At 36.3% G+C, this 144,179-nt stretch overlaps 1 protein-coding gene across 1 annotated transcript; it reads right to left on the reverse strand.

The window, feature by feature from the left end:
- Positions 1-63,354: 63,354 nt before the first annotated feature.
- LOC114178169 lies at positions 63,355-64,183 on the reverse strand. The gene has a single exon (XM_028063918.1). It carries the CDS (start codon positions 64,097-64,099, stop codon positions 63,758-63,760), a length of 342 nt encoding a protein of 113 aa, XP_027919719.1. The 5' UTR covers positions 64,100-64,183; the 3' UTR covers positions 63,355-63,757.
- Between the last annotated feature and the right edge of the window lie 79,996 nt (positions 64,184-144,179).

Raw genomic sequence — 144,179 nt, forward strand, 5'->3', positions numbered from 1 at the left:
TGTGATTAACATTGGAGAATGGAACATGAAGGGTTCATGTTAAAAATTGGTAATCTTTCTATCGAGTAGAATTAATGATCCTTCAAGTTGTGATTGGAAGAACTTGACTTTAGAATTATTTCATTGATCAATTGGGTTGTAGTGCTCGAGACAACAAAACCATGAGAACGGGAATGGGTTTACGCGGGTGTAGAAAACTTGGGTCTTTACCCATATTCTGGTATGCCGCTTGGCGGCATCTCATTGGCCGCCAGGCGATAGCAACGTAACAGGGCTGCTGGGAAAATTGGTTAATCAGCCTTGGGGAGAAACTAACTGTGATTGAGTTGCGAATGAATTAGGCATGAAAAGATGATTATAATAGGGGAATAAAGGGTAGTTCAATGAAGACAACATATTAGTGGTAAGGATGCACTTAGGATGAAAATAAGTTAAATAGGTAAAGATTTTTTGTTGTGAGGATTAGTATTCATATATACTGAAACAGTGGAAAGAGAATAACTAAATGGTATTGGTAAAATTTGTGATTTGGGAAATTTGGAATATTGATTAATAATAAATGGTTGAGGTAAGAATATATTGGTTGGTTAATTATAAGAGTTGGGAACGATTGTGACTTATTGATAACAGAGGTAAGAGAGGCTTTGATGCGAGCCTGAAGTAGTCTAAGTGGGGACTGGATTCTATTACTTTCAACTGAAGTAAGTTACTTGGATGGAGAGATTGGAGTATGAAAGGTATCAATAGATTGGTATACTGAAATACTAGGATTGAGATAAGTGTATACTGTCATAAAGTGATGCTAACAGTAGGGTAAGAGGGAATCTTAGAATGAAGGATATAACCTTAAATCTGACTAAGATAATTGGTAAGTTAGAGTGATTAATGAGTAGTAGAGGTCCAAATAGGAATGGGATAAGAAAGCAAAGAAACAAAAGTATTGCAAAGAGACACTTTAACTGGAGTAAGAACCAATCTTAGGAAAAAAGGGAGCAAGAGTGAGGACGTTTCATGAGAAGTTAGGGGTTGTTTCAGGTGCCAAACACCAGTAGAGGTGCTTCTGGTCTGGCGCCTAGCGGCAATGGGAATGTCTGCTAAGCGATAGGACCTCTAGGGGATTCCCAGCATCGCGTGGCGCCTGGCGGTCGAGTGTAAACCACTAGGCGATAGACCCTGCAATAGTGGGTCTAAAGGTAGCTGTCACAACCGAAATCGCGACGGGATGACGAACCAAAAAAACAACATATTTGTAAAAAAGAGTTTGAAGTCGCCACCATAGTTATTATAGGAAACTATGGAAAACCATAAAAAAGAGCAAGGTCTACAAAAACAAAGATTGGGGGTACGGGAGTTAATTACGCGTAGGGAAGGTATTAGCACCCTACAACGCCCATCCTAAGACGGTACCTTTAACTAAAATACAAATTGATGTGGTCTCCTTTAAATACTTATTTTTAAAAAAAAGAAATAAAATAAAATAAATAAATTAATAAATTAATAAATTAATAAATAAAAATAAAATAAAAGATGACAAAGATGATAAATAAAAACAAAGGAAACAAAAAAAGATTTTTTTGTTTTTTGGGCCCGACAAGGATTACTCCTTGCTCCTACGTATCTCCATTGATAATGGAGAATCAGGGTCACGTAGTTCTTTATGAAAAAACTTTTTGAAAACAATTTGTTTGAAGATGTTGATATTATTCTTTTTTAATATTTGAAAATTTTGTATTTGTTATAGTAATCTTATAGAGAAGCGAAGGTATTAAGTACTAAGATGACGCGAGCGGTCACACGAGCACCTATACATTATAAAAGTTAAAAGGGTATTTAAATTATTTATTTGTTATTACTTCCTTTAAAAAAACTTCCAAAATAAAACATTGATACCGAACAAAATGTGACTATTATATATCCACAATTTATGAAAACATTAGGAAAATAAATAAATAAAAGATTAGGAAATAACATTTAGGATTAGTCATATTATTTTAATATGAAAATTTTTTACAACCCTTAACCTGAAAAAATATGGCACAACATATTCATACAATGTCAAAACATGATATCTCTCACCTATTCACGCAACAATGTTCACAACCCAAAGCAATCAACAAAACCTTAATTATAAAACTAATGAACCCAAAGAGCATGACAATAATGTTTTTTTTGATATGAAAAGAAATAGTGAAAACATCAAATTCAACCAAGATAAAAAACACATCTCGAGAAATACTGCATGACACAATAAAAAAATAATTTTGCGAACCTGAACGGAAGATCAGACTTACAATAGTTGCGTTGGAACACTAAGAAGCACGTGGGGGTGGCGATTGATGGTGAGTGGGTTTTTTTATGTGCGAGGGTTAAAAGAGAATGTGTGCTTAGAGTGAGAGAGGGCTCTAGAAATTTTTGAGAGAGAAAACCCATTTTCTTCTCTTTCTGATGGGTTTATATACACAACATTATAAATCTAATGTAATCTTGTAATAAATGTCTGCTTTAACTACAACGAGTTTTAAAAGGCAAGAACTGGTCTTAAAATTATTACAAAATGAGAATCAAATCATATAAAAAACAGAGCACAAAATCAAACGTGATCAGCAAAATTAATTTTAATTAGTAAAAGAGATATTGTTTTGAATTATATTAATATTTCTCTATCTAGAAAAAAGGTGTCATAAAATCAGAGCACAAAATCAGAGTAAATAATTCTAAATATTAGAACATATTTTGTTTATAATTATTAGACTAACTTCTTAATCTGGAGCAGAAACGACAAAGCATAGAGTGGGGGTGTGAAAATTAAATTTTGGGCTACCATTAGTTGCAAGAAAAACGGTGTGGGTGTATAGAGTATTTAGGGCTAAAATAGAAACAAAGCCTCAAAAGAAAATACATACAAGATTAAAACAAAGTTTTTTTTTTCTTTTTATTTATTTATTTATTATTATTATTATTATCCTGTTATTGTTATTATTTAGACAAAGCAATAAAAACCAAAGAGAAAACTTTTTTATTTTTTTATTTTTTATATTTTTTTATGCCTTCTTTGGAAAAAACAAATTATTATTATTATTTATTCTATTATTTATTTAGCCGGACGAAATTGGGTGTTAACAGCTGCCCCTCTTTACTTAGATTTCGCTTGATAATATGAGAATTTTACATTTTCATATTCTCAAAGAAATATAAGTAAAGATAAAGACACTAATTTCGTCCGGTTTCAAAAGAAACATAGGTGAAACATGAAATCAAAGGTCACAAATCGACAACCACACTTCCAAAGGATTCAATGACCATTACCACGTAGAGGGCCTTGATCCAGAAAGTAAAAAACTTTTTGTAAACTAAAACCTTTTGAGAAAGATTAGACCAATCCCGAGTAGAAGGTCTACATCTAAAGGATTTGGTGACCATTACCACGTAGAGGGCCTGATACCAAAACATATACTTTTTGCCGATAAAAATTTCTTTTTGAAAAGATTAGACCAATCCCGAGGAGAGGGTCTACATCTAAAGGATTCAGCGACCATTACCACGTAGAGGGCCTCGATCCAAAAACAAAAAACTCATTGTAAACTAAAACTTTTTTGAAAAAGATTAGACCAATCCCAAGGAGAGGGTCTACATCTAAAGGATTCGGAGACCATTACCACGTAGAGGGCCTCGATCCAGAAACATAAACTCTTTGTAAACTAAAACTTTTTGAGAAAGATTAGACCAATCTCGAGGAGAGGGTCTACATCCAAAGGATTCGGTGACTATTACCACGTAGAGGGCCCCGATCCCAAAACATATACTTTTTGCAAATATAATTTTTTGAAAAAGATTAGACCAATCCCAAGGAGAGGGTCTACATCTAAAGGATTCGGAGACCATTACCACGTAGAGGGCCTCGATCCAAAAACATAAACTCTTTGTAAACTAAAACTTTTTGAGAAAGATTAGACCCATGCCGAGGAGAGGGTCTACATCCAAAGGATTCGGTGACCATTACCACGTAGAGGGCCCCGATCCCAAAACATATACTTTTTGCAAACTAAAACTTTTTGAAAAAGATTAGACCAATCCCAAGGAGATGGTCTACATCTAAAGGATTCGGAGACCATTACCACATAGAAGGCCTCGATCCAAAAACATAAACTCTTTGTAAACTAAAACTTTTTGAGAAAGATTAGACCCATCCCGAGGAGAGGGTCTACATCCAAAGGATTCGATGACCATTACCACGTAGAGGGCCCCAATCCCAAAACATATACTTTTTGCAAATATAATTTCTTTTTGAAAAGATTAGACCAATCCCGAGGAGAGGGTCTACATTCAAAGGAAAACCTGCATAGTGATTTAAGCATAGACAAACACAACATGAATGCTTTTTGGAAAAGACGTAAACTGAGCCCAACTGAAAACCTGCCCCTGTGGGCCCTTATTTCCTTTTCGAACTTTTCAAAATATGTTTTGATGATAAAAAAAAGGTATGATGTGATGAGGGTGCATGAATGCATGGATGCACAAAACCCGTACTTTTCCTTCCTTTCCTTTCATCATTTTTTATATTGTATTTCTTTTGGCCACCACGACACCCTTTAGGAGCTAGTATGCATCTAGTGAATATACCCATGATGTTTTCTTGACACAAATATACATTTTTACTATATTTTTAATTACCAACTCAGTGTGACACTTTTACAACACATTTATGAAAACCCAAATGATATATTTTTTATCAAATAAAACGAAATACAAAAAATCTTGAAAACAAAGTTGATATCCTTAGTTGCATCCTCTATTATGGAATCATCATGCATAAAATTTTTTAACTGCATCAGAGTTGACTAGCAATGGTAACTCCTCCCCATCCATCCTTATGAGAATTAGTGCCCCACCAGAGAATGCTTTCTTCACCACATACGGGCCTTCATAATTTGGAGTCCATTTGCTTCTATGGTCCTTTTGTATAGGTAAGATTTTTTTTTAAAACTAGATCGCCTTCATGGAACTCTCTGAGATGCACCTTTTTGCCAAACTTTTTTTCATTCTTCTTTGGTATAATTGTCCGTGACACACCATAGTTAACCTTTTTTCCACAATGAGGTTAAGTTGGTCAAGTCTAGCTTGAACCCCATTCTGCTTCTTCTATTTGGGTTTCCACTAATACTCGCAAGGATGAGATTTTCACCTCAAATAGGAGTACTGCTTGCTTCCATTCCATATACTAGAGAGAAAGGTGTTGCCCTAGTTGAAGTATGTATTGACGTACAATATCCATACAAAGCAAAAGGAAGCATCTCATGCCAATCCTTAAACATGACCAACAACTTTTATGTAATCTTCTTTGTATTTTTATAAACAGCCTCAATTGCCCCATTCATCTTTAGATAGTAAGGAGAAGGTCCTTAGTCATCCTCATTATCATCTTCCATATTATCAACAGAGTGCTCAAAATCAGGAATATCGACATTAAAATATTTTTAAAACATTCATCATCATATTTGCATCATTTAAGTTTATAAAACGAATAAATAAAACAAAAACGATCAAAAACAGATTATAAATGTTTTGTATTGTCACACTAAGCATAAAAAGAAAAGTAAGTCATTTCGTAAAGTCCCTCAGGGTAAAGCAAAAGGATAAACTAAAAGAATTACATTTTCTTCAAATTAAACATCACGGGTAATTCGTTATCTCTCAAATATTCAACTATATGTCTAGAGGACAGGACCGCACAAAGTCTAAGCTCTCCAATCCATTTCCATCCTCGATGGGTGATATCTGACAAGCGTTAATCCATCTAACACTGCGGAAGCTCTCTTTAATGTCACTGATGCAAATCTTCCCTTTCTTTCGTTCTCGTCCTTCTATGCAAGCTAGGCCTAGCTCATTCTTTTCTTATACCAGCCTCCTCTTGTCATCTTTGTCCCCACAACATACTTGCACGAAGTTCTTGTCGATTAAATTTTTTAGAAAATTTTCAAACCTTTTGCACCGCCTCGATGGAATGTTCAGCACCTAGATGGAACCCGCATGCATCCCTTAATTTATATTCACCTTCCAATAATCCTACTGTTAGTAGTGTCTCAAAAATAAACCTTCGTGAACTCTTAATTTCGCTCACATTCCTCACCAACTGGTGTCCCTCGACATCAATAGCATTTATTGAAGCATTATCATGCCCAGAGAGGGAATTGACCTTAAAGTGGGGTTTATTCTCTTGAAATTTTAACCACCCTGAGTCGATTAAAGCTTGGACTTTGTGTTTGTAAGACAAACATTTCTCAGTAGAGTGACCAATGGCTCCCCCGTGATAATCACATGTGGCATTTACATCAAAATACTTAGGGTATGGTGGCTCTAAAGGCTTCATCGGCCAGATAGCTACCAAAGCATTACGGAGTAGATCCGACAATAACTCTGTGTAAGTCACAGGAATAGGAGTGAAATGAATATAATTCTTTTCTTGATTCCTTCTAGGACTAGTGATTTGCCCCAAGACTGGTTGGGATTTGTGTTAGCCTCAGTTTTCCAAGTATTATTTGAGGCATGTTGTGATTGATAGGATCCCTGTTGTGGAGATTGTGCTTGGTAAGCAGGAGTTTGATTTTCCCACCTAGGTATTGTTGATGTTGCGTGTACCTCTACTTCCATCTTCTTCCCAAGATTGAAATCGGGCTTTTTAGGAGTTGTAGCTGCAAGCGGGCTATATGTAATTTTTCCATTTTTTAGCCCAATCTCTATCCTTTCACCTATGATGATGATATCAGCGAAAATTGAAGATACATTCCCTACCATGTGTTCATAGAATGGTGGTTGTAACGTGCTCACAAACATTGCCACCATTTCCTTATCATGAAGAGGAGGCTCCACCTGAGCAGCAAGCTCTCTCCATCGTTGTGCATACTCCTTAAATGATTCAGCATCCCTTTTGGCCATGTTTTGTAATTGCAACTGATCTGGCGCAATATCCATGTTATACTTGTACTATTTCAAAAAGGCGTCTACCAAATCCATCCAAGAACGAATGTGAGACGCTTCCAAGTGTGTATACCAATTCAATGCTACCCCAGCCAAACTATCTTGGAAGAAGTGGATTAGCAATTTGTCATCATAAGCATAGGCAGCCATCTTTCGACAATACATGGTTAGATGGCTTCTAGGGCATGTGGTACCTTGGTACTTTTCAAACTCCGGAACTTTAAACTTGTGAGGTATTTTGACATCACCAACTAGGCTTAAACCGGCAATATCGCCAAACCCATAGTTTCCACCTCCCTCAATAGCTCGTAGTCGTTCTTCTAAAATTTCCAACTTAGTTTTGGTTCCCTCAACATCAACGGATACAGCTTGCATAGTAGGGTGTGGTGTAATCTTGCCCAAAGAGTCATCATCGACAGTTGTGTTTAAAGGCTTAGGTATTACAGTCACTCGTGGTTCTGCAAAGGTAGTCCCTTATTTCCTTGGAGTATTGATTGGGAATGAGAAGGAAGCATGTTCAGCCTCTGAATAATCTCGATGGCAATCTGTACGTTGGAAAAGCAATAGGAGCGTCGTTAGTGCTTTTCTCACCCTTTGCTGATGAAGCTTCTCCTGAGGCCTTTAAGGACTTCAAGGCCTCCAAGATTTGACCTACTTGGTCCTTTAGTTGACTGATATCTGCTTTTATTATCTCTTGTGCGATTTCCCAGTCCTCCATGCTTTTACTATTTGCTCACGTCCTGTAAGGGTGCCTTGGCCTTGCCGTATTTGTTTTTATTATTTTTGCTCTATTATTTTTATTAAACAAAAAAAAAGATAAGAAAAAGAAAAGGAAGGAAAAACATAATGCAAATCGTTTATTTTATTAAGAAATTATAAAACTGAGTAAATAGAAATTAACATGGAAAAGAGTCCCCACAAACCCAACTATTTAGAAAGCTCATAAATCAATGTGTTAGAAAGAAAACTTAATCTCTAACCCTAGTTATCACGTTCTCAAATTACTCAAATAACTTTCTACAACCCTAAAGGATAATTTCTTCTTCAAAATATCAAAATCTAACTGCCCCCTACTCTAAATTCCATGTTAATTTGCCTTTTCTTTTTAAACTTAATCACAACTTTATAATTTCGGACCTAAAATTAAATAAACATGCTGAGATGATATGAGAAAACATAACTATATGGATGCAATAATATGTTATGCATGATTTTATTACTAAAACAAAAATCAAGAGGAAAAAAAATAAAAAATAAAATAATAAAAAACATGTACATTTCCCTTTGTGCCTTAACAAAGATTTGGTGCCTAATGGATCTAAGGTAAAATACATGCGCTTACCAGGATGGTTTCCTAATACCTAAATATCAAGGTCACTAAAGCTATGGCCCACTTCATGGCATTTCCCACGACAGTTGGTAAACAACAAGAGGTGGGAGTACCAATGAAGCAAACAAACTCTAGTTGGGGTTCTCACAATGACCACTTGGGAAGTACATCCACTGTGACACTACTACACAATCCCCTCTACTTCTAAAGTTACTCAGGCCCGGGTATAGGGCCCCACTCATGTCATGTACATAGTGTGTGTGTGAAGGGAGCATAATGCATACCCAAACCCCTTCCTGCAAACAAACAGAGAAAAAGAAAATAAACAAATATATATAATAAAGTCATCTATCCTAGGATTCAAAATTCAAGCATAAGAATAAAGTAATATGAACAATAAATAAATAAAAATAAAAATAAAAATCATCCAAAATTAACAAAAATATACACAATAATAATAAATAATGAGAAATAAAATAAAATAAAATAAAACAAACAAAAATATAAGACGAAAAAAAAAGAATAAAAAAAGAAAAGAGAGAAAAAACAATAAAGAACCAATAAAAAAAATGAAACAACCACATCAATTTTATATAATTAATTAAATGGCCTAACTCTCTAAAGTCCCCAGTGGAGTCGCCATCTGTCACAACCAAAATCGCAACGGGGTGACGAACCAAAAAAACAACATATTTGTAAAAAAGAGTTTGGAGTCGCCACCATAGTTATTATAGGAAACTATGGAAAACCATAAAAAAGAGAAAGGTCTACAAAAACAGAGATTGGGGGTACGGTAGTTAATTACGCGTAGGGAAGGTATTAGCACCCTACAACGCCCATCCTAAGACGATACCTTTAACTAAAATACAAATTGATGTGGTCTCCTTTAAATACTTATTTTTAAAAAAAGAAATAAAATAAAATAAAAGAAATAAAATAAATTAATAAATTAATAAATAAAAATAAAATAAAAGATGACAAAGATGATAAATAAAAACAAAGGAAACAAAAAAAGATTTTTTTGTTTTTTGGACCCGACAAGGATTACTCCTTACTCCTACGTATCTCCATTGATAATGGAAAATCAGGGTCACATAGTTCTTTGTGAAAAAACTTTTTGAAAACAATTTGTTTGAAGATGTTGATATTATTCTTTTTTAATATTTGAAAATTTTGTATTTGTTGTAGTAATCTTATAGAGAAGCGAAGGTATTAAGTACTAAGATGACGCGAGCGGTCACACGAGCACCTATACATTATAAAAGTTAAAAGGGTATTTAAATTATTTATTTGTTATTACTTCCTTTAAAAAAACTTCCAAAATAAAACATTGATACCCAACAAAATGTGACTATTATATATCCACAATTTATGAAAACATTAGGAAAATAAATAAATAAAAGATTAGGAAATAACATTTAAGATTAGTCATATTATTTTAATATGAAAATTTTTTACAACCCTTAACCTGAAAAAATATGGCACAACATATTCATACAATGTCAAAACATGATATCTCTCACCTATTCACGCAACAATGTTCACAACCCAAAGCAATCAACAAAACCTTAATTATAAAACTAATGAACCCAAAGAGCATGACAATAATGTTTTTTTTGATATGAAAAGAAATAGTGAAAACATCAAATTCAACCAAGATAAAAAACACATCTCGAGAAATACTGCATGACACAATAAAAAAATAATTTTGCGAACCTGAACGGAAGATCAGACTTACAATAGTTGCGTTGGAACACTAAGAAGCACGTGGGGGTGGTGGGTTTTTTTTATGTGCAAGGGTTTAAAGAGAATGTGTGCTTAGAGTGAGAGAGGGCTCTAGAAATTTTGAGAGAGAAAACCCATTTTCTTCTTCTCTTTCTGATGGGTTTATATACACAACATTATAAATCTAATGTAATCTTGTAATAAATGTCTGCTTTAACTACAACGAGTTTTAAAAGGCAAGAACTGGTCTTAAAATTATTACAAAATGAGAATCAAATCATATAAAAAACAGAGCACAAAATCAAACGTGATCAGCAAAATTAATTTTAATTAGTAAAAGAGATATTGTTTTGAATTATATTAATATTTCTCTATCTAGAAAAAAGGTGTCATAAAATCAGAGCACAAAATCAGAGTAAATAATTCTAAATATTAGAACATATTCTGTTTCTAATTATTAGACTAACTTCTTAATCTGGAGCAGAAACGACAAAGCATAGAGTGGGGGTGTGAAAATTAAATTTTGGGCTACCATTAGTTGCAAGAAAAACGGTGTGGGTGTATAGAGTATTTAGGGCTAAAATAGAAACAAAGCCTCAAAAGAAAATACATACAAGATTAAAACAAAGTTTTTTTTCTTTTTATTTATTTATTTATTATTATTATTATTATCCTGTTATTATTATTATTTAGACAAAGCAATAAAAACCAAAGAGAAAACTTTTTTATTTTTTATTTTTTTTATGCCTTTTTTGAAAAAAACAAATTATTATTATTTATTCTATTATTTATTTAGCCGGACGAAATTGGGTGTTGACAGTAGCTGGCGCCCGACAGCAAGGAGAGAACCGACAGGCGGTCTGCAGTAGTTTCGCTAGGCGGCGCTTAGGCCGCGCTAGGCAATGACCTTGTAGACTATGGTTTGTGTGTGTTGTGTTTATGCAATGATGCTTCACTTGGATCAGGAGATGATGTGCCATGAGCGTGGGATACGAGCGAGGTAGGTTCGTATTTTGTGTGCTCACATTTGAGAGATGCTTTGTGCGGGGAGGTACATAGTTGGTGGATCACATGTGTTGGACTATGGGTGGGTAGGTCCGTAGAGCACGACTACGAGCGGGGAGGTTCGTAGAGTAGGACTACGAGTGGGGAGGTTCGTAGAGGCAGGGCCACGAGGGGCCAGGTTTGTGCGAGCATCATATACCGGAGTCCAAGGCTAGCTATTTATGTGATTAAAAGGCTGAAAAGCCTTGGGAATAAAGGTCTTGGCGAGGAACTAAGTAGAATGAATAAGATGGGTGTTCTATTTATATATTGTGTTAATATATATGTTATTTCTAATTTTATCAGCTCACCATTTTTGTTTGTGATTTGCGATGATCGTGTGATTCGTTACGTGGGAGCAGATGATAATACAGGTGATGTTGTGGATGCACAGACGACAGAGTGAAGGCTAGCTGGGACTAGAGCTAGGGATTTCTTTGATTATACTTTCAGTTATGATTATGGATTTTTGGATTTGTAAAACTTTTACTATTACTATTTATGGATTTTAGCGCGTTGTTTAAACATTGTAAATTTTACCGCGTTTGGGAATAATAATATCGAGAAGTATTAATTTCATTTTCTCTATTTATTTATTTAATTAAGTAATATTCCTTAGGGATGTTACATTTACCATTCCAAGCTTTCTCGTATGAAATTGAATATCCGAAACCATTTTTTATTTCAACTATCAAACTTTTGATAGGTGTGGAAGGGCTTTTCTTTACAGAGTTCAACACAATAGAACCAATTTGGTTGGAATCAAGATTGACATGATCTGCAGGTTGCATGGTTGACAAGCATGTGTGAACCGCCAATCTTCCTTATTTCCCACTTGAAATTTTGTTTGCTATCGGAAAGAATATCAGGATATTAACTAGAGGGATCAACCATTATGTGCAAAATTTGACGAAAGGAGTTGTGTCACCCATCTTCACTATGCAAAATTATTATGGCTGAAAAAGTGTTGTGCACGAACGCAGGGCTTTCCTCACACAAGTAGGTAATTTGAAATGGATGTGCATGCAATAATTTATTTGTCGTAAAGAAAATTGTAGTATTTGCATGCATCAGAAACCCAATATTAATGAACTGAAATCGTAATCAATGCCAACGACTTCTTCATTTACTGAACTTAAACCGTAATCAATGGCAACAACTTGCTTTAAAATTTCATCAGAAACCTTTAATTACTGAAAACTAAAATCGTAGTGAATGTCAACGACTTGCCTTAATGAAGCCGCTGACCACGAGCACGACTTTAATTCTCATAAATTGAAATCGGTGTCTGCATGGACGACTTTGGTTTGCGTAGTAATTGGAAATCGGTCCACCAGAGGACAACTTTGGTTCCCATTAAATAGAAACTAGTTCTAGTGATGACGGTTTTGGCATGGAAATCAGTCCTGCTGATGACGGTTTTGGCATGGAAACCGGTCTAGGTGGTAACGGTTTCTGTACCACGTGGTTTTGTTTGCTTCCACTGAAACGCTGGCCACTTTACTACTTCACGATCACGAGTTTCTTTGCAATAGTGGAGTGTAGAGATTCTCTTATTACCTATGCCATACAAAATATTCAATTTGCATGCAATGGTCTAATAAGTTGGCAACTTTTCAGGCATTATTTGAATGCTTTTAGAACCTCATTCATTGTGAATTTGAATGCATGATACAATAATTTAGTGAGTGTAGCTGACACCAATCATTGCAAAGATTCACAGTTATATAATTCATGCATTGGGTCATTCCACACACACTTTGCTTGGGTTGCTTCATTGTACACTGAATTTTCAAAAACACTTCTTCACCAACTTTAATGCTACTATTTTCAAGGTTTGCATTTTTTTAAGTCTTATTTTGCACATCAGATTTTAGTCAATAATTATGATCTTTATAATTAATATTTCCGTCTTACTCTAATTTCCTTTCATCCATTTTATTTTATTTTATTTAAGCATGGCTAACAACCGACGCCTTTCCTCGGATATGTCACTACTCCACCTTCAGCATGAACATATTATGAAGGACTTATGGGAAGGCAATGAACGAGTTCTTAGACCTAGACGAGCTGGAGTCTGGATTCTAAATAACCAAGATTTAATTGATCCGCGTGTGAAATATTTATGTGAACTGGCTGGATTTGGACACACCTTGTATATTCCAAACATGGATGTCAACCACCTTCTAATCACTTTCTTATTAGAAAGGTGGAGGATAGAAACTCACACATTCCACTTCCCTAATGGAGAGACCACTGTGACATTAGAGGATGTGGTAGTCCTCCTTGGCCTACCGATAAATGGAGGTGTGGTCACTGGTCCCACCATAGTGGAAGACATATTCTCGACCTTCCATGAACATCTGGGGGTAATTCTACCACCGACAGTGATAAGAGAAAACTCAATTAGAGTTTCTTGGTTAAATAGTACTTTCTAACAACTTCCATAGTATGTAAACAACAATGTTATTGCTCAATATGCGAGAGCATACATACTAACATTGATTGGAAGCATTTTAATGTCAAACACGTCTGTTGCCAGGGTACATGTGATGTATCAACTTAAGCTAACTGACTTGAATGTAGTCAGAAATTATAGTTGGAGGTCTACAGTTTTGGCTTGTCTATATCGTGGAGAAATGACTTGAGGTGGAGAAATGAAAGAGATTGGGTGGCACATCATCACCAATGGATTGCAATTTGGAATGACCAACAAAATCAGGTCATTTAAGGTACACCGTTTAGCATAAACAAATATTTGCGTGATGAAATACCTTACATGCAGTTGTAGATAAACCATATTGTCCGCTACATATCTCCAAATACTAAATCTACCGACGATGAGGTCAATTTTACTACAATGTTGTACATCTGTTTAACATGCGTACTTATTCATGACAATGACCTTGCTATTTATTTTACAATATGATATGTCACAAGAACCTTCCCAACCTACTTCACAACCCTACATTGGCCATGTCGGGTCTTCTCTAGATTTTGTACATCATCCCCAACAATTTTTCAAACACTTGTCTATGGGTCACGGTGAAATGTTTGGACATTCACACCCTCAGTTTGGCAACCCATCAAACACCCAATTCCAACATGTCCCTTCCTCGTACGGTTTCTTCCCGCATTAGTCAGGTTATGGTGCTGGTCCATCACAGATGTTTGGCATTTCAGCCATTACACCATCATCAATGTCATTCTATCCTTCGCCAATGCCTTCTCAAACCCCCCAAACAACGGTTTAACATCCCCAATTTTCTCAAAGTCATCAACATGAAGATGATGATCATGATGAACCACACCAACAACAACCACCAACACGACCAACCAGACCTAGAAGACGACCTCTATGTGGAACTAGAGGACACAATTGATTTTCTAATAACTTAATTATTGTATTTTAATTATTAATCAATGTTAAAATAATTTAATGTTTATTTTTATTCCATTAATTTTCTTTTACTATTTATTCTACCAATAAGTTTAAACTAAAAAATAATCAAAATTCATTAATTACGAAAAAAAAACTGAAAAAGTGAAGTCGTCATGTTAGAGGACGACTTCACTTTTTCCACCACACACAAAACGTCCTCTATAAGGACAACATTGCCTTTTTAAAAAAAATAAAGAAATTGGTTGGGTGGAGGACGACTTCACTTTTAATATCATCCCCCACCTTGACGACTTAACCCTTTTTGGCAAAAAAAATGAACGAACCAATTTATACAAATTTCACTCAAATAGTCTCCAAAATATAAAAATGCCAACATATAGATTACTCAAAAATAGTGAACCCGACCCATGTATTTCAATAGCACTCGTGACCCCAAAACAAACAAAATGGCTAATATTGGAAACACATAGCTGCCCCATACTACAATGTTGTACCATCAACAAAACAAAAATAATGTACACCCTTGTCTCCCAACACCGAAACTCAATACCAAAAAAAACCCTAACACTACATGTAGAGTAAGAAACCATATAGCACTCCAACATCAAAGATAGAAGCGTATAATAGAAACAAAAAACAGATTCACACCATCATCATACCACAAGAACGAGAAGAAAATAAGCAAGGTTAACAAGAGTAGAAAGTAAAGTCAAGTTTCAAACAAAAACAAAAAGTAAACTTAGCTTCCCATACCTGGATTACTTTCTCTGATATAGTTTCTATCACAACCTCCTCATTTCTTGATAGGTTCTTTCTACTATTAAACTCTTGTCGTCTTCTCCCCTCACCTTTATTTGCACATTTTAGAAACTCTAAAGTGTTTTATCTCCTCTCCTAAAATCCTATCTTTTAACCTATAATTATTTTCATCCCTAATATTTTCTATTAATATTCTAGAAGATAAATATAATATTCTTGGTAGTTTATTTTATGGCAGCAAAGATTTTCAAAAGATAAAAAAATGAATTTTGTACTAGCAAGGATTAATGGAGAGAGTGGCTTTTAATAGCCATGCACGTGAATTTAATGACACGGAAGAGAGAGAAAACTAATTGAAAATAAGCGGGCCCCATAGCTTAAATGAGAAAGAAAATTTTTAACAAGTATCTTCTGCATATAAACACATATCTTCCTCCACATAATATAACTAAATAAAATAATTAAAATAAATAAAACCACAACTTAAATCACTTAAATAATTATCTCAATATTTCATAATTTAGTAAATTAAATAAATTAAAAATCTTAATCAAGCCATTAATTCCTTCCAATGATTTCTATTTATTCTAAATTTTTCCGGATCTTATAGTATTGGTTCAGAAGTTGGATGTGTAGGTTCAATTGGTTGTGTAGATTGAGTTCTTGATTGTGTAGGTTGCTTTCTTAGTTGTGCAGGTTGTTTTCTTAGTTGTGCGGGTTGCTTTCTTAGTTGTCCAAATTTAGTTTGTGGTAGTGAAGCTTGAGAAGTTGGATGTGCAGGTTGCTTTCTTGGTTGTGCAGTTTCAGAATTTGGGTGTATAGGTTGAGAAGTTACTTGTACAGGTTGTTGTCTTGGCTGTGCAGGTTGTTGTCTTGGCTATGCAAATTTAGTTCTTGGTTGGTTATGGTATCTTGTAACACACAATTTTGTGACCTATGTTTAATATATTCATATTCGTGGGTTCCAAGAAGTGATTTAAGCAAGTTCTTTATCCTTTTTGGTCTAGACATATCTGCAAATACAAATGAAACAAGATTCATGTTATGAAAACTCCAAGTAAAAACATCAAACCAATGCCATTAGAAAGGATGCTTAAATATGAGATCAAATGCCATTTGAAATTACATTTCACTATTCTACCTTGTAGAAAAAAGTTGAAAATGATGCTGAATAACTCAAACTATTGCCATTATATATTACTCTGACATTGAATCATTTTCATCAAGTTCATGATTATTGTTGTCTCCAATTAATAATTATCATTTTCATCATCCCTAAATAGTGCTAATTGTTCAAAAATCAGTGAAAAGGTGATTTAAATCTTGTTGTGGACACACTTCAACTTCACACACATCAATATCTTCTTCTCAATATCATAAAAGTCTCTAGGTTTCAAATGGACAACAATTGTCCAATCCTTATTCACCTAATCATTGATATATATTATACACCATTTCAGCTTGTTGAGCTTCAATGTAAGGATTATTCTCCTCACAGTCTCGAATGTGAATTAATCATGAAACATTAATGCAATTGAAACCCCATGGATCCTTTTTAAACCCTATCAATACCAAATTTCGTCCAAGTAAATAAAAATTGTTTTCCAAATAGCCAAAAAAATTAATTTTAAATAAAAAGAATAAAATAAATTGTCTTAAAAAATAATAAAATTGATTAAAAAAAGTTTCCTTAATTTTTTGTTTTTAAAAGTTAAGCAAACTAAGGATTTTGTGTATTAAAATTAAAAATAAAATAAAATAAAAATTATTAATTATTTTTTCGTTTTTTATTAATTAAATTCAAAAACTAAAACTTAGAAAATAAAAAATAAAAACGCTTTGGCAGGATCGGAGGAAACAGTTTTCTTTCGATCTCAACTTCTTCAAACTCCTACTCATGCCTTCATAAATCAGAATTCACATATTGGAAACTATCATCATCTTAGTCACAACCAAGGCCAACACACCACTCATCGTCACCCGCACGGTTTTTCTCTCATTTAATTGTATCCATTCCACCCACGAAACTGAATCTTAACAACCAAAGAGAAACATATCCTCCATTTATACAATTTATTCACAGAATACACGTTACATCTTCATCCACCATAATTCACTTTCATATTAATGATAATTAATCATATCCAATACCAGAGTTTAATTTAATTCAGAATCATACTCTAGGAATCAAAATAAAACGCAAATAACATAGATATTCAAAATACAAAGAGCAAAGATATTCAAAACGCAAATGAACACATTGAAAAAGAATCAGGTTCATAATTTCCGAATTTGCTATGATGTTTTGTATTTGTTTGGTTGTTATTACATGATTAATTGCAGTAGGGATTCCAACAAAAAATAATTGAATTGAAGCATCAACACAAGACTTCTTTATTTTACATAAACAATAAAAATGGAAAACCAATAAATGTTTGAATTGAGGAAAAGCAGAATTGTGGCTCTGGTAGCATTGATGTCGGTACGGTAGGTCCTGTGGTGGTCCTTGTTGTCATTGATGGTGGTGTTTGGAGAGGAATTACACATCACTATGACTAATGAAGGAGAAATGGTGAAACCCTCACACAAGGGAGAATGGTGGTGACATTGGTGTTGAACGAAGCAAGTATATGTGGAGTGAGCGACAACAACAAATGGAGGGCGCCAGAGGAAGCAAAATCATGATTGTGGTGGATTCTTGTGGAGGAGTGGCTTACGCATTAGAAGAAGAAAGGGAAACGGGAGGTTGTGCTACCGCCCCTGTTGTTGACGGCGCCTCCGCCATGGCGTGATGGTGGTGGATGAAGCCGATTGATGTAAGGGGTTGTGGCGAGCCTTTCTCTGTGTCTGGTAAGACGAACCTCCAATGATGGCCTTCACCGTCGCCAGCGGCTGGTAGGAAGCAAACGGTGGTGGTTGTGCGTGTGGTGGGCATCGCGAGGTTGAAAATGAAATTCGGGAAAATTCTGAGTGGTGTTTGGGAGAAGATTCTGAGTTGTGCATGTGTGGTGGTCTTAGGGTTTTGGACAAACCCAACAATACCTTTCTGCACCCCTATGGTTCATTTTTACAAACGTCGTTTATTTATTTCATTTTGGGTTGTTTATTTCGTTTTACTGCATGCACTCCCCATTGTAATTGTAACATCCCAAATTTAGGATGTCACGAGAAGCTATCATTACTCCTTTTAATTAAAAGTAAAACGATTATATCACAAAAAGGCACTTAAAAACACATTATAATTTAAATGTAAATAGGTAGTCCAAAACTTCCATTGATAATAGTAATATTAAAAAAACAAAATTCCCATTAAATACTAGAAGACAAAAGAAATCAACAAAAGAAAGAAATAATAAACCCTTGAGTCCATTCCATTCTCTCCATAATCTACTTTGGGTTAGAAACATCTGAATTACCATATGCTCCCGTATAACGCACACGTTTTACGATCATCGCACATGCAACAAACACACAAAAAAACAAATAGGGGTAATCTAACCATAAACAATGATATTCATAAAAGACATTCGTAAATAAAACTTGTCCAATAATACTCAATGTCGCATTCACATAACACGAAAACTTTATGATCACAATCCATCCTTGGTTTAAACACACAAACCCCAAATCCAAACCATCATAGTAAACCAAACATAGCATCACATTCATCTAAAATCTTCATTAAATTCCACCAAGAGCTTTCAAGCACGGCAAAACACTCTCAACATGCAACACATCAGAATTTCATATTGCTAACAAAGTACTCACCATCACATCATGCATAGTAAATAAAATTCCATAGCATAAACCCATCAACTTTTCAAATAATACATTCATACCACGAACCCAATGAGTCACATTCATTCAAACACAGTATAACATCACACACAAGTAATGATCCTCAAACCACCACTTAAACTACATAACCATGCAACCCATACAAACCAAGAAAAACCACCAATCATATAACCCATTTATTCACGTCACTCTCCCACCATGAATCACAACATTGCACACCTTCATGCCTCAACATCCTCACTTACATCTCTCTCTTGGAAAATAACTAATTCTTATAATTTTTATCCAATCCAACTTAACAACACATTATGCAAACGATTTGGGATTTTAGAAATAAAACTGCAGCTTGTGTAAAACTCCAAAAATTATGTATTTATATGCAAATTAAAGATGATTGAATCAAGAATCAAATGCAAAAATAACCAACAAAATTGATTAACTATAGAGAAAGTTATGCACCAAACAAGCAATAAAGGTCAATGCTGTCAACAAACAAACTACAAGAGCCTTGCGATACAAACTACTCTCACTACAAAGCTCTGATTCAAGATCCGACCAGTCAAAGTCAAGACCTATGTGTTAAGGATCAGCTGCTACAATTTCAGCTTGATCCAACGGTTAATGAAGTAGGAACCTTCATTTTACAAAAAGTGTGCAGTGTAGGAAAATGTGTAGCGCCACACCATATGCTTTTAAGATGAAAACTTTGCAATTGGTGTGAAAATAAAATAAACCTGCACCATGGATTAAAGGAAAAGAGAAGTCTTATAGAATGGAAAGAAAAGAAAGAAAACAAATTAATCCAATCAATAACCTAAATCCCGTAGTACTTCAAGTTAAAATTAAAAAAGCTTCAAACACTAAATGTATGGATGCCAACGGAAATCAAGATTGCCCTACCACCAACCAAATAAGTATATTTCACACTTTTAATGCATTATGTGGGCCCTCAAGAGAAGTGTTTCATGGTACAATGAAACTAAAAATTGTAGCAAGTAAAAATAAAACTAATAAGCCCCACCAATTTATAATGACTATTCAAAAGAAATCTGCATCACTATTTGAAAAGAAATTCAAATCAACAATGTGCATAGAAATTGAAACAACACAACTACACCCAACAATTTAAATTCCACGCACTGCTCCATATAGCAAAAAATACGCCCAAGGTTTCAAAAAGGTTTCATTACTAAGCAAAGATAGAAGAAGGAAACATGGTCAACTTCATTCATCAAGCAACAAGAAAACAAGAGAAGAAAATAAGGTTGGCTTCCCCTACCGGGATTGCTTCTTTCCCTCTCCCGTAGCCTTCAACTCTCAATTTCTCTACTCTTGTTTCTTTCCCTCTCCTCCTTCCAAAACCCTAACTTTTAACTTATATACCCCTTTCACTCCAAATCTTTTTTGTTAATATCTTTTCTTTTAAATTTAATTTTTCTTGGCCGTTATCATATTTTAAATCACAATTCAAAAGATAAAGAAAATAAATAAAATAAATAAAAGATAAAAAAATATATAATGCAGCATGAATGATATATATATATATATATATATATATATATATATATATATATATATATATATATATATGTGTGTGTGTGTGTGTTTGAGAATCTGCGTGCATTTCATATTTATGCACTGCACATTTGAGAAAGAGAGCTAAATTCACATTTTTTGTGGGCCCCACTCCTTATAGGAGAAAAATTGAATTTAAAACCAAGAGACAAAGCAAAATTTGGCCAACCAGGTTCAAACCCCGCACCTGTATGCATTGGACCCCACTTCCACCGCTACACTACATGCCACCACATGATATAACATGCATTATAAGTATTAAAACACTTATACTCCACAAACCATAATTCCTTAAATTAGATAAATAGCAACTTTAATCACTCATTTAATTAAATAAAATATCACAATCACTTAAATCATTAAAATAATAATTATTTCACATTTAATAAATTTATAATCTAATTAAATTAAATAATTCAACAATATTAATCAAATCATTATTTTTTTAATGTCTTACAGTAATAACTCCTAACCATTTTTCATCTTTTGTTTCATGTTTGTTGATTTTACTTCCTATACTTGCATTTTCACTAAGCACACACTTCTTTAATTTTATTTCTGGATTGATTTACTTCCTACACCACGTCTTTCTCATATATGCACCCTATTCATATGTTTGTAGTTTTCCTCACTGCACCTATATACTCACTTGTCACTTCCATTTTCTATTTCCAATTTTACCATTTTTTAATTAAATCTCACATTTGAATGACATCATTTCTAAAATAATAAAATTGAATAAAAATTAAAATAATTTTCAAAATGATAGAAATAAGAAAAAATAAAAATAAAAATTATTTTCTTTATTTTTCCTTTTAGTGTTTACTCGACTGCTCGTGTTGCATGACATTTATTTTCAAATTATTAAAAAATATAATAAATAACAATATATAAAAACTTTGGTGTCTACCCGATCGTTCGCGTCGCATGAGACCCATTTTCAAAGGATAAAATATATAGACACTTTCGGTGTCTACTCAATCGCTCGCGTCGCACGACACTCATTTTCAAAATACAAAAATTATAAAAAAGACTTTTGGTGTCTACCTGACCGCTCAAATCACATGACACCATTCTCTAAATATTAAATGTAAATTAATTTTTAGTGTCTACTCGACCGCTCACATCGCATAACATTCATTATAAAAAAATTATGAAAATTAAATCAAATAAATACTTTAATTAAATACTTTTTACAAGATCTACATTACTCCTATTTATTGTGAATTGAAATTCGTAGGAGTGAGGTTAGATCTTGTTGGGTTCACTTTCAAAATGTCATTTCCAAATAGTTTTCCAAAGAACTATGTAGCCTTGATTTCTCATTTTCAATGAGAAAACATAGGACCAAGGTTAACCCTTGTCAGGTGCTCTTCACTCAAAAAATATATTTGTTCAATTTATTTTTGGAAAAATAAATATTATAAAATAAACATATCTCTTTTGCAAATTTAATTAAAGGTACCACCTTTGGGCAGGCGTTGTAGGGTGCTAATACCAAAAAATCTGGTTTTTGCGGCCTTTGTTTTATCTTTTATGGTTTTCCATAGTTTTCCAAAATAAAATATGGTGGCGACTTCAAATCTCTATTTCAAACTTTTTTTTTTGGTTTGTCATCCCTTCATGATTTAGGTTGCAACAAACGATCTATCTTTTATGGTGTGAGTCCATTTGCATTTGAATAAAGTCACTTTAAAATAACCATAGTAATTGAGCTAGATTGTATCTTCTATTTTTCCATAATAGGCCAAATTTTCTTGTCTAATGTTATTGTCTACACTGCTTGCAACACATGATGTTGAAGAAGTTAAGAAGAGTCCACTGTTTTTGGGTTTTCTTCCCATTGTCTCGACTTTCAGTTCTAAATTTGAATCCATTTACAATGAAGGCAGTAAATATTCTAGTATGTGGTGTTGGACCTTGAGCTAGATATTTGAGATCATTTCACATTGAACTCGAAATACATGGGTTTTGAATCTAAAATAATAATTGTCAAATATGTCAACCAATTGAAAATTTTCAAAATCATATTTTCATACCCTTTGAGGAAACCAATTTATTAATTCCTTATTCACAATCTTTTCTATGCCTATATTTGAAATTCTTTGCCCTCTAGACTGTTTTTGCAGATGATCTTTAAATTCCTTAACATAATATGTCAATATGTTAATAATAATACCATATGAAAAAACACATTGTCCAAATAACTAGAATTATGGTTTGTGATAATACTCACTCAATATAAGGCTTAACTTCAAGGCAATTAAACAACACATATTGATAGCTTGAGTTTTCTCAATGGTTGATAACTCAAAAGTTTTAAAGGCACTTACCACTATACAAATTGGTGGAAATAAGGTACTTAATTGAGAAAAAAATGTATTATAGTAATCATCCTGATGTGATCCCAACAAGCCTAAGCCCAAATGCATCAACAAGCCCAAGCCGACCTCGTGGCCCAATCACTAGAAGTGTGATGAAGAAGATCCACATGGGCCTCTCACAAGATGATCAAGTCAATCATGGGCTTTTCACTTTTTTCACATGGGCCAAAGAAATCTCCAACATATGAGTTGATGCATGGAAGACGTAGTCTAGATTTAAATTAGGCCATTGTTTAGGCTTTGCTTTCAATAAAGTTGCTCCAAAATATGAGTTGATGCATGGAAGACTTGTCATTACATGGTGCATAAAATTGGGCGAAGCCCAATTTCCTTCTTGGTCGAGAATCCTTGGCAATGTGCTAAATGTGGAGATAAGCAAGAAAAGCATGACCAAAGTAAGGAGAGTGTGACAATGGCAAGGAGTGTGTGACATGCCACTTGGCGCCATCATACCTCATGTCCTACATCACACGACCAAGAATTCAGCTTGCTCTTCAAGCTACATCTCCATTACATTTGTGCTTAATTTGAATTGCATTAAGGAAGCTAATCTACTATAAATGATAGCTTCCTACGCACAAGTAAGTGTTACTCTTGAATTTGCAAAGGAGAAGCATAGTTGTTGAGACCAATCCACTTCTTCAACTCTTATTTGAGAGCAATTTGGCTACCATTCTCCAATATCTCCTCTAGCCACCTTCCATATCATAGCACCAATTCTTCTCTTCATCTTCACCAATCCTCCATTTCTGAGAGCAAGCTTCATCTCCTTCTTTAATTTCGCTGCATCTCCGCTCATCCTAAGCATCCTCTATGGATCTCCTTCCACTTCTCCACCAAGGACATCCATCAATTGGTATCTAGAGCCATCCAAGCCTTGTTGCATCTATCCTCTTGTCTTCATTTTTCCGTGTTGTTCTCTCCTTCTTCATTGTCTTCTTGAAGTTTTTTGTTGTTTCTTCATGATTTGGCTGTTTTCTACTAATTGTCATTGAGGCTACATGAATCTTTTTGATTCAAATTGTAATACTCCTTGCTTCAATGGTGTAAATGTGTTTTTAGGTTCCATTTTCTGATTTCCAACACTTGTTCTTTGATTCCTTGCTTTTTTTTCTTCATTTTAATCGGTGCATCTTTTAATTTTCAATTCCTTATGTTGTGTTTTGTCTTAAGTCATGTTTAAGCATTTTAATTTATCTTCATGTTCGTTCATATTGCTGAATTCTGCACTTGCTTAATAAGAACCAAGTCCTACATCACACATTTGAGTTATGAACTTCAAGTGATGCTTGTGGATGTGTAAGGCAAAGGTCTCACTATTTTTCATCATTTTCACTGATTGGATTCATGCTTTTGAGTGACTAAGATGTTCTTCTATCTTCATGCTTGATTTTAGTTCATAATCAGGTTCTTTAGCTTTGCTTTCCATAGAACATCTTCAATAATTTCAGAGAGCATTTCTGCTCTAGTTTTCCTCTATTTTCCAGTAAATCATTGAACGCACAGTCTCTATTTTTTATTTATCGTGAGTAACTGCGTGTAACAAAATTCAATCTGATTTTTGCTTCATTTAGCTAACATCCAGACGAAAAATACAAAAAAAGAATAAATCAAAAATTTTGAGTACAAAAAAAAATGAAAAATTGTGCAAGTTGAGGCTGATGTTTACGTTTTCTAGCACTGTAGTTTTCAAATTTCACTGTTTCATTGTTGTTTTGTGCATTTTCATGTGTTTTTAGTGCTCGTTTTGACTAGAGTTTTGGCTTGAGTGTGTGCTCTATATTGCTTCAATATTGCTTTACTTTGAAGTTGAATTACTTCCTTCATTTGCCACTATTTTGCAATGAGTACTTTAGCAATATTTTGAGCACTTTTGTCTTGCTGTCTTTGCTGTTTTTCATCCATTTTAGTGCATTTCTAGGTTCCTTTTGTGGTGCTTGCCTATATTTACAGCCTTTAATTTTTTGTTTGTCAATTCTTCTTTAATCATTCAATCATGTTTCATTTTAATCCCTCTTGGTTTAGCATTTCTAATTAGCTTTTCTTGTTTTCTCCTTTGCTTTGTTCATCCACTTTCACTCTCGGTTTTTGCTGTTTTTGATGATGCTATGAAATTTAGATTGGTTTGTAAGAATTCTGCTTGCTTTTCAAGCTACATCTCCATTACATTTGTGCTTAATTTGAATTGCATTAAGGAAGCTAATCTACTATAAATGATAACTTCCTAAGCACATTGTGAGGGTTACTCTTGAATTAACAAAGTAGAAACATAGTTGTTGAAATCACTCCACTTCTTCTACTCTTATTTGAGAGCACATTTGGCTACCATTCTCCAATATCTCCTCTAGCCACCTTCCATATCATAGCACCAATTCTTCTCTTCATCTTCATCGATCCTCTATTTCCGAGAGCAAGCTTCATCTCTTTCTCCAATTTTGTTGCATCTCTGCTCATTCTAAGCATCCTCTATGGATGTCCTTCCACTTCTCCACCAAGGACGTCCATCACATCGTTGATAAAGGTTCATCCACTTCAAGGCAATTAAACAACACATATTGATAGCTTGAGTTTTCTCAATGGTTGATAACTCAAAAGTTTTAAAGGCACTTACTACTATACAAATTGGTGGAAATAAGGTACTTAATTGAGAAAAAATTGTATTATAGTAATCATCCTGATGTGATCCCAACAAGCCTAAGCCCAAATGCATCAACAAGCCCAAGCCGACCATGTGGCCCAATCACTAGAAGCGTGATGAAGAAGATCCACATGGGCCTCTCACAAGATGATCAAGTCAATCATGGGCTTTTCACTTTATTCACATGGGCCAAAGAAATCTCCAAAATATGAGTTTATGCATGGAAGACATAGTCTAGATTTAAATTGGGTCATTGTTTAGGCTTTGCTTTCAATAAATAAGCTTAAATACTTGTGATTACATGGTGTAAAAAATTGGGCGAGCCCAATTTCCTTCTTGGCCGAGAATCCTTGCCAATGTGGTAAATATGGAGATAAGCAAGCAAAGCATGACCAAAGCAAGGAGAGTGTGAAAATGGCAAGGACTGTGTGACATGCCACTTGGCGCCATCATACCTCATCTCCTACATCACACGGCCAAGAATTCAGCTTGCTTTTCAAGCTACATCTCCATTACATTTGTGCTTAATTTGAATTGCATTAAGGAAGCTAATCTACTATAAATGATAACTTCCTAAGCACATTGTGAGGGTTATTCTTGAATTAACAAAGTAGAAACATAGTTGTTGAGATCACTCCACTTCTTCTACTCTTATTTGAGAACACATTTGGCTACCATTCTCCAATATCTCCTCTAGCCACCTTCCATATCATAGCACCCATTCTTCTCTTCATCTTCATTGATCCTCTATTTCCGAGAGCAAGCTTCATCTCCTTCTCCAATTTTGTTGCATCTCTGCTCATCCTAAGCATCCTTTATGGATCTCCTTCCACTTCTCCACCAAGGACGTCCATCACATCCACACATGAAGGTCTATTAATTCTTGTCTCCATCCCTTCCATATAGTGAGAGCAAAAAGTTGGAACCTCTTTAGCTAGATATCCTTCACAATAGAACCTTTGGGTTATTCCTTGTTTCAAACATAGGATTTTAAGTGTCCCAAATACTTATAAAATGTTATCACAATTAGGAAAAACAAGATTTACACTTCAAAAAATTAAATAGAGAGGTGTGCCAACCATAATTACCTTTCAATGGGATACATCCAACGATAATGAGATGGACCTCCAATTTTTGCCTTACCAACTAGGTGACAAGTTAAATGCGTCATAATTGTAAAAACGTTAGGAGGGAACAACATTTCCAAGTGGCAAAGAGTTTGAATCATGCAAGACTCAAGCTTATCAAGATCTAATTGACTTAAAGATTTACCACATAATTGTTGAAAAAAGGAACATAGCTCTACTATAACTACAATCGCATAGTTTGGTAAAACATTATGTATGGTAGTAGGTAGTAATTATTCCATAAGAATTTGAGGCAATACACCTTGAGATGTTACCCAAGTATCCATTTGACATTTTAACATTTTCAATGTTTGCAAAAATGTTTTTTTCTTTACTTTTGACAATGAAAACAAAGATGGCATAAATCTCCCAATAACGAAGGTAAAAAATATACTTCTCTTTCTCCCCTGCTCCAATAACATCAACATTGTTTCCTCGAGCTCTCTTACTTGCATTTGTAGTTTCTAATGGTTTCCCAAATGTAATATTTAAACCCTAAACTTGTTTAAATATGTTTAACCTTGACAAAGAACTTAGTGCATCCCTTAATTCAGTTCTTCCATTGAAAATAGTTTGACTCAACATAAATCGATATGGTATTTTGGTAAAAATCGACGGTGTTTGTAAGACCCATGAAAATTAATTAATTAAATAATTAATTAATTAATAAATGCGGGTAGGAAGATCCTTTATGGCATTAAATATTGTTTGATGTGACGTGAAAAAGTACTAGCTCAAGTGGTTGAGAGTACTTGGATGTGTGAAAGGACTTGGGTTTGAGTCCTATGTATGCCATTTATGGGTTATTGGATTTATTATTATTTTGATAAAATGCTTGTGAATAATGAGTGATATCATAATTATAGAATTATAATAGTTATCACTAAATATGAATTGGCATAATGGTTGTGCTTTGACCTTATGAGTGGAAGGTCACGGGTTCAAACCTTGTTAGAGGTAAAATAGACTTTATTTTTGGCTAAATGAAGTTGTGGGAGTGAATTTGTTAGAGGTAAAATAGACTTTATTTTTGGCTAAATGAAGTTGTGGGAGTGAATGTGAAAGGGCAAAGGAAAACCCCAACACAAGGGGCAATCCAAGAGGGGTTGAAAAACCCCTATAATTAACATTGAATAGGAATTAAAACCATAATTAAGCGCAATTTCATTTTTAGTTTTAAACCCATTATCAAGACACCTATAAAAGCCAAATTTTAGTGTTGTGAACTAGTTTGGAGAGGAGAACGAAATTAGGGTGTGCAAGGGGCTGAAGTAAAGGCATTTGGTGAACCAAGGAACTTTATCCTCCCTCAATTTTTAATTAAGAATTCCACGTTAGGGGAGCTGTCCTTGTGCGTTTAAATTAACTGTTATGTGTTATGGTTTTGGGTCATTGCTGTTTCAATTGGTTTTTTTTTGTGGTCATGAGATGTGTGTCATATTTGCTATGATTGAGAGTGCTGGTTGAGGTTTGTTTACACATTCATGATTGGTATTATATGATTAGGAGGAGGGTTTGGTATGGAATGTGTCATTGTTGATTTTGGACACGAAGTTGGTAGTCTATATGAATAGAAACCATGATTATGAGGGTTGTTTGTCATGTTAATGTGTTGGTAATGATGGAATGCTATTTTGGTATGATTTTGGTTTGGTTTGGCATTGTTTTGGGTGAATTGTGTGCGTGAAGTCTCGCCCAAGCGAGTCCATCTCGTCTAAGCGAGAGTTGCAGAGCCTTGTTTTGGTTTTTAATCGCACTTCTCGTCTAGGCGACTTGTGTCAGGGTTGAGCGACTGATACTCTCGCTTGGGCGAGAGAGGCTCGCCTAAGCGAGGTCGCGATGAAGCCTTCGCGTGTTGAGCGTGACTTCTCGTCCAAGCGAGGGGTTTTAAGGTGTTGAGCGACTTATACTCTCGCTTAGGCGAGAATGGCTCACCTAAGCGAGGTCACGAGGAGACATTGGTGCTGATTACATTGAATCTTCGTCCAAGCGAGGATATTAGGGTGTTTGAGCGAATGGGGTCCCGCTCAGGTGAGAGGGGCTCGCCTCAACGAGACAACGTGGTGCAGTCATTGTTTCATGCTCACTCAAGCGAGGTGGACTAGCTTAAGTGAGGTTGATGGTTTAGCTTAGGCGAGGGTCCCTGGCTTAAGCGAGAATATTGTGGGTTCTATGCCTTTTGTGTGTAGTTTGAGCTGGATTGCTTGTTATTTCCTAAAGTATAGGAATTTTATGTTTTTGGTTATGGTGTTGGGGCTTGATGGGTTCGTTGCTGTGAGTTTCCTTTTGTATGTGGTGGTGATCAGTGAACTTGAAGGATTTAGTTCACCTACCTTTGTGTTTGGGCTTGAAGGACTAACTCTAATAGGGGTCTGGGATGGGCTTGATTGTTGGACGCATTATGGGCATGGAACTGTGTAGTTCCCGTCAGCTGCTAAGTGGCAAAGAGTCCTTAGTATGGTGATTACATGTGTTGGACGCACGATGGGCAAGGAAGTATTATGTTCCCATCGGCTGCTATTTGGCGAGGAGTCTATAGTATGGTGATTGCGTGTGTGCCATGGTCCGAGCGAGGAAGGCCTGTATGTTTTTCCTACATACAAGGAGTCTGTGGGGCAGGACTATGAGCGGGATAGGCTCGTAGGGTTGGACCACGAATGGGTTAGATTCGTGGGAGCACAGTGAAGTCCCAAGACCTAGTTCATGAATATGACTCATGAAGGACTATGAGATCAAGGTTGTGCATAGCTCACCTTATCTGTGTGTGTGTGGCGATGATCGGTTAACTTGTTATCCGGGAGGAGATGATTTGACAGGTGAGCCAAGAGATGCTTAGAGGCGGAGTGCAGGGGCGACTTGGGGTTTTGAAAGGATTTTCTTTAAAAGAATTTTGATGTAAATTTTAATTATGTGGAACTTTGGTAGATTTTGTATAAAGAAATTGTGAATATTTGAACTATGTTATAGTTAAAGTTTTGTTTTAATTTTCCCGCGTTTTGGGAATATGCGATTACAAATGCGGTTTTATTAATATTATCGTGTTTTAATTTATTGTATTTATTCGTTTATATTTACTTAAAAAGTAATATTCCTTAGGGATGTTACAGTGTCCCATAAAACTAAATTTGCCTCTATACAACCAACAAGAGTTTGTTTCAAAGTTACAAGTAGGGCAAGAAAGACCAATGTGTGCTCCATCTAGATAAATTTCCTAGCCTAGGGAGTGTTAACATTTCTTTTTTTTTGAATAGTCAAATATTTGAACACTATCATACCAAAACTCCTTCAATTCTTTAGTCAATGGTTCTAAGTAGACATCAATATCGTTCACTGCCATTTGTTGACCAGGAATTATCATAGAGAGGATAAAGGAGGTTTGTTTCATACACTCCTAAGGAGAATGATTGTATGGTATGAGGACCACGAGCCCATATACTGTGACTTGTACTCATGTTCCCAAAAGGGTTGAAACCATTAGTAGCTAACCCTAATCGAACATTCTGAGGATCATCTACAAATTCTGGATGCAATAGATCAAATGTTTTCCAAGCCTCAGAATCTCTAGGATGCCTCATTAATCTTTGGGGTTCTAAAGGTTTGAAGAAAATTATGCTTTTCAACTGAGAGAGGATGTGATTGCACAATTTATAATAACAACTAAATTTAATTGCCTTTTAAGTTGGTTGTGTTTCTTATATATACATGTTCTATAATTATGAAAAAGATAACCAATTAAAGCAAAGGAAACGAGAGAAGAACCCATACAATGACGTACACCAACTACTCTAGTACTTGTTACAACTACATATCCATCAGGCATAACATAAGCCATTATTGAGTCATAAATCAGGAAAGATTAAAGTTGCTCTCAATTTTCATGAAATGAAAGGTAGAATGAGTAGTTTTAGAAAGGTAGCATAGCAATGAAAGGAAGAATAATAGGTGAAAAAACATAATGATTGGGAAAAAGTCTAGATGCACGAAAGCTATAGGTATTGCCCTAATTTCCCACAACTCAATTATGGCTCACATTTTTTTTATCTCGTTATCTTTCAACCTCCTTTTTTAGCCTCAATAATTCATAAAAATAAGCATCACAAACATTTTAAAGATTGGTACTAACTAACTTTATCAGTCCTGCAATTTTTCTTATTTGTAACAAAAATTTGGAACCATGGATCAGGAGTGTGAGATATTATAGAAAAAGTAAGATATCACATAATCTTATATATATTAACTAAAAGATAAAATAGTCCTTTGTTTGAGATTCTGTTATTGTGATAAGTCTATATAAATGTTCTTATTGTGAAATTGTTATAAGTACCCTCACCCTAATTAAATCCAACACAATAGAAGGTTGCAAACTGTGAAAATCCACCACCCAGCACCTAAGCAAAAGCCTTCAAAACATCTAACCTGAAATCTCAATGAGTCAAGTGAACCCAACACCCAGAACATCAAGAAAATTAAGTGAATGAGAAATTCAAAACCTAGAAACCTAAATAAAAAATTCTTTTGCTAAACTTACCGAAACCTAAAATCAGCAAGTAGAACTACGTCGACAACAAGCTTCATAAACGAACAGAACGAACAATGGACATCCAAATTCAAAAATTGAAGAACGAAGGGGGTTACATTACCACAAGCTCTTTATCCATGGTGACGACGACCTACATCTCCACGACGATGGGCAACAACGACAACACTTTGCAAAAGAGACCTACATGGGAAATGGTTTCCCGTACAAAGGCAACAAACTGATTTGGGAAATAACAAATGCAAGAAATGGTTTCTCGTGCAAGGGCAAATTTGATATTCACTAATCTAATTAATTCGAATTGGGAAAATTTTTATACTAGGATTTACTAAAATATGGTAGTTAAAATTGACATATTCTACATATAAAATATGGCAGTTTACTATTAATAAAATGGCAGATGAAACTACCTTAAATTAAAAGTAAAATATGGCGGTTCAAAAAATGACATTATGTTGTAAAAAGTAGCAGTTTCAAAAAACAACCATATTGAAACCGCCACAATGTACACGATTTTTGGTAATGTGTAGAAGCGATATTTTCGGAATTTATGATTTTATCCTTATTTGAAGGTGCTTTGTAATTTTAATCCGTTTATTTTCACATCTTAATTGAGCTTAATCTTAATTTTAGCTGCTTGGACAAACCTTAAAATATCCAAACATAATTTATGCAACTAAAAAGCACTTTTTAAGACATTTTATCTCACAAGTTAAAATAGTCTAATTATCAAAAATCTCAATTAAATTAATCTTTTTATGAAAAAAAAAATTAATAACCCAAAATTAAAGATCAAATGAGGGTACAAATATGCGCTCATCAATAGGCACTATCCACACTCGACTCGACCTGTTGCCATCCCTAGCTTTTGGCGGGCTTGAGATTCATTTGCTATATTAGATTGTTGTTAACTGTCTTTTAGTCGCAATAAGGCCAAGAAAACCTAAATTATCCGCCTAATGTAGTAGGGAAGATGACTCAAGATCAAATCCAAGAAAATGGTGCATGTTAAGTTAGCTTGCGTATTTTAATCTTGCTAAAAATAAAATAAAAGAAAATAAAAGAAAACAAAAGGGGAAAATTAACTAAATTCAAATTAAGAAAGTGCATAATTTATTTAAAAGATCCTAAATGCATAGGATGCAAAAGCATGTGTTACTTCTATAAGAGATGTGCATAATTTTATTCAATTAAAATTAATCTAAATGAATGAATGATGCTAAACTATATAATATAACGCTGATGTGGAATGCAAGATGCATGGAAATGAAAATGAGATTTAAAATGGAATGAGAAAGAATCTAAGTGAATGGTATGATTGATGAGTTTATATTTACGACCCCATTTAATGTTTAATTCTGAAGTTTTAATTAACATTTGTTCTTAAAATATTGATTTAATTGGGATTTCTTTTAATTGAGTTTATTAAGCATGAGATAGAAAAAGATGTTAAAAATAGATTTTTAGTTGCATAAATGTTCTTTGGATATTTTGACGTGTGTTAGTGTTATTGTAGCTAAGTTGAACTCATGGAGGTGTGGAAATAAAATTGATTAAAGCTTCATGAAACCTTAAAGATAAAATATGAAATTATAAAAAATAACAAAATTCCAAGTCAACCATTGCATGAAAACAGGAAGAAAAGCTTGAAAAAGTGAAGAAGTTTGGGTAAGACAAAAAGAGGGATTGGGCAAAAAAAAAATTGGACTTTACGGTTTTCTCTATCTTTTTCCAAAAGAAGGGCTTTGATAATTCGTAAATATTTATGATAAAAGATAATTTGGGAAAATATATCTATAGATATTTTATTTGATATTTTTAAATAATTATCTTATTTAATTATAAAATAAAATATCAAAAGATAATAACTACCAAATCTTTTTAAATATAGCAAGATCTTCTTGAATCTTTTTAGATCTCCACAACAAATAAATATATCTTGAAGATATTGGATTATTTAGAAGATAATTGGAGGAGATTACAAGAGGGGCAGAATTGGAAATTGGACAAAAATTAAGTTGCTGAATAATTAATTAAAGATTTTTGATTAATTATCTTTGATATATCTCAAATTATCACCAAAGGAAATCTTCCAAATATTTTAGAAACTGATAAAAGCTGTTAATAATTTGAGAGATATTATATCAAAAGAGAAAAGATTTCAACAATAGAAAATATAACATTCAAGTCCAATCAAGACTTATATAAAGAGACCAAGGGAAAGCACTAAAGGACAAGCTCGACACTTTGGAATTTAGGGACCCTTAGGGGGGTCTAATTTCTTTCTCTCTCCTTTCTTCTTCTATATTTCTTTTATTTTGATTTCATGGAGTGTTAAGCTTCTTGGGTTGATTCCATTGTAATTTCATGATGGATTCTAAGGTTAGAATGAAATAATTTCTTTGTTCTTTTTATTATTGTTGAGGTTTTAATTCATCTATGTCTCTTATCTTTGAATCATGTGAAAAGTAACGATTTTTACATCATAGATAATTAGTGAGATGTTTTAATCTATATGCATATCAATCATATGGGTTCAAGGATTTTTAATTTTAATTGAGAATATACTTTGGTTAAATTTAGAAACTTTTATGTGATTGAATGGATTTTTGCCAATGATTAAGAATTTACTTTGCTTAGAGGTGAAAACTTTAACTAGAATTCATTAAGAATGTACTTTGGTTAATTAAATTTTTGAATGATTTTAGAGGTAAAAGAATGGACATGATTAAGGATAGTGATATTTAATTGAGAATTTACTTTGGTTAAATTTACTATGATTAATCTACAAAATTCTTGCTTTTGATTGAGAAATTACTTTGGTTAATAGTGAGAACGCCAATAAATTAATTGAGAATTTACATTGATTAATTTGTAAATCTACAATAATAATGAATTGAGCAATAATCTTTAGATAATCGATGATGGATCTATTTTGAAAAAGTAGTAGAATCAATCTATTTTTCTTTATCATTCTTTTTTATCTTTTTATCCTTTTCAAATTTTATTTCTTTATTCCTTATTTTATTTGATTAACCATTTTGTGAAGTTTTATAGCAACTAATTGGTTAAAAATCAATTTCGTGTTTGTTGGGAGACAACTTTGGGTTACTTTACCCTTTCTATTTTGTTGGCTACTTTCTTAACAATACTAAAGTTGTTATAGGTAAGCAGTATTAATTTGATCGTGTCAACGACAACGTTATCAAGGACGCAGATGCAGAACCTGTTATGATGTGAATGCATGAACTAAACCATGTACTAGTCCACGTTTTCAAATAGATACAATATGCTAACTAGAATGCATTATAACCCTTGGACCAGACTACAAACCATTATGTGCATGTGATATAATGCAGAACCAGAGTTTTTATGGCAGTAGTAAACCTACACTGACAACAATTTCAATCCAAAATTGCAATGCAGAATCTAGTTCAACAGAAACTAATGCAACCTATTTCTAACATTATGTATGTAATGCTAAGATGCTAGGAAAAAAATTGGGACTTGCAATGAATGGAATTATGCTTCACACAAAACCAAAACTCATGCATTATGTAAGACTTGGGAAAAATAATTAAATTTTTCAAGAGTGGTAATTGGACGTGAGGAGTATTATTTAAATAAATAAATAATTTTGTAAAAGTGAAGTATAGTACAATCGGCCAAAGCCTTGGTCATGAGTTGGTGATTAAGGTTTCAATTCTTGATATTTGAATTTAGAGTGTTTTTATTTTAAATATTATTTTATAGTTGTTCTAGAAGGGTTTATATGTTCAATGGGAGTGATTTATTTTCTATAATTTTTCATTATAATTTATTTTGAATTCATCACCAATGTAAATATTATTTGTAATGTTTGTTGTGCATGTAATTGGCAAGATAAATGTGATAGTCTATTTGGTTTGGTGTGGCTATTTGGATCTTAGTGGTTGTGTTTTTGAACCTCATGCAGTCAAAGATGTACTGGTTTATATTAGTAATTTCGGGGTAGTCAAGGGAAGGTGGAGAAAATACTTTTATTTTGGTGCAACCATTAATTAGATTACTTTATTACTTTAAATGGATTATTAAAAAGGGAAATTATGTCAGAAAAATATTGTTAGAGGAGATAGTTATCAACTTTAAATTTTAAAGGAAAATAGAAGGGTTTTTTTAGCTAAGTTAAACATTGGCCTGTGAGGTGTGGTAGAGCAATGTGCAATTCTTAGAAAGTGTTATTTAGAACAATTTTTTGAGTGCAAGAGAAGGGAAGAAGGAGAAAGTAATTTTGGGGTAGAAATTCCCAGTTGGAAGGAAGAATCTTTGTTCGAGAGCATTCCAGGTAAGAGGAGTTATTCATTTTTTTTATAGGTGTAATTGTTGGATAGTTATTCTTATTCCATGCACGAGTTTTATGGTGAGATAATGTTAATATATTGGTGGCGTAATTTCTTTTGGGATTAAGGTAACAATATAATATTTTATTTTGATGTTTTGTTCTTTTTTTATGTTGGATAAAAGTAAAATAATTTGGGTTGGAGAAATTTTTTCAGAACAAAATTTGAGGCATAATTGAGATTTGGTATGGTGATGAGATTGTGGAGAATTATGTACTTTTTTCTTGTACAATTTTTTTAAATGCATAATTTTGTTGGATATGGGTTCTAAATGTGCTTTTCAGAAGAGTGAAGTGGTAGGTCCAAAATTTTAATTCTTTTGGTTTAATTACATGAGTTGTGGTTGGGAGAGAAAGGTATAATTTGTTTAGTGTAAGATTTTTGTTAATTTTGTAGTTGCAATGAATTGATTCTGAAATGTACTTTTATTTAAGAGGTATGAGTTAATTGTAGAGCACGTTGGTCTTGATATGAAGGTTGACAATTCTCGGTTCATGACTACAATATGTGTTAATAATTTTGTGTAGTGGAATTTTCTATTGGCAGCATAAAAGAGTTTTTGTTGAGTTATACGTTCTTGAAAATTTTTTGTGTGCATGCCAATATTGGGAATCTTATGTTATTTGAAAATTGATATGATTTTTTTTAATTAGCATTGTGATTTAAGGTTGTTAACTGAAGAAGAAAATGAATTTAAAGTTATGAAATTTTTGGGTTGGATGATCTAGTGGAGAAAGAATATTTTTTGGGTTTCTTAAGGTTATGAAATCCTAGTATCATCTTGATTAGATGTTAGGTAAGTTTGGTGCATATTTTGGATGTTTGTATCTGATGAAAATGGGTTCCGATGTGCTTTGATGTTATTTTTTGTATTTTTATAATTTTTTTTCTCATTAGGTGACTACGTTTTTTCTACTTTGCGCAATTTTAGTAAAATTAATCTTTTCGGCTTGTTAACCGCTGGATGAAGCTCAAATTTTGGATAGTTAGTCCGTAACATGCTAATCTTTGGTTTGAACGGTAGGATTGTTTATTGGAGGTCCGTAGTTTGAGAAATATGTCATTTATTATTGTAGTGTTTTTGGTTTCAAGATGATAAATTTTACTTTGGAATTTCGGTGTAAGAATTATGGTTGTGCGTTGTGCTTGTTTGGAATACATTTGCAGGGTTTGGTATGATCATATATGTATGATGAGTTGAGGTATGTTTGATCATGTGATGAATTATGATATGTATATGTGTACATATATGATGTGAGAGTATGAATTCTCTGATAACCATAAAGCCAAGATGGTTCTTTTACCTAGAGGGATTTGTTGAGTCAGGGTAAAAGGGTTTCTTTCAACCATAAGGCTTTGGCATAAGTTTAGCAAGAGCGCTCTTACCTAAGGCTTTGTCAAAGGGGTAGAGTTGTTGCTTGTAAGTCTATGGAAAGAAGGGGAAATACCTTTTCCAAGAGGCGTTGTTACGCAAGAAAGGTTGAGTGGTTGATTGTGAGGGAATGTCATACTGTTTATATAACTTGGTGGTAATATGTTGATGATTGCATGTTGTAGTTTTGGAACATGTGATGGGTTGATATCTTGGATAGCATGGCTGAGAATGTGATATAATTAGTATTCTTTGTGATGTTTATTTTGTTATCTCACTCTTTCTTTGGAGTGTTGTTGTGTTTTTTCGATGATCGTTTAATGTCTGTATTATGCAAGAGCAAATGTTGATGTAGATGGTAGTAAAGATGTTTAGCTCTGAGGAGCTCGAGGGAAGGACTTGGGAGTTTTATTTTTAAAAGCATTTTGAATTTGTTTTTGGACTATGATGTAATAGTTGTCTATTTTGAGAATTATTTTCATTTGGAAATATTTGTAATAAGTTTTCTTGATGAGTTATACCAAATTGGTTTGAGTTTTAATGATGTTTTTTTTAGATTATAAAATTTTATTCGAAGGACATTTTGACAAGTGCTTTTTATAAATAAAATGGTTGTGAATTTTCTTTTTAGTAGGATGGTGTAAAAAGCTATGTTTTGAAGTTTTGGAATTTTTTAAATCACACGTGGCATCTCAGAAGGGGTGTTACAGATAAGCCTAATTGTGATGCAAAACTACAATGGGATTGACCGTTGGAAATGCATAACTTAATGCTACCAAACTTAAATTGGTAACGCAATGCATGAGTTGAAACAAATTGAAAAGATATATGAACTACGTGACAACTTTGTGATACAAGTCAACGCATACTGTAAGACCAAGCCTCATGCATTTAGAATCAAATATCATCACTTTAAGTCATGCACATAGCATCATTGAACCAAAGTATTACAACAACATAATACCAAAATCCAAATCTTTATCAAAATGAAATGGAAAGGCATATTTGGTATCTAGTTAACAGCAACCAACCCAAACAATGCACTTCAACTCTAGATGCAATGCAAATGTGGTAATGACTACTTATGCATATGCAAATATATTAATTAATGATGCTTGAAATAAGATTCCTTACCATGATGCACTAATGCAGACTGCCAAACAAATTTTATATGCAAAATACAACAACAATATAAGGTACGTTAGATTCACATCCAGATTCAAGAGGTATAAATCATGTATGAATATTTGCTATATCAAACCCAATGACAAATTTTAATACTATGCACACCAACTATACATAAGAAGTTATCAAGGCTGACTTATTTCTAATGCATGGAAATAAAATGTTCAACCAAACCACTAATAGAAAGCTTGAATCAAAACTACTTGTTGTAGGAAATTAAAAGGTAAGACATGAAAAAAATTAAATTGGTGCAAAAACTTAAAGGCAAACATAATAATAACAGAAAATAATCAGAATTAAATGCTACAGAATGAATATGAAACTAGAAACTAATCCATCAAAGCCTTGTAGAGCTAATCCATCGCTAGGATCACATCCAAGCCTTGTAGAGGTAGGCATATCAGGTTAACTTTAAACATGCACCCCTCTACCTATACTGGACAACTAGCATACACAGACGATGTCCTAACTAACCCAGATGCCAACGTATCACCACCAAATCAAATTGTAGCTCACTAACCGGCAGATCCAACTCTTACACACAAGACTCTGACACAAAAAAGTGTGTCACTCAAAAATCATATAACATGCAAAGAGGTTTTCCCGCAAATCAAACAACACCCAACAACAAGATTACTTGAGCTCGTTCCCTCTGCCCCGGTCATAGCGTATACTCTGCCCGCCGCTTGAGGCCTGCTACCTCATCTCCCTTGACGAGTCTGAACTGGAGTCTGAGTCAGGGGCCTCGCCATAGTCCCTCTGGAGGTGGGACAATCCTTAACCAAATGTCCCATCTTCCCACAGCAATGACACCTCTATGTACCAGCCAACTGCGGGCATGCACTCCTCAGATGTGGTCCATTGCATTGATAGCATCTAGGCACTAACGACTACTGAGATGTAAAACCCCTAGCCACCTGAGGTTGCAGCCTAGCATAGGGTTTCTTCCTCTCCTCGACTCTAGGTCGGGACCCAGACGATCCACTGACCCTCTGTTGCTGAACTTGCTAAGCCTTTATCTCAGCCTTCATCCGCTCCATAACAGAAGCTCTCTCCACTAGAGCAGCAAAGTCCTTGATGGAGAGCGGTGCCACCACTAATCTTATATCTCCATGAAGGCCAATCTCAAAATTCCTACATCTCCACTCCTCATCAAGTAGCATGGTGTAAAAGCGCCCCAAATGCTTGAACCTTTCTACGTACTCGGCCACCGACTTGTCACCCTGGGTCAACTGACGAAATTCTACCTCCTTAGCGTATCTCACGCTATCAGGGAAGTACTTCGTCAAAAAATTCCTCTTGAATGCTTCCCAAGTAATCTGCTCATGTTTTTCCTCCATGACCAATGCTCACCCTCTCTTGTGAGCATATAGACAGTGAAAGCAAGTATGCTCTCATCCAGACACCTCTTGGCATCAAAGATGCGCTGCATGTCTTTCATCCATTGGTCTGCTTGGTCGGGACTTTTCTTGCCATCAAACTTAGCGGGTTGGTGCTTCAAGAAATCCTCCAAGCTCCATTCATGGGGTGGGGGTTGGGGGTGAGGACTGTACACTTAAGCATCAACTATGTTCTCCTCTAACTGGCGGAGAGCCTCCATATGCTGCCTCTGAGCAGCCTTAGAAGCCAGTCTCGCAGCCTTCATCTGTTGCATCACCATATGTTGCTGCTCTAGAGAGGCCTCCTGACGCTGCATCGCCGCCTCATGTTATTGCATCATGGTGTTACTCTGTTGGTTTAGGGTCGCTGCCATGGCCTCAATCGCCCTTGCGATATCTTGCCCATCACCTTGAAGGGGTGGAGGAGGAGTGACACGTGGTGGTGCCATATCATTGGACACACAGAAGGAACCATCAGATAATTGTGTTAGATTAGAAACTCATTTAAAACACAACAAGGAAGACACAACGAAAGCTAAGAAAGAACACAGCCCACAAAATCTAAGGAACGAAAGCTCTGATACCATAAGAATGTGACATCCCATTTCTAATAGAGTAATCTACTAAAATTAAGCATCACATAATTATAATATAAAAGAGCAGATGACATGAAGCATACATGTACTAACTATTGCAGTTATCCATAATATACTTGGAATAAAAGCTTAGGCACACAACGATGCCATAAAAATGTAACATAAGAGTACTATTATTTTTCAAAAGATTGCTCGTAGAGTAAGGAATCTAAAACAATCTAAGAGTTCTTTAAAAGGGGCTCAACAGTGAACCACAACCCAAACCATGGGCACCACTTTACACAACAACATCTTTACCACCCTGAGTACCACCAGGGGTTTCCACATCTGCTCACACCAATAATTTGGTGATCATTGCAAAAAGGAAAACCAAGCAAAGAAACACACACCAAAAGAAAGGGTAAGCTAGAGAAAATATTTTTAACATGTTATTGAGTAAGTAATTGATAACACAGGTTATAAACAAACTAGCAATAGGCACCCAAACCATGTGATATATAATTCTAAAGGAAGTATGCGGCAGTGCTGGCTTCTAAACTCTGCAGAGTTTAGACACAAGGGGTTATCACCCAACCACACACAAGGTTAATCCTCTAATGTCTTAGGCCCAATATGTCCCAAGACTAGGACCTCTTGCCACTCTCACGACATAAGTCACTTTGCTCTATGTGAGCGTGACCGATTATTAGAGTTTAGGATACCTTCCTTTATCTAGACATCTCCTATAGCAAGGTATACACTAACTACCATCACCAAGAGTTTTCCTTGAAACTCTTTTACGAACAAAATCCACATGCCATCTCAAGAATTCAATTCTCATGCCAAACCACCACCAACCCAAAACAAGTCATGCTTTTCATATCAACATTAATATTTTCAGTCTCATTAAAGCATACAAACAAGCATGATCACATATATTGAGCAAAGAAAATTATAGAAAACCATCATGGAACAATCAGCAGCCAACACAGTGCCTCTTGGCGTAGTTTCGCCAAGCTAAAGGGTCCTCACTCAAGCAAAATGGGTCCTTTCGCTCAAGCAAGCCCTCCTCGCCTAGGCGAGAGCTCGACAAAGGGTACTGCAAGGTTCAAATCAGCTCTCGCTCAGGCAAAAACGTCTCGCCTAAGCGAGACCACTTCTCGCTCAAAACACAATCTAAGATTACAACAGTGAGCTGAAAACAGGAACACCAGGACAAAATGAACATAAAAGGTTAAAGCCTAACCAGACGAACGTACCCAAACGGTAAAAACAGGAAGAAATGACCAAGGAGCTTCAAGGTTCGACTTACTTGGAAGTAGAATGCTTCTAGCTAGCTCAAAGATGGAAGGTTTCATGTGCCCTAGCAGAGCTCTCAAATGCTATAAGGGAGGGGGAGAATCTGTTTTTTTTTTTTTTAAATGAGACAAGTAAAGGCATTAGGGCTGGAAAGGGGGTCTTAGGGGTCCCCAAAATGGACTAACTCTGAGCCCTTGAATAGGCCAGGCCCAAACCCCTTCTTAAAATAGAAATTAATTAAAAGGGGTCTCACAAAATATATTTAAAATAGTAATAATAGTAGAAATGTAATTAAAATAGTTTTTATATAATAAAGAAAAGAAAATTAATTTAAATAAATATATATTTTTCACATAATAAAATATGTGTTCTTTACTGTTAGGCATCTAATTTGAGAGAAAATCTTAAAACAAGATTAAATCAAAGAATGCTTTTAAGCTTTGTATAAAAAATGTGAAAATAATTTTACGATATTTTTAATTTGGTTTTATTAACAAAATAAAATTATTTATATGTTCTCCTCCGATATCCATTCTCCATTTGTTAATCATGTTTCAGAAAATATGTGTTTCTCTCCCACTTTTATCTCACCACCAGCATGCAACAACTTTTTTTTCTCTCTCTTTCTCTCTTTGTGTATATCTCGAGTAGGCCTAACCAACGGTCGGGTTGCGCCGAATTCGAGTTCAACATGACCAATCCGACCCAATCCCATTGGTTTAACATGACCAATCAGGTTCAACATGACTCTTTTAGTTTTCGTATCTATCAAACTCTTCCATCCATTATATAAAGAGAGGGGTGAGACGAATAGAAACAAATTTTTTTTCTTTTTGGGGGAGCAAAAATATTGAACGAAAAAACCCTATAAAAAGGTTGTGTTAGACCAATCAAGAGGCTAAAAGTTGTTTGTTGATTTGAAGAATATCATAGTGAAAGGTTTGATTTCTCTGTTCTCAAAAACTCTTCTTGTGGGGGCATTAATTAGGTTTAATCATGATATTATATTATTATTACATGTCTTTTCTTGGCACTTGCACCATGTTTTGAAGAGTGTTTCTTTTGGTTTGGGTTGTTCAAAGCTAGTACTTAATGGTTGATATGCCTTGTTATATGCATTTGGGTTAAAGTTTAATCAATAAAATTAGTGGGACTCGTGCTACACCATTGCCTTTTTCCTTGCCCATTTACGTGTCAACAATGGGTTATGTGAAGTTAACATGTTTTTTTTTTTACTTTTCTACTTGAATGTGTGCCCTTTTTGTAAGAAAAATATAAAATTGGGTCAAACATTTGAAGCTAAGTCCCAGTGAGTTTCGTTTCAACGTATTTACTCTATGTGTGTTCATTTGTTGTATTTATAACATGTTTTCAACGTATAAAATTGGGTCAAACATTCACCATTGCCATTTTGCATCTTGATTTAACATTAAGAGGTGGTTATTTACTCTATGTGTGTTCATTTGTTGTATTTATAACATGTTTTCTTATGCTAAGCAAATCTTTAATAAAGATTTTAGTTTTTTTTTTTATATTATAGGTCTCTGACTCACTTGATAATTAAAATCTTTCAAAATTCTCATTCAAAATAATTCCAATTAATTATCATGTTTGGTCTTAGTCATGGATGATAATTAAAATCTTTCAAAATCATTCCAATGAGTATCATGTTAAGTCTCGGACTTGCTTTGATAATCAAAATTTTCATAACTTTAATTATCATGTTGAATCTCATATTTACTTGATAATCATTATTTTCATAACTTTAATTATCATGTTTAGTCTCAGACTTGCTTGATAATAAAATTTTTCATAAAATAATTATAATGTCCTCGCGTGATAATAATTATTGTCATAACATTAATTATCATGTCAAGTCCTGAAATCACTTGATAATAATTATTTTCATAACATTAATTATCATGTTGAGTCTCAAATTCGCTTGATAATCTTTATTTTCGTAACATTAAGTATCATGTCAAGTCTCAGACTCGCTTGATAATCTTTATTTTCATAATTTTTAATTATCATGTTGAGTCTCAAACTTGCTTAAAAATCATATTTTCATAGCATTAATTATCATGTTCAGTCTTAGACTTGCTTGATAATTGTTTTTTTTACAACATGTAAAATTTCTCCAAAACAATTCAAGTTTATAAACCCTTTCAGAATTACCCAAAATTTTTCATTTAGAACTACGTGATGGCTGATTCTCCAATCTTATGGGAGACACATAGGAGCAAGGTTAATCCTTGTCGAATTCACCTTCAAAAAATCACATCTTTTTGAAATAATTTTTCATTTAGAACTTTGTGATCCTTGAGTTTCCATTCTGAATAGAAATACTTAGAAGCAAGGCCAAGTCCTTGTCAAGTTCACCTTCAAATTTTTTCCAAATAATAAGAATACGTAGGAATAAGGTCAAACACCTTGTAGGGCTAATTAAAAAGAATTTAAAAATGTTTTCTTTATTCATATTTTGTCTTCTTTACTTCGTTTTTTAGGAAAAACAAATATTTTAAAATTTTATTAGTTTTTCACACCTAATTTGATGGAAATGTCTCATGATAGACGTGTGGGGTGCTAATATATTCTCCACACGTAACTGACTCCCGAACTCAAACTGATTTCGCAAACCATTTCTTTTTACATTTTCTATAGTTTTCTTTGATAAACTATGGTGGCGACTCCTATTCTAATTTAAAAAAAAAACATGATTTTGGTCGTCATCCTGTCGTGACCCCGGTTGCGACACTTCATATAAACGTAAGTATTAATATTAGATATTACTTTCCAATAAGATAAGAAGATTAAAAAAAGAAAATTAGATGATTTTATTGATCAAGAAAAAATTATATATAAGCAACATAAAATAAATATACAACATTTTCTTAAAATTAAGAACATAATATAAGAAAATATATTTTCTAACACTCCCATTACCAATGAGGTGATCAATGCTTCCATTCGGTTTAGAAAACAAATCACTAATATCAAGATTAGTGGCATCCAGATGGCGATAATCAGAATCATTATCTTCATAAGCAAAGTATGTTTTTATATTCTTCTTTTTAAGTGATTCTTGATAAAGTTCATTAAGATGCTTTGGTGTATAATAGGTACGACTCCAATGACCTGTACCACCAACGATAACATATATCTTCATCTTATTTGGCATTATTTTCACCATTCTCTTTTCTCTTTTTCTCATTATTGTTCCACTTTTGTTGATAAAGTTTCTCTTTGAAATTTCCTTTATAATCATGTCCATGACCATGATTACTAACACGACCACGACCACAACCATGGCTTCGACCACAACCAAAACTACATCCATGACCATTATTATGGTCACGAACTTGACCACGATTATATAAATCAGATGTTGCTTCATTAACTTCTGGAAATGGAGCAGAAGTAGTTGGACGAGCCTCATGATTTTTCATTAAAAGCTCATTATTTTGTTCAGCCACTAGAAGGCACAAAATCAATTCAGAATATTTGTGAAATTATTTTTCATGATATTATTGTTGCAAAAGCAAATTAGTTACATGAAAAGTGGAGATGTTTTTTACCAACAAATCCTCATCAATATTTTTTTCTCCAGATAAATTTAATTGTGAAGTAATTCTAAACATTGTAGAATTATATTGACTTACAGTTTTAAAATCTTGCAACCGTAAATTCATCCAATCATAATGAGCTTTTGGGAGAATCATAGTTATCTAGTGGTCATATCTTTCTTTTTAATTTTTCCATAATACAAAAGGGTCCTTTACAATAAGGTATTCAATTTCGTTTATACATTAATAAATATTATAATACATTATTTAAATGAAATCATACATATATATATATATATAAAAAATGTTAAACTAATAGTAATTTGAATTTAGACATAAATTTCCAGCTTTTCAACATTATGGTAATGATATTAAATTTTTATATTATAATAAATGAAAGTTATTTATACTACAACGGCGGTAAAATTATATTTATGAGAATGAGCTATAAAATAAAAATAATTATATAAAATCATTAAAACAATATTCTACATGATAAAAAAAAACAAATAATAATATTAAACATTCCTAAATAGCTTTTGAAAACGTTCCCATAACGACCACTAGGCTCACCAGTGTCGACGTTAATATCAACATGTGTTTTCTGACCTTTAGCTCTTCTAATTAAGAGCTCTCTCAACCTAGTGGCTCCTCTGGTGGGTCTCTTAGTAGGTGCTTCATCCTCTGATGAAGTATAATGTTCATCCATGTATCTGTGAAATGAAAACATAAAAAAACATTAATAAGCAACTGGCAAATTAATATATAAAACATTATTTAACAAAACACCTAAATTTTAACAAGAATATGAAATTCATACATAAAGTTATTGATTGGTCATATGTATATTCCTTCATCGTGATCTTCTCGAATTGCATGTACATCATCAACTAGATGGATTTCATTAACCTTTATCATTCTTCTAAATGGGTGGGTGACAGCAATATTAAGATCACTCATATTCTCTTCATTAGGATCAATATGTTTTTTTCCATGAAGAGCGACAAACCAATGTTCAAACACAGGATCTTTAACATAGAAAACCTTAGATGCTTGTTGTGCCATGATAAATGGCTCGTCTCGAAAATCCACTAGAGTCATTCCTGATTCATCTATTTTGACACCACTCTTATTGTCAATCCACTTATATTTGAACAGTGGAATAGTAAACATGGGATAATCAACCTCCCATATCTCTTGTATTACACCATAGTATGACATTGATCCTACTACGGGATTTTGATCTTTAGATGTAGAAAATTGTAGCGACTCAGCTTCAAGACTGACTCCATTATTTTGTACTATGCTTTTATCATCAAGAGACTTTGTATAGAATGTGCAATTATTGATTTCATAACCTGTACAACAAATGACATCAAATTTCAACCCATTTGCTAACCACATCAAAGTCTCAGAGCATTGCGAATCTTTCAAAACCTCAGATTTAAACCAAGGCATGAATGTTCTATTATGCTCCATCAAATGCCATTTCTCTGATTGTCTTGGATTGTTCTCTTTCACAATGACTTTGTGTGCAGATAAGTAAGGCATTATCTCATTTGTGTTGTTCAATATGTATAGGTGTGCTTGCATCAACTCTTGCGATTTTTGGTAACCACACTCATACCTCGTATGCTGTTACTTATAAAACATTTGTTCAACCATGATCTGTGAGGAACTCCTATCGGTTTTGCTTTTGCCATGTAATCTGAACAAAACTCGACACTTTCTTCAGCAATATATCTTTCGATCATTGAAGCTTCTGGACGATATTGATTTTTCACATACCCTTTCAAAATTTTCATGTAACGTTCAATGGGATACATCCATCTTAAGTATACTGGTCCACAAAACTTGATTTCTCTCACCACATGAACAAGTAAATGTACCATGATGTCAAAAAATGATGGAGGGAAAAACATCTCTAGCTGACACAAGATGATAACAATTTCGGCTTGAAGTTCATCTAACTTTAAAGGATCAATGACTTTGCTACAAATTGAAGAGAAGAATGCACACAAACGTGTTATAGTTTGTCTAACATTTTTGGGTAAAATTCCACGAATAGCTACAGGTAACAATTGTTGCATTAAGATGTGGCAATCGTGAGACTTTAGGCCAATAAGCTTCAAGTTTTGCATGGACACTAAACTCTGAATATTTGAAGAGTGTACTTGAGGTACCTTGACACTCTTTAAACATAAGCAAAAACTTATCTTCTCTTGTCTGGACATAGTGTAACATGCAAGGGGCAAATAAGTGCGCCTACCAACCTCCCTTGGTGCCAAGTCTTCTCGGATCTTCATTTCAACCAAATCGAAACGAGCATTTACTCCATCTTTTGTCTTTCCCTGAATGTTGAGTAGTGTACCAATCAAGCTATCACACACATTCTTCTCTACATGCATGACATCTATGCAATGCCTAACTTCTAACTTCGACCAATATGGAAGGTCAAAGAATATTGATTTTTTCTTCCAAGGGCTCGATGCAGATGACTTCTTGGACGTTTTACCAAATACATGATGTACTTTATTAACTTTTTCATGAATTTGAATGCCAATTAATGGAGTTGGTGCTTTGTCATTCTCTTGATGTCCATTGAATGCTTTCTTTAACCTTCGATAAGGTTGATTAGCTTGTAAAAACCTTCGATGGCGCAGATACACGGTCTTCCTTCCGTTTTTCAATTGATGAGATGCAGTGTTTTCTTCACATATAGGACATGTTTTATGACCCTTGACATTGTATCATGAATGGTGCAAAATAACATTGCATGCATCATGAAAGTTTCAGAAGCAACAACATCAAATACTTCAACACCATCAACCCACAACAACTTCAAGTCTTCATCTAGAGGATTGAGATATACATCTATGTCATTTCCAGAGTGCTTTAGACCAGATATCATCATAGACAACATCATGTATTTTCTCTTCATGCAGAGTCCAGGAGATAAGTTGTAAATGAATAATATAACAGGCCAACAACTGTGGTTTGTACTTAAATTACCAAATGGATTCATTCCATCGGTAGCTAAGCCAAAACGAATATTTCTACATTCTTCACCGAACTTGGGAAATTCCTGATCAATATTTTTCCATTGCATTGAATCAGCTGGATGACGAAGGAGTCCGTCACATCTTCTCTCAGTTGCATGCCATCTAAGGTTTTTAGCGTCTTTAGGATTTGCAAACAAACGCTTAAGTCTGGGCACGATTGGAAGGTACCAGACTACTTTCAAAGCAGATCCTTCCTTCTCTATTTGACCATTATCTTCACTGTTTCTTTTCTGCTTGTACCGTGATGACCCACACTTTGGACATTTTTTCAAATCTTTAAATTCTTTTCTATATAATATGCAATCATTAGGACATGCGTGTATCCTTTTATACTCCATACCCATCGGACAAAGAATTTTCTTGGCGTCATAGTTTCGAGTGGGTAGAGTATTTCTTTCGGGAAGCATTTCATTCAAGAGCATGAGCAATTCTGTGAAGCTTTTATCTGTCCAACCATTGGTCGCTTTCAAATTCATAAGTCTTAAAACCGCTGATAATCGCGTGAACTTAGTTGAACCAACATACAACGAAGTTTCCGCATCAACAGATATCGTCTCATACACATGCGCTCGTGCAAAAGCTTTTGCGCCAACATCCCGTATCATGTCCTCCATATTGTCTTCTTCTACTTCTACTTACTCTTCAAATTGCTCTTCCCGTCGCTCTTCTTGTCGCTCTTTCATGGAGGAATTGGCAAGATATTCAGTCCGAGAAACAATTGGAATGTGTATTAATTCGCCGTGCCATGTCCATATTGTATAACTTCTAAGGAAACCATCACAAATAAGATGTTCCCTAACTTGAGTTGCATTCAATTTTCTTCCATTCAAACAGTTGACACAAGGACATTTGAACTTCACCCCATCATCACTTCTCCCCTCATAACGTTGCGCAAATTTTATAAATTTCTCTACTCCATTCTCATACTCAGCGCTAATACGTGGTAAATTAATCCAATCTCGATCCATACTGAAATTGCGTGAACAATTTCAATAATCTTTGAATCAATGCTCACGTCGTAATCAAGGTGTGACCCTATCCCATTTAAGAAGATTCACTTTCTTTATTTTATTGGTACATATTACTTTTAAAATACATATCTTAAATTTCACGAAATTTTGCCAGCATTTCGCATTGGCCTTCAGGATACACGAAATGAAAGTGATTATAAACCACAATCAAATATGCACCCGAAGATCAATACAAAACACAATTGACAAATATTCATGAATTTTAAGATATGTACTTTAAATATATATATATATATATATATATATATATATATATATATATATATATATATATATATATATATGCACTAATAAATTACTAAAAAGTGATTAATCTTCTTAAACTGTCCAATCGGACAATTCAAGATTCAATACATTTAAATTATTAGTATTGTATCCCCTTATATCTAATTTAGAAAAATATAGTTTTTTCAAAATGAAAACTCGGGGACAATACATAATTTACGTATTGAATCTCAAACGGGAAACTAAGGCTAACTCACATATAAGAAAAACAAACAACATGTTTTAACAAATAATTAATAAAATATATAAAGCAAACAACATATTGGCATCATAGGAAAATATTAGAATTAGGAACCTGGGAGCGCGTAAAAAGAGCAGATGACAGTGGAAGATGATGCAATTCAACGCGTTTGAAAGCTACAAGAGATAACAAAAAACACAAGAGAAAGTCATAAGTAACAAATAAAAGCAAAAATAACAATTTCCTTAACATCATATATTACCTATTTAATTATAGTGTTTTTACAATTCTCTTAAATTCAGACTTAATGCTCTACATTTGAAGACACAATGCTCTTAAATTGAGACTCAATCCTTTCACAACATTAATCAAAACACTCCAAACAATTTCAATCTCAATCCAAATTAACACTCACAATAACTAAAATTTAAAATTAACATACACAAAACAGAAAACCAAACAAAAGCGCGGCACGACAATTGCGGCAAAAGAACGAAAATGTTCGTGTGGTGGTGGAGGGACGCCGGAAAACTTGCAGAGAGACAGAGAGAGGGACGACTGGCCGGAGCAGCGTGGCCGGACGCGAGATGAGACGGCGGCAGGGGGCTCGCGTGGTGGTCTCGTGTGGTGGTGGCCGGACGCGAGACGAGACGGCGACAGGGGGCTCGCGTGGTGGTCTCGCGTGGTGGTGGCCGGACGCGAGACGAGACGGCCATGGCAGGGGGCTCGCGTGGTGATCTCGGGTGGTGGTCTCGCTGGAAGTCGCGGAGAGAAGAGGAGACAGCGACGACGACAGCGCAACGGTAGCAGTGGCAGCACGAGAGGCGGTGGCAGTGGCAGCACGGAGCTTGCGTTGTTGGAGTGGCTAGAACTTGCAGAGAGTGGCCGAAATTTGCAGAGAGAAATGGAGGAGTAGCTGGCGCGCGCGAGGAAGAATGGGGTTCTGTTTTTGAGCCCTAATTAAACCATATGGCCTCGGTTCAATTTAGAACCGAGGCATATAACCCCTATTTGGCCCCGGTTCCCTAACACCCGAGGCCTAAAACACCTTTGGCACCGGTTTTTCCCCAACCGAAGCCTATAGGTCCCAACGTCAATGGCATTTTTGAAATTTCTAGCAACCTTTTTGGCTTCGGGCCTCCTTAACCGAGGCCTATAACTGCTTTTGATACCGGTTTTTTTTGAACCGAGACCTATAACTGTTTTTGGCCTCGGGTTTTGTGTGAACCGAGGCATAAAAGTTGTCTTTAATTTCAAAATTGCCACCGCACCGTTATATGCCTCGGTTCCTCGCCAACCGAGGCCTATAATGCGAGGTAAAAACGCAATTCTGCACTAATGATTCATTCCTCTCTTAATTTAGTTTAATTTCAATTTCTTTTACAATAAATGAGGTCACCTTGTCGTGTAACTTTATTTTATTTTATACAAATATGAAGATCACATAGTCATACTCTAAGACATTTTTTTTTGTAATAAAATCCAAAAATAAAATACGAAAAGGTTTAATTTAAATAATTATCTCAAACTCTAGAGTCCAATTAATAGACTAATATAAGAGGGATTCAGAAGTATAAGCTTACTAACATCTGACGTGGAACTTACAACTCATTTTGAGTTCATACAATAAGTAATCCGCCGTTGTGTGGGTCTTTTTCGTTTCTAGTCTTTCTATTTATATATTATTTATATATTGTTCATTTTAATCATCTTTATCCTATTTGTAATATAAGACTTCTAATGCACCTTAAATTTCTAACATTATCTTTATATAGCTAATCACCTATAATTATGTAGTGAAAACAATTCAAAATATCGTGTATTAGAATATAACTTTTTTTTTTTTCATTTGAGAAGCTGCTTCCAAGTAACATTTCTTCTTTGAAATAAATCTTTAAAAATGTATTCATTTTAATAACTTCTGAAAAAAAGAAAAAAAAAAAAAAAAACTCACCAATATGTACGTATCCGGCAAAAATATATTGATCTGCGCGTGTTCACCAGATGCATCCCTTCTAATTCTACTTTCATCTGTTTCTCAAAGCATTGCTTTTGTAATATATATAAGAAATTGTGCCCCCAAAAGCTGCCCCTCCTGTAGAAACAGTTCCTTTTTAATATCTATGACCAGTCCAGGGTGGTAATATTTCAACAACTGGATGGAGTAATTATCTTTCAAAAATTCCTAATGACGTTATCGAAACAGAGATGATGATGTTAACATCATAAAACGACGTCATGGTCATGGGCTTGAGGATGGTGATGTTGGAAGAGAATCAGATCCTCCATTCCACTCCACTTACAACTTGTACTACCAGCGACAAAGGAACAAAACCTTGTAAGGAAAGTAATAATAATGCCAATTAATAAATTTTCTTTATATAAAGTTGTGTTTTTAAGAATAAAATTACTTTCAGTGAGCTTTTAAAATTTTATGCATCTGGATAAATTGCAAAAGAATAAAATGCACCCTTTCAAAAAATTTACATCATTTATATCCATGATTTAATTAGCGTACTATATATGTTTAGTGAAATTGTATAAATAAAATAATGTGTGAAAATATATAACACGATTAATTTTTTTTTAATTTCAAGTTAGCTCTATTGAAATCAGAACTTTTTTAATTTTTTTCCAGTTATACTCAGTATTTAATGTAACACCCCATTTAATTAATAAATATAATTAAAGGAAACATCAACATCACACTGATTAATAAAAGAAAAGTGGCCCCGGAGTTTAAACCCTACTCCTTACAAGTATCCAAGGAAGTTCAATCATAAAAGGCACACCATGATGCCAAACAGGTACAAAGGTAAACGATAGTAGTTGATGATACACCAAAAAACTAAAATAGAACATGGGTCGTGGCCCTAAAGGAAAGCCCAAATAAAAGAACTCCAGTCCGGGTAGACTATGCAGCGAAAACATCTCTCCTCTATTGACCACGAGTACCTCTCGCATCTGCTCCCATCAATAAATTGATGATCATCGCAAAGGTAGAAGAACAACATTCAAAGCAATGAAACAAACAAAGGGTAATCTAGAGCCATAAAGATTTTTATCATGCAATCAAATATGCTTCACATTCCAATATACATATATCATCCAAGCATGTTATGAACTTTCAATCAATACACCAAGACTCGATTCAACTCATCCGGATACATATAACCTGGTCGGATTTAGCAGATGCTTGCACTTGTGGTGGATACCTCTGCTCACCCCCGAGCTATGTGTTACAAGTGTTACAATGAATTAATTCCCTCACACACAAGGTTAGCCCTTAATGGGTTTCAGGCCTCCTACTACTCTCACCACAAGAGTCAGTCCGCTCTAAGTGAGACTAACTGACTGCTTAGAGTGTCAGGATGCAATCCTTACCTTGAATCCTTACCAAGTTATATAGATGGGGCACCACCATGGACACCCACTAACAGGGGCCATGGAATTACGTCCCGACCACTGAAGCACGACCCTGGAAGTCTCACCTAAAGATTTCCAAGGAATTACGCACTGACATGGACCAAGCATGTTTAATAAATCAAGAAAGATCTATCATGCATATATATATATATATATATATATATATATATATATATATATATATATATATATATATATATATATATATATATCCACCATATCAACCTTTATAATCAATCCCTTCCATGTTCTAGATCAACCCATACCAATTCATCATACTCCATCCATGAATATAGAATTCCAACTCATCTCATTACCATGCCACATTAATACCAACCATCTCATTTGTTTTCACATGTCAAGATCATACAATCCCATCAGTCGAATTCGTAACCACAGTCTATACCATGCATTTCATTTCGCAGGCCTCATGCATTATAAAGAGTACATCATAAATCAAAAATTTCATTTAATCAAACAAAGAAAACAGTGCAACTCGCAGCGGATCTCGCTCAAGTTAGGAGCCCTCGCTCAAGCGAGAGGGGTACCGTCGCTTAGGCGGTGGACTCTCGCTTAGGCGAGATCGCGACAAGGCGATGGGAGGCTTTCGCATGGCTCGCTTAGGCGAGCCCTTCTCGCCTGAGCGAGACAACCCCTCGCCCAAAGGTGAGGTTCCTCACCTGGGCTAAAACAGGAGCAACATGCCAAGGCTCTCACGCGTGCTCGCTTGGGCGAGCGTCTCTCGCTTGAGCGAGATGGTGCCTCACTCAAAACAAGAGCTTTCGCCTAAGCGAGAGCTCGAGTACAGCCCTGACCTGTTCATGCAAGTCTCGCCTCGGTGAGACAGGCTCGCTTGGGCGAGAGTGTCAGACCTCGCCACTATTTCTCCCTGCCACAAACATATTTTCATGCCCAGCAAAGATACCAACCATCTCATACATTCACAGCAGCATACAACTTCAATCAATCACGAAACAATACAAAATATTAGACCTCACACCAAACAAACATGAGGGTTCTAGCTGCCCTTATTTGGAAAAGGCTACCCAAACGACCTCGACACTTAAGCGGATGAGCACGAAAGTTCCCGAAGCAGATTTAAGAGCTGAAAACCCTAACACAAAAGGGGTACGAGATTACTACAAGGAATTACGAAGAACCAAACTAGCGAAGAAGAGTACGAGTTGAACAACCACTTACGTGAGTAGAAACGAGGTCGAGCTAAACTTGAATCTGATTGAACTTCAAACCCTAGCAGAGCTCTGCGAAAGGAAAAGGAGAGTAGATAAATTACTGTTTTGCAAGAACGGCAGAAATGAAAGGGGTTAGGCTGTCTTAGGGGCTTTGGACACCCTATGGACCAATACTTAGGCCCAACAGATGGGGTTAGGCCCCTTTAAATGTTTAGGGAGAAAAAGAAGGTTTTACATTTAAGAAATATTTTAATTTAATTTAATTTTCATAATTATTTTTTAATTAATTTTTATAATAACAAATATTTTGCTAAAAAGAGTATATGCCAATGTATTCTATCGAAAAGTAATAAAATTATAAACTTAAATATGAAAAAGTTGAGCGTATGAGAAAAACTGAAACTTTTTCTTCTAATTTTATTACTAGAAAATTGTAAAGGTACCAAACCTATTTAACTCTATAGAGTAATATAAAATTATCTTCCATTACCCACTAATCTATTATAATTTTGTACTGATTTTTATGCGTGGTTATCGTTTTCATGTATTTTGCCTAATCAACTCACGTGTCAATTACAGTATTTTATTGCCTTTATCTTCTCAAATTGTTCTTTTATATATTAATTAATATCACATCATCTTTCATTTAAAAACATACCAATAATAACTTCTCTTCAATTTGTAAAATTACTTTGCTTATAATATATATTCTTTAATTTCTTTTTATTTACTATTGTCTTTTCCATCTTTTAACTTCTCTATGGAACTCTTTACTAAGATATGCACCTTAACTTCTAAATTGCACAAAAGAAAAATTTAATAAACAGCTAACAAAGAAAAACCCAAACTCTTTTTTATGAACGCAAGAATAGAAAACAAATGCCATTTAGAATTTTGATACAATTAACTAGAATAACCATACTTAAAAAAAAAAGTGTGAAATGAATAATGATCATATATGACATTTTCTCTCTCATCATGTATTATATAAATTTGTTCAAGTTTTATGATTAGTTCCTTAAGTTTTTTTAATTGTTTTAGTCTCTAATTTATTAGTTCTGAATTTAAGAAAAATAAAATTCTCACCGACATTATATCTATGCCTAGAGGTGTTAAAATGAATTTAAATTTATGAGTCAGGATGACCACAAGTTTAAGCAAGATAAGTTGGAAAAAACATTATTTTTTTTGAAATGTTAGTCAAATTAAACTTGATTCACGTGGGATCAATTAATTTTAGACGGGTTAGAGATTGGAGTTTAGTTGACGCAACCCACAAACAACAATACTTTATCATTGCTAACACTTTTTCATAATTATTTTTATTATAATTATTTATTAGGTTTTCAAATCCTTTTAAAGTTTAGAATATTGTTCAATGATGTTTCAATAATTTGGGTACTTAATTATTTGTTTGCAAAAGGTTAACTAACAGTCACTAACACAAAAAGATCATTCCACATCACAAATTTCACATTAGACAAAAAAAAAACACGAAAAAAAATGTCTACCTGCATTTCTATAAATAATTCATTAAAATTTATGTCGGACCTTGACTCAACCCACATAAATTTCAAAATTCACGTCAAACCAAGGCTAAAAAATGTAAAATTATGTTGGACCAAGGATAAATAGACGTAAAATTATGCCATATCACCCTATGAGTGACGTAATTTTACATTTGTTGAATTTTGAAATTTACCTAGATTGAACGAGAGTCTAATGAAAATTTTGTACTATATCATAAAAAATAGATGCACACTCCTTTCACCATTGTATCAGTGAGTGTGAGGCTCCCAACAAGAACACCTATGGGGTTTAGGGTTGTTTCCACTCCATTTTACACTTATTGACGCTTTAAGTGGTCATTTTCACTCAAGGATTCATTATGTCCAATTTGTTTTCGCATTAAGATTAATTTTCTTCACCATTGTATTTTCGTTTCTCCCTTGTTCATAGCATTTGATGGCATTGGTTATCGCTCTTGTTGATTGCATGTGGTGGTTTACCCTTGTTTTGTCTTCATGCGAGGTTTCCAATGACTTTGTTGTTACCATTGTATTGTCTTTTCTCCCTTGTTGATTGTATGTGATGGTATTGACTTAGAACAATTTTTTTAGCAACTTTGAGGAATTTCTTTTAAAGTTTTTTTGAGAAACTTTTTTTTAGTAGCTTTTTGGCATTTTGTGCTTTCTCAATTTTTAAGAATATTTATAGTATTAAATTTAGTTTTATGTTAGTATTTTATACTATTAAATTAGAAGGTGCAATTTTAATTATATTATGATTTATTAGGTGTTGATTAAATTTATTTTTTTGTTTTTATTAATTTACTTTTAATTTTAGATTTATTAGATGATGTATGTTTATATAATTTAGATTTATTAGATGTTTGATTACTTTATAAATTATTAGTAAGTACATTTTTATTACAATTTATTATAATTTTAGCTAAAATTTGAGCGAACGTTGGCTCCGATTTGAGATTAAGCACAAATGATTAAACATTAACTGTTTGTATGAAATCTTGAATTTCCCATTCAGACAGTTTTGAAAAATTATTTTTCATAATTTGTTATAACGTGTACATTGTTAGTTTATGGATAAATTTGTTATAATGTTTATGAATGAGACGTATTATTTTTCTTGTGTTTGTTGTTTGAATAAGATACATCAAGAGTGAACCACAATATGTGATCATCTATTCATCTTTGGTATACTTAAATTATACAAATAAAATTTGTTACTATCTCAGTTTGTGACTACCACTATTCAGTAACTATTTAAGTCACAATTTACGACCAAATTTTTTTGGTTGCTAATTGCAGTTGCTAAATTGTATTTCTTTTTTAGTATCATAACTACAACCCTTACTTTTAACCGTGTATTTCCATATAAATAAATGTTCACACTAGATACTTTTAAACTACTTTAGTTTGAAATAAAAGTTAATTTTTAAAGCTAAATATTTTTTTTAAGATACATAATAATTTTTACAAATTCTTAAAGATATTGCTAAAAGCTAAAGCACTCCTCATCGTCCCTGAATTTTAGTATAATTTGATGCTTATTCTTAATTTCTCATTTAGCACGAAAATATTTTTTTATTATGTCAATTACTTTTCATATTATAGTATTTATTCTTAAACAATTAATGTACTAAAAGTGGATTTAAATAGGGTTAAATATGTTTTTTTTTTCTTTAGCTTTCAGGAAAAATTGGAATTAGTCTATTATCAAAATTTTGAACTAATTTTGTCCCCCATCTTTAGAAATGTATAAATTTAGTCCTTGTAACCAATTTTTTTAAAGTTTATTTGACATTTCAAATGTGTTTCTCTACTAACATTGAAGTGATATCAAACAGTGCAAACAACTCAAATGTTATCATGAAAAGTGTTTGAAGCGTCAAATAAACTTAAAAAGATTTTGTTAAAAATACTAAATCCACATATTACTAAAGTTGATGAACTAAATTGGACAAAAATTTCAAAGAATGACTAATTCTAGTTTTCACTAATGTTAAGGGACAAAAAAAGTTAACCTATTGATGAGTGCATATTTTTGCCCTCATTTAATGTTTAATTATGGACTTTTAATTGAAGTTTGTTCCTAAAAGATTAATTTAATTGGAATTTCTTATAATTGAGTTTATTGAGCATGAAATCCAAAAACATGTTAAAAATTAATTTTTAGTTGCATATATGTTCTTTGAATATTTTGAGGAATGTTAATGCAACTATAGCTAAGTTGAGCTCATAGAGGTTTGGAAATAAATTGATTAAAGTTTCATGACACCATATAAAAGATAAATTTGAGAATAGAAAAATATCAAAATCATAGAAATCCAAGACAAGTATTACATCAAGAAGACAAGAAAAGCCTCAAAAAGTGAAGAAGTTTAGTTAAACCAAGAAGAGGAAACATACACTAAAAATTGGATCTTGCAGTTTGCTCTATCTTTTTCTAGAAAGAGGGCTGTGATAAATCATAAATATTTATTGTAAAAGATAATTTGGGGAAAATTTATCTTTAGATGTTTTATTTGATATTTTTAAATAATTATCTTATTTAATTATATTATAAAATATCAAAAGATAATAACTATCAAATCTTTTTAAATATGACAAGATCTTCTTAAATATTTTTAGAACTTCACAAGAAACAAATATATCTTGAAGATATTGGATTGTTTAGAAGATAACGGGAAGAGATTGCAAAAAACTGATTTAGAAAATTAATATAAATATTAGTTGGTGATAATTTATCATATATCTTTAAGTAATTAATTTATTTAATTATATCAAATATTGATATTATCAACTAAATATATTTGTCAAATAATTTTAAAATTGACTATATCTCTCCAAATGTTTTTAAATATTCATAACAACTATAAAGATAAATGGTATTTATGATTATTTTAAAGATATTTGAGAGATTTTAGCAACAGAAAAATTTCGTCCAAGTCCTATATAAAGAGACCAAGGGAAAGTAGAAAAATAAACTTGAGACTTCGGAGTTTAGGAACACTTAGGGAGAACTTATTTCATTCTCTCTCCACATCCTCTTTTGATTCCATGAAGTGTTAAGCTTCAAGGGTTGGTTCCATTATAATTTCATTATGATTTTTGGTATTATAATAAAATAATTTATTTGTTCTTTTTATTATTGTTGTGGTTTTCATTCATATGTCTTTTATCCTTAAATCACATAAGAAGTAATGATTTTACATGTCAACTAATTAGTGAAGTGTTTAAATCTATATGCATATGAGTCCAATGGTTTTTAAATTTAATTGAGACTTTACTTTGATTTTATTTAGAAACTTTCATGTGATTAAATGAATTTTTACCACTAATTGAAATTTTACTTTGGTTAAATTTTGATTGAGACAGTACTTTAGTTGAATTTCCTATGGATAATCTAAAGTACTCACCTTTAATTGAGAATTGTACTTTGGTTAAAAGTGAGAATAACAACAAATTAATTGAAACTTTATATTCATTGATTTGCAAATTTACAACAATAATTAATTGAGCAATAATCTTTAGATAACCGATGATAAATTTATTTTGAAAAATCTTGGAATAAATATATTTCCTTTATCATGGTTTCATATAATTTTTTTTTTCCAACTTTATTTCTTTATTTTCTATTTTATTTGATTAACCTTTTGTATAGTTTGTATAAGATCCAATTCATTAAGAATTAGATCCATGGTGGTCGGGAGACAACTTATGGTTGATTTTATCCTTTGTATTTGTTAACTATTATCTTAATAATACTGAAATTGTTAATAATCAATTTGATCGTTTAACGATTATAACCTATCTAAATAAACTCTCTTACAAGAACAATTTGTTCCTGGCAACCTCATTACGTATACGTGAATAGATTCCTGGCAAAGTGCGATTCGATTCTCATCATTAACTGAATTTCTACATTTGTGTGTATAATAAGTACATACATAATTAATATATATATATATATATATATATATATATATATATATATATATATATATATATATAACAAATTAAGAGCGAGAATAATGACAGCTTAAAACAAATTCCTCCCTATATTAAGATAATTACTATGCTCTAGACCGTTCTTTATCATGATTTACGTTTCATTTGTTTATCTTGAGAATTCATGTATAGAAGTGGGGAGTGTGGGGAATCTAAATAAAGCAACAGAATAAGCGAATAACAACATTACCTGATCAAAAAGCTTCAATTATTTACCAGTAGTAGTGTGGAAAGCACAAGAAAACAAAAACGAAAGATTTTCAAGTAATAATTCACTAGTATATTCCTTAATATATTTTTATCAAGTGAGCAAACTTCATCACCAATTTTCAGTCCTTTAATTTTTGAAGAGTGGGCATGACAGAAGAACAAATTCTTTTAGCTCTTCTGCATTTCATTTAAGAATTGTGCACTCACAAAACTTTGGTTTATAATATTATTTCATCAAAACACATGTTTTGTAAGTGTTCTGATCTTTGGCATATATATAATAAAGTAAATGCAAGCAGTGGATCATAACTTCTGCTGCTGTACACGTTTCTCACTGAGGTTTGATCCTAAGATTTGATTGGGCGGACTATATATTACCAACATTAAGCAGATTTGCTGCAAATTTTGGTAAGCTATGTAATAAAAATGCTCATACTTCTATTCATGATTTTGAGTTTTTTAAATACTTTTCTCATCCTACGTCATTGTACCTTCTCCTTCTAAAATTTTGGTACCTTTTCCTCTTAATTATATAAAATGAAATATTAACTATGATCCTGGTCACGTATATTGCTGGTATATACAAGAGAAAATTATTTTTTAACAAAGTTTTGTTAATAAAATTTTCACAATGCCTCACGTGACAATATCTTAATAAATGAAAAACAAGGTATGATATGACTTGAAAAGAAAATAAAAAAATTTGGTGTATGTTGAAAATCAAAAATTTATAAAATTTTTGTAAAAAATATTTTCTCTGAAGTTCTTTTTTAGAAGTTTTCCCGCATCTATATTATTATTACTGTTTTCTCTGAAGAGATCTATGCCATTACTATAGCTATTGTAACACTCCATTTAAATAATAACCTTTAATTAAATGAAATGTCACACAGAATAATATAAGAAGCAAAGTCAGAGAGCATAATATCACTCCTCACAGATATATAAGGTACTTAGATTGAAATACCAAAGCACACCACGATGCTAATAACAAAATGGTGTAAGGAATCTACAATATTCAAAATAAAAGCTAAAAGACAAGACAATACATGGGCCACAACCCTAAAAGAAACTCAAATGTGCGTAATTCGACCCAGATAGGCCATGCAGCGGAATCTCCATTACCCTGTTGACCACGAGGAGTTCTCGCATCTGCTCACATCAATAAATTGATGATTATCGCAAAAAGAGAAAACCACACATAGAACATACAAACAAGCAGAAAGGGTAAGCTAGAGTGGAAAAACGTTTTATCATACAATTGCATACCATTTTATAGTCAGAGATACATACATCAACCAATCATGTGATGACTCGCAATCAATACACTAAGACTCAAGACACGACTTATTAAGATACATATAATTAGTCGGATTCACCGAATGCTTGCACCTGTGGTGGCCTCTACTGCTCTACAGAGCCAATTGCCAATGGGTTTCACCCTACCACTCACAAGGTTAGCCTTCAAAGATCTAAGGCCTCCTGCTACTCTCACCACTTGAGTCAGTATGCTCTACGTGAGACTAACTAGCTCTTTAGAGTGTCAGGATGCAATCCTTACCTTGAATCCTTACTAAATTATATAATGAGAGGCACCACCACGAACTTCGTGGAATTACGTCCTAAGTATGAGGCACCCCCATGAGCTCCCACTAATAGGGGTCATTGAATTACGTCCTGACCAATGAGGCACCACCACACAACCATCGTGGAATTACGTCCTGACCATACCAAATTAATGTCTCACCAACCAAGTATGGAATTATCATGCATACAACTCTCATTTCAATATATACCATCAGCCATCCAACCATATTTCCTACATACATCATGCCAAACTCATCAATTATAGTCCATAAACCACTTAACTCATGCATACTTAACCAATTCATGCCTTGACAGAATAATACATTCATACAAGTGATCACCAACCAAAAACAGAGGGAAAAGCAGACACAAAGAAAATTCCTGCACTAGTCTCGCTCAAGCCATGGACCCTTGCTCAGGCGAAAGGGGTCTTTCGCTTAAGCTAGAGGCCCTCGCTTAGGCGAGACTACAAATAGAGGGCTATGCTAATTTTGCGAGTTCTTGCTTGGGCTAGCCCTCTTCGCCTGAGCGAGACCACCCCTCGCCCAAAGATGAGGTTCCTCGCTTGGCTACAACTACAACGACACACATCAAGCTCCCACGAGTCTTCGCTTAGGCGAGCCCTTCTCGCCTGAACGAGATAGCATCTCGCTCAAAACGAGAGCTCTTCGCCTGAGCGAGAGTTCGAATAAGAACCTCGGCCTGTTTTTGCTATTCTCAATTAGGCGAGCCAGGCTCGCTTGGGCGAGAGTATTAGTACTCGCCATTATTCTTCCTATGTCAGCCATACATACAAATCCAAACAACATAACATGGCATTTCATACATTCATAGTAGCACACAAGCCATACAAACATGAAACAAAGTTGAAAATGGGCAGATTTACAGAAAGTATGAAAGATCATAGGTTCCCTTACCTGGACTAGGAAGACACCGGTGCTCACTAAAGAAACCCAACAGCTCCAAGAGCAGGTTCATGAGTTGGAAATACTAGCCCAGACATAAAGCGAGGTTATACTTATGAATCTCTGTTGGTCCACAAAAAATAGAGCTAAAGGGAAGAGTATAAGGGTTAGAGGTTAACTTATGTGGAGTAGAATGAGCTTGAGTAAACTTGACAGATGTGGAGATCAAACCCTAGCAGAGTACTTTGCTGCAGCTCTAAGAGAGGAAGGATAAGGGTTTTTTGAAAAATGCAACAAATGAGGGTTTTAGGACAATTTAGGGTCTTGAACACCTTATGAGCCAGCCTTAGGCCCAACTGATTAGGATAGACCTTTAAAATAAGAGTAGAAAATAATTGGGCCTTACTGCATGATAGGTTCTTAGGGGTGAAGTGAATTTATGTTCAGTTCAAAAATAGAATTAAAAATGGAACATGGTTCTTTGATAGTTTAATTCTAAATGTAAAAAGTGTTAATAATCATAAGCTTGAATCTTAACTTTTATTTTATTCACATTTTTAATTAAGGAAGAAAATGACAAGCTTGTTAATTTCCCTCTTGAAATGATTTAGATTCTTTTTGTTGAGATATGCTTTCTTCATTAGGTGTGATATTTTAACTAAACCTTTTTCAGGTTTTGATAATTCTTTATCTTCTTTTGCCAAGTCTCCCACATTTGTTCATGTTCTTTTCTTCATATTCTTGTGATGTACTATCACTACTATGCAGAGGTTTAGAAGTCCCACATTGACTGGAAAAAAGACAATTTCATAATATATAAGTGAGGTGCTAATCTCATCTTATAAGTCGATTTTGTGACGTTGAGTTAGGCTTAAAGTCTACTTAGTAACATGATATCAAATAGAAAAGTGCAAACTCAATTGGGTTTGCTTCATCTATTATATCTGGTTTGGATTACAGTTTGGAACCTACAATTTGACACAATGAAAAAGCACTGATTTGTTTCAGCTTCTACTCCCTATGATTTCACAACCAAAACAATACTTAATCACTACAAATAAGACCATAGCTTTCTGCATAATCCAAACAAACTCTACTATTTAAGATGAGCATACTTATTACAGCATAGCATAGTATTCTCTCTGCACAAAGTGCCCAAATGGCACAAATCAAAAGGGTATACTTATTGAATGCTAGGCCCTGCAACCGTAATCATGCTATAGCTAATATATATATTATATATATATAACTATAAATCTATATGGTGGTTGATATTTTGATCCCTCAAAACGTATTTGCTTATGCGTTCAATCGCTCAAGCATTAAACGTTTTTGAACCATAGCGATGTATATTTCAGCCTTTTTGTCCACACTTTCATCTCCAGGAAAACCATATAACTCTTCCAAATTGCTCCAACTATCTGCTACCTTAATGCGAACCTTTGGGTCTCTCTTTGTGGTGGCATAGTCCTGAGGCACCACGAACCCTAGAGTGGGAGGAGGAGAAGAATAGTGATTTGGCTTAATATCTGTGGCTTTGTATTGCATGGTTGAGGAAGGTTTTGGTGCATTGTTTCTGTAGAAAGGCACCAATTTTCCTTTAAAGGACCCTCTGGTGCCCTTTCTGTATGCAGCCTCCATTTTGAGGAGCAAGAGAATTTTGAGAACAGATATATGTTATTGAAGGGTTCTAAAGGTGTGTGTGAATTTCAGTAGTTAAGTAGCATGAGATTGAGGGTATATATATTGTTATGATGAATTGGAATCCAGATAAAGATGAGGATGGTCCCTCATCTAAAAATCTGAAGGCATAAACTCTTTAAACTCGTATTGGCTCACTGCTTTATTCCAATTATTAGTTTAATAACTTTGATTGCTTTTCTAAAACATGTTGCTCTCTTTTAGCTAATAGAATCCATGTATTATTATCATCATTTATCTTGTAATGATCCAATGCTTAGAGCTACTAAGTTAATAATTAACGATTTTGCTTCAGTTGAAACAGTCTTAGTTTTCATTAATTTTGAATTCAGATTTTGTCGATGAGAAATTGAAAATATTATTGGATTTACTTCACTTTTATTAGTCTTACAAACTATCACTGGAAATATTTTCTTATTTTTCATCTAAAATATTAGAATATATATTAAGATATGTTAATAAATTTCTTTCTAATTATCTTTTTGGTAACTTAAAATTTCCTAATTATAAGTTAAAGGGATTTTTTAAATAACTTAATATCATATTTTTTCTACAAGTTAACTAATTTAGTGTATTATAGTTTTAAGTTATGTGAGAATTTTGTTTCATTTTTTAATTTATTTTCATATGCATATATTTATGAAAATCTCATTCGAATAGAGCTTAAGCTTTAAAATTTATTTCCCCAATAAAATATTTAAAAATGCACAATACATAAACATGTTTTCTATCTCAAAGAATAAGAAATGGAAAGTTTTAATAAATAAATTTTAAACTTAAATTTAAAATAATTTGATGTGAGATTAAATATTTATAGATATTTCGACAAATGATATGATAGATTTAACAAGAAATAAATTTTGTTAAGATAAATTTGTATAATGAAATTTATATGTTGTTTCATACGTACGTGAAATTGTCAATACAAAAAGTTTCATTTGTTGAATAAAAATTCACTTGCCATAACTTGAACTAGTAATGTTTGATAGTGATTTATGAGTAGTAAGAATCTAAGACAAAAACTTTTGCCAAAAAAAATCTACCATACCAAAGCTTGGAAAGGGATCAGATTCTGTCTCTGTGGAACAAATTTTCTGCGAGGTTAGGCTGCATAGTGCATCTACAAGTAATTATACCTTTTCCTTATCTACAAAACATGTTATATGAATTAATATATATTTTTTCTTTTGCCTCATGTGTTCTTCAAATAAAAGAATTAAAAAAGATATATATTAAAAATGGGATAGGCTTAATTTGGATTTTACATAAAGGAATGATACGTGGCTCCACACTATATGCTTGATAGTTCAGACTTCAGAGTAGGATTTATACTTCATCCACTGAGCCAAACTTTTCTTCTATGTACATTTTTCGCGAAGATGCCTTTTGGTTATATATTATTATATATGCAACATCGCCTCAATATGATACGTGAGATTAAGATTTTAGTTTTCAGGATATTTAGAAAATTTTGACTATTTAAGCACTTTTTGGGTCCACTAATTATAACACGACGAATGACCAGATTGTGCAGCAGCAGAAGAAAGCTAAAACATATCTTCAAAAAGATAACATTAGTGGATGGTGGATAAGAATGGTGTCCTTTTCAACACTTTGAAAGGGAGCTTTTTTTTTATCACACACGAGCCACTTTTCACTTGCGAAATATGAAGTTTACCCGTGCACATTTAATTTGATTATATTTTATATTCCGAACTCAAGTGCAAGTGCATTGAAGGGATTGCATTTGAGATTTATTAAGAAGTTTAGAGTTTTACCACATTTTTTTAAAGGTGACTTAAAGAATCAAGAGTGGTGTATTTAAATTGTATTTTCAATCTTAACTCTTAAACTATTGAAGATTATTGGATATATAAGAATACTTTATAAAAATGAATTAATTTAATTTTTTTTAATTATATGTTTCTATGGAATTCTTATGCAACTTAACTACTTTTATCTATTGTTCCATAATATGCAATACTCTCACACTCCTTAAAAGTCAAGGTTAAGACAAATTTAAATATATTTTTCTCCTTTAATCCTCTGGGACAATTTTAAGCACAAAATTGTAAATTAGTTCAAAATTTCAAATACCATGCAATAATTGACCCTAACGATGTTATCACAACGAACTTTATGAGATTGGATTATGCCAAGTTCATAGCTCTATTTACCAATTGCAAGCATGTGATGACTTCATCAGTCGCCCTTTAACATATCATTCAAAGAGATAATAAGTCACTTTGACAATACATGGACCCTTTGCTAAAATCACTAGAGAGGTCTCAACTTACTCCGAGTATTAATAATGCATGTTGTGCTATATGGACTCCATCTAGGCATATTTTTTCATTCATTGTATGTTGATCCTTTTAAACATATCGACGAACTTTGGATACAAACTACTTGATACATTAGTATCGAATAGAACTTTAGTAGTACGAAGCAAGGAAGGAAAGTTTTGCCCTTCTCCACTGATAGACGTGCTTTCAACACTACAAGAAAAAAAGCTTATTACCGACGGTCATAATTCGTCGGTGTCAACATCCAATTTCGTCCGGGTGAATGCATTTTGTTTTGTTAAATAAAAAAAAATGTTAGGTTTTTAATTTTAATTCTACCATGAAAAAAAAGGAAAAAGAAAAAGAAAAAGAAAAAAAAGAAAAGGAAGGGAGAATCTAATTTGTTTTTAATTATCACACCCTTTTCATGAGCCCAAATGTTTTATACATATTTTCACCCCATTGTTTGCTGTTTACACTCTTCACATGACATGTCAGAAAAGGACATTTTATAATTTTTGTTTTTAGATAAGGGTATAATATTAGGAGCAATATGTTTTTATAATAATTTGAATAAATATCTTGCATTTACGCTTATGTAATGTGTCTCATTGATTTGTTAGTGAGGGAAGATATTATTTTAATAATTAGAAGTAAATATTTCCGATAATAATATTTTTTAGAGAATAATACAATTTTAATAGTTAAAAGAAAATATTCCCGGTAATAATTAGGATCAATTATATGAATAATATGTTATGATTTGATCACAATCTTTATGTGACGGAAAATATGATTCTAGTAATTACAGGCAATATTTCGCTAATAATTATAATCAATACCGTGGATATTATGTGACCATTTAATTTCTATAATATGTTTCATCTGAACCAATTCCTTCCTCATATTTCATTAAAATTAAAGACTAGGATTTCAGTGGTATCCCAAGCTGCCTATATAATCAAAAAATTTCTCCAATGCAAGACACAGAAAAAAATTCGACAAACCCCTCTTATTTTTATTAACAGCACACACGCAAAAGTGGGTCACCTTACTATCCTTCCGGTCAGTTTTGCTCTGTTGTCCTGAAAGGTAAACTCTCTTTGCTCCTAATGTTATTTATGAATCTCTTATAATATCAAATGTATGAGATTGACCTGTTGTATGATTAAATGTGTTTGAGGTTCACACGTTAAATGATTTTGGGTTTGTCATTCACATGCTCAACCCTTCTCTTTCCCTTTATTTGGAATTCCATTTATCTGGATAATTAAAAAGGTTTCTTTCGTAGGCTTTAATTCTCTCTAAAAATTATATTATTTCTTTTATATAGGTATTGAATATCATGTCAAGTCTCAGACTTGCTTGATAATCAAAACACTAATTCACAAACTTTTAATTCTTTTTTTTAATTAATAATAATAAAAAATAAAAATTATAAAATCATTTTAAATATCATGTCAAATCCGAGTAGAATCCCGAGGTCTCTTGATAACTAAAGCTTTTATCATGTAGAATCTCGGGTTCTCTTGATATTAATAAAAAATTATATATAAAAAATCTAAAATTTAAAAATAATAATAAAAATATCAAACAATCTTTTTAAAGAACTACGTTATCCCTGATTTTCCAAATAGAAATACGTAGGAGCGAGGTACAATCCTCATCGGGCCAAAATAAAAAATAAAAAAATAATTTTGTTTTTAATTTTTATTATTTTTGTTTGTGTTTTTTATTTTGTTTCATTTTTTGGGGAACAACAAATATTTTAAACATCAAATTCTATCTTGCACACTTAATTAAAGAAGGAATCGTCTTAAGACGAGCGTTGTGGGGTGCTAACACCTTCCCCACACGTAACCGACTCCCGAATCCAAATTTGGTTTCAAAGACTTTTTTTTAAGGTTTTTCTATAGTTTTCCATAATAAACTATGGTGGTGACTCCTCTATTTTTTATAAATTATTTTCGCCGTCCTGTCGCGACCTCGGTTGCTATAGTTGGTAACGCCACAAATTCGTCAGTAATGAAGTTTTCCTGACGGACTTTCGACGACAAAAAATTTGTCAGTAAACACATCGTCAGTAATACTTTACCGACGGATTCCAAAAGTCTGCTGGTAATTTTCGACAAACCCATTCGTCGACCAAACCAACAGATACCAAAAGTCTGCCATTACCGACGGATATATCCTTCGGTAATTACCGACGGCCAGATCCATCAGAAACACCATTCATTCATATCATGCCATTACCAACGGATCAGTCTATCGGTAATTACCGAAGGATATATCCGTCGGTAATAACCGATGGAATGGTCTGTCGGTAATGGCATGGGATGAACGAATGGTGTTTCCGAAAGATCTGGCCCTCGGTAATCCATCGGTAAGTGGTTAAATTTTGTTTGGGTTCATTTGTTAGTTTAACATTCCACAATACCTGCATATAGAAATTTCCAACACAGACAATCCAGCATTCCAACATTCCAACATTCCATTTTATCAAATATTGTATCATTATCAAACTCCATCACAATATATATCGCATGATACACAATTTATAAAACATAGAAACTCCATCACAATATATATCACATTATATATCAAATGACACACAATATGTAGCATATGAATATGTTTGCCAAATATTACATAAGCACAATCAACCAAAGAAATTCAGCAAGGGTTCAGATTTCAACCACTCTATAAGTTACTTTTGATGGAGAGTTGACCCAAAGGTTGACTTTTCAAATCAAAGCTCCAACTCAAGGTTTGAGCATCCTAGCATCTTGGTTTAGTGATTTAAAACATTTTTGAGCCATAAATTATCTCATTCCAAGTATTTTACAAGTTTTGAGTTTGATATGCTCATTTTTTGTTTTCTAGACTACCTAGAATTAGGATTTTTGTTGTACACTAGTTCTTTAGGAAACATCACTGTTTTAGTAACTCATTAGCATCATATTAACCATGTCTAGATGGTAGAATAATGCATTTGCACACTGCTATACGTTTAGTCCCTTGATTAGAGTAGATTTTGCATTTTAGCCAACTTTAGCTTGTGTTTTAGATTGTAGGGAGTCACATTTTGAGTTTTTAGTACATTTTAAAATTTGAGTAATTTCTTAGCTTTATGTTACCATTTAAACTTGGTCATATAGTATCTTTATACTTACTTTTGTTTTTTAGTTCAATTTAGATTTTTTTGGCTTTCTAGAGAAGTAGTTTAAAGAATATATTAGTTCTATGGAGTGAAATTTTGTTTAAAGTTTAAGTTTTGGGAAGTAAGTAGATATTTAGAGTGTAGGTGTCTCTTACAACTTGTCTAAGTAGTTTTGTTATACTTTTTAGTTGCTTATTATAGACTTGTATGAGGATAGTGGTCTTAATTCTATTTTAGACTAGCAATTTTATTTAACTTGGCTCCAATTTTATTTAAGTCCCTTGACTTGCCTTAATTTAGACTGTAATTGTGTTTTTCAATGGAGCTTAGAAGTTTTTTAAAGAAAGGTGAAGCTAGGAGAAATGGGTCCAATGTTACAAAGAAGATATCAAGCCAAAAGCAATTTGTCATTACCATGAATCCTATGTGGCAGCTAGCTTTCAGTCCTGATGAGGGATTATCTTGTTCCTTTTTAAGATTATTGAATATGGTGTGAGTTGATTAAGAAAGCTAAGTGAAATCCCCACTGGACATTAACACTAGTGTATTTTAGAGCTTTTACAGCGCTGTATATGCCTCGGTTCATGCGGACCCGCTGCATAAAAGCACGCGGTGGCAGTTTTGTAATTAAATTGAACTTTTATGCCTCGGTTGTCATAATAATCGAGGCATATAGTGCTAAAAAAATTTGACTCAGCGCGTTGACCACTAATTTAATTTATTTATTTTTTTCACTGACACAATATGCCTCGGTTCTCTCTTAACCGAGGCAGTAGAGACAGTTAATTATTTTGACCACTGCGTTGACCCCCAATTTGAAATTTTTTTTTTTACTGAAGGAATATGCCTCGGTTCTTTAATAACCGAGGCAGTAAGTGTAATATATGCCTCGGTTCAGCGCCTACCCGAGGCAGTAAGTCTAATATATGCCTCGGTTTCGAATAACCGAGGCAGTATCTCTTCGTAGGGTTAAAAAACCCCAATTCCTTCGTTGTTCTGCGATTTCATCTTCTCCGTTCTTCTGCGAAATCGTCTTCTCCGGCCAACCTTCATTTCTCCGACGAGCAGCACCACCTTCACGCACAGGTCCCATCGTCCGGCGCACCTCCGGCGCACCTCCGACGCTCCAGTGCGGCTCTGCGCCACCGTCCCGACGCTCCAGCGCCGCGGCTTCTTCTTCTTCGACCAACCACCACCGCACTGCTCCGCCCTTCTCCGATGACCAGCGCAGCTCTGCACCACCGTCCCGCACACCTCCGACGTTCCAGGGCATCGTTTCGTCGCAGCACCGCACCGCACCGCCGCGGCTTCTTCTTCTTCTTCGACCAACCACCACCGTCGCTGCACCTTTGAGGAGTCGTGCACTGCCACCGGAGCCGCAGCGTGTTTGTTCTTTGAGCAACCATCACCAACGGCTACTGCAATTCTGTTCGAGGAGGTTCTTCCGGTGCCGTTGCCATTGCCTCCATTCAATCCATCGCTCCTTGGTATGTTTATTTTTACGATTTGGATTATTTTTGGATCCGCTGGATTTAATTTTTTTGGATTGCTTGTATGTTTTTATATTTTCAATCTTGAATTTGAGATTATTAAAAATATGGAAGAAATTTTGGATTGTTTGTACTAGAAGATAATTTGGATCCTAGGAGTTAGTATGTATCAATTTCATGAGAATTTATTTTAAACTTTTGACAGTGTTGACGTAGTATCCCTGTTGTCCGACTGTGGGTACTGAAATTTTAAAGATTACTGAAATTGTTCATACAATTTCAGTATATAAACGTATGGATCGAGACTGGATTTACTTGCCACGCATCAGTGTTGAGTATGAGAAAGGAGTAGAAGAATTTATACAATTTGCGCAACGTTATGAAGGTAGAAGTGATGATGAAGTGAAGTTTAGATGTCCTTGTGTGAATTGTTTGAATGCGAGAAAGTTGAATGTAACTGCAATTAGGGAACATCTTATTTGCGATGGTTTCCTTCCAAGTTATACAATATGGACATGGCATGGCGAATTAATAGACTTTCCAACTGTCTCCCGAACTGAAAATTTTGTGGATTCCATCGTGGAAGATCAACATGAAGAAGACAAATTAGAGGACATGATTCGTGATGTTGGCGCTGAAGCTTTTGCCCAAGCGCACGTGTATGAGACAATCTCTACTGATTCAGAGACTCCGTTGTATGTTGGTTCAACTAAGTTTACAAGGTTGTCAGCGGTGTTAAGATTGATGAATTTGAAGGCGACTAATGGGTGGACCGATAAGAGTTTCACAGAATTATTAGTGTTGTTGAATGAAATGCTTCCAGATGGAAATACACTACCCACTCGCAACTATGATGCCAAAAAAATTCTTTGTCCGATGGGTATGGAGTATAAACGGATACATGCATGTCCTAATGATTGCATACTCTATAGGAAAGAATTTGAAGGATTGAAAAAGTGTCCGAAGTGTGGCTTATCACGGTACAAGGAGAAAATCAACAGTGAAGATAAAGGTGAGTTAGAAAAGGATGGACCCGCTTTGAAAGTAGTCTGGTACCTTCCAATCGTACCTAGACTTAAGCGTTTGTTTGCGAATCCAAAAGACGCTAAAAACCTTCGATGGCATGCAGATGAGAGAAGATGTGACGGCCTGCTTCGTCATCCAGCTGATTCAATGCAATGGAAAAATATTGATCACGAGTTCCCCCAATTCGGTGAAGAATGTAGAAATATTCGCTTTGGTTTAGCTACTGATGGAATGAATCCATTTGGTAATTTAAGTACCAACCACAGCTGCTGGCCCGTTATATTATTTATTTACAACTTGTCTCCTGGACTTTGCATGAAGAGAAAGTACATGATGTTGTCTATGATGATATCCGGTCCAAGACAGCCTGGAAATGACATAGATGTTTATCTCAGTCCACTAGTTGAAGACTTGAAGATGTTGTGGGAGGATGGGGTTGAAACATTTGATGCTTTTACTTCTAAGACTTTCATGATGCGTGCAATGTTATTTTGCACAATTAATGATTTTCCAGCTTACGGTAATTTGTCAGGATATAGTGTCAAGGGTCATAAAGCATGTCCTATATGTGAAGAAAATACTGCAGCTCATCAATTGAAATACGGAAGGAAAACAGTATATATGCGCCATCGAAGATTTTTGCAATCGAATCATCCTTATCGAAGGTTAAAAAAATCATTTAATGGACATCAAGAGAATGATGATGCACCAATTCCATTGAATGGCTTTCAAATTCATGAAAAAGTTAATAAAATACATCATGTATTTGGGAAAACCTCTAAGAAATCATCTACAACGAGCCCTTGGAAGAAAAAATCAATATTTTTTGATCTTCCATATTGGTCGAAGTTAGAGGTTAGACACTGCATAGATGTAATGCATGTGGAGAAGAATGTGTGTGATAGCTTGATTGGTACACTACTTAACATTCAAGGAAAGACAAAAGATGGAGTAAATGCTCGGTTGGATATGCTTGAAATGAATATTCGCAAAGACTTGGCACCAAGGGAGGCTGGTAAGCGTACTTATTTGCCTCCCGCATGTTACACCATGTCTAGACAAGAAAAGATAAGTTTTTTCCTTTGTCTTAAAAGTGTCAAGGTACCACATGGATACTCTTCAAATATTAAGAGTTTAGTGTCAATGCAGGATTTGAAGCTTGTTGGCCTGAAGTCTCATGATTGTCACCGTCTTAATGCAACAATTGTTACCGGTGGCTATTCGTGGAATTTTGCCAAAAAATGTTCGACAAGCTATAACTCGTTTGTGTTCATTTTTCTCTTCAATTTGTAGTAAAGTCATCGATCCTTTAAAGTTAGATGACCTTCAAAGTGAGATTGTTATCATCTTGTGTCAGCTGGAGATGTTTTTCCCTCCATCCTTTTTTGATGTTATGGTACATTTGCTTGTTCATTTGGTAAGAGAAATCAAGTTCTGTGGGCCAGTATACTTAAGATGGATGTATCCTATTGAACGCTATATGAAGATTTTGAAAGGGTACGTGAAAAATCAATATCGTCCAGAAGCTTCAATGATTGAAAGGTATATAGCAGAAGAAAGTATTGAGTTTTGTTCAGATTACATGACAAAAGCAAATCCGATAGGAGTTCCTCCTAGATCATGGTTGAACAGGTGTTCTATAAGTAACAGCATCCGGGGTGTGAATGTGGTAACCAAATCTCGCGCAGAACTATTGGAAGCACATCTATACATATTGAACAAGCACATCTGTACAGGGAAGACACTAGTTGCTCGTGGAACAAAATTTGAGGCAGCCACTATTCTTCATGGTATGGAGCTGGCGGATGATGAGGTTAAGGTCACTGTAGAGGAAGTTATTATACCAGATGCTTTAGTTCCTGTGCCAACAGATGAGGTATATACTGTGGCACAGGCATTTCAGTCTTTCCTCGCCTGGCCTAAAGATTTAGTTGGTTCTATTTCTGACCCTTCGGTATGGATCCCCAAACTCACCTTATAGTACTTTGCATTTTAAGTTTACATGTTATTTATGTTCATAATCAAATTATTTTTTCCATGTACTAATAGTCGCATGAAGTGGAAAGTCTTGAACCTATGAAGATTCCAATATCTTTGGACGATCCTCTTGGTGCATTACACCAGCTTGCTGACATCATTAGTGATAAGCCGATGGTAGTTCCATGGGATTCTGATGTATTTGGGAGAGATAGTGACATCCCAATGTACCTGCATAAGCAAGATGTCTTAGAGCTTGCGTCGGGTACAGAAGAACTGAATATTACCCTTATTCAGTTATGGATGATGTAAGCATCTAAACTATTCATTATGTTTAATTAATTTATATAGTAACTTATATTAAATAAATGTTTTTGTCCAGGTATATTTTTAGTGTCAGTAACAATATGGGGTTGAGTGATGTATATGGGTTCATAGACCCCCAACTCACTCATGTAGGCAATAAATTTGATGACATTCAAGCATACGTCACTGAATGCTTTGGACAAGGGAAGCAAATATATTTTGTCCCTTATATTTCTGGGTAAGTGTAGTTTGTTGACTTCTAATTATAATATATTATTTTAAGGTACAACAACGAATTTTTTTTTATTGCAGGCGTCATTGGCAACTAGTTGTAATTTCCATGAAGGACAACATTGCTGTGTGGCTTTGTTCCTTGCACAGGCCTCCTCCTAACCATCTGAGACAAGTTATAGATTGGTAAGAACCTTAATTTTATGAACTTTCTTTCTTATATAATTGTATCTTAACACATTACCTTTTTCATAGTTCAATCGCTGGACATAGCATGTTGTTAGGGAAATCAACTGCTATGACAAAAAGGCTAGCATGGTTGAGCCTCAAGGTTTGCTATTTTGGTCTATAGTATTATAATTATTCAATTTCTTTTCTTCATCAATTACTTATATATGTGCATTCATTGTAGTGTAATTTACAAACCGGCTCATATGAGTGCGGTTACTATGTAATGCAATGGATATCAACCATTGTACGTGCTCGTATCACAAGTGGTTGGGAAACAGTAATTGTTTCACTATATGAAATACTTATATGCAATTTTGGCTTAGTTTATATACTAATTTAAATTATTCTCTTGTGTGCAGAGATTTGGTACCAGTACATCAATCCCCGTCAAGTCCATCAAATATTTAAGGATAGCTTTGGCAAAGTATATTATTCAAATATACAATAGTACTTAGTATATTTGTTTATGGAAGCACATGATATTGTAATGAGTGCTACAATATGAATAGTATTTAAGTATTGTAATGAGTCCATCAATTATAATATGATATTGTTTCTGGCTGGGTTTGTATTTCTGGTTCAAAATTTGCAGGTTAAATGTGCTAGATTTGAATGAAATAGGACCAGAATTAAAAAAAAAAAAAGCTTTATGCCTCGGTTGTAACCAAAACCGAGGCAGAAGATCATCGAATTTTTAATTTTTTTTTTAAATGGCCATATGCCTCGGTTAGACCAGAACCGAGGCAGTAAAATGCACTTTCTGTCGCGGTCAAAACAGACCCGAGGCAGAAAGTACATTAAATTTTTTTTATTTTTTTAATTTCTGGTACGCATTAGGCCTCGGTTGGGCGGAAACCGAGGCAGTAAATATTTTATATGCCTCGGGTTGTAACCGAGGCATAAACTACTGGCTTTTTACCTCGGTCGTATATGCAGCGGTTGCGGACCCGAAGCCAAAAGCTGAAAATAACCGCTGTCATTTCCCTTCCCTGCACCAGTGTAAGATAGCAAGCTATCTAGATGTGAAGGTTCCTTTCACAAAACTCAAGAGAAGAAGATAATGGATTGATTCAAAACAAAAAGGAAATGGAAAGCACATAAACCATAGAAAACCAAGAACAATTAAAGGAAGAAGAAAACATAAAATGGAAAGGAAAGAAATGGTAAAAATGTGAGAAACACGCCACTACAAGGCTAGGCTAGAAGCCATGACAACCTTGAAGATGAGTGGATGTGTGCCGCCACTTGCTATGCAAGATAAGGCTTAAAAGTTTCACTCCCAAGGGAGGAAACTCTCACAAATGGTTGAGACACAAGAGTGTTTTTACTTCAAAATGTTCAACCCTTTTACATGTCTAGGAGCACCCCTTATATAGAAGAGTTTAGGGGCCTCTAAGCAAATAAAAGATACTTAAGGATGTCTCTACAAAAACCTAACCCTAGCTTCTAGAAACTAGGTCAAATAAGGTTACAAAAATGAAAGACAAAAGACCTAACTATGGTGTGTGCAAGGCTAATTTCGTTCTAGCACAAAAGGAGACAAAGAATGTGTCTCACATGTCTCCAAAAAGTGGCCAAAGTGTGCTAAAAACAAAGGAGACCAAAGGTACATAGGTACACTTGCTTCATGCCTTTTACTTTATGCTTTATGCCTTTGCTTTACTCTCTCTTCCACATCATTTATGCTCCCCAATCATCATGCGCCACCTAGCATTGCTTTCTTACTCCTAATTAACCTACAAAGCAAATAAACATAGATTAGCATGTTGGCTTAAGTCAAGTCAACTATAGTCAATAAGTCAAACCTAGTCAAAGGTCAACAAGTCAACTAAAGTTGATTCAACTAAGTCAACTTTGGGAATCAAAAATAATAAACACAAATGAAAAGGGATGAAGGATTAGTGAACTTCCTTTCTAAACATGCTTAGTCTTCTTAAGCATGTGCCTTCATCCTTGGTTGGGGTCAATCCTTCATCATCCTCCCCTTCTTGGAGAGAATTTGACCACAAATTCTTGAAGCCTTTGTGGATGGAACTTGACTTGATTTGGGGGAGGATTTGCGCCTCCCTTTTATGAGCTTTTGTTCCATCCTTTCTAAGGGTATTACCCCTAGCTTTGGTTAGGCCATCTTTATTTTCTAGACTACTCTTCCTCTCTTACTTATGCTTTGGGCCTTCCTTTTTGGCTTGGGAAGAGAAGGAAGAGTGATGCACATCTTGCTTTGGAAGATTTTTTTGTAGGCAAGTAAACCTTGGTGAAAGCTTGCCCCTTTTCTTTTTCTTCTTTATCTTTTCTTATTATATTTCTATCCTTATTAACTTCTTGAGGTGATAGAGGTAGTAAAGTTGTCTTTTTCCCATTTTTGAAGAAAATGTATTGGTTGGTATAGCCATCATGTAAAGTTTGTTTATCAAATTGCCATGGCCTACCTAGTAAGATATGTGTGACTTCCATGGGAACAACATCACATAGCACCTCATCTTTGTAGCTTCCTATAGAGAAGTTAATTAGGACTTGTTTATTGACATCTATTTCTCCCTCTTTACTTATCCAAGCAAGCTTGTAGGGCTTAGCATGAGGAATGGTCTCTAAGCTAAGCTTTTCCACCATCCTTGTGCTAGTTACATTGGTACTACTTCCTCCATCAATAATTAGAGAGCAAACCCATTTGTTAATTTTGCACCTAGATTGAAAAATGTTTTCTCTTTGAGTTGGCTCAAGCTCACTTTGATCTTGACCTATCATGCGCCTTAATAACATAGGGTCTTTCTCAAAAATTTTAGTTTTACTAGAGGAAGAAGATTCTTTTGAAAGAGAATGGGGAGATGAGTGTTCACTTTCAACATCATTACTCTTCTTTAAGATCATGGTCCTTTTGGTTGGGCAATTTAAAGCAATGTGATTATAACCCAAACATTTAAAACATTTAATGGAACTTGATCTTTGAGAAGTGGAATGGTGAATGTGATCACTTGGTGACTTACTTTTACTTGGTGGTTCTTGATGAGAGTTAGAAGGGAACTTATCATGTTTCTTTTTATCCTTTCCCTTCCATGAGTGACTAAAGTAGTGGTTGGGTGAGTAACTCTTCCTTGCCCTTCTTTTTCTTTTCAATTGAATTTCAATCCCAAGGGCAAGTGTGAAAACATTTTCAAGAGTGGAGTACTCATACAACTCTACTTGGTCTTGTATGTCTCTCCTAAGACCACTCACAAATCTTTTTATTTTCTCTTTGTTAGTCTCTTTTATTTCAACCCTACGCATTTGAGACTCTAATTCTTTAAAGTACTCACTCACACTCATAGAACCTTGGTGAAGCCTTTGGAGCTTCAAAAGAAGTTCCTTCCTATAGGAGGGAGGAACAAATCTAGCGCGCATAAGAGTTTTAATGTCCATCCAAGAAGCCGCGGGTGGCCCTTGGTCATAATTCTTACAAACTTTATGCCACCAAGTATTGGCATACTCCAAAAATCCTAAAACTACTAGATCAACTTGTGTTTGATCCTTTACATGATTTTCATTGAAAATTTGATCAACTTTAGCTTCCCAATCAAGGAAGACTTTGGGATCACTTCCTCCATAGAACTTAGGAATCTTTGGAGTTTGCTTCTCTTGTGATGGGTTGCGCCTAGAATGCCCTCTTTTCCTAGCCTCTCTTTCTTGCTCTTTAGCTTCAAGCCTTTGAATGTGCTCTTGGATTCTTAGGTCACTTTGCTCCTTGTCTTTTCTTAATTGTTCAAAGGCTTCCTTCCTAGACAACTCCAAATCCTGAAGCAATCTCATCAATGTATTGTTTTTGTTCAGTGTAGGTGCATTTGATGAACTTGCCATGATTCCTACAACAAAAACACTCAAATCTGAGACAAAATAAATGGATTAGAGGTTAGAAAACATGAAAACCGAGACCAAATCCAACCCAAAATGTAACCCAAGTGTTTAGATCACTCTCCCAAAGTAACAAGGCAAGGCTAGTACTCAAAATCCACCAAAGGAATGAAGCAAACTCTTTTAAAAACTTGTTCAAAACCTTTCAAATGCAATACAAGTGATTCGACCACAACATCCCAAGAGTTTCAAGAAAAGAAAACTACTAAGACAAAACAAAGAACACCTAGTGACAAGCAAGAAAAGCACAAAAACAAGGAAAGCTAAACTCTAAAGAAGAAAAGTTTGAGACAAAACTTTTAACAAGACTAAAACAAGAAAAGCACATTTTAAAGACTCTATGGAAAGCACTTGACAAGCATCTTCAAGTCTTAAATCATGCATACACCAAGAAAGATCATAACCAAGTTAAAGCATGGAACTAATTAGCCAATATCACCCAATTCTCAAGTATGAAAAACTAGTAGCATAACACCTAGTGAAAAACACACTTTTAGTTCACCAAGGAGCAAGGTTGCTCTCGGTTTTTAGGCAAAAATTGGTGTAAAATTTTCTTCTTTCCACAACTAGTTTCATAAAATGCTGAGAAAGAGTTTTAGGTGGCTTGGACACTTAGTTCCTCAAGTTTTAGGCCAAAATCAATTTCATGGAGCATACATCAAGCAAGACATAAAGTGAATGCAATATTCAAATACTTGGAAAAATAAGAATAAGAAAACTTCAAGTTAACATATGACATATGACTCAAGCAAAAGTTAGGCACATTTAAAGACTCAACATGACATACACAAAGACACAAACATGTAGCTATCATGCATTTAAACTCATGGATTTGAGGCTCAAAGAGTAAGCATCAAAAGACATGTTATCCAACCACATTTAGGAGCAAAAGAGTCACAAAGCCGAAGTCAAAATTGCCACAACATAACCTGAAAATGTTGTTTTTCGTATTCTCGGCAGCTCTGACCTTTGCTCACTCATTTGATCATAACTCTCTCCACAGAACTCCAAATGCTTTAATTCTTTTTTTGTTGGAAACTAGACTCACAGAGCTTTCTTTTGATATAAAGAACGTTACTTTTGGACCACTGAGCTAGCTCCAGTATTTTTTTCAAAAACGCACACGTTGCTGCCAGCACTATTTTTATGTGGACCATTCAAAGATAGCTACACAAGACAAGGTTAGAACATGAAAACACCATATTCAAGGAAAACCAAAGCTCTAGATACCAAATGATGAAGGATTATATTGTTCCTTTTTAAGATTATTGAATATGGTGTGAGTTGATTAAGAAAGCTAAGTGAAATCCCCACTGGACATTAAGATAGCATGGTATCTAGATGTGAAGGTTCCTTTCACAAAACTCAAGAGAAGAAGATGATGGATTGATTCAAAATGAAAAGGAAATGGAAGGCACATAAACAATACAAAACCAAGAACAATTAAAGGAAGAAGAAAACATAAAATGGAAAGGAAAGAAATGGTAAAAATGTGAGAAGCACGCCACTACAAGGCTAGGCTAAAAGCCATGGCAACCTTGAAGATGAGTGGATGTGTGCCGCCACTTGCTATGCAAGATAAGGCTTAAAAGTATTCACTCCCAAGGGAGGAAACTCTCACAAATGGTTGAGACACAAGAGTGTTTTTACTTCAAAATGTTCAACCCTTTTACATGTCTAGGAGCACCCCTTATATAGAAGAGTTTAGGGGCCTCTAAGCAAATAAAAGATACTTAAGGATGTCTCTACAAAAACCTAACCCTAGCTTCTAGAAACTAGGTCAAATAAGGTTACAAAAATGAGAGACAAAAGACCTAACTATGGTGTGTGCAAGGCTAATTTCGTTCTAGCACAAAAGGAGACAAAGAATGTGTCTCATATGTCTCCAAAAAGTGGCCAAACACTAACACAAAAAAGCTTTTTAACGTCCGACATTTTCGACCTTTGACGTCTGCCCAAATACCGACGTCGTATCGGGTGACGTCAAAATAACGTCAGCAAAATAGCAGACGTCACTTGACGTCGGTCCTTTTGGGAGTCCGACGTTATCCAACGTCGGGGCCAGTAATAGCAGACGTCAATTTTTGCACCAGAAAGAGGGAAAAACCTGAGCAATTTAACGTCTGTCAGAGACTGTCAGACGTTAAATAACGTCGGCCCTGCAACAGTCAGACGTTAAATTACGTCGGCCCTGGTACAGTCCGACGTTAAATTACGTCTGTCAGGGCACACCAGACGTCAAACTGCACCATTTTTTAAAAAAAATTTGACTGTTTTTACAATATCCACACACCTGAAAATCAGAAAATTCCCAGAACAATTTCATAAAACTTTCAGCACAATTTTAGAGCTACAGTTATATATAATAGAACTAAAGTTTCAACATATATTCTAAACTAATATAAATAACAACAAACTAAAAGTTTCAACATGAAATTCTTGTACAATAAAGTTTTTAAAACGAGTTCTAATTCATGTGGTATCAACTCCATCTCTCCAATAGATATGCTGCCCATTCCTGTCTTAGTGTGTGGATAATGTCATCTGGTAGAGGTGATGGATTCTTGAATCGCTGAAAAAGTAATACAATTTCATTATGTATGAATATCATTCTTTAAAGTTTGATATGATTTATAATATGTGAAAGATATATATAATTACCTCTATCCATTCATCTTTAACTGCAACTCGAATGATTGTTCTTATCCAAGACATGACATAATATCCACATTCCCATGAATCTTCTTGCTTGTTACACTGAACATTACAAATAAAATAAACACATCAAAGTCATAAGTTGACATACAGAAATTAATAACTTTAAAATGAATGAGTTCTAACCTTTGGATATATGACTTTAAGTTGTTGGCCTCTAGATTTACCCACAATTCTAATGAAATTTTGGAAACATAAAATATATATAAGTTTTTATAACTAAGTAGATACATAGGTTAGGATTGAAAAAAAAATAATACTTACTCTTGTAACATGTTTTTAAAAGCTGGTGGAACATCATAAATTTCACAAAATTTCGACAGCATTTCGCATTGGTCTCTGAAGTACACGAAATGAAAGTGATTAATCATGATCACAATCAAGTATGCATCCAGAGAACAACACAAATTAGCCTCAATCGAAATTTTATGAAATTTATGCGTAAACCTCAATGTACACATTGTAGCAAATTATGAAAAATAATTTTTTCAAACTGTCCAATCAGACAATTCAAGATTTAATACAAACGATTAAAAATTTAATCATTTGTATTAAATCTCAAACGGGAACTAAGTTTCGCTCACTGTATACTATAAGTATAATAAATCTACATATATAAAATAACACTGCAACAATAATATTCAAAAATAAAATGCAATGAGAATTATTTAAAATGCATATATCTAATAATAAATATAATTTTATTTACTAATTTTACAAATATTATTATAAAATTTTAAATAAAATATAAAAATAGGCCAAAAAAATTAACAAAAAAATAGTCTAAGACTAAAACTATAATGACATTTATAAATTAATACAAGTAATTCTATACATACAATGAACAAATATATACATACAATGAAAAACTAACCTCCTCTAATTGAAAGACGAACTTTGAGAGGAAGTCTAGGGTCTCCGCACACTGCTGGCCAAATGGGAACGAAGAGCAAGTGGGACGAACTCAAAACGCTGCAAATGGGGATGAAAACGGAAAATAATCGGTTCAAAACGCGTAAAATCAACCCATAATTAAACCCCAACAAGTTTGATGGCGAAAACCTTTCGAAACTCACCTGGAGGGGGTCGGAAATGGCGTCGCCGGCGGGAACTCTCGCGAAAACGATGAACAGCGCGAGGGTTTCTGCATTTCGCGCAGAGATAAAGCAAAACTTAACGTCGGGGGTGTTATGTCCGACGTTAAGTGACGTCGGGGGTGGGAGGGGCCGACGTTAAGTGACGTCTGGCGCGCGCTGGTCCGACGTCCCTTGACGTCTGTCGAGCTGGGGGCCGACGTCCTTTTTTTAGTGATGTCGGGGTATTTTTGAACAGACGTTAAGTAACGTCTGCCCGCTCCACGTCAGACGTTAAAAATGCCTCATTATTTACAAAAATGCCACCGCTCATTTTTAACGTTGGGCTTTTTTTAGGCAGACGTTATTGGAGTGACGTTAAAGGCCTTTTTTGTATTAGTGAAAGTGTGCTAAAAACAAAGGAGACCAAAGGTACATAGGTACACTTGCTTCATGCCTTTTACTTTATGCTTTATGCCTTTGCTTTACTCTCTCTTCCACATCATTTATGCTCCCCAATCACCATGCGCCACCTAGCATTGCTTTCTTACTCCTAATTAACCTACAAAGCAAATAAACATAGATTAGCATGTTGGCTTAAGTCAAGTCAACTATAGTCAATAAGTCAAACCTAGTCAAAGGTCAACAAGTCAACTAAAGTTGATTCAACTAAGTCAACTTTGGGAATCAAAAATAATAAACACAAATGAAAAGGGGTGAAGGATTAGTGAACTTCCTTTCTAAACATGCTTAGTCTTCTTAAGCATGTGCCTTCATCCTTGGTTGGGGTCAATCCTTCATCAAGTCCTAGATTGCTTTCTTTACCCATTTTCTATCATCTTTAACGTAATCCAATTCATAGTTTTAGAATATAAAGATTAAATCATCAAAACCCCAAAAAGTAGTTAATTTTGTTAAATTTCCCATCACTTGTTCATTATTTGATTTTCAATATGAATTATTTCTGTTTTTCTTGATTATGACAGTAATTTGATGATTCAAACATGTTTTTTTAGGGTTTACATTGATGTTGGTTTCAAGTTGTACAAAATTTGACCCATTAAGTGTGGTTTTGCTATCACATTAATAGTGAATTTTGCTGTCAATTATGGTTTAATTAGTGGTTTTGCATTTCTACATATTTGATTATGTTTCTGCAATGTATCCATACACTTAGGCATATCAATAAATTAGTTTAATGATTAGGATTGGATCACAACCTTAAAATTGCATGATTATATGTCTTTGCTGTGAATGAGTAGTTCAACTACATCAAACCGCAGCATATGTGAGTTCAACTTGCTTCATTTTGTAATTATTAGTAAAAGCCACAAATGTTTTCTCAAACCAAACAAGCTCATGGCTCCCATCATTCTTTGTGTAATATGAAGTGGTGCATTGCAAGTAAACCAGGGGTTTACATTCAACAAGTAATTGGAGGGTTGATGAAGGAAAAAGAAAGAAGAAACTAGGGCTGAAAAATTAATTTTGTAGCAGTTTTGGTAAAAACCAGTAGGGTTGACTTTTGGGTTGACTTTTTGGAATTTAGCTTTTATACTTGATTCAACATTGGGAATATACGTGGGCAGTCCAACTACATTTGTTGGAAGCAAGGGAACCCTGGAAGCAAGGGAACCCTGGAAGAGGGATAAAGTGTGGAGTCTTTGACCAATTTCATGCTACCCTTATCTACCAAGTTTAGCATAGTAAGGTAGATGTTAGCAAATTGTTGCTAGGATTTGGGAGGCTTTTAGAGGTGCATTTGGTGAATTGTTGAGTAGCTTTGAAGCATAAGAAGTCGCTTGAATCATGCCAGGTGACCAGAGTTGAATGCAGCCTATTTAGAATGTGTTTTAACTTAATTTTGGTTAATTTGGAGAGAATTTTAAGTAAGTTTAACTTAGCAGTTCAGTTAGCTAACTAGTGGTACTTAGTAGTTATATAAATAGAATATGAACTAAGTGAAAAACACAATTTTTATAGATCCCAAAACAGTTCCAATTTTAGTTTCTTTCTCACGGGGTTTCTCTCTCCCTTCTTAGGCTTGAGTTTGGAGAACCTAAGTGACATAGGTTCATACTCTTCAATTCTTGGAAGAGAATGGGGGAGATGCGTGACTACCTCACTGCACCATGACTATGAATGGGAGAGAATTAACACATAATCCAATCAATGCAATAAAAAATAATCTTACCAAATACCATTATTTTATCCAAATGCATATAACAATTCAGACAATTTCAATTTGGACTTAGCATCAATCAACAATAATCAAACCAAAAACAGAACCAATGAGCAATCAAACCAAAAACAGAACCAATCCAAATGTATATAACAATTAAGACAATTTCAATTTGGACTAAGTATCAATCAACGATAATCAAACCAAAAACAGAACCAATGAGCAATCAAACCAAAAACAGAACCAATCCAAATGTATATAACAATTAAGACAATTTCAATTTGGACTAAGTATCAATCAACGATAATCAAACCAAAAAGAAAACCAATCAGCAATCAAACCAAAAACAAAATCAATCAGCAATCAAACCAAAAGCAGAACCAATCCAAATGCATATAACAATTCAAACAATTTCAATTTGGACTAAGCATCAATCAGCGACGTGGAAAAGTACAAGCTCAAATGGTTGAGAGTACTTAATTGTGTGAAAGGGCTTGGGTTCAAGTCCAATGTATGCCAATTATATGATATTTTATTTTGTGCATTGTTTTAAGGTTATGATGGAATGTGAGTATAAGGTAATCCTAAAATTATAGGAATTATCTCTAAACATGTATTGGTTGAATTGGTTGTGAACTTACCTTGTGATTGAGTGGTTATGTGTTCAAACCTTGTTGAGAACGAAATTGACTTCTTTATTTTTGCTAAGATAGTTGTGGCATGAATGTTAAAGGGTGGGAAAACCCTAGAGGCAATGGACAGCCAAGGGAGCTGGGAAAAACAACCCATCATGGCCTTTGAAAGGCAATTAGAGACATTTAAAAATCCAATTTCGTTTTTTACCAAGAACCATAATTAATGACCATATAAAAAGGCAAAATCAGGCAATTATGAGGGTTTTGGAGTCTGAAACCTATAGTGTGGTAAGGAGCACGAGTTTTGGAGTGAAAAGTGAGTTAAAGGGAATCAAGAGAGCTGAATTTAGAGGGCACCAGGGGAAGTCAATTTTGGGGCAAGAAGAACTAACACCCTTCATTATTTTAAGCAGAGGAAACCAGGTTAGGGGAGTTCTTTCACATGTCTATCTGATAGTGAATTTTATGTACTCTGAAATGCATGTATGAATGTGTTTAATCATGAATTTTGTGCTCTACATGGTATGATTCAAAGGTGTAATTGCTTTGATGCTATTTGAGAAATCTTTTATGTGTTTGTATGAAAATGAGGGGTTTCCTTGAACTATTTGTTGCTTATGGTTTACTCTCGGTTTTGATGGTCAGTTTGGGGTTAAATCGTGTGCATATTATAGGTATCCTATTTTGCATTGCTTGGTAATGTTGGAATGAGAATTTTGGGCTTTGGTTTTGGTGTCTGTGTGCATGAACAGAGAAGGCTTATACTATTTTTGCTCAAGCGAGCAAGGCTCGCCAAGGTGAAATTAGCAGAACTCAAAAGTCTGATTCTGTTCGAGCATCTCGCTCAGGCGAGAGAAACTCGCCTCAGCGAGAAATCAAGGGGTGCGAGATGTTGATTGAGCATCTCTCTCGCACTTCACCGTCCTTATCTCCTTCCCTCTTAGTTGCTTAACTTGTGAGTCCAAAATCTGTACCGGTCCAACCTCCATAGTTAGATCCTCCCGAACCTACATATCGTTAGCTTCCAATACATGTGAAGGATCTGCGATGTACTTCATCAACTGTGACACATAGAAGACATTATGCAGGTTCGCCAAATGAGGTAGTAATGTTATCTCATACACTACTGGACCTATCCTCCAAGTGATCTTATACGACCCATTAAATTTGGGAGTTAGCTTTCTCGACTTGAGAACCCTTCCCACACCTGTGGTTGGAGTCACTCTGAGAAAAACGTGGTCTTCAGCCTCAAACTCTAATGGTCTTCTTCTTTTATCTGCATAAGACTTCTGTCTACTCTGAGTAGCCTGCATCCTGTCCTAGATCATCTTTACTTTCTCAAAGGTCATCTACAAGAACTCAGGACCAAGTACCACAACTTCCCCATCCTGATTCCAGCACAAGGGAGTCCTACACCTCCTCCCAAATAGTGCTTCATAAGGTGCCATCCCAATGCTGGAGTGGTAACTGTTGTTGTAAGTAAACTCCACCAAAGGGAGCACTTCATTCCAACTACCTAGGTGATCCAATACACAAGCCTGCAGCAAGTCCTCCAAGGACTGGATAGTCCTCTCTGACTGCCTGTCAGTTTGAGGATGATATGCGGAACCCATCCTTAGCTGCGTGCCTAATGCTGCTTGCAGCGACTACCAGAACCTCGACGTAAACCTCAGGTCTCGATCAGATACTATACTTGCTGGCACTTCATGTAATCTGACGACCTCGCTCACATACAACTCCGCTAATCTATCCATTGACAATTTCTGATTGATCAGCAAAAAGTGTGCACATTTAGTCAGGCGATCTACAATCACCCAGATCGCGTCATAACCCCACGTAGACTTGTCCCACTTCCACTGAGGAATCTTTGATGGTTCCAGCATACCTCCCAGCCTCTAGTGTTCTATCTTTTCCTTTTAGCATACTAGACAAGATGCTACAAAGTCGGCTACATCTGTCTTCATACCATTCCACCAGAAAGAGTTTTTCAAGTCCTTGTACATCTTAGTCATACCAGGATGTATGCTAAGACAACTCTTGTGGCCCTGTCTCTAACTCCTCCACGGTCCTGACCTGCTCTACCAGAATGGGAAACTCTCTGATCTGCAATGGCATAAGAAATCTACGCAGCTTATGCCTCAGACCTCCCTCAAACTTGCGGTAGCGCCACTCCTCCGTGATCGCATGCGAGTAGAATCTTGCCAAGTACTCAAAGCGATCTACGTAATCCTGAACAGGTTGGTTGCCCTACTACAGGGTCAGGAACTCCGCCTCTAAAGCATGCTTAGTCGAATATGGAAAGTACTTCTCCAGGAATCTGGTCCTGAAGTTTACCCAGTTCACCTCCTCTTATCGAGTCTGCATCTATTGCTGCATACCCGCAGACCAATACTCCACGTCGCCAACCAACAGAAATGTGGCAAAAGTCAACTGCTGCTCCTATGTACAAGCCAGAACTTTAAATATCTTCTCACACTCCCTAAGCCAAGCATCGGCCTCATTAGGGGTAGCTTTGCCGCTGAACTTTGACGGCTTATGCTTCAACATATCTTCCATAGTCACGGGTCTCATTGGTGGAACCATGGCCCTGGGTTGTGCTACAATAGGTTGCATAGCGTCAACCATCCTATGGATTGCTTGTGCAATCTTGTCAGCGTCGGCGTCGTTCCTTCTCCTCCTATTTGCCATTGCCTAATGCGCCACATATTAACTGATAAATCAAACAACTTATATTTCAATTTTTACACCAAGGCAAAACAACACATACACATATCAATGCGACAAGCTCACTCCTCAAAGATCCCATGAATCATTGAAATCACGGCTCTGATACCAAATGTAACGTCCTAGCCGAAAATTACTTATTTAAAAAATAAAATAAACTAAATATAATAAAAACAACCTCATTTATTCTCAACGTCTTTCCCAAAATGCGGGAAAATTTTTGAAGTATTTAATACAGCGCAATAAACCAAATAAAACCATAATATTAAAGTATTACAATTGTAACATAGTTATGAAGTGAATACAATAATCCATAAGCTTTCTCATAAAATAAAATCCATTGAAATTCCCATAGCGATTTCCCCCACTTCGCCTCTAACCATCCAGATGCTCACCTGCATCAACATTTGCTCCCATGTAACAAGTTACATGATCATCGCCAATCACACACAGATAGGGTGAGCTCATTTAAATAAACCAACAAAATATGACAATAAACACAACATCTCAAGATTATAACCCATGTTAGTATTTCCCCTTTGTCCTTAGTTCCTCAACTTTCAACCCTTAATTTACACGTCTATTATTTCTACACCCTTTGGGTGAGGTCAATAATCGATCTTTGCTGCACGAGTGTCTACTCGCCCCTTCGACTACAGGCCACCACCTGATAGTCTACACGTGGGAATAAATTTGTCATGACCTCTCACTGCTACACCAACTAGAGTTCCCCAAAACGAACATAAGTTTGTAGTTGTTCCTAGACTACCAAAACTCTATCAAATGCACTGAAGAGGGCAATAATCCGAAACCTCGCCGTACGAGCCACGATCTCGCACACTCCACTAAACTTCCTAAACCACCAGGCTACAACCTAGAGTGGCCATGTGTTATCCCAATACAAGATACACTCGTAACTGGGGCCCCAACCAAAGCGTCACATTAAGAACATCACCTAAAGTTGTGTAGAAATCCTCCTCGCGCACCAACTCTGCATCAAAATCGCTTGGCGCGCCTCTCACGCCGCTAGGCAGAATCTGGTTCCAGACCGCCTGGCTGGCATCTTACATTGCCAGGTGCCACGCGCCATCCAGTAGTCCCTTCACACCGTCACCGCCTGGAGGACCCAACCCTATCGCTAGGCGCCCCGCGCAGACAGCGGCAACTGCCACTATTTTGGAACTTTATCGCCTGGCGGGCCGCCTCGCACCGCCAGGCACCATACCAGTAGCGCAATGCTACTGGTTTTTGGCATTTTTATCAGATCCTAAAGGACCCAAAATACACAGTATGCAAATCATAATACACTTACAATCATCCAGTTATAATAGTATGATTGAATCCCAATGCACCTATTCAATCATGCCACAATAATTGTCAATATTGCACATACACCTTAAAGCAACACAAACAGCGAAACATCCAATCTATACCACTTCTTAACGTCAGTCTCATTCCTCCAGGCATATTTACAACAACTGAATTGCACTTTTACACACTTCACTTAACATGCTTCTCAATTAATAGCATTCGATCTCCTTAAACAACCATGGTACATTCTACTTTACATTTCTCCCATTACCAATTAACCAACCCATAACATTTAATCAACCACACGTGGTATCTCATTACAGCTTCCAATTAAATACAGTCCCTTATCATGTTCGGCATACAACTTTATGTAGTTTAAAACATGTATCCCAATTATCAGATACTCATACGTAATCCTTTGATATTCGATGCTTAAGTTTCCTGCACCTCACTACCTCACTTATTCCTAACATACAAACCAAGTTATCCAGCATCACACCCAATAGACGCAATTTCAACAACACTCAAAATGAGCAGCAGAATTGTGGTGTCGCCTGGCGGCAGCCCAAGTGCCGCTAGGCGGTGCTTGACCAATTGGGTTCTACCCAGATTTATTTCAATTCAGCCCTGATTCCCAAACACTCCAACCACAGTACCCATTTTCAAGCTGACATAATTTCACATGTTCGCATATGACAGAGTTTATACTTTATTCATATTAACATCAATTCTATAAAATAGTGCATTAATCATATACATAATTCAAGCTTAATTATGTCCAACCCCAACATGAATCCAAATCCAAATTTCATTCAAGAGTTCATGAAATTTCCACCAATTTAAAAATTGTAGGTCAGTTATGTCATGCCAATCGTATAAGTACAATAAAAATTCAATTCAAACACGACCACACCACTGATAAACCAAACAACAAGAGAAAATGGCCAACAGTGCATACGTCGCCTGGCGGGTCGCCTTCGGCTGCTAGGCGGTCATGGGGAAATCCAGAAAATTGGTCTTAATCACATGAGCCGCCTGGCGATTTCTGGAAAAAAATCCAGAAACGTGAAAAAGATTGGGAATGGCAAGATCCTACACATCAAGCATGATCCCGAATACATATTCATACGATAATAGAATTAAAACACACATTAAGAACTCCCCTAACCTAGATATTACTTGCCCAAGACAAAAGCTAAATTGCCTTCTTGATGTTGGCACCGTGAACCCCTTAAACTAGCTCCAAGCCACTGCAATGAACCTCCCAAGACAGCCACACGTCCATAATTCTCCCCCTCTCAATGCTCACAATTTCTGAGCCTCTAAAGTTCTCTCTCTCTCTAGTTCTCTCTTAATTATGCCTTCAAAAGTCTTGATGAAGGCAAAAACGATAATTGCCTTTAAGATGGATTTAATTGGCATTCAAGGAGTTGTTTCTCCAGCCCTTCTTATCTGCCCCCTAGGGTTTCTGTGTGTCTTCACATCCATGCCAAAGTAGGTTTTAACAAAAAGAAAGTTATTTTGTTCAGGCTAAGGTTTGAATCCACAACCATTCAATCACAAGGTAAGTGCACAACCAACTCACCCAATTCATGTTTCGTGATAATATTTATACATCTAACAATATATACTTACTTATGATGCCCAAACACATCATATAAAAATAATAAAAATTAAATAACACACAATCGGCATACATATAACTTGAACCTAAGTCCACTTACACAATCAAGTACTCTCAACCACTTGAGCTAGCACTTTTCCACGTCATGAAGGTTAGCATTAATTGCCATAAGGCTTTCACTACCCGCATTTATTAAATTATTTATTTAATTATTTAAATTCCTTGGGTATTACATGGGTTGTACAAATTGATGCGGATGTGGATCAGGAGATGTTGTGCCATGAGCGGGTATGAGCGGGGAGGTTCATACCCAGTTACTCTCATGTGGGGATACGAGCGAGGTAGGTTCGTATGTTCTGTGCTCACATTTGAGAGATGTTGCGTGCGAGGTAGTACGTAGCTGGTGGATCACATGTGTTGGACTACGGGCGGGCAGGTTCGTAGAGTAGGACTACATGCGGGGAGGTTCGTAGAGGCTAGACCACGAGCAGGCAGGTTCGTGTGAGCATCATAAATCTTGAGTCCATGGCTAACTATGTTATGTGATTTGATGGTTTAAAAGCCTTGGGGTATTAAGGACTTGGCCAAGGTCTAAATTTAATAATATAACTAGGTGTATTTACATTACTTAATTGATGTACTTTCTTTTATTATTGAGCTCACCCTTTCTGTTTGTGTTTGGCGATGATCGTATAATCCTTTACACGGGAGCAGTTGATGATACAGGTGATGTTACTAACGCTTGAGACCGAGAGAGGGGCTAGCTTGGGTTAGAGCTAGGAAATTATTATGTTCTTGTTATTTTATTGGATTTTGGAAAAAATTTAACAATCTTATTTACTATTATTAAATGGTTTTGGGGCGTTTAAAGATATTTTGAATTTTCCCGCGTTTGGGAATAACAAAAGATCTGACGTTTGATGTTCTTTTCTTATTACTTTATTTTAAATAAGTAATTTTCAGTAGAGATGTTACAATAATAAAACCAAAAACAGAACCAATTACAATCAAACCAAAAATAGAACCAATTAATGAATTTAAAATATAGAGAGAAAGGGATAAATGGTCACACCTTACAATGGCTCCAATATCTCGCAAACACACCACAAGATCAGTGTTATGGGCCCAACAGACGTGAGAAGACTGAATACTATCCCTTACAAATGAAAAGAACCATGTAAGAACAAGTAGCAACGATCAACATTGCAAGAACCAAAATCAATTAAACTCACCAAAACGACGGTGAGGGTCGAAGAACACGGTGGTTAGCGAGAATACAGAGCCCCTATGTTTCCTCTATCGACAACAAACTTGGCTCGTGGAACCCAGACCCACGGTGGCAGCGACGAGGTGACGACAGCGACAATTCAAACCCACAGTCAGTAGCGACAAGGTTTTTGATTCGCGTTTTGAGGAAGAAATGAAATTTGGGGATAAGGAAAGTGAAATGCGATTTGATATGACCGCAAACTTTACCGAAGGATATCATCCGTCGGTAAGGACGCGAATACCGTCGGTGCATAAGTGTTTTATTTCATACTGACATTATCGATGGATTAATCCGTTGGTAACTAAGAAGAAAAATTCATACAGACATTACTGATGGATAATCCTTCGGTAATGGCAGCCATGGATATCCGTCGGTAAAGGTCACTTACCGACGGATATATACCCCTCGGTATATATACATCGGTAAATACGATATTTTTGGTAGTGCAAATGAGAACATGTTAGCAAATATGATAACTATACATTGTTCCTCACTAATCCTTCAAGAAGCCTACAGGCTTGAGCTTATACGACTTCCTTAGCCTAAACAAAAATCCTAGTTTGCTAATCTCAACAATTGATGTTGTTACCACCAAAACTTGGGGTATACAACTAAGGAATGTTACAAGATGAAGGACCTTATCAAAGAGCTAGTCTAGTCTGACACCTAGCTTCCTTTGTTCAAAATGCACAAACTAAAACATTGTGAGGAAATGTGTACTCTTTTTCCTAAGTTGGGTTTTGACAAGTAATCTTTTAACAAGGCACATTCTATATATAAAAGTATTCTATTTTACTATATTTCACATATACTTGGATCGAACATATCCAATGATGATTATTAAGTTATTCCAAGCTCAAATCCTTAAACATCCGTAAGTTACTCGTTAAAGCTCGAATCTCTAAACATCTACAAGTCACCACTATAAGAATTTTTGTCATTACCAACAAAATGTTCGTGATAAAAATAAATCCACTACTAAAACCAAATTTATGAACAAATTTTGGAATTTTAATTTCTAAGAAAAATATTCGTCGATAATGAATCCTTTGATAAAATATGCCAGTAACATTCGTTGATAAATTAGAATTTGTATTATTGAAAACTGTTCCTGCAGGAGAACAAATAAGATAGGTTAGGCACAAGCGTCACCTTATCACGTAGTCCGCTATCTCCTTAGTTGGCCTTTTCCCAGTCGATACATGTCGGCTTGAACCCAGGGGGGGTTACCTGCAGGAGAGTCTTCGAAGCTCAAGTCAGTCAAAGCTCTTAGAGAGTCAAAATCAGTGATTAATGAATGCGTACCTTTAAATGATGGGGTCCACGTGTATTTATAGAGCATTAATGACGTTTGACCATTTCATAGGCTGGGCCTTGACTTGGGCTCTAGTTTGGGCCATGAGTGGGCCTGGGCCCTAACCCAGGCCCTTGAGAACTATTGAACGCGGGGGCTTCGATTTTCGCTAAGTTTATTGGAGTAGTCGGCCTGGGCCTTAACCTTACCAGATATGCTCGAGTAGTCGGTCTAGACCGACTACTTGCCTAGATGGCTTTTGTTGGTGATATGAGGTGCAGGTTGTCCTCTTAGACATTTAGGTTAGGTTAAAACCGGTACAAGTTAGGCTAACTTGGCCTAGCCTGGGTACTTGGCGGTCTCGATATGTACACTGTTTACTTGGTCGAGTTTGGCTAGGTACGGTACACCAGTCTCCCAGCCTTGTCCGATATGGGTTGTCGGTCAAGGATGATATGTGTTGATAAGCTAGCGGAATCGGTTAGGTGTGATACACCAGTCCCCCAGCCTTTAAGTGTGGTGAACAGTGTTAAGGCTTAGAATTTGTAACCGTCAGAAGGTAGGTGAAAGGGTGTCAATTGGTCAAATCGAAAAAGTTTTGGCGCCGTCGTTTTGAAGTGTCATATCTTTTGCAATGATGGTGTCGATTGGTCTGTGGTATGGTTTTGGCGGGAAGAGGTTCGTCGTTTGGGATTGTGGGCTATAAATATGTGTTTGCAAACAGATGAGGGGTTACTTGTTTCATTTGTGAATTCTGAATTTAAAGACCTTGTGCGCGTAAAAGTGTCCGACTAGTCCTCAATTTCGACCGACATCTTCTCGTAAAAAAAACGAAATCAGGTATGTCCAGTAGTGGTAGCGTGTCTTCGTCTAGTAGTAGTGAAAGTACTGAGTCAGATAGAAGTAAGGATGGGCGACTTGGCGGAGAGAGTACGAGTTCTGGAGTTGTTACGAGCGGGATGCCGATGGAGGTAGTGAGGGAGGTTCGAGAGGATCCTCCCGAAGAGTTGGAGGAGAGTAACTGGCCGGCCAAAGGCGGCTATGGGTGGGTTGCTGCTGATGTTCGTGATCAATCATCTTTATTCAGGTGGTCTTGTCTGTTGAACTCTTGGCTGAACTGCACACCCGTTATGTCCAGGGGTGTCAGTGGAGACATTGCTTCGCTGGAGAGGGTGAGTGTCGTCGACCGGGTATGCCATGGGCAGGAGGGGGCTACCGAAAAATTCTTCTACATGTATATGTGCCACTTTTCTCAGCTTCATGTGCGACTGCCCTTAGACGATTTCACTATGGGTGTGCTGCGGGCGTTGAATGTGGCACCTACCCAGCTACATCCTAATAGCTGGGCCTACTTGCAGGCCTTCCGCATTCTGTGCGAGTCCTTATATTTGGAGCCTACTCCCTATGCTTTCTTATATTTTTATGACACCAGGCCCCGGAGGCCGGCTACTTGGCTCTCTTTAATCAGTCGCCCCAGCATCAGCAGACTAGATGCTTTCTCCCAGTCTTTCAAGCATTCCAAAGACGGGTACTTTAAAGTTGTCGTTAAGGAAGGGGGTAAATCTCATTTTTTGAATGCGGATGGGAGTACCAAGTTTCCCTTTAGCTGGACCAACAATCCTTCTCGATATAAAGACATGGGAGTGGAGGAGTTGTCGGCTGGTGATAAGGAGGTGGTGGGGATGTTGTTGAAATTTGTGGATAAGTTGCCCACTACGGGTCTAGTTAGGGTTTATAATTCGGTGCATCCGATAATAGATATTGAAGGTATCTGTTTATTACTTAAGCTGTGTTAATAATGCTAAGTTGTTTTGATCCGAGTCGTGATATGTTATTGCAGGGCATATGGCGCAATCTGGCAAGAAGAATCTGGCGCTTTTTCAATAACTGAGGAAGGAAATGGCGGCTAAGGCCAAGGCGGCTGGGAAAGCTGACGTTCCCAACCTGCAGGAATCGGTTGTGGAGGTGCATGTACACGGCAGGACGAAAAGGAAAGCTGAGCTTCCGCCTCGACCCGGGAAGGGCAAAGACGTGAAGAAGATAAGGGCAGCTCTTCTTGGGACGGCTAGCGGGGCGGGGTCGGCTAGTGGAGAGAAGTTGCCTGAGGCCGGGTTGATCGAGTTGCCGGAGATATCCGTTAGGAAGGATATCTCGATCGACCTTCCGGATACCGTTGTTAACTCTATTGATAACATGGAGGTGGATCATATTGTGAGAACAGTGGTAGAGTTTGGAAGTAAGGCCTTAGTCCTGAGTCGGCGTGTAGGGTCTCTTTACAGAAGGGAAGTAAAGGAGGTGGGGGAGTTGCAAGGTAAGGTGGATAAGCTTGAGGAGGAGAAGGCGGCTTTGGAAAAGGAAAAAGAAGGCTGGGAAGCGGAAAGGAAAAGGCTGGCAACATGGAAGGTGCGTTGCTTGGACTCTGAGGAAAAGTTAAACAAGCGTATAGGGGAGTTGGAAGAAGACTATGAGGATTTGAAGGATAAGTATGATGGGGTTGTTGGGGAACTTGACGATTTGAAGAACAGCGTCATCCAAGAGCATATTAATGGTTTCGAGAAGGGGTTGCGGCTGGCGGCCTTCTTCCATCCGGATGTGGATGTCTTGGATTCAAGATTTGACGTAGATAAGGACGTAGTTGGTAGGAAGTTGGTGAGGGAGGATGAAGGGGATGCTGAGGAGGTGGAGGAGAAGGCGGCAGAGGAGGAGAAGGATGCGGGAGCTGCTGTGGGGGGTGATGAGAACAAGGGGATGTAGGAACTTCATTTTTTTATAGTTTGAAACTTGAATTCTATTTGTAATAATACGTACACTATTTTACTTTGCCCTTAATATGATGAATGCCTTGTGTATGTTATGTTTGTTATTGGATGTCGATAACTTGCGTGATAGTGGTGCGTTAGCAGATGGGATAATTATGAGTGGATGTTTTGGTGTATGTGATGTTTGGCGATTTGGACTTGTTATTGAGGGTATTCGACCCAGGACGCTTAATTTGGGTAAGGGTGGGGAACGAATTAACCAAGAGTAAAGGGTGTTCGACCCGGGCTGCTTACTTGGGGTAAGGGTGGGAATCGAATGAACCAAGATTAAAGGGTGTTCGACCCAGGCCGCTTACTTGGGGTAAGGGTGGGGAACTTAAACGAATGAACCAAGATTAAAGGGTGTTCGACCCAGGCCGCTTACTTGGGGTAAGGGTGGGGAACTAAAATGAATGAACCAAGATTAAAGGGTGTTCGACCCAGGCCGCTTATGTAAGACCCGAGAAAATTAAATAGTTATTTAAATAATTATTTAATTATGGCGGGTAATAGAAACACTTAAAGCAATTAATGTGAGGAACTATGACATGGAAAAGTACTAGCTCAAGTGGTTGAGAGTACTTTATTGTGTGTGAGGACTTGGGTTCGAGTCCTATGTGTGCCACTTGGGTGTTATTTTAATTATGCGTTTTTGTGTGTTTATATATTGAATGCATGGGGTGATGATAAATTCCTAGAATTGTAGGAGTTATCATGAAATCTGGATTGGTTGAATGGTTTGGCCTTGGTTTGGTATGTGCATAGGTGTGAGTTCAAACCTTGTTGAGAACTAAATAATTTCTTTTTGCCAATTTTTCCTTTGGCATGAATGTGAAAAGGTTTGGAAAACCTAGTAGCCAAGAAGGCAGCCGTGAGTGCTGGAAAAATACACTGTGAGGGATATTAAGTAGACATTAACACACACTTTTATTGTAATTTTCGTTTTAAAAGGTTAAGTGAAATTAAGGGTGGAATGAATTAGAGTGAGAGAGGATAATTAAGGGATTAAGGGTCTGAGACAGGGGAGTGCATACGAAATCACAGACTTCTGGGCGATTGGCACAAATTGTAGAGGAGAATTGGAGTGGGAAACCATTGTGGAAGAGTGAGGCAAGAGCAAGGCTGAGTTTGAATTAAAAGTCACGTGCAATCCGTGTTTGGAGCGAGGATCAGAGGTTAGGGGAGCTGGAACCGAATCTTTTATTTATTGTTTTTATTTGTATGAAATGTATGAGAATTTGAATGCATGTACTCTGCTATTTCATGTATTTTCGTATTTTCTGCAATTTTCCAGAAATCACCTGGCGGGTGATGAATCACCGCCAAGCGACTCATCTTATTTCTGGGTAATTGGGGGTTCTGGAGACGGAACCGCCTGGCAGAACGGGCTTAACCGCCAGGCGGTGCATGTTAGAGTACCCAGTTTTCTGGGTTTTATGAAGGGCCTAGCGGTGACGAATACCCGCTAAGCGACGCGAGCCACTTTTGGCTCGATTTTGATGTTTCACAGGTTCTGGGAGGTTTGTGATCAAGGAGAAATTGCTTTCTAATATTTATGAATGATTAAACATAGTATTTCATTGGAAATTCGTGGAATTGGGGTTTAATATAGAAGAAGATTGCATGAAGGTTATCTTAGGGTTGATGAATTGGGGATTTCGAAAACGACACTAATCTAAATGGAAAGGGTGAATGAATTCGGGTATGGGAAGTGTTAGAGAATGAATTGTAATCCTAAAAGATGGAATCGTATCCTATAAAGTCATAAATTGGTTGAACTCAGAGTTGTTCTGAAAGGGTTGAGATTCGCAGGTGCAAAGAAAAATGTTGGGGTTCCTGGAACAGCAGGAACACGCCTGGCGGCACGTTGGTTACCGCCAGGCGCCATATCAGTGAAGCGTGGTGTCTGATTCATGAAAAACGCTGCTTTTTCGTACTTTTCGTGGAACAGGAACCGCCCGGCGCTAGTTCATGCTGCCAGGCGCCACCGATTTTTCTAGTCTGCGCAGTTTTCGTAAAACTCCATTTCCCGCTTCTTTAACCGTCCGATTTGGGTGAAATTTTGTAAGGTGTTTCACAACATGTTGTTCTTCACTTTGAACGGTGGAGATTCAAATTGGATGCTTGAAGAGGGAGATATACGTCACTCATGATTGGTTGTTGAATTCCCTAATAGTATGATTACTAATGGATGATTAAGTGTGATCAAGTGCTGGTATGGCCTTGATTGGTGAATATATATATATATATATAAATATATTGATGCATGATTGATGAGTATGTTTTTGGTAGTGCTTGTTGAGACATGTTGAATATATGAACCTATATATGTTAGCTCGAACGTAAGATGTTATAAGTGTGGGAATAAGGCCACAATTGATGATATCACTATGACCGGGTGTTGCATGATCATGACGGGTTTTGGAAAAGTATGGGAACATGATAATCATACTTTAAATGTAATGGAATTGTAAGCATGCAAAGGGTTGGGAAAAATGAGTAGGGGAAAATAAAATGTGTGCTGGAATTGATTTAAGAGGTAAGTATATATGAATTATAAAAGAGAGGAATGTGTGCTTATACTTGAAAGATGCATATGTGTTGTGATGTTGTAATTTGGAATATATGAATGTGTATGTTGATTTCTGGATGTTTGAGAATTAAATGGTTGAATTCTAGGAAATGAATTAGAGTACCTAAAACCAGTAGTGTCACATTACTGGTGTAGCGCCTAGCGGTGTAGACTGAACCGCCAGGCGATAGTATGAAACAGGAATGTTTTATAAGTTGTGGCGCCCGACGGTGATGTGGAACCGCCAGGCGGTCTGTACTGCCATTTCGCCTAGCGGCGCTTAGGCTACGCTAGGTGATGGTGTAGTGGTAGGGTGCATTGTGATATATTTTGCATGGTTTATGGTGTGGGTCCTGGTCTGGGATATGCTTGATGTTGTCATGAGCGGGTAGGTTCATGACTGGTGATGAACACGTGATGATATGAGCGGGGAGGTTCATATTTTATTACTCTCGTGTCGGGATACGAGCGAGGTAGGTTCGTATGTTCCGTGCTCACACTTGAGAGATGCTGCGTGCGGGGAGGTACGTAGCTGGTGGATCACGTGTGTTGGACTACGAGCGGGGAGGTTCGTAGAGTTGGACCACGAGCGGGCAGGTTCGTAGAAGCATTGGAATCCCTAAGACCAGCTTGAGTATATACCTTGTGTAGGGTGGTGTGCTTTGCTTGTTTTCTTTATCATGTTGTGTTGTGAAACTTGGATCAGGGGATGCTGTGCCATGAGCGGGTAGGTTCATGGATGGTGGTGAACACGTGATGATATGAGCGGGGAGGTTCATATCATGTTACTCTCGTGTGGGGATACGAGCGAGGTAGGTTCGTATGTTCCGTGCTCACACTTGAGAGATGCTGCGTGCGGGGAGGTACGTAGCTGGTGGATCACGTGTGTTGGACTACGGGCGGGTAGGTCCGTAGAGCAGGACTACGAGCGGGGAGGTTCGTAGAGGCAGGACCACGAGCGGGCCGGTTCGTGTGAGCATCATAAACCCTGAATCCGAGGCTAATTATTTATTTGTTGTGAAGGTTGAAAAGCCTTGGGGATTAAGGTCTGGGCCAAGAATTAACTAGAATAAAATAGATGGGTGTATCTTGACTTTTTTTATTAACTTATATGTTTAATTATTTATGAGCTCACCCTATCTGCTTGTGTTTGGCGATGATCGTGTAATGCGTTACACGGGAGCAGATGATGTTGCAGGTGGTGCTGATGAGGCATAGCATCGGAGAGAGGGTTAACTGGGAAAAGCTTTTACTGGAGTTTTACCGTTATTGTTTTTATGAAATTTGTAAATAGTGTCTTATTGATTTGTGAATTTGGATACTGTATTGGAGTTTCATAAATTATGGATTTTTGGATAACATTCGATTAATAAACGTTTTAAAATTTCCCGCGTTTTTGGGAAGCGATAATAAATGATGTTTTCATCATATTTCTTAATTTTTATTACTTAAATTAGTAATATCCGACCGGGATGTTACAGCTTACTTGCGGTAAGGGTGGGGAACTAAAACGAATGAACCAAGATTAAAGGGTGTTCGACCTAGGCCGCTTACTTGGGGTAAGGATGGGGAACTAAAATGAATGAACCAAGATTAAAGGGTGTTCGACCCAGGCCACTTACTTGGGGTAAGGGTGGGGAACTAAAACGAATGAACCAAGATTAAAGGGTGTTCGACCCAGGCCGCTTACTTGGGGTAAGGGTGGGGAACTTAAACGAATGAACCGAGATTAAAGGGTGTTCGACCCAGGCCGCTTACTTGGGGTAAGGGTGGGGAACTTAAACGAATGAACCAAGATTAAAGGGTGTTTGACCCAGGCCGCTTACTTGGGGTAAGGGTGGGGAACTAAAACGAATGAACCAAGATTAAAGGGTGTTCGACCCAGGCCGCTTACTTGGGGTAAGGGTGGGGAACTTAAACGAATGAACCAAGATTAAAGGGTGTTCGACGCAGGCCGCTTACTTGGGGTAAGGGTGGGGAACTTAAACGAATGAACCAAGATTAAAGGGTGTTCGACCCAGGCCGCTTACTTAGGGTAATGGTGGGGAACTAAAACGAATGAACCAAGATTAAAGGGTGTTCGACCCAGGCCGCTTACTTGGGGTAAGGGTGGGGAACTTAAACGAATGAACCAAGATTAAAGGGTGTTCGACCCAGGCCGCTTACTTAGGGTAATGGTGGGGAACTAAAACGAATGAACCAAGATTAAAGGGTGTTCGACCCAGGCCGCTTACTTGGGTTAAGGGTGGGGAACTAAAACGAACGAACCAAGATGAAAGGCATAGAGTCATAAAGTAGGGAACCCTTCTTTTGATTTATTGAATAGGGGTGCCTCATTAAAACCTTATTGGCCAAAACCCTCCTTAGGGAAAAAAGACCAAGTGAGGAAAAAGAGTACACCCGTGGTTACAAGTATTGGTTCAATTATGATACATATTTAGCTGAAGTAGAACTTGAGGTGGGATACATTCCATTTGCTGGGAATCTCTTCCCCAGATAATTGTTCCAGGCGATAAGCCCCTCCTCCTGCGTCTTCTCGTATGCGGTACGGGCCGTCCCAATTGGCGGAGAACTTGCCATCCTTCTTTCTAGCACTGCTGGCCATTCTCCATACTAGGTCCCCGACGATAAATGATCGTGGGTGTAGGTTTGCATTATATTTCCTGGCAGCTCGTTGTTTGGCGGCTAGATTGCGTATTTGGGCTTTTTCTCTGAGTTTGGGAAGGAGGTCGAGATGTAAGGCCATGTTTTGGTGGTTGTGAGTTGGGTCGTATAGTTCTCGGCGCAGGGATGGTTCGCCAATTTCTACCGGTATCATGGCGTCTGCGCCGTAGACTAGGCTGAATGGGGATTCGTTTGTTGATGATTGAGGGGTGCATCTGTAAGCCCATAGTACTTCTATTAACTCTTCAGGCCATCGGCCTTTGGCGGTATCCAACCTCTTGCGTAGCTCTATGAGAATAACTTTGTTTGCTGCTTCTGCTTGCCCATTGGTTTATGGATGTTCTACAGAGCTTGTGATGTGTTTGATGCCTAGGCTGGTGTAGAATTTGGCTAACTCCTTGTCGATAAATTGTCGGCCATTGTCTGTTATGATGGTATGTGGTACACCATATCTGCATATAATGTCCTTCCACACGAACTGCTGGACTTGCTGGGCCGTGATGGTGGTCAACTGCTTGGCTTTGATCCATTTGGTAAAATAATCAACGGCTACGATTAGGAATTTTACTTGCCCCTTGCCGGGTGAGAAGGGGCCGAGGATGTCCATTCCCCACTTAGCGAATGGCCATGGGGACAGTATGTGGTGTAGTTGTTCTTGTTTCTGATGGATAAGGTTGCCGTGCTTCTGGCATGGCTTGCACTTCCTGACATTATCCTGGCAGTCCGCTTCTATAGTGGGCCAGAAGTATCCGGCTCTGAGAACTCTTGTGGCCATGGTGCGTGCGCCTAAATGATAACCACAAATTCCTTCGTGTAATTCTTTAATGATATATTGGGCTTGCTCTGCCGTGACACACTTAAGTAGGGGTTGGCCGTACCCGCGTTTGTAGAGGTCATCGCCTACCATAGTGTACCTGGCGGCCTTAGCCAGCCAAATTTTGTTCGCGTCGAGGGGGGGTTGCCGGTTTTGAGGTATTGAATGTAAGGGGTGGTCCAGTTTTGGGTTTGGATGGGGGTGATGTTGTTTGATGGGGTGTGGGTTAACATTTGGCAAGTGTGTGTGATGGAAGGTGTGGAGAGTGTTTGCTGTAGTAGGGATCGATTACGGTTTTTGAGTTTGGTACTGGCTAATTTGGAAAGGATGTCGGCCCTAACGTTGTCGGTTCTCGGGATGTGTTCGACGCGGACTTGTTCAAAGGCGGATTGAATAATCGCACGGACTAGATGGTAATACTGTTGGAGGATGGGGTCTTTGATTTGGAATTCGTCATTTAGATGACCTACAGTGAGTTTGGAGTCGGTTTTGCATGTTAACTTCTTGACGCCGACTTCACGGGCTAGGGAAAGGTCGGCGAGGATAGCTTCGTACTAAGCTTGGTTATTCGATGTTTTGAAAGCAAAGTGAAGAGATTTCTCGATGAGGATGTCGTTGGGGCCTTCTAAGACGATGCCAGCGCCGGCACCCCTTGGGTTTGAGGAGCCATCTACATGAAGTGTCCACTGGTCCTCAACGGGTGTTTGTTGTAGGTCATTGACGAAGTCTAAGAGACACTGGGCTTTGATGGGGCCGTGGGGTTCATAGCGAATGTTGAATTCTAACAGCTCCACGGCCCATGATGACATGCGTCCAGCTAGATCCGGCTTTTGTAATATTTTTTGGATTGGGTAATCGGTCTTGACGGTTATGGTGTGGTTTTGGAAATATGGGCGTAGGCGGCGTGCGGCGTGGACCAAGGATAGGGCTAGTTTTTCTACCATTTGGTACCTGGTTTCAGGATCTTGTAGTGTTCTACTCACGAAATACACAGGATGTTGCGTGCCTTCTACTTCTTGGACAAGGGCTGCGCTGACGGTATGGTCGTTGGCCGTGATATATACCAGCAGGGGTTGGCTGATGTCTGGTTTGTGGAGGATGGGGGGTGAGGTTAGGGTTGTTTTGAGTCTCTGGAAGATCTGTTCACAATCATCAGTCCACGTGAACCGGGCGGATTTCTTTAGGAGCTGGATTATGGGTTGAGTTTGTTCCGCTAGTTTGGGTAGGAAGCGAGAAATGGCCGTGAGGCGGCCGATTAGGCGTTGGACTTCTTTGATAGTAGTGGGGCTGCGCATTTCGATGATAGCCCTGCATTTTTCAGGGTTAGCCTCTATGCCGCGTTGGGTTAGCATGAAACCAAGGAATTTATCCCAGTCGACGCCGAATACGCATTTATCGGGATTTAGGCGGAGGTTGTATTGGCGTAGGGCGGAGAACACTGCCTCCAAGTCTTTAGCGTGTTGATGATGGCTTGGGGACTTGACGACCATGTCATCGACGTAGACTTCGACACAGTGTCCTGTTAGATGGCTGAAGACTTTGTCCATTAGTCGCTGGTAAGTTGCCCCAACGTTTTTGAAGCCGAAGGGCATGACCCTATAGAAGTAGTTGGCATCGTCTGTGATGAAGGCGGTCTTGTGCATATCTGCTGTGGCCATGGGGATTTGGTTATAACCTGAATATGCATCTAAAAAGTTAAGCACCTTGTTTCCTGCCGCGCCGTCTACGAGTCGATCGATGTTGGGTAAGGGGTAGGCGTCGCGAGGGCATGCCTTATTCAGGTCTGTGTAGTCTACGCACATCCGCCATTTGTCATTGGCTTTCTTTACCAAGACAAGGTTAGAAAGCCAACTGGTGTATTGAGCTTCTTCTATAAACCCTGCGCTCAGTAACTTGTCGGCCTCTACTTTGGCCGCTTGTCTGCGTTCTTCCCCAAGCTTGCGCTTTTTCTGGGATACGTAGCGGGCTTCTTTATATATCGAAAGCTTGTGGGATGCCACCTGGGGGTCTACTCCAGGGAAGTTGGCGGCTGACCAGGCGAAAAGATCTGTGTTATTGATGAGGATGGGTGTGATTGTGGCATGCTCATCAGAGTTTAAACCGGTGCCTAAATTGATGGAGTGGCCATTGGGGAGTTTCAGGGGAGTGGTGTCCTCGACTGGTTTGAGGCGGACATCCCGACCTATTCTGGGGTCAAGGTCCTCGCTGGATAGGGCTATGCGGGAATCAGGGGGTCGTTCGATATGGTTTGTTTATTGGATTGGGAGTTGTGGTCTTAAGCTTGCCATATAGCACTCGCGTGCCAGGCGTTGGTCACAGTGGATGGTTAGGATGTCGCCGGATGGGGCTGAGAACTTCATGGCCAAGTGAGGGGTAGAGACGACTGTGCCAAGTGTATTGAGGGAAGGACGGCCCAGGAGTATGTTGTAGGATATTGGCGCATCGACTATAAGGAAGCGGATTGGGATGGTTTTGGTTTGGGTTCCTTCCTGAAAGACGGTATGGAGGTCTATGGAGCCCCGGGTGGATACTTGTTAGCCGGAAAAACCGTATATGGGCTCATCATATGGTATCATGGCGGTGTCAGGAAGTTGTAACTTTTGGTAGGTGGCCCAGTAGAGGATGTCAACTGAGCTGCCTTGATCCACAAGGACTTTCTTAACGGCATAATTTTCTATTTCAACGGTGATGACCATGGGGTCGTCCTGCTGGTGGTCGAGGCCGTGGAAGTCATCATCCGTGAATACGATGGGTGGCATACGACGTCTGTGATGGGAATGAGTGATATGGTTGATGGATTGTATATGGCAGAGGTGTCTCTTTCTGGCAGACGAGGTGGAGCCTCCACTTGCGAAGCCACCAGAGATGGTGTTAATGGTGCCTCGTAAGGGAGGGTCGGTAGGGGTAATGTTAGTGTGGGCGGGCTCTGGTTGTTGGTTGTTGTGTTAGGTGGGGTGGCTATTGTGATGGGCGTCGTTTGGTTGGCGTCTGTGGTCATGTCGTGGGGAGTGGCGGGATCGGGAGGAGGAGGAATGGTCATCCCTACGGATGAAGCGGCGAAAGTGGCCAGCACGGACCAGTTCTTCTATTTTACCCTGGAGCGCTTTGCATTCTTTCGTAGTGTGACCATGGTTGCGATGATACCGACAATACTTGGTCATGTCGGCGTTAGGAGGTGTGGTTGTCTTGCATGGTGGGGGGAGGAGGTCAGCTTGGAGGGCCTCGTCTAGGATGCGGGAGCGGGCTATTGTGAGGGGGGCGTATCTGGTGAAGCGAGATTGGCGGGGTTCGCGTGGGCGGGTATCAGGGCGCGGGTAAGGTTGTGGGGTGGGGTTGGGGGTGGGGTTGGAGGTGTTGGCGACGTAGTCGTTGTAGAATTTGGTGTGAAGGGTTTGCATTTCCTCCATGCGGACGTAGTCGGCTGCACGTAGCTTGAGTTCGTGCATGGAGGTGGGTGGGTGGAGGTAGACGTTGTTGGCGAAGGGGCCGGGCTGTAGGGTGAGAGTCATACATTGGAGTATCATCTCCTGGTTGAGGTGTGGTGTACGAAGGGGGGCTTTACTGAAGCGATCGATGAACGTTCTGAGTGGTTCATTGGGTTCCTGTCTGATACCCGATAGGGATATGGTGGTGGTTTGATGTGGGCGGCTTCCAGCGAAATGGGTGGAAAACATGTGGGAAAGGATGTCGAAATTATCAATTGAGTAGGGCGGGAGGTTGGTGAACCATTCTAGGGCAGGGCCTTTGAGGGTGGTGGGGAAAGCTTTGCAAAAGACTGCGTCCTGGGATGTGTACAAGGCGACGTGGGTGATGTAGACTTTCAGGTGTTCGTCAAGGTCAGTTTCGCCGGTATAGCGATCCAGGTTGAATGGTTCCCACTGGGTCGGGAGAGGGGTGTTGGCGATAAAATCCGTGAATGGGTGGCGGCGTCTGGGCTGGTGAGGGGGGGCATGTGGGGTGAGGGTGGGTGGTTGATCATAGCAGGAAAGGTGGAGGTGATGTTGTGAGGAGGAATGTGGGTTATGGGAAGATATTGTAGGTTGTAGGGTGGGATATGTGTGGTATGGAGGGCGGTGGGTATGTTGTAGGGGGCGTGGGTGTTGGGGATGGTGGGGGCGGGAGTTGGGGGTGCGGTGAGCCCTGGTTGACCGGATGGAAAGTGATGGGGATGGGTAGAGGTAACGGGTGTCTGTTGGGTGGTGGTGAAGGTGTGGGGGGTGGGATTGTATTCACTTTCTTCCTCTGTAGGCTGGAAGGCTGGAGACTTCACAACTTCAGAGGTTTCTTTGGCTTTTCCCTTCAGGTTGGCATCTGCCTCGATCCTTCTCCTGAGGCGAGAGTTCTCTTGTCTTAGCGCTTCCATTTCTTCAGCACTGTGCTTCTTCAGGTCTGCGAGTTCTTGTTGCATCTTTGCCTGGTCGTCTAGGATGGCGGCCAAGTCAGGGGTGATGCTGGGAGGTCCAGAGGGACCAGCGTCCGCTTGCTTGTTCGCTCCAGCTCTACTGCGGGTAGAAACCATCTTCAGAGAAAAAACGAGTACTAAAGGTGTTCGTCTCGTGCCCCACGGTGGGCGCCAATTGTTCCTGCAGGAGAACAAATAAGATAGGTTAGGCACAAGCGTCACCTTATCACGTAGTCCGCTATCTCCTTAGTTGGCCTCTTCCCAGTCGATACATGTCGGCTTGAACCCAGGGGGGGTTACCTGCAGGAGAGTCTCCGAAGCTCAAGTCAGTCAAAGCTCTTAGAGAGTCAAAATCAGTGATTAATGAATGCATACCTTTAAATGATGGGGTCCACATGTATTTATAGAGCATTAATGACGTTTGACCATTTCATAGGCTGGGCCTTAACTTGGGCTCTAGTTTGGGCCATGAGTGGGCCTGCGCCTTAACCCAGGCCCTTGAGACTTATTGAACGCGGGGGCTTCGATTTTCGCTAAGTTTATTGGAGTAGTCGGCCTGGGCCTTAACCTTACCAGATATGCTCGAGTAGTCGGTCTAGACCGACTAATTGCCTAGATGGCTTTTGTTGGTGATATGAGGTGCAGGTTGTCCTCTTAGACATTTAGGTTAGGTTAAAACCGGTACAAGTTAGGCTAACTTGGCCTAGCCTGGGTACTTGGCGGTCTCGATATGTACACTGTTTACTTGGTCGAGTTTGGCTAGGTACGGTACAAAAACTATTTTTATCCATAAATTCCATCAATAAATTATAACTATTATTATTAACAAATTTATCCTTCTATAAACTTGTAAGGAAAAATAACAACAAACTTCCCACCAAATCTGATGAGACTATTTTATAAATTAAGTGGGTGAGTAAGAAGAATAAGGTAGTGGAAGAGGAGAAGGAGAAGTTGAAGTTGACGATAGTGGTTGAGGCATAACAACACAATGACAATGTAGTGGCAAAGTAATAGTGGTGGTCATGAAAACAATGACAATTAAAGGTGGAGGGAGAGGAAGAGGAAGATGATGAAAACAAAGAGGAGGAGAAATAGGTGGAGCTGGAGGCGGGTGATGATATGATGATAACAATAGTGTAAGTATAGGAGAAGGATGACAAGGAGGACGAGAGGAAGAAGAAGAAGAAGAAGAAGAAGAAAATGAAAAAGAAGAGGAGGATGAACAAGAAGACTCAGTCACAATATTTATTGATGAATTTTACCAACAACCAAAATTTGTTGGTAATATTTCATGGACATTTACCGACAAATTTAGGTCGTAAGTAATTGCTAATGGATATTTATCGATCAATTTTTGGCTTTTGGTATTTCGTTGGTAAACTCAAACTATAATTGGATTTTTACTATTATCAACAGATTTTGTCATTAGGTAATTACACTACAACATTTTTTACCTTAGGACACACTAAACTTGCCCACGTGTAAGAAACCATAGCTTAAACATTCAAAAAGGCCGTGATTTTATGAATATGGTTTAAGGATTGTCAAAGACCAAGATTTTAAAATCACAAATATTTTATGCCACATTTATTTAAATGTTGTCTTTAAAAAGTATGGACTAAAATTTAAAAATGTGGCCTAAATACTAAGAGTGTGACTTAAAATAAACTTCAAAAATCTAAACTATAAAACATGACCTACCAAAAGTAAACTTAAAACAAAATCAAATCCTTTCGTTAAAAATTTTCTCCTTCCCTTCCTAGCAGAATCATCCTAAAAAATGTGCGAATAAAAAACAACTTGCCTTCGTAGAGTGAGAATGGTGTTGTAACCTCACATATGCTTGTCTCCCTCTCAAACCTGTCGTTTCCCTATCAAACCCTATGTCTCCTATGTACATCTCCCACTTCATATGTGTTTATGGCCTATTGTGTGTTTCCCTTGCTTGTGTGTATTACCTTGTGTGTGTTTGCCTCTGCCTATGCATTTTTGTTTCCCTCTGTGTTTTTGCCTCTCGACATGTGCTTCCCATTCAATTTGTATTTTTAGCCTCAGTAAGGTGAAAGTTTTGTAAGGTTAGTATCTTTCATTCTTTTACCTATGCAATTTAGGGTTTTGCTCTTGTTTTGGTTAAGTTTATTGCATTGATTGTGTTGCTTTTCCTTTTTGTATCTATAATTTATGATTTGTATTTTATTTATATCTCCTAATAATATGGTTTATTGATATAGCTATACAAAGTGCGTAATTTTCTTAGATTGAAATACTAATGAACTCATACCTAAAATTGATCCATTCATCATCGGTCTTGGTGACCAAATCTATGATTTTTAGCCGTTTGAGATTAATACAAGGTTGATCAAAGAGAGATACAATTAATATGGTTGAAATACTAAACCCTAAACCCTAGTTCTAAAGAAAGACTTGTTTAAAGATTTTTCTAGATATCAAAGGTAAGGTTCTCTTGTGTAGGTAGAGAATGGTCTGGATTATGATTCCAACTTTTGTATGTATAGACGATAGTTCTTTTGCTAGCTTCAAACACCTTTTTTTTTTTAAAAATGCTATTAAGGCATTTCATGATATCATAATTAAAGGGGCTAGAGTAAAACATGACTCGATACTTGATAGAGTAGGCACAAATCCTTCTTTTTCTACTATCTCCTAGGTGTAAAAATATAATTTAATAGTTCTTTTGTAAAATATTAACAATGTGGTATTTTGCAAGTACATTTTTTATAGTTCTTGAAGTTGTAGATATCTTTGATTACATAATCCTCACATAATTTTTTATTTTTTTATGGTTTCTTATGCATAGGCAATTGAACAACCTTAAGAAGAGGATCTACTTAGAATGGGTAGGAAGTTATCAAAATTGTAGCATTAAAAGTTGTTACTAGAATATGCACATCATGTAGTTGTTGAATCAAATCCATTGAATCTTGTAAGATTTAGCTAAAATTTGTGAGAAATATATAGTAGGATTTGACTAACAATACTAAAAAAACACAAGAATTACAAACGGAAAAAATCTAATGGTAATGACCAAAGTTTGAGGGTATTCAGATATTATCCTTGGATTATCGAAGACTCTAAATTTGTATGTAATAATGGAATAGGTAAATTTATGGATTTTTGGTATGTGGGAAATTTAGTTTGTGGGTCATACATACGGACCACAGTCTGTGGGTCGTACATATAGACCATAGTTTGTGGGTAATTACCCACCACTTAAATGTTGTGGATAATATAAATGACCACCTTCTGTGGGGAATTTACCACAACTTAACTTTTTTAGGTAATAGTGATAAATCATGATTCGTGGGTAATTTCCCACTACAAACAATCTATGGGTAATTTCCCATGATTAAATTTTGGTTGGTAAAATTATTGAATATTTTAAATCTGTGAGTAATTTAGTATGGATTTATTCAAAAACCTATATATTGAGTCTTATCATTAAACCTATAATGCATTAGAAGTTACAATCATTTTAATATTCAAATATCATTGAACACAATATTATTCAATCATTAGACAATTCAAAATTAATTTCAAACACTATCCAAATCAAACATAATCAAAAATAAAAATTAAAGATAGCACGTCAAAATGCAATCAATCTAAAACACCAAAGCTAGTGTTAGTTTACCAAATTTGTAAACTTTTGTAGACAAAATCATTTTGCTGAAAAGCAACACAAGTAGTCTTGAAATCAATGGGAAACATGTTTATTCACTAGCCTTAATCATGCACATATATGGCAACAAAAATCATTTAAAATCATGTTCCTACCTTTTTTATCAATCCTTAGTCTCTATATAAAAAGTTTGCATATCTCAAATATCTATTATAATGTATATTCATTCACCCAAGGAATTTCAATATTTTCTTCTCCTTTTGTAAGGTCAATAACATCATAAACAGACCTTATATGATTAGTTGTCAATTGATGTTGTGGAACAATCACTAAACTATGTGAATTTGGGGACATAAATTCTTCCAATTTCTTCTTTCAATTACATTGCGAAAAATCATTTATTGTTTGATCCATCTTGGAAACCAAGACAGCACATCCTTCAAACCATTCAGGTTAGCACAAGGAAGGAAACTTCAGGGAGAAACCAATGTAGCAAAAGGATTAACATTGATGGATCCATTTAAAACATAATATAATATACACACAATGTTTGAGATACCAAAGACATTTTTTCTATAATATTTGTTTTATGAAATATTTACATGATGTGACATAACTAAAATGAATTTTCATTATTTTGTTAGTGTATCTCTTATTCTAATGTGCAAACATTTATATTGAAAGACTAACCTGGTTACGCAATAAAGGCATATGAATGTTTGGCCATTTCTTCCTTCCTTTGGTGTATCAACAACAACTTTTACTTCTCCCAATATTTCACTAGTTAGGTGCAAAGGAGCATAAAAATTTTCAAATTAAGAATCTTTCTTTAGCTAAAAAAAATATAATACCAACTTGTTGGAATGATGTAGGTAGGAACCAAATAGGAAAAACCTAACCAAGGCATAACACTTATGCAACAAGACCCTTCTTCCTTTTGCTTGTTGTGATAAGAGGATCACTTACGTAAATCACTTATGCAAGAAGGAAACAAAAAAATTTAGTCCTCATGATTCAATATTCTCCTTTTTTTTTGTAGATTTAGGGCTTATCGTTAGAGATTTTGGGAGATTTGGAGATTTTGGGAGAGTAGGAGCTAAGTTTCAAGAGATTTGGAGGGAACGAGTTTGAAGAGAAGGCTTAGGAAATTTGGAACGTGGGATAGATTTTTGAGAGGAGGGGGTAAAATATTAAGTTTTTTAGTTTTTAATGTAATTTGTTTTATTTTTATTTTATCCATGGATTAATTAGTTTTACCTATGGATTTTCTTTTCCCATGATCTTTATTCCCATAGATAACTTTATAATGTGTCCAGTTTTGCTATTTTTTTTAATTTTTTTATTAATATTATTAAAATCAGTGGGTAATTTTTTTCGTGGGTAACAAGCATTTATGCATTAACTTTTTTCTGTGGGTAATCCAACATTTATTAATATATAATTGTCTAAGAATATTATATATTGACTGCTAAATTATCAATTCAAGAAATTTCTTATGATGTTGACCATCGATTAATTGATTAGAAAGAGTTACAAGATGGTTCTTTTAGGATCGAGCAACATTTCATCGCTTACAAAATAAGCCAACACAAGATATTGTGGGAGAGAATGGCTTAAGACTTTGATAACTTATATTTTTATGTTTTCCTTCATAACAAATTTTGCTATTATTAATTTAATTAGTTTTTCCTATTTTCCTATTTTAGTTTAAGCGCAATCAAAACTTATGAGAAAAACAAGGGTATTTGCAACTTGTTTTTGTTCCTGCAGAAACAATAATAAAATATCAGGGAGCACAAATTACGTCTTACCCAATCCTTAATTTCCTGAGATGGATACTCCTCGATTTTGTTGGATACGTCTTCTTGTAATGATGCCAAATTGGACGTTTTTGAAGTTACCTGCAGAAATAACTCTGACGATCAAGTCAGCAAGAGCTCTCAAAAGTCAAATCACAAACTAGAGAATTAAGGAATTTCATACCTTAATTATTGGGGTCCACCTGTATTTATAGAATATTAATCACAGATTACTTGGCTCATGGGCTAGGCCTCTATTGAGCTTGTATAGGCCTAACCAAGGCCCAATCATGAGGCTTATGACTAGATTCCGCAAATCCAATTGTTATTTCTTTAGTTTAGATAGGCGGCCTTTACCGGTATGTCTCTTTAGCCTCTATGTATGTATTGTCTTTTCGTATAATTAATCAATGATTCCCTCTATGTAGGACTATAAGTTGGTGGCTAGGATCGGGTAGTTTTTCGTAATTAAAATCTATGTTGCTTAGAATTTTTACTGTGAAATTTTTGTGAAAGAAATTTATAGATCTCTAGCTAGGAAAGGCTTGGTTTTTATGCTTGTCCATGAGACTCGCCTCCCTTTCCTTGGAGCATCTCTAGAAATCTTTTCCTTTATATTCTCCTTAGGAATTCATAAAGTATCTTTGTGAAAATTTTTTTTTGATAAATGTTTCAAAAGTGTTTTGCAAAATGAGTTTTCATTCATATAGTAAATTGTATTTAGGTAGTCATAGTGAGGATACAATGCATCATACACATGAGAGTACATTTCCTTTCTTTGGTGAGGACATTAGTGCATTATCATACATAGCTTGGGAGAGGGAAATAGATGATTTGGTGCATTCATTCCATCTTAGACATAGTAAATATTACATTCTTTCTTTGTGCATTTCTAGTTTTGTAGGACATGCAAGAGAGTGGTGGGATTATAGGCAGTCTAGAGTGGAAAAAGGAAAAAATCTCCTATTCAAAACTGGAGTGAGTTGAGAGCATGCATGAGAAGAACATTCATTCCCCCTTCCTTTGATTTTGATCATGAGATAGAGAAAAAGAAAATTGAGATAGTCAAAAGAAAGGAGGAAAAACTCACAATACTCCTAAGAGAGATGAGGGAGTTGGAGGAAAATGAAAGAATAAGAATACAGAGAAGAGAGGAGAAAGAAAGAGAGAAACTTGAGAAAGAAATGAAAGAAGAAGAGCGGAAGATGGAGAGGATGAGAGAAGAAGAGGAAAAATTGAGAAAAGAGAAGGAGGAAAGAGAGAAAAAAACTATAAAGAATAAGAGAGAGTAAGACAAGATGCAGATTTTAAAAGAAAAGAGGAAAAGATTGATAGAAAAGAAAGAAAAGAAATAATGCTTAGGGAGGTAGAGATATAGCATCCTACAGCTCCTTGCATAGACTTCAAGGGAGTAATCCCATCTTTCAACTCTTCCTTATTTGTCATTAATGCTTTTGTCATAGTTCTCCCTAAAACTACTTTTCCACCTTCACCAATCATTTCATACTCCTCAAGAGATTTGCAAAAATCAACCTTTGACTTAGAGTTACCTTTTAGGTCACAACTAAGTCAAAGGGAAAATCAATATTTTTGTGAAATGAGCTTCATTGAAAATCTTGTTTGATGACTATTGCAGATGTATTTTTTATCACTCCCCCAACCTATGGCAGGATGCGTCATGCCAAAGGTTTCTATGTTGTTATTTTGTTACTGTTTTTGCAAGAAAAATTCCTCCTTTCTTGTTATTCCCTTGGGGTATGGTAGCCCCCTAGTCTTGAGAAATGGAAATGTCGCTAAGACATGTTAGAAGTTGTATACTCATCGTTAATTGTGATGCCTCATTTTGCAAGTGTTTGAGCGGGAAAACGTTTTAGGGTTTGGTTTCATCTTATAAATAAGGGCTTGGAAAATAATTTGTGTACACTGTCTCATTTGCTTGCTTTTAAGAAATTTGTATCACTTATGATTGAGTGTTGCCCGATATATTCCCTCTTTATGCCGTCAACTTTTCTTCATATAAGGTATGTCTAGTGATAGTGACAGTTCTTCTACATCAGGATCGGGTAGTAGGAGTGGAGAATCAAGGAATGAGGGTAGTGGTTATTTGTTTGGTGAGAGGGGAGTTCAAATCGAGGTTATTCATGAAACTAGGGAGAATCCTCCTAAGGAGGTAGCCGTAAACAATATGCCGGCAAAGGCCGGATATGAGTGGGTGGCCACAGACGTGAGAACTCAATATTCCCTTTTTGGATGGTCTCGTTTACTTAATTAATGGTTGAAGTGTATCCCTGTCTTTGAAAAGGGCATTTCCCCAGATATTGTGTCGTTGGAGTGGGTGAGCCAAAAAGATATTGAAGAGGGATTCTTTTACGTATACATGTGTATTATTTGCAGTTGCACATGTGAATACCCTTCGACGATCACATTTTTACAACAAAGATGGGAGTACCAAGTTCCCATTTAGTTGAATAGACAATCCTCGGTGATATAAGGATATGAAGAAGGAGGAGTTGTCGGTGTAGGACAGACAAGTTGTTGAAGTTTTGGGGAAATTTAGCAATAAACTACCAGTAAGGGCCTAGTTAGAGTTTATTTATCAGTGCATCCACTTGTTGTTTTAGAAGGTACCATTTTTTTTTATTTTTTCCTATTTGTGTAATGTGAGAAAGGTAATCGTTGATATTCATGTTGTAGGTCACGTGACCCAGTTGGGGAAAAAGAACCTAAACTTGTTCCGGACACTATGCAAGGAACATGCCGAAAAGGCCAGAAACATGGGGAACACTGAAGTTCCCAACTTGCAAGAACCTTTGGTTGAGGTTCGAGTTCATGACGGTTCCAAAAGGGAAGCATCCATCCCCGTTCAAAAGGGTGTTGGAAAAGACTGAAAGAAGGTTAGGGTCACACTATTAGGGTCGGAGTCTATATCTGGAATAAAAAAGCCTAAGGCTTGTTTGATAGAATTGCTCAAAACAACCATGCTTGAATTTAACAATAAGACGTTAATTTTGGGTCGTAGGGTAGGTACCCTTTTGCAGAGGGAATTGAAAGAAGGAGGGAGGGCCAGGATGGAAGAGCTGAAAACTCAAGCAGCCAAGCATGAAGAGGAGAAGGCGGTTTGGGAAAAGGAGTTGGACGAATGGGCTTCTGAGAGGAAGCGCCTTGGTTCATGGAAAGTTCAGTGTTTAGATTAGGAGAAAAAGATGAATGTTAGGATTAAAGAGCTGGAGGAAGATAACAAAGAGTTGAAGGAGAAATATGTCGGCATTGAGAGTGAGATTGAAGATTTAAAGAGTGACATAATCTAGGAACACATTAATGGCTTCAATAAGGGTCTAAGGCAAGCGACCTTCTTCTACAAAGTGGTGGACGCCATAGATTCAAAGTACAATGTCAACAAAGATGTCATCGATGGCCGCCTGGTGGATGAGGAGGATCTGAGCACGGAGTAGGTCGACAGGGTGTCGGCCACTGGTGGTAAGGGTCTTGCAGATGAGGAAGATGTCACTATGCAAGTGGAGACTGACCCTATTGTTAATCAGTTTTAATTTGATCATATTCTAGCTTTTGACCCCAACTTTGTCATAATTTGCACACTTATTTCTTTGTGAACATGATTGCTACCTTCCTGAATATATTTGTTATCTTTATGTATTCGCACACATGTTGTGGGATATTACGTACTTTTGATTATTTTTATTGCGATCCGTCTCAGCTAAATTTTTGCGATGATATTTTTGCGTTTATTTTACTTGTGTTAGGATTTTAATGCGAATTATGATAATATGTTGCTTAGTTAGGGGATTGAGTATGGCGTGTCTTTGTCCCAAGCTGTTTACTTTAGTGTGTGGTGGGAACATGAGTATTTCTTTAGTGAGAGAGTGTTCGACCCAGATCGCTTACTTCAGTAAGCGAGAGGGAACTTGATTTTGACGAGAGTGTTTCGACCCGGGCTGCTTACCGCTTACCGCTTACTTTACTAAGTGGGAGGGAACTTGGTTTTGTTGAGAATGTATTCGACCCGGGTTGCTTACTTCAATAAGTGTGGGGAAACGTAGGAAATCTTATTTTAACGATGAAATGTTTAACTCGGGCCGCTTACTTTAGTAAGGGGGAAGGAACTTTTAAAATGCAAGACAATTTTGTAAAGAATCCTTGTTTTATTGATAATTTTGGGTGCCTCATTAAAAAATCCCCGGCCAAAACCCTCCTTAGGGAAAAAATGTCAGGTGAGGAAAAAGAGTACACCTAGGGTTACATATTGTGTGTTTTCTTACATTCTTGGATTCAACTAAAATAAAACTTGAGGTAAGACACATTTCACGTGTCAGGTATCTCTTCTCCTAATAGTTGTTCCAACCTGTAAGCGCCTCCATCTGCATCCTCGCGTATTCTATGCAAACCATCCTAATTAGCCGAAAACTTCTCGTCTTTTTTCCTTGCGTTACTAGCCATTCTCCATACCAAGTCTCCTTTCACGGATACTCGTGGCTGAAACTTGGAATTATATTTTCTTGTAGCTCTCTGTTTTGCTGCAATGTTTCTAATATGTCCCTTTTCTCGTAATTCTGTTAGTAGTTCACAGCTACTGCATAGACTTTGTTGGTTTGTGTCGTCGTCACACATTTGTCTTCTTAAGGAAGGTTTCCCGATTTTGACTAGTATCACCATCGTTCCGTATACCAACCTGAAGGGTGATTCGTTGGTGGCGGACTACAGAGTGCACCTATATGCCCACAACACTTTGAACAATTCTTCCGGCCATTTCCCTTTTGCTCCATCTAATCTTTTGCACAACTCGACTAATATTACCTTGTTGGCCGAATCTGCCTTTCCGTTAGTTTGTGGATGTTCCACTGAACTAGTAATATATTTGATTCCTAGGCTAGTATAGAACTTAGTCAACTCTTTGTCTACGAATTGTCGTCCATTATCGGTTATGATTGTGTGCGGCACCCCGTATCGGCATATTATATTCTTTTAGACAAACTGTTGAACCTGTTGTGCCGTGATGGTGGTTAGTGATTGAGCTTCGATCCATTTTGTGAAGAAATCAATCCCTACAATGAATAACTTGACTTGCCCATTCCCAAGAGTGAACGACCCCAAGATGTCCATCTCCCACTTTGCAAACGGCCACGGGGAGAATATGGAATGTAGTTCCTCCTGTTTCTGGTGAATAAGATTGTAATGTTTTTTGCATGGTATACATTTATTGACAAAGGCGTGGCAATCTGCCTCCATGGTTGGCCAAAAGTGGTCGGCCCTTAAGATTATAGTTGTCATGGTTCGTGATCCGGAATGGTAACCACATATCCCATCATGAATTTCTTTTATCATGTACTGTGCATGTTCCTTCGCGACACATTTGTGCAAAGGCTAACCATATATGCGCTTGTATAGGTAATCGCCAATTAACGTGTAGTGTGCTGCTTTTGATAGCCATCCCTTGTCGGCATTACTAAGGGGTTCTCGGTTTTTAGGTAATGCATGTATGGTGACATCTAGTTATTGATGTTGCATAGGTTTAGACATGTGTTCCTCGTTGAGGGTGTCGCTAGTGTCTACTGTAATAAGGACTTGTATCTTTCTTTTTGCTTTGTACTTGCCACCTTTGATAGGGCGTTTGCTCGCATGTTATCTCCTTTTGGTATGTGTTGCATTTTTACTTCATCGAAGCTAAAGTTTATGATGTTGCAGATCATGTGGTAATATTGGAAGAGTGTCACATCCTAAACCTGAAACTCATCATTGAAATGGCCTACTATTAACGTGGAATCGCTTTTGCACATTAGTATGCGCACTTTGACTTCTCGTGCTAGCAAGAGTCCAGCTAGAATGGCTTCATATTCAGCTTGATTATTGGAAGTTTTGAACGCAAAGTGCAAGGATTTTTCGATGAGTATTTGGTTTGGGCCTTCTAGGACAATGTCGGCGCTTGCTCCTTTTCTGGTCAGAGGAACTATCAACATATAAGGTCCATTGTTCCTCTTGTGGCATTTGTTGGAGGTCATTAACGAAGTCCAAAAGGCATTAGGCTTTGATTGGTCCATTTGGTTCGTAGCGAATGTTGAATTTAGATAACTCCACGGCCCATGCTGACATTCGTCCGACTAAATCGTGTTTCTGGTGGATTCCCTAGATAGGGTAGTTTATCTTCACAATGATCTGATGGGTCTGGAAAGAGGGTCGGAGCCTTCTTGCTAGGGGTGGCAAAATGGGCTGGGCCCAACGGGCCAGCCCGTCAGCCCGTGCTAAAAGGAACGGGCAGGGTTGAAGATTTCAACCCGTCAGCCCATTTTGGCCCGTCCCGTCCAGCCCATCAACTTGACGGGCCAAAGTACGGGCCAGCTCGTCCTGGACCGTTGGCCCGTTTTAAAAAAATAAAATAAAATAAAAATAATTGAAAAGATTAATTTTTTAGATTATATATTTTAAATGTATAAATATATAATAGTATTGTAATTTAAATCATTAACACCTACAAATTAAGTTTGAATTATTAGTTATAATTGAATAATTTAATATGTAAATTTAATAATTATTTTAACTTATCTAATTAAAAACATTAACTAATCAATTAAAAGTTAAAATAATATTTTATTTGATTAAATATGACTTTAATAATAATTTATATGTATATATAAACAAATTTAAAAAATAAAACAAATTAAAAAATTTGAAAACTAATTAAAAAAAAAACTAGACGGGTCAGCCCGGCCCGGCTCGTTAGCCCGTCCTATATGGGACGGGTTGTGACTATTGGCCCGTTTCTGTTTGACGGGCCAGCACGTCCCGGCCCGTTTTTTCACGGGCCACATACAGGCCGGGCTGGCCCGTTTGCCACCCTTACTTCTTGCCGCATTGACTAATCATAATGTTAGTTTTTCGACCATTTGATATTTGGTTTCTAGATCCTGCAGTGATCTACTGACGAAATATCTCAGGTACTAAACACCAGCCGATTCTTGGACTGGGGCGGCGCTGGCCATACTTTTCGTGGTCGTAATGTACACTAGTAGTAAGAGGTTTACGTTTGGTTTACGTAGGATTGGAAGGGATGAAAAGATTCTTTTTAGATCTTGGAATATATGTCCACACTCTTCAACCAGGAGAACTTTGTGGATTTTTTAAGGAGATGAATGATGGGTCGCGTTTTGTCCGCCAACTTGGGTAGGAATCTCGATATGGCTGTAAAGTGGCCTATCAAGCATTGTACCTCTTTTACATTTGTCGGGCTGCGCATTTCTATTATGGCCTTACATTTCTCAGGATTTGCCTCGATTCCACATTGTGTTAGCATGAAGCCCAAGAATTTTCCGCTATCAACACCAAATAGGCTTTTCTCAGGGTTAAGTTTAAGGATGTGCTTTCGTAGCGACATAAATACTTCAACTAAATCCTTTGAATGCTACAGGTGGCTTGCAGATTTGGTAACCATGTTGTCTACATATACTTCGACACACTTGCCTATTAGGTGGCTAAACACTTTATCCATTAGCCTCTTATAGGTAGTGCCTGCATTTTTTAGGCCGAAGGTGACCTTGTAGAAGTAGTTCGTGTCTTCGGTTACGAAAGCAGTTTTAATCATGTCAGATGGAGTCATGAGTATTCGGTTATATCCAGAGTAGGCGTCGAGGAAGCTTAGTATGCGATTTTCGGCTGCTCCGTCCACTAGTCTATCAATGTTGGGTAAAGGATATGCGTCCTTTGGACAAACTTTATTGAGGGCAGTATAGTCAACACACATATGTCATTTGCCTTGGATTTTTTTACTAGGACGATGTTGGCCAACAGAGTTATGTAATGGGCCTTAGCGATTAATCTGACCTCTAGGAGTTTTGGTGCTTCTACCTTAGCTATCAGCTTTCTTTATAATCCCAATTTTCTCTTTTTCTAAGAGACGTACCTTGCCTTCCTGAAAATTGATAATTTGTGGATAGTTACTTGGGGGTCAACGCTTGACAAGTCTGCCGCAGACCAAGCGAACAAATTCGCGTTATTTTTCAATGTTGTTTCGATCAAGTCTTGGTCTTTATGGCTCAAGCCTATGCCAAGTTTGAGTGTTTTCCCTGTCGATAGCTCCAATGTCTTTGTTTCCTCTATTGGTCTGATGCGTGAGTCACACCCTATCCTTGGATCAAGATCTTCACTAGCTAAGGTCAGGCCGACTCCGGGTTGTTGCTTGATATTATTGGCAGTGAAGACCAGCTCTTTGGCCGTTAGCTTGCAATGTAACATTCCCATTCAAGTCGTTGGTCATCGTGGATCGTGATTATAACATCCCTAAGGAATATTACATTTAAGTAAATAAAAATGAATAATAAAATAAAATAAAACACAGTAATATCAATAAAACCTCATTTATAATCGCATATTTCCAAAATCGTGGGAAAATAAAAACTTTAATTATAACATAATTAAAATATTCGCAATTACATTATTGCAAAATCCATCAAAGTTCAACATGATTAAAATTACATCAAAGCATAAAATATGTAAATTCTTTCAAAATGCCCAGGTAGCCCCTACACTCCCCCTCTAAGCATCTCTTGGCTCACTTGTCAAATCATCTGCTCCCGGATAACAAATTATCCGATCATCGCCACACACACACAAATAGGGTGAGCTTTGCACAGATATATAAATACATAAAACATAAAATAAATATGTCAGCCATCCCAAAAATCAAACCTTCCTAAAGTATTTCATTATTTTCAAATTACCCATCCTTGATCTCATAGTCCTTCATGAGTCATATGCATGTACTAGGTCTTGGGACTTTACTATGCTCCCACGAAACTAACCCATTCGTTGTCCAACCCTATGAGCCTATCCTGCTCATAGTCTTGCCCTACAGACTCTTTATCTGTAGTAAAACATTCAAGCCTCTCTCGCTCAGACCATGGCACGCATGCAATCACCATGTTATGGACTCCTCGCCCAATAGCAGCCGACGGGAACAAACAGTTCCTTGCCCATCGTGTGTCCGACACATGTAATCACCATACTAAGGACTCCTCGCCACTTAGCAGCCGATGGGAACTACACAGTTCCATGCCCATCATGCGTCCAACCATCAAGCACATCCCAGACCCCTATTGGACTTAGTCCATCAAGCCAAAACACCACAAATACAGGCATATAATTCCTATACTTTAGAAACTCACAAACAAACAGTCCATACATCACCCACAAACACAAACTCGTAGTACACTCGCTTAAGCTAGAGCTCTTCGCCCAGGCTAGCCCGTCAGCCTCGCTTAAGCCGCCCCACCTCGCCTGAGCGAGCATTTAACAATGACTTCACCACCATATCTCGCTTAGGCGAGCTCTTCTTGCCTGAGCAATTCCTACTTGCGCCCAAAAACACCCAGCCCTCGCCTGAACGAGAATTAAACTTAGAATTTGCATCAAACTACTTCGTGAACTCGCTTAGGCAAGAGTATCCATCGCTCAGGACTCAAAACTTCTCGCCTGGGCGAGAAGTCGCGCTCAAAATGGTGCAAGCTTCCTCGCGGACTTGCTTAGGCGAGCCATTCTCGCCTGAGCGAGACTACGTTTCGCTCAACTCCAGCCTTGGTCGCCTAAGCGAATTGCGAGATCCTAAACCTTGAATGAACTCCTACAACTCTCGCCTAGGCGAGAAGGAGTCGCTTGGGCGAAACTTGCAGAGTTTCGCCACTGCGAATGCACCACCAACACCAAAACAGATACCAATTCACAATTAATGATAACCATTATAATCTTATGACTATAATATCACTCAATAGTCACAATTTTATTACCCAAAACAAAATAAGAATAATTCAAACAACACACCAACAACATACGTAGGACTCGAACCCAAGTCCTCTCACACAATTAAGTACTCTCAACCACTTGAGTTAGTACTTTTCCACGTCACACAATTAACATTTAATGCCATAAAGGCTCTTTCTACCCGCATTTATTAATTAATTAATTATTTAATTAATTAATTTTCACGAGTCTTACATTGATGATGTCGTCAGATGCGGACCAGAGCTTCATAGCGGGATGGGGTGTGGAAACTATCGCGCCCAATGTGTTTAGGGAAGGCCTCCCTAGAAGGACATTGTAGGATGTTTTGGTTTGGTAACCCTCACGGAACACTCCATGCAGATTGATGTATCCATGTGTACACACTCTTTCACTTGAGAATCCGTAAATAGGCTCATCATAAGGTACTATAGCCTCGACGGGGAGTTGTAGTTTTTGGTAGGTTGCCTAGTATAAGATTTCTACTGAGTTTCCTTGATCTATCAGTACTTTTTTGACTGCAAAGTGCTCAAGCTCTATCATGATGGACATAGGGTCATCTTGCTCTTGGTCTACACCCTAGAAGTGAAGGTTATTGGCGGTATTCTCCGTCGTCCTTGTGAGCAGGTGACAACGTTAACAGATTAGGCACTTCTGAGTTACCTTTTCCAAGTAGATGAAGTCGATCATCCTCTTGTGAAACCTCTGGATATGGTATTTATAGTACCGCGTAACTAGGATGGATCCGTACGGTTAATGTCATTGTGGGCTGGAGGGTGATTTCTGTGTTCGCTTTATTGGTGGTGATGGTCGTTTTGACGGTTATGGGTTAAGTTGTGATTTTCGGCTAGTCCACAGTTATGGTCCTCTTCTCTTTTGATGAATCATCTAAGTTGGTCGGCGAATATCAATTCTTCTATCTTATCTTGTAGCGCCTTACACTCATCTGTAGTATGGCCGTTATTGCGATGGTACTTACAATATTTGGTCATGTCGCTGTTCTATGGGTTGAGGGTTTTGCGAGGTGGGGGCACTTAGCGAGGCATATCTCGAAAAGCGGGGGGCGGGGGTCTAGGCTCCCTAGGCCTAGAGTCAGCCTTTGGGGGTAGCTTATCAATTTTTTGATCACCTGGATGGAATTCAGTATAAAATCTGGTCCCCAAGGTTTTCATTTCTCCCATCCGTATATAATCTGCCACATGCAATTTGAGTTCATACATAGTGGCCGGTGGTCGGAGGCAAACATTATTTGTGAATGGTCTAGGCTTCAGTGCAAGAGCCATTCACTAAAGGATCATTTCATGTGTTAAGTTTTTCATTCGGAAGGTCACCTTTCTGAAACGATCGATTATAGCTCTTAGCATCTCATCTTTTTCTTATCTAACACTAAGGATAGATAGAAGGGAGGCTTGGTGAGGGAGGCTTCCGACGAATTGGGTTGTGAAAAGGTTGGATAGAGTGTCGAAGCTGTCGATGAAGTACGGGGGTAGGGATGTGAACCATTCCAGGATCGGTCCTTTGAGGGTGGTGGGGAAGGCCTTACACATGACAGCATCTTCGTTCATGTACAAGCCGACATGGGGGTCTATGTCCTCGACATAGCGTTCTAGTGTAAATGCTTTCCATTGGCTAGGGATGGGGGTCTATGTGATGCCATCAGTGAAAGGATAGCGGCGTTTGTGCGGATGTGCTTGTATGGGGTGTTGGATGATGGTTGGAAAGGTTGTGGTGTGATGATGTGGAGGGTTATGGGTAGTGGGGGAGGGTGGGTGTATGGTGGGTCGTGGCGAAGGTGTGGGGGGTAGGGTTGTACTCACTTTCTTCCTTAGTTGGCTGACATGTAAGGGTCATGGAGTCCTCCTTTTCTTTGCCCTTTTGGGTGGCATCTGCCTCTATCCTCCTTTTAAGTCATGTATTCTCCTGTCTCAGCGCCTTCATCTCATTAGCGTTGCACTTCTTAAAGTCAACGAAGTCCTGCTGCATTTTAGCCTGCCCTTCCAAGATGGCTGCCAAGTTCAACTGGTTTGTCACAACCTCCATGGAGACACCAGCTCTGCTACGTGTTGAAACCATCTTCACAAGTTCTCGGATTCTTTTGGTAAGATACTAACTCGTGTCTCACGGTGGGCGCCAATTGTTCTTGTGCAAACAATAACAAAATATTAGGGAGCACAAATTACGTCTTACCCAATCCTTGATTTCCTAAGATGGATACTCCTCAGTTTTGTTGGATATGTCTTCTTGTAATGTTGCCTGATTGGACTTTTTGGAGTTACATGCGGAAAATACTCTAATGATCAAGTTAGCAAGAACTCTCAAAAGTCAAATAACATATTAGAGAATTAATGAATTGCGTACCTTGAATTATTGGGCTCCATCTGTATTTATAGAACATTAATCACATATTACTTGGCTCATGGGCTAGGTCTTTATTAGGCTTGTATGGGCCTGACCAAGGCCCAATGATCAAGCTTATGACTAGATTCCGTAAATCCCATCATTATTTCCTTTGTTTAGAATAGGCGGTCTTTACCGGTATGTCCCTTTAGCCGCTATGTATGTATTGTCTTTTCGTATAGTTAATCAATGATTCCTTCTATGTAAGACTATAAGTTGGCGGCTGGGATCGGGTAATTAGTCGTGCCGGTCTTGGCCGCGTAGTATAGTACAATTTTTATGTTATATCCTTGAAAAATTCAAATTCTTAGAGACTTACAACATAACCCATTCATGCTTCAAACTCACGCCACATTAGTAGTTACTTGAAATTATCAAGAGTTTATTCATGCATTTAAAAGACTTCCCAACCAACAATCATGAGTAGCATATATCTCTAGTTACAGACCTCCAAATCAAATATCCACCGTTCATTGTGAAGAACATGTTATAGACCACCTGTCAAAATTTCACCTAACTCTGATGGTTAACAAATCAGGAAATGTAATTTTACGAAAACTGCGCAAACCAAAACAAACAGTGGCGCCTAGTGCCTAGAAGTCAAGAACCTAGCGGTACAAAACCAACGATCGGTGATACCTGCTTCGTGAAAACACGAAAAATAGTGTTTTTCGTGAACAAAACAACATGTACATCGCTTGGCGGTAGCTCTTCACCGCAGACGGTTCTTAATAGAAACCCAGAACCTTGGTTATTCTAACATAGTTCATGCGCCGCCAGGCGATGCATATAATTCTTGAAAAATCTCAGATTGTTCTGCACCTATGTAAATCCTAAAACCCCAAATAAACAATTCCAGCACGCATTTTGACATAATTTTTAATGTTCCGACATCATAGAGAGTTCATGCTTATTTAATTTAGAATTATTTACATGAAACATATCATAATCATCAGGAAATATCATGCTTACTCATCCCCAAACCCCACAAGAACACTAATCCCATAATTATCATCAAATCATACCAATTTCATATAAAGCTTAATTCCATGGACTCAATCACATCAAATTTCTACCCATTGTATTTTTTATAGTTAATTTAAGCTTCGTAGTAATCCCCCAAACCATCACAATTTCTGTCGCCTGGCGGGTATAACGCATCCTCCAGGCGGTTCATTAGAAACCCAGAAAATTGGGTTCAGGCACAAGCGTCGCCTGGCAGATCTTCATGACCGTCAGGCGGTTTCTAGAAAATTTCCAGAAACGCGCACCACTTAGGAGTTTGACAAGAACAAAGGCATCATACGATTGTCATACAACACAGAATCATATACAAATAAAGTTAAACACAAAGGACAACTCCCCTAACCTTGTATACCTTGCTGCAATTGGAAATCCTAGACTCTTTCTTGCACCACAATTGATCTAGCTCTAAGTCTTTCTCTAACCTTTGCAGAAAAGTCTCTCTACACTCCTCTTTCTCATGTTCTTGTGCCCTCCAGAACTCTCCCCAACAATCCACACGAAATTGCACTCTTCCACACTCCTAACTCTTTTTCCTCTCACAATTATTAGCCTGATAATTGTCCTTTACTCACCAAAAACGAAACTATTAATTTACACCATTAACAAGTTAATTCATTGCACTCTAACTGATTATTCCATACCTCTTTGGTTTCTGTAACGGCTACTAGTGTTCTAGGTTTCCCCTAACCTAGCAGAACCCAAAAAATATATATAATAAAACACAAACAAGTCAAGGCTAAATTGTGCTAGCCAAGGTTCGAACCCATAACAACTCAATTATCAAGACAATTACTCAACCATTCAACCCATTCATGTTTTGTGATAATTCCTATAAATCTAGGATTATATTATCACTCATCATGATCAAACAACTTATTATTAAAATAATAAACAATTAAAAATACACATAATTATCATACACAAGACTCGTACCCAAGTCCTCTCAAATAACCAAGTACTTTCAACCACTTCAGCTAGTACTATTCCATGTCATGCAAGCTAGCATTAATTGCCATAAAGGCTCCCACTACTTGCATTTTTAATTAATTATATTTCTCGGGTCTTATATCAGTCACAAGAGGAAGTCAAGGATGGAAGTCTTATCCTAGAATGGGACAAGTTAGACCATCCAACCGGCAACAACCATAACCCTCCTTGCACGAGATGCAAACAAAAGTAGAGGAGACCCTTTAGCAATTTATGCAAGTGTCTCTTTCAAATCATAAGAGCACTTAAGCCTCTATATGTAATCTAGAAATACAACTGGGTCAATTGGTGAATAAGGTAGAGAAGAAATTTGAGAAAAAATATGGCCAATACAGAGGTAAACCCCAAAAGAGCATTGTAATGCTATCATAACGCAGAGTGGGAATGTGTATGAGGAAAAAGAGAAAGAAAAGAGGAAAAGAATCATAGTGGAAAGAAAAAATATATAAAATGAAAGAGAGGAGGAGAAATTGAGAGAAGAAAAGAAGAAAAGGTAAAGAAAGTCCTTCCTCTAGTACCCTCCAAGAAAGATAAGGAGAAGCAGGTTGCTCGGTTCATGGAGATCTTCAAACAATTGGAAATAAAAATTCCTTTCTCCAAAGCAATAAAATAGATGTCGACATACGTCAAATTTTTAAAAGATTCACTTAGAAAGAAGAGAAAGTACATTGAGGAAGACAACATTAACATCCAAGGAACCTACAGTGCGATCATGCAACAAACTTTACCTCGAAATTCAAAGACCTTGGTAGCTTTAATATTCCTTGCACAATTGAAAATTTGGCTATTAGGATGGCATTGTCTTACTTGGGAGCTAGCATTAATTTGATGCCCCTATCTATGCCCAAGAAAATTAAGGGCCTTGAAGTTAAGCCAACAAGGATGACACTACAACAAAAATTACTTTAGAAAAGACTTTAGACCACGTGTATTAAAATGTGGTTTAAACATAGTAAAGGCTACATTTTTTTAGACGTGGCTTAAAAACTATCTTAAGCAACATATATATAAATGTTGCTTATGAAAAGTGTGGGCTAATCCATAAAATTATGGTCTAAAATACACTATAAATTAAAGCTTTTAGATTAGAAATATTCCCTCCTTGTTTTTTTGACTGAAAATGCAAAACTTAGTTCCAAAAATGCAAAAATATGAATTTCTTCCCTCTATTTTATTTTACACTGAAAACGCCAATAGCTCATAGTGTTGAAAATGTAAAGTTTTGAAAAACATGTACATAAAAAATGTTGCCTTTTATGAGAATTTTAAGCAACGATTTTAAAATTTGTGTCATACTAAATATTGTGGTCTATTACCTACAAGTACGCTCACCTAGACTATGCCTAAAAAGTTGTTGTCTAAACTTTAGGCCATAGTTTTTGTGGTTTAACTCACAATTATGTGTTGTTGCCTAAAACGATTTTTGTTGTAGTGTGACTATATAACTAGTTGGTCGATCAATAAAGTGCCCATGTGGAGTTGTTGAGGATGTACTGGTGCAAGTGGACAAGTTCACTTTTCAAGTGGATTTCGTCATACTTGATATGAAGGAACATATTGAGGTTCCTCTAATCCTTGGAAGACCATTCATGAAAATCGCCAAAGTTATCATATACGTCGATGGTAGCAAGCTCAAAATCAAATATCAAAAGGAGGAGGGAAACTTCAATATGTCCAATGGAATACACAACCTGGAACCAAAGGATATTAATGATGCTAAGGAAGTCTTGTTTGTTACAAGTAAGCCAGAAAAAGTTTCAAAGTTACTGAAAAATTGTTCCAATTGCTTTTCTTCACAATAACTAAAGGAAGAAGAAAATGATACTTCTCCGGATAAGAATAAAGAAGTGTTGTAAATTAAGCAGCAAAATAATTAGCGTTTCGACAAAAACCAAGAGGGATGGTGAATTCGGTTCTTAATAAAAATTGTATTTTTAAAATTTTCCCCTTTTGAATATAAAATTTCAATTAAAATTCTTTTCTTTATTTTGATAAACACAATAAAATAAAGAGAGTAGGGAAGAGAAAATTGCACGAAGTATTTATACTGGTCCATATCAAAAGACCCTACGTCCAATTGTTAATCTCTCAAAAATGAGATTAACTCAATCACTAAAATAAACCAAACTTATAATCAATGATCATAATGATTAGGTTTAGAAGACACCTCTCTTGAAATCCACAAGGGATGAAAACACCTTTCTTGAATCACACAATGGATGATTGGCTTCTCCTAGCGACAGCAGCAACACTCAATCACTCAAGATCCCACTTGATGAAATTTATCGCTCTACCCACTGATAATGTCCATTTTTACCTTTTTTGTGTGTTTATTGTAATGAATAAATCAACTCTTTCCTAGCTTTTATCTTGTTATATCCTTAAGTTTAGTGTGTTTTGTATTGTTTTGTGTTTTAGTTGTTTTATTCTTGTTTTGCCTCTAATCTCTCTTTAAAGTGTGTTAAGTGAGTTAATAGGAATCATTTGTGGTGGAAGAAAACAAGCAAGAACTCAAGGAGCATGATTGGACAAGAAAAGATTGATTTTGAAGCAAATACCCACGTTGGGCGACACTAGAATCACGTTCAATGCTTCATATACATAATATTGTCAAACTGCCCAAGGCTTAGCGGTGGCGAACTGGGGCTGAGCGCCACAAGGCTGAGCGGTGGAGAGTGGGGCTGAGCACCATTTAGTTCACGAAATCTGGCATTGAGCATTGTTGAGACAAGGTTGAGCAGTGGCTCGTTGACATGTTAAAAAATGGGTTTTTAATCTTCTTTCTCATGAGGGTTAGGACCATTCCTCATTTTGCACAATACAGAAACACTTTGGGTGCTTGGAGAGCCTCTTGGAGGTTGCTAGGGGTGTTGGGAAGCTCTCCCACTTCTCCTTGGGTCTTCTCCTCCATTCATGGTGGTTTTTCCCCCTTTTGGGGTTGGAGAGGAAGATGGGTTACGAATTGGAGGTGTTGATGCGAAAGGGATGCACAATTGGAGCATGAAGCAGCTGCTAAGAACCTTGGGAGAAGGCTTGCATCTTCTCTTTGTTTTCCATCTCTTCCCTATCTCTCTAATTTGTAAAACCTAGGTTCTCCACCATGGAGAGGTAAACCTATTTGTTGAGATTAGATGTAATGAACTTAATTATTGTGTATTTTGTGATGTTAATCCATATGCTTTTCCATTTCTATGTTAGCATTTGATATCCATGCTTAATGCTTGCTTTGCTTTGACCAATCATGCATGATTTGTTGTTCTTGAGGTGTTGGAAAATGTCTTTTGAATCTAGAACTGAAATTGAATGCCTAATGGAGCTTGTACCTAGGGATAGAACATGATTCATTAGTAATCTTAAGACTCTTGAACTTAATGCATGATTTGACTTGTTGAGGATTCAAGGAATTGGAACTTGATGAGTTATCATAGACTCAAAGTTGCTAGGAATAGGATTTGAGTATTTTTTGTGAGTTGATTTTTGCATGAAATTGGAATTGAGATGTTTGTGAATGCATGAGAATAAAGTGAATGAAATCTAGTCTTGACAATTGTATATAATCTATGTTAAATTTTTGTTGCACACCAACTGTTTGATAAAATACCAAAAATAGTTTCTTTATGTTTTTGTGAGCTTTGTTATCTATTTGATTGTGAATTGTGAGAGTTGCCATGTGTTGCACAAGTCCTTATGGAGAGAACGATACTTATTACTTGCTACGTGCGACCGGTGCACTTGCCATTTTTCACCTAACACCCACATTAGATTTTTCAAAGCCTTTCCATGGAGAGTTCTCAAGTACTCTGACTTCTCTAACTTTTGTATTCTCCAAATGAAAGCTTGCCTCTTTATTTTAGAAGCCTATTTAGAAATTAGGTTAAGAATATGAAAAGTTAAGTCACAACTGCCATAGATAATCAATTATCATAAGTGATAATCGATTATCACAAAAACTTTTCTGAAAAAATTTTTCTCGTTGTGATAATCTATTATCGACCAGGATAATCTATTATTAGTAGGTGATAATTGATTATCAACAATGATAATCGATTATCACAGAGGCTTTTCTAAAAAATCAGTTTTAATTGAGATAATCGATTATCACTAAGAATAATCGATTATTCTAGTGAGCTTTGCAAATAAATAAAGTTGTCTTGGTGCTCAACTGCTTGGGTTTTGCCTTTTTGACTCTTGACATACTAATTTAACTATTTTAAATAATATACACATATTACAATACCTTAATAACTAAACCCATAAGTCTTCAATGTATCTCTTGAATCAAAGCATTCTTTTAAGTCTTCAACATTTTTCCATGGATCATCATTAATTCTTCCATACTCCTTCATAAGTCATCATCATCATCATCAAAACTCCTTATTGAAGGAAGATGTCCATCTTCTTCTTTTTGCCAACAAGAAGTTCTAGTTAATGACCATACTTTGATGGAAAGGAACGAACTCAAACTAAGCCATCCAGTTATATTAAGGAAATTTAAGTGGAAATTTCTTTCTACAAAAATGAAGAAAAAATTGCCAAATCTATGGGTCATTAATGAGATCAAAGCTGATGAGAGAATGGAAATTGAAAATCCATATTCTAGAACTACAAAATTAGTGATTAAATCATTTTTACAAAAACAATGACCAAATTAAGATAATGAAAAATTGGAGGACTAAATTGACACTACTTGACAAATACAAGGACCAAAAGAGTAATTTAACGTATTTTTTTCTACTTCAGCCTCATTACAAGCATATGAAAGACCTTTTGATTGTACCAATGATGTGAATTTTATAATTGAGATGATGGACAAAAGTTTATGAAGTGGTTTTATAACATATTGAGTATGAGTGACTATCATTATTACTATAGACATGTGTGCTGAGTGAACCACTGAATTGTTGTGAGTATTTCAATAGTCTGGTTATTAAATCTTCTTATGATTAAGGATTGAAGTGGATGCATGAAAATCATACTATTTTGTCAACTTTTAGCTACAAGGATTTTTTGAAGTGGCACAATTAGGATTGAAAAGTCAATTACTTTTAAAATGTTTTGATTAGTTGATAAGAGTTTTCAAAATAAAAAAAATTAAGTTTAGGGTATTTTAATTTTATTTTTCTTTATTAGTTTTTGTTTTAATTTTAGATTTTATTTGATATTTCAGGTTTTATTCAATAAAAGTGGAAAAGATAAATGATGGGGATATATTTTGCAAATAAATGGAAATCACATAGATTTGGAAAGATTATCAACAAAATAAGTGGAATATTGATTAATCCAAGATTATCAATAGTATCAGTTATCCACAAAGTTGGTTACTTCAATTACAAATCATAAGATTTGAAGAATATATCAAAGGTATGAAATCTTCGAAGATTAAAAGATATATATCAAGGATTATTTATTATAACTATTCAAGTACAAAATCAAATCCAAATTTTAGCCTCAGTCCAATTTTGAAAGTCTATAAATTGAGGGCTACCTAGCAACACAACCACCTACTAACCTTTCATTATGTTACCTTGTTCACAATTTTGAAGTGTAGAGAGTTAAAGACAAGGATCAAATGTTGGATCCTTATGACTACAATGTGATGTTTAAGTTTATGCCATGTGATGCGTTATTTACTTGTGTTTTGGAATTGTTAATTTTTTTTACTATGTTATGGGTTATAACTAATGAATATGATACCTAACATTTACGTAATATCCACGTGGTTTTTTTATTTGGTTTTAGGAAGCTTTAATGTAATCATCTCTATGAGCTACTTTTGCTTGAAGAAAGCAAGACCAAAGACTAAGATATAACTATCAACCATTCTTGATTCAAAAACATCTTGTAAGTAGAAAAACTTCTTTCATGCATTATTTCTTCGATTATTTATGACATGAACCATGAGTGCACTATCATTATCAATCTGACCATTGCTTGTGTTGTTGTTTTCAGAATGCCAATTTTTGATAGACTAAACTAACATATACCTTATATAGTAAGCAGGATTCCATTTGAGGCGTTAGTTGTTACGTTGTCACAACATTCTCATTCCAAATCCAAAACTTGTAGGTGATAGACCATAATTTTGGCAACATGTCTTATGTCAAACCTTTGTGGCTATATACATGTATGTTTTCTTATAGCCTAACTCTTAGATGTCGTTTATCCGTTGACTGTTTCTGTCAATGACATTAAAGATTTGATTTGCTCGTTTAGGAAACTAAATAGTGCAATTATTGATGATGACTTCCTTCACAAGGTATTGCCTGCGTTGTGGAACCTAACTAATCCTCTCCAAGTCTTCTTCACTCAACATAAAATCAAATATGTTTAGGTTTTGCTTCATTCTCTCTTTTTTGCCACATCTTGCTTGCAATTGCATTCTTCCTTTGTTTGCCTTTTTTATTTTATTAACAAGCTTCTAGTTATAAACTAAACATTCTCAAACTTATACAAGCTAAACTCTTGTATATGGGCTTAGTTTACATATATGACCATGTTTTATGGAATTATAATTTAATCGACATATATAGCTCCTTGTTGGACCTAGAGTTTTTTTTGTTAGCCTTCTTCTAAATCCACATATTTGGTTCAATTATTTTGGAGAGTTTATATTTCTTATCGGGATCCATTTGAGTTTTAATTTTAACATTCATGTATCCTTTTGAGTTTCCTTTACTTCTTTATTGCAAACTTTACAATATCAATGGAATATATGTTGATATAGGTTGAAATTTATTGTTAAAAGGGGAAATGACATGTTTAGTGAGAAAGATGGGTTCCCCTTGAAGCCATTTCCAAATGGATGGAATGGCGAAAATGGATTCTATGTTGTGGGATTCATATAGCATGGCTTGCTTGGTGCATCAATTAAAGCAAAGAAAATTGTTGAAGATATGTCTGGAAAGTTGAGGCCACACATGTATTAGAGTTTCCTTGTCCACTTGCATGTGAGAATTGAAAGATGCAACTATTTCAGTTAAAAAAAAAAAGAGGAATGACTTAGTTTTTTAGGGCCTTTTAGTTGACACATTGTTATATCAAATATTTTTATTATACATTAAAAGTGTTTTATTTAAAAGATTCAATTTTATTTATTTTATTTTATTTCTACTATTTTAATAGAATATATTTATTTTAATTAATATATCTATCTTTAAAATCAAATTATCATTTAAAATATGATCACTTAAATTTATAAGCAAAATTGAAAATGATATTTAAAAACAATTTAATTGATTGTACTTTTATATTTCCATATTTAAAAATGTGTTATCTAAAACATATGACCACACTTTTATAAAAGTGACTTAAAAGAATAACAACACAAAAAAATGGTTGCATTAAGGTGCTGTCAAAATGTTGCCTATTATGATATCTTAGGCAATAGTTTCTGCACTGTTGCATAATATGTCAGAACCTAGAAAATGGTAGTTTAGAATGGATAAGTGTTTAAAAATAATAAAACTTGATTATTTTATTATTAAATTGCTTAAGTATAAATAGAAAATCAAAAAACAAGTTTCATTAGTTATAAACACTTAATCTCTCTAAAAAATGTTCCTTTAGCACTTTCTGCCTTCTCTCTAAAATTCTCACGTCTATATTCATCTATTTGATGATCAGACACCACTAGGGGGACTCTAAGGTGAGCTCTTTGTTTATGCTCGTTCAATTTCTCAAACAAAGTAAGTTGATTTTTTGTTCTTTTCTCCGGTTTAGTTTAGATTCCTATGCACGCGGAGAATTTGAAATCGCATGTGTTCTCTAAGCTTCCTTCGTGTTTTTCCATTCATCAGTGGTTCTAATGATGTTCTCTGATCATGTTCTTCTTGTTCCTAGGTTAAGTTGGCAACTCTATTAGGTTTCTAAAGAGTTTTGATACTTCTTTGATCTGTCTGCATAGTATCTTAGGTAAGGAAAGCTAATTTTATTGTTTTAATTTATGATCATGTTACAATTGTAAACTTAGTAATTGTACTGTGATTGATTGTGTTTTTGGAGATGAAAAATTAGTACTTGATGTGTGAAAGTTAATGAATCTAATTCTAAATGATCTTTGCGAAGATGTTGATATTTATTATTGTAATTAAAGTTAATTGGTATAACTGTTTGACATAAACTCGAGTGTGAACTGTATCCTAGGTGTCTTGAGGAAAGTTTTAAAATGCTATTGAAATGTTGAATTTTACATTCTGCAGAATTATGTAGACTCGCTGGGCAAATATTTACTCATTGGGTGAGTTTCAAGGCAGTGGCTCACTGATTTGAAAGTCGATGGGCGAGCCTATACTCGTCGGGCGATTAAATTGAATAATTTTCCTCTAGATTCGCTAGGCGAAAATGTACTCTTCACTAGGCGAAAATGTACTATTCGCCTAGTGAGATGATGTGTTCATTGAGCGAGTGTATATGTACCTGCTTCGAATTTTGCTTGGTTTTAAATTGCGAAATTTTTGCAATTTTGTATGAATGATTAGTACCTAATATAAGATTGAGATGTGTTAATACTAATTCAAGGAGAATTAGTTATAACTTGTGGTAGTGTATGCATTGAATTAAGGATTGTCTTGGCAGTTATCCTGACGCTCTAATAACCATTCAAATTCTCAAATAGAGAGGAATGAAGTATGTGGTGAGAGGAGCAGGAAGTTCTAGCCTAAGGGTTTTACCTTGACCAAAGGTGTTAACGGACTAACCTTGTACGTGGTTGAGTCTTACTCTTTATCTGTCGCTCTAGAAAGCATGATATGCCACTACAAGTGCACAACTGCTTGGATCCAACCTCTTTGCATGTATCTGGATTAATTGAGTCTTAGTTTTATATAATTTTATATGAATAACTGATTTTTGCGTATGATTTATGCTATTATATTATGAATTGAGATAATTATTTTCCTTTTGTAATGATCACTTTATTGGTGTGAGCAATTGAAGATTCTACAGTTGGTGTCAGTACAAGGAGGTAGAGGAGATGTTGTTGAGTAGTTGTACATAGATGGTTAATGTTTAGAATTGTGGTTTTTTTTTTTAAAACTCTTAGGCCGTTTTGTATATAAAATTGTATTTCAGTTTATCTGACTTTGTGGAATGCCTGTAATATGGTATTTATATGCTTAAGTACTATGCTATGAATTATCAAATATGAAATGTTTGGTTTGATGGTTTAGACTGTTAAATGGGATGTTACATAATAGAAAACTATTTTACAATTTTTTCGCCTAAATGAAAAAAATCGTTGTCTATAGTATAGGCCACAACCACCTACGCAACGACATCAAATTCATTGCTTAAAGTTTAGGCAACAATTTTTTAGCTTTAGGCCGCAGTTTTTCACTATTGCCTAGTGTCATTTTTGTTGTAGTGCTCCGTTCTTGAGCTTTTGGCTTGGTGATCAGGAAGGGAGCTTTCTTTTTCAAGTGGGTTTTCTTTGAGGCTTAGGTGCCAATTTTGGAGCTTGAAGTTTCTTTTAGTGAAGGTTTCTTTAATTGTGGCTCAGTCCCAATGTCGTTCCTTAGTTGCATGAATCATATTTAAATCTTCAACAAACTGCCTTAGGATGCTCAGCTTCAACTAGGGTTCAACACCATCTTCTTGATTTCATTAAATCAACTTGCCAAAAACATGTCAATTTCCATATGTTTTAACCTCTCTACTCCTTATTTCATAATTTAAGGCAAAATAGGGTTGTTTCACTAAGATCTACATCGAATTCTTACAAGACAAGTGTCTAAATGATATGCAAGTATAAGTAAACTAGACACTTATCAACTAGTTCAATAAAAAAAAGACTTATTCTTGTTATTTTTATATTATTTATTCACATGTGAAAGAAAATGACATTGAATTCTTGTTCAACTAATTGAGTTTCACTGAGCAAAATAATATTGTAAAGATGCAACTTGAGTATTCTTTGTTCCTTACTCACGTCTGGCTAAACAATCCAAATATTTTGGGAATTCATCCACTTATATCTAACCCGAGTATCGTGTAAACCTTAACCACTCTTGATTAAACAACCCAAATGTTATTTAACATTTTTTCACTCTTAAGTAACAACTCAAGTATTATTTGAAACTTAACCACCGGTATTTGTTTCAATTAAGTAAAAACAAAATTGAAAGTCTTGTATTAAGAAGATGAATTAAATAAATTTTAAATTGCAATTTCAATTCAAAAATCTAAATTTATTCATAGTCAACCTGTAAAAAAATTACATGAAAAGTGACATTTAATACTATAAAATTAGGAGACGAAAATACATCATTTAGGAGACATGTGTTGAGATGGTCAAGGAAAACCTAACGATGTAGTCGTTTATAGAAAGTGAAAAATCTATGAACTCTTAAAAGAATTCAATCCAAAGACTTAAACAAAACCATGAATTAGCTCTAAGTGTCGCAAGCGAAGGAAAAAGAAAATAAGAAAGAAAAAAGGTAAAATTTGAATAACATGAAAAGGAATAATAATGGAATAAAATGTCAATTTCTTGATTAATTTATACTTGAAAACTCTCCAAGATAAATATCTCAACTAAAAATATCTAATTTCATATAATGTTATTGCAAGAAATAAAAAAAAAAGTATATTCGTAAAACAATAGAAAAATAAGTATTGGGTTCCTGACTTCTAACATATTATAAGTATTCTAAACTAAATATTCATTTTAGAAAATAATTTAGAATATTCAAAGAATATTCTGAGAATATTCGAATAAAATATTATAAAAACAAATTTAAAAGAAATATTTAATTCCATCACATTTTTAAATAAAAAAGTTATGTTTCCGTAAAAACATATATTTCTTATATCTTTTTTTTTCTAACATTTTTTTAATAGTTTTCTTTGACTTAATTCTTGTATATGCTCTTTGTGTTTTGTTCTTCTATATTCACTTAACCTTCTAATATATTAGATTTCCCTTCCAGTCCCATCACTTGCTTATTAGAGTATTGCATCAAAAAATCCAAATTGATTACAATTTCATGTGTAGCGATCTCATTTTTATTTGTAAGTAGCCTTCGATGGTAGAATCAATTCACTAGGAGCGACTTAATATTTTTGTTTTTTATTGTGGAATGATTGCTGCTTAGAGATGAGCAAAACTTAATATTTATGATCTTGTTTCAAATGTAAATATTGGATAGTAATTTTGAAAATTTTGTGTGTTTATTCTTTGTTTGTGGATTGTTGGTGTAAAACTATTTAATATACAAGATGTTGGATTTTGTTTACAATAATATAGTAATTTTTGCATGTGTTTGTTATTTGTTATAACAATTGAACTTAGTTAAATTTATGACTTAGCAAGCTCATACTGAATAACCCTCATTGTGACATGAAGATGATTTTGATAGTTGAAGATATTGTATTCATACATGTTAGATTCTCTTTGAAAATTGTTTTTATAGGTAAATTCCCTGCACATATATATTTTCTGTCATGAAATCGTAATTATTTTTACCGGTTATTTCTCCTCATACATTTTTTGTTTGCGACTTTATTTCTAATTTCCCAACTAATGCAAGTAAAACCATTACTTTTTGATAATGTTATGAACTTCATGTAAACAAAATTATATAATCATCATAATAAAATATTATAAAATATGCAATTGAAATTAATGCCATATAATTGTACAATTTAATGTACACGTAAGAGGAATTAATTATCAAACTCTTAATCACTTGGAATAGGATTAATATAAATTCATATATATACACTTCTATAAGTCGGTAAAAGAAATCCACATTTTATTAAAGATATTTATAGTGTTTTACAGTTTTACCAATAGAGATTAAAAGTATAAATTATGCAATAAGGTTATCGAGAACGTACATATAAAAGTGTAAAGTAGTAGTTTACTCATTCAAGTCTTGTGATAAGGTTATGTAGGCCTTTAGTTATACAAGTGAAGTTATTCGTTTAAACTTAGAACATATAACGGTCCTCAAATAATTTAGGCAAAAGTGATATTCTTACAGCCATTTTTATATATTCAAGAAATTGAATTGTTTAGGGCTGATATAAGGTTTGTTGAAGGTACATGTTTGGAATATGTTCTCAAAGATATGGAACATTTTCTAAATTTTAGGTACCTTGTGCATGTGGCATGCCCCATGTACTTCACACAGCAGTGACTAAAAACCTTTATAGGGTTTGATTGGTCATTTAGAGATAGATTCTACAAATAATAATGCATGTTTGATTGCAACAGCATGCATGCAGGTTGCATGTGCTCCAGACACTGTAGTGTATTATGACTTAGGGAGGCATCTTTAAAATAATAATGTGGTTGTATGGGACCACTTTATTGGTCTCACCTTAATTTGGTTTTTGTGCCCATGGACTGTTCCATTCTTTGTTCACTTTAGTATGATGGAGCAAGCAACGGATGAGAAGAGAAAAGTGGTCGGGCATGGCCACCTGGCTCATGCATGGGACAAGAGACAAGAGTTCTAAGGTTCATTGTTTTAGAATTCAAGGATAAGATACTTCAACTTCCAAGTGCCTTGTCGTACATCACACTAATTCAAGTTGGTTGTTGATTCGATCCCTCCACTTTCTTCCTTACTAGGATTGTTAGTTTTCAGCTTTCACAAATATCAATTATCTCTTAGGAAGTGGGATTTATTTCGGTGAGTATTGGTGGTAGTAAATACCAAGAAATCCCATTAAATTTGTACTTGGAATATGGTAAATTGGTAATTAGTTAATTACTTACTTTGTGATCATTGAAATTGAGAAAATATATGTCTCTTTTCACAGAAGATATATATATATATATATATATATATATATATATATATATATATATATATATATATATATATATATATATATATATATATATATATATATATATATATATATATATTCAAGAAGATAAAAAAAGTTCAATGGAGACGTTAATTGACTTTATGGGAGAAAAAGAAGATTTAGGTGAGAGAGAAAGAGAGGGAGTTGAAAATTCAAGTGTTTATTTAAGTTTCATACTAGACAGAGATAAAAGAGTTGAATATCATATAAGGTATAAATCTATAAATTTATTATATTAAAGTTTTAGGTTATATATGGTGTCAAAATTTCTTATATATTTTGACTTAGGTCTATTTGATGTTGTATTTCTTTAGTTTATCACTCTTTGGAAGATCCATCAATAATATTAGAGTGTGTTTATTTTGGAGAGAGAGAGAGAGAGGGAGAGGGAGAGAGAGAGAGAGAGGGAGAGGGAGAGAGAGAAAGGGGGGAGAGAGAAAGGGAGAGAGGGAGAGAGATTGATATGTGACAAATAGAATTATAAAAAGTAAACAACAAGATATTAAGGAAAAGAAGAATGGGTATGAAAATGTAATAATTTTTTAAAAGAAATGCACGTATAGTTTCTATTTTGTAATTCCTCTTAATTTTGTCTTGTGTGATTTGTCCACTTATATTAATGAGCACATATGTTTTTAATTTTTAAATTTAATGGTTAAACTAGGTGTAACAGAACAAAATTATTTTCAAAGTTTTACAAAAAGCTAATTAAATAATTATAACTCCAATCCAAAATTTGATCAAACATCATCATTGTCTTATTTCAATTCTTAATTATTGAAACTCAATATATATTTCTTTCACATTTGATTGATAAACTAATATTAGGGAAACCTATAATGCCCAATTTTATTTCTCTGCCCTAATGTTTAACGGTTGGCCTTAATCTGTTGGGCCTAAAGGCTGACCCATAAGGTGCTAAAGCCCTAAAGTTGTTAGGGTTTCCCATTCAGCCTCACTCTTGCAAACAGATCCTAAACGCTACCTTTCTTCCTTTCAGAGCTCTGTTAGGGTTAGCCGTCAACTCTCTCCAAGCGAACTCCGGCTCTTCCATTCCATGTAAGTTGCTTCTGAGCTCGTAGTAGTCTTCCTCTAGCTTTATTTTGGTGTTCCCTTGAGGCTCATCTCAATGACCCGTTCTGCTCTGTCTCTTTGTTTCCTTTCCAGCTACTTATTTTTGTTCCTAGAGCTGCTACGCTCTTTCGTTCGGTGTCGAGGTCGTGTCGGGATAGTTTACTAGCTTATTTCTAGGTAAGGGAAGCTAAAGTTATGAGTTTTAGTCTATTTTAGTCTGTTTTTAGAAGTTACTTGATGTTGTGTGGACTATACGTTGCTGTGAATGTATGGATTGCCATGTGTGGTTGTATTGGTTGTGAAAATGAGACTGTTGCAGGAAAACAATGGCGAGATTTGTTGTTCTCGCCCAAGCGAGACCGACTCGCCCAGGCGAGACTAACAGGGGCAGACCAGGGTGACGCTCACGAACTCTCGCTCAAGCGGAGTGCTCTTGTTTTGAGCGAGCCATTGTCTCGCTCAAGCGAGAGATGCTCGCCTAAGCGAGAAGGTGTGAAAGCCTTAGGATGTCGCTGTAGTTTAGCCCGGACGAGGATCTTCATCTTTGGGCGAGGGGTTGTCTCGCTCAAGCAAGGGAGGGCTCGCCTAAGCAAGTGTGCGAGAATCTCCTAAGGTCTCTGACGCGGTCTCGCCCAAGCAAGAGCCTGTAGCTTGAGCGAGGGAACCCCTCTCGCCTGAGCGATAGCTTCTGGCTTAAGCGAGGTCCACTACAGGCAATGTTGTTTTCTTCGCCTTGTTGTTGTGAGTTGTTCAATTTATAATATATTCCATTTATTGCATGAGGCATGTGAAATGTATGACAAAATTTGTGACTATGAACTGGATTGATGTGATTGTAATGAGATGGTTGATATTAAAGTGACACAGTATTGGCATGAGGTGAAACTTTATATTCATGATTAGAGATGGATGAGTTGGAAATGGAATTCAACATGGAATGGGAATGAGGAATTGGATATAAAGGTTGGCATGAGGTTTTTGTGCATGATAATTATTACTTTGTTGATTGAGTATGCTTGGTCTGTGTTAGTGCGTAATTCCTTAAAATCTCTAGGTGAAATTTCAGGGTCGTGCTTCAGTGGTCAGGACGTAATCCCATGGCCCCTGTTAGTGGGTGTCCATGGTGGTGCCCCATCTATATAATTTGCTAAGGATTCAAGGTAAGGATTTCATCCTGACACTCTAAGGAGTCAGTTAGTCTCACTTAGAGTGGACTGACTCTTGTGGTGAGAGTAGCAAAAGGCCTAAAACTGATGAAGGCGTGACCACCACCACCACCTCCTTAGAAGCTCCCTCAAGAAGGATCACTAGAAGCATGTCTAGAGGGGAGTCTTCTATTCCATCATCTTTATCTTTGTTTTGCATTTCTTTAGTTTGAATTCCCTAAGTTGGTTTAGAGTTGACTTATTTTGGTTGACTTGTTGACTTTGACCCAAGTTGACCTTTTGACCAAGATTAGATTAACTTAAACCAACATGTTAATCCTTATTTGTCTTATTTTTGTAGGTAATTAAGAAGAAGTAAAGCATGGCTAGGTGGCACATGATGATTGGAGCACTTGGATGATGTGGAAGAGAAGAAAGCAAAAAGCATAAAACAAAAGCAAAAGTAGACGTGTACCTTGTCTCCTTTTGCCTTTTTGGTTTATTCCTTTGAAGGCTACTTGGTCTCCTTCCTCTTTTGGCCTAGAATCCCCATGGGAATGCATCCACCAATCATGATCCATCACTTGGCCGAGAATTCACATGGTTTAGGTTTCTAGGGTTTGCTTGTTAGTCCATTCCATGTTTTCGTATTTGCTAAAGGACCTCTATGAACTCCTATTTAAAGGGTGCTCCTTGTCTTGTAAAAGGGTTGATCATTTTATTGCTAAACTATTGTGTTTCAACCATTGTTTTTTTCGTGAGCTTTCTTTCCTAGAAGTGAACTCACCTTTGCCTTATCTTGCTTGTAAGTGGCGGCACCACCACTCATCTGTAGGGCTAGGTTGGCTTAGATCCCCCCCTATGAGTGGCGTGCTTCTTCCATGCTTCATCTTCTATGCTTTCCATTTTTAATGCTTCTTCTTTCATTTGTTCTTTAAGTATTGTTGAATTCGTGTGTGTGTGTGTGTTAACTTGAATCCAACTCTCTTCTTCCTTTCATGAGCTTGAGAAATGAACCTTCACATCTAGATAGCATGCTATTTTAATGTCTAGTGGAAATTTTCAAAAAGCTTTCTTAAACAACTTCACCATATTCATAAGTCTAAAAGAAAACAAGATAATCCTTCATCATTTGGTATTTAGAGCCTAAGTTATCTTGAATATGGTGTTTTTCTTGTGCTAACCTTTGTTTGTTGGCTTGTTTGGCTTCGGGGAGCTCTCGGATTTTTGGTGAGTTTTGGTGTAGGAACATGAATATGGATCCAATATTGGAGGTAGAAGAGGAGGAGGAGTCGGCCTCACCTTATTCCCCTTCCATGGTGACTCCTATGGCCCAAGAAAGTGAACAAATGACCCTTGCCAACATCTTACGTGAGATGGAAGTGAGTAGGAGAGAAACTTTTAACCAATTGAGGGCGGATAGGAGGCAAAGTGAGATCTTCCTACAAGAGCACATCCAAAGACTTGAGCTTAGGGAAGATGAGAGGAAAAGGAGGAGGTCCTCTTCCGAGGACTCTAGCCATGGTAGAAGAAGAAGAAGGCACGACCATGATGGTGGTGGAAGGCGCAATCAACTCCTACAAAGACAACCTCCACCAATCAAGATTCCAAAGTTCAAGGGGGAGAATGATCCAAACCTCTACATTGAATGGGAGCAAAAAGTGGACCAAATCTTCAATATTCACTTAGTTAGTGATCTAGAACAAGTAGATTTAGTAGTTTTATGCCATGACATGGTGGCATCAATTGTGTATGGACAATATTAACCAAGAGCCACCGGGGCCTCTTGGATGGACATTAAGACTTTGATGCACGCTAGATTTGTTCCTTCCTACTATAGGAGGGAGACTCTTTTGAAGCTCAAAAGGCTTCAACAAGGGTCTATGTGTGTGAATGAATATTTTAAAATGATGGAGTCCATGCTTCTCAAAGTAGGACTCCAATTTGAAAGTGAAGAAGAAAAGGTAGCTAGATTTGTGAGTGGTCTTAGAAGAGAAGTTCCAGATGTAGTTGAGTTGTATGAGTATTCCACTCTTGACAAAATTTTACACTTGGCCTTGAAAGTTGAAAGTCAATTGAAAAAGAAACAAGAGGCCAAGAGGAATACTCCATACAATGACTACTACTTTAGAACTTGGAAAGGAAAAGAAAGAAAGGATGAGAAACCTCTTTCCAAAGACCACCCACCTAGGACCAATTCGTCTAGAACCTCCCATGAAAATGCAAACTCTTCTCAAAGTTCAAGAACTAGTTCCATCAAATGTTTTAAGTGTTTGGGCTATGGTCACATTACTTCAAATTGCCCAATAAAAAGGAACATGATCTTGAACCCTAAAGGAGAGGTTGAAAGTGAACATTCTTCCCCCCCTCCCCTAAAAGTTCTTCCTCCCACACTTCTTCCCAATCTTCAAGTGAGGATGAAATCAAACCTAATGAAGGAGGTTTGTTGGTGGTTAGGCACATGCTAGGCCAAGTGCCTAAAGAATTTGAAAACCAAAGAGAAAATATTTTTCACTCAAGGTGCCAAATCAACAACAAAACTTGCTCCCTCATAATTGATAGTGGAAGTTGTGTTAATGTGGCTAGCACAAGGGTTGTGGACATGCTTGGCTTGAAAACTATCCCTCATGCCAAGCCCTATAAGCTTTCTTGGCTTAGTGAGGAAGGTAAGATTAAAGTGGACA

Source organism: Vigna unguiculata, chromosome 1 (genome assembly GCF_004118075.2).
Source record: "Vigna unguiculata cultivar IT97K-499-35 chromosome 1, ASM411807v1, whole genome shotgun sequence".
Classification (NCBI taxonomy): Eukaryota; Viridiplantae; Streptophyta; class Magnoliopsida; order Fabales; family Fabaceae; genus Vigna; species Vigna unguiculata.

Excerpts from the sequence above, each read along its gene's own strand:
- LOC114178169 (XM_028063918.1), bottom strand. The coding sequence starts at position 64,099 with ATGGAGGCTGCATACAGAAAGGGCACCAGAGGGTCCTTTAAAGGAAAA.